At 36.2% G+C, this 144179-nt stretch overlaps 1 protein-coding gene across 2 annotated transcripts; it reads right to left on the reverse strand.

The window, feature by feature from the left end:
* Positions 1 to 33061: 33061 nt before the first annotated feature.
* On the reverse strand, positions 33062 to 117715 carry Gabrg2 (gamma-aminobutyric acid type A receptor subunit gamma2). 2 transcript variants are annotated; one of them, XM_057775280.1, is made up of 10 exons: positions 117369 to 117715; positions 91430 to 91581; positions 89914 to 89981; positions 88416 to 88636; positions 86011 to 86093; positions 82142 to 82279; positions 44551 to 44703; positions 39136 to 39341; positions 36984 to 37007; positions 33062 to 35465 (listed from the first exon to the last, which is right to left on the reverse strand). In XM_057775280.1, the coding sequence occupies exons 1-10, from the start codon at positions 117470 to 117472 to the stop codon at positions 35190 to 35192; spliced, it is 1425 nt and encodes a 474-aa protein (XP_057631263.1). In that variant the 5' UTR covers positions 117473 to 117715; the 3' UTR covers positions 33062 to 35189. The 2 variants fall into 2 exon arrangements, with proteins under 2 accessions (XP_057631263.1, XP_057631265.1); XM_057775282.1 differs by lacking the exon at positions 36984 to 37007 and having other exon boundaries at positions 117369 to 117714.
* Positions 117716 to 144179: the final 26464 nt, after the last annotated feature.

Below are 144179 nucleotides of genomic sequence, written 5' to 3' on the forward strand. Positions count from 1 at the left end.
AGAATTCTTTGAGCTTCAGTTCTCTGATCTATAAACATGAATGACCAAGCTACTATGGTAAACTATTTGAAGATTCTCCTCTACCTCAGAAAATCATCACTACAATTATCTGATAGATTTGTTTTAAGAGTCAGTAGAGTGAATGTAAAGTGTTCTTAGTGCCTTGCAGAGAACAAATGCCCAGTATCCTATTCATACCAAGTGATGTGTTTTTTTTTAAATTCTGTATAAATAGTGGCACTGTAAATTGTGCTTTCTATTAAGATTCAAGATAGAGCAGACTGGAAAAGGTGCCCAAGATGAATAATTCTTGTATTCACTTGTGATCCTTGAAGGGGAGTAGTTTACTTATTCTGTTTTTGAGATACCATCTCATCCAGACTGGCTGATAAATCTTGCCAATCATCCTCCTCCTGCCTCTGCTACCCAAGGATTCTGATTTCCACTGAGTGCTTTCACACTAGGCTAAGGGTACGATATTTTTAATTCATTTTGCGTTCCCATTCCACATCCTGACTGTTCGGTGTTCTCAAAAGTCTCCCAATATTCTCTGAACTCTTGACGATGACATCACCTGTTCTTTCTTCCCTGCTCCAGCTCTCAGGGCTCTGTTGTTTAGTTTGCTATGCTACCTGGTGGTTTAAGAATTACTTCCAAAAAATTGTAGTCAACTTCTCACTTTAAAAAAATTGCAAAGTTTTGTTTGTTTGTTTGTTTTTACACTGATTTCTAAAGTGGTTACAAAAGTTTGCATTCCCACCAGCAATGGATGAGTGTTCCCCTTACTCAACATCCTTTTGATTTGCATTTCCCTGATCGCTAAGGAGGTTGAACATGACTTTAAGTGTCTTTTGGCCAGGAACTTCGTCTGATGAGAATTCTCTTTTCAGTTCAGTACCCCATTTTTTTATTGGGTTAATTAGAATTTTCATGTCCAGCTTCTTGTGTTCTTTATATATTTTGGAGATCAGACCTTTGTCTGTTGCAGAGTTGGTGAAGATCTTCTCCCATTCAGTAGGATGCCTTTTTGTCTTAATGACAGTGTCTTTTGTTTACAGAAGCTTGTCAGTTTCAGGAGGTCCCATTTATTCACTGTTGATCTTGTTTTCTGTGCTACTGGGGTTATCCGTAGGAGGTGGTCTCCTCTGCTCATGTGTTGCAGTCTATTTCCCACTTTCTCTTCTATCAGATTCACTGTGGTCGGATTTATATTGAGGTCTTTAATCCATTTGGACTTGATTTTTGTGCATGGTGATAGATATGGATCTATTTTCATTCTTCTACAGGTTGACATCCAGTTATGCCAGCCATTTGTTGAAGATGATTTCTTTCTTCTATTGTATACTTTTAGCTCCCTTGTCAAAATCAGGTGTTCATAGGTTAATGGGTTAATATTCGGGTTTTCTATTAAATTCCATTGGTCATGAAAAAGGTTTTTACCTGTACATTACTTTTAAGAAAATGCTTAGGAGGTACCTAGTACATTCTAAGAAAAATCTGGGTGACATGAATGTCTGCTCATTTATTTTCTGTGAACAGTACTTCGGGAAGTCCCGGCTCACTTAAGCTTTAATTTTAAAGGGGCCTCTGGCCGTTTTTCAGACTTCATGAGAAGAGTATTCTCTTTAATCAGCAGCACAGTAGTGCATTATTATGTTGCTCACGGTGTGCTTGAGAGGCAAGGCCTCTGGGGTGAGCAAGAAACTGGAGTTTTGTAGCCTTGCCTCTATTTGCCATCAGGGACTATTTTTCTTGTTAGCTGATGAGGCCTGAATGCCTGAGTGAGTGCTTACTTTTAGATTCCAATGTATTTGCTGAAAACAGTATGACTTGTGGTTACATGAGGCTTCTTAAAAGTGTGACTTTATTTTATTTTATTTGTATGCATTGTATCTTCAATTCTGCGGCATTTAAAGGTATCTGTAACCTACATTACCAAGTGGCCAGGACCCATTCCCACCATGTCTCCCAACCTCTCACTCCTATTCTTACAGTATCCTTGTCTCAACTCCTTTTCTTTAAAATTTTCCCCACCCTTAATGAAACATAATTAGCACAATAATGGACATATCAAAGATTTACGATGGGACATTGTTGTACAAAATGTGTTGTGAGGTGATTTTCATAATCAAAACATTCATACATTCAGGAACTCTTTTTTTTGACAGATTTAGGACATTTTAATAGCAACTCTGAATGCTAACAGGCTTGATTCCCCAATCAACAGACATAGACTAACACTTTGGGGATCCATTGAAACAATACTGCTCCTTTTGTTACCTCTAAGAAGCATGCGCTGCCACCAAAGGCAGCCAGCACTATAGGGTAAAAAGCAGCACTGTTGAAAGCAAATGGAACAAGGAAACAAGCAGAAATTCCTGTTTTTGTGGTTTGATAAGACACTTTTCAAATCAATACAGACTAGAAGAGATGAAGATCTTGTTACAGTGATTAAGGAAAAATTGCGTGACCATTTTTTTACATTTTTTTTTTATTTTAAATTTTCTACTTTACAAGCCAAGCAGTTTCTCCTCTCTCCCCTCTTTCTGCTCCTCCTAACCTTCCCCCAGTCCTTCGTCCATCTTCTTCTTAAAAAGAGCAAGTCCTCCCATGGAGAGTCAACAAAGCCTGGCACATCAAGTTGAAGCAGGACCAGGCCCCTCTCTCCTGCATCAAGGCTGAGCAAGGCAACCCACCATAGGGAATGGGCTCCAAAAAGCCAGCCTATGCACCAGGGATAGATTCTGGTCCCACTGCCAGGGATCCCACAAACAGACCCAGCTATACAATTATCACTTTCAAACTGTTTACCATAGCAGTTATGTCAATTTATATTTCTACCAACAGTGCATAAATACTCTCTTCATCCATGTCTAGATATCATTTTATCTTTTTTTAACCATGCTAAGGGGCCTGAGTGCATATTCCATCTCAGGGCCTGTTCTTGCTAACTAATGAGTTTCCTAGCTTGTAGGAATCTCCACATTGACGGGTATTTGTGAGATTAGAGTGTCTTTGTCCATGCAGCACATTGTAGACCTAATCACAAACAAGGAGAAAAAGTTTTGCTACTGTTTGCCTTGCTCCCCTGTCAGTCTCATCCCTGTTTTCAGGTATAGAAAGAGCTGCATGCGTCATGAGAGAGGGGACAAGATAAACTTTTCTGCATTTTAACCTTAAAAACATGTACAGGAAAATCCCCAATACATTTTTGTTCAGAGGAGAATGAGGAACATGATTTCAAAAGGCAGATTCAAAAACACTCTGTTCTGATTTGCTTCTAGAAATACTATTAATGTATATTTCATAATTTTTGAAATGTGACATTTTAGCAATTCTAAAGGATTCAGGGTGGTAAGGTGGTATGTGTCATACAAAAACAAAACAGTAGGGCCAGGAGACTACTGGCACTTGTCATGACCCACAGGACTTAAGAGGACAACACAAGAAACCGTGAGTTGAAGCTAGCTGGGCTGCCCATCAATTCTCTACCTAATAAACAAGCAAACAGAAACAAAGCTCTGACTGTTCAGGATGGTTATGAAAAAAGCTTAATCTTCCCCAACTGCACCATGGTTTAGGATGAATTTGTGTGGCTAAACAGTGACTCTCTGCAGGCTCATCCCTTCTCTCACATGCCAGTAAGTACACATCAATGACAAGTGACTTAAGACAGAGCTGCAGATGTAAACATTGGTGTACACATGGGTGTAAAAGCAGACTCTTTTCTTGCTGTCTTTTCTTAGGTTTAGACATTGATTTCAACATCATACCCCCAAAAATCTTGTCAGGCTGCATTCTCTAGGCGATTACCCTATTTCTCTCTCACGTCAGCCTGTGGTTTCTTGCATAAGTATGCTTTGCTAGAGCTCATTTAAGATGCCTCTCTATCCAAAACGACATTGTATCAAACCTCTGCTTTGAAAACATAAACCTAATTTCCATGAAGTAAGTGTAGCTGCATGGCATGCATGTACTTTTCACAGTTAATAAATATTTATTAAATACATCCCAGATGTCAGTCACAAAGAACGTAGTACTAAAATTTCAGAGAGCAAAGTTGATTTCAAAGATTAGAGTCTAGGATGTCCCTCAGACATACAATAATTTCCCAGGTGGTGTAAGTCCTTATTTTGGTACCTAACATCACAAAAGCAAAATGAAATGAACAAAATATTGAATACCAAATATGTCTAAAATCAAGTATCCTAGCAAATGAATGCAATTTTCCAATGGCCAAGAACTTGAATCTGAAGAATCTTTCGTTTGAGATTATCCTGTTTCAAAGTAAAAACTAAGCAAATCAATATAAAACAACAACAATAACAACAAAACCATTAAGGATTAAGAATACACTGAAGGCTGTAGAAAAGTCTCAATAGTTAAGAATATGCACTTCTCTTGCAGAGGACCTGAATTTGATTCTGAGCATCCTCCCCAGGCAGCTTGGTACTGCCTATAACTCCAGATCAATTGGGGGCTTCACCCCAGCCCCTTGGCATACATTTTTGGAATGTTGGGTGGAAAGCTCCATTTCAAAGCTCCCTCCCCTGGGAGTGGCCATAGGCCAGACTCCATCTCCAAGAAAGCCCGCCAAAATGGTGACCCCTTCCCAGGGAAAGTCAAGACCACTCCCATGGGCTATTTAAACTGCCCCCCAGAGAATGAATAAATGGTCTCCCCTTTCCGTCTCCAGTGATCATTCTGGTTTTCCTCCCCCACCTCTGTGTTTTTCCAGGGCCACCAGCGAGTGCTGGCATCCATTAATTCTGGGTATCTTTTAATTCTCTCTGATTTGGTTTGATTGGGATTGTTTGCATTGGTGGAGACGCCTGTTGGTCAGGAAATACTTAACAAGTAGAACCCATGCCATCTTTTGGATTCCTAGGGCAGGCATTTGTAGAAGATTCCTTTACTTATGTAAAAATGTGTTATATTTCTTTATATTGAAGAATATTACTTTAACTATGTAAAGGTGTGTTGCATTTGTTTTATGCTTTGTTTGTTTAACTGTGTGAAGATATATCACATTTGTTTTACCTTTTCTGCTTAAGTCACCTGATTGGTCTAATAAAAAGCTGAATGGCCAATAGCTAGCTAGGCAGTGGGAGGATAGGTGGGGCTGGCAAACAGAGAGAATAAGTAGTAGAAGGAATATTGGTGTGGGAAGTCCTTCTCTATGTGTGTTCCTATTATTGGTTAATGAATAAAGAAGCTTGCTTGGCCTGTGATAGGGCAGAGTGGAGCTAGGCAGGAAAAACTAAACTGAATCCTGGGAGATAGAAGACAATAAAGCGTGAAACAATCCCACACCAGTTTGGACTTATTATTAAAAGGGATATTTATTTGAGGGGAAAAAAACTTACAGAACACATCACGTGGCTGACTGGGACTTAAGGTCAGCCTCATGAGATTTATATATATTCGTATTATATAGTGCCAGTTCCTGCAAAACTCAAAGTACACATATAAAACATTTTTTTTTTTTTTTAGTGAATGTGTAGTCCTTTTACACCACCACAAGATCAGATCTACCTCAAATGATCTTTTTTCTTAAGTCGATGTCCATATTTACCTGTGTGAAGCAGTAAATTTGCATTTCACCTTCTTAGGAAACACCCTCTGTGCCACTCTAAGTGAAAGCACGCAATGAAACCACAATTGCTTCCAATTCATCTTATTTGTTCCTCCCCACAGAAAAGGGGTTTACTGGGAGCATGGAGGACACAGGTTAGCTTTACTGAGCTGCTCAACATCAGACCTTTTCATCACCATGGATGCATTCACCCAGTAAGTCTCTCTCACCCCCCCCCACTGCCCACTGACATCCACACTGGATATTTAAACATCCAGACACAAGCAGAGATAAAAGTAGTACACACCACTTAAGCTTCCAGTGTCAAAAATGGACTATAAAATACTAATCCATTGTTTCCCCACCATCCACATTCCAGTGATTGACATCATAGAAACTTGAATCATATTTTAAGATGAGACATTTATCACTATTTACCAAGTCTAAGGTTATTATACAAACACTATGAGAGCTAGTAACTAGATTTGGGCTTATCGTAGTAATTACAGGTGTTCTATAGATGGAGTGGAAGTTGGTTGCTAACAATAAGCAAGGGAACCTCTGACATGCGAAATGGAACTCAACAGGAATTGTAGCTATTGCAGTCCTTGTAGCCACAACTTGTCTGATGAGTCTTAAAGTGTGTTAGGAGCATAGTCTGTAGAATCAACAACAATGACTTAGGGGTTAACATACAGGACTTCTTTTGAGATGGATGCTTATGAGTTGAAAAAAGCAAGTTTGAAAGAGGAGATGTTGTGCTGTGACATAGTCAGTTCATGAACTCTCCTAGAGCTATGGTGACCCTTTGGACTTATTCCAGGTTGGAGCAAAAGAATCTTATGTCCATCATTCATTGGTAAAAGTTGCCCTCTGAAGAGTCCTGATTTTTGAAGCCACCGGCCTGTGTTATGGCAATCTTCTAAGAGATCTGAAAGGTAACACTTCATTAACAGATTATGAAATAAATGCATCCTTTAATCCTCAGAGAATGCACAAAGATATGACAGGAGCAAAATATTACACCTAATCTTTAACTTTTCCCTGTATACCAGGAAATAGGGAAGCTAATCCCAATTTTGTCAACGAAGTAGTCAGGACTAACACAAGTTAAATAATGTATCCAGGGAAACTCATGTCTCCTCATATCAAACTCAATACACATATTTACATTGCCATTAGTGATGGATAATGCTTTGTGATATCATGGATTAGATATTTGCTCTCTTTCAAAGTGTCTTAATCAATCTAGGTGCTTAATTATAAGGTTACTCTAAGTCAGTATCGAAACCATCAAGAGTTGTTACATAACCTAGCTATCAAGGCAAAGTAAGGGGCCAAGGCCAGTAGCCACAAAATATAGAGTCTGACAGGCTTGAGGTCTACTCCCCAGAGCTGCATCTTCCCCTGAGAGCAGCAACATCAGCACCACTTCAGAGCTTGCTAGAATATAAGTCATTCAGTCCCAAAGTCATGAAAAGAACAGGGTTGGCATTTTGTATTTGAGGAAGCTTCAGGTCAGTAGAAGCTTTCTTAACTTTAGAGTCACTGAGAAAATTCCTCCACTACATTTAGAAAAATTGCTGGTTCCTTTATTCCCTGCCCGTCTTTCTGCCTTTGATTTGCTTTTGCAATGATTTTTTTCTTCTGCGATAAAGCATGGTTGGCTTCACAGCAATCACAGGATGAAATGAAAGCTTTAAGGTTCAATTTTTTCCACAGTTCTGTGACTTACCAAACTTCCAATATCTTCCTGACTTCTTGTTGTTATTAACATTGAGAGTCAGCTGAATTTTCTCAAGAGTCCTGTTTCTAGAGGTACCTGCCATGTAAAGTGATGGTATATGCTTTGAATCCTGCCCCACTCTATTCTGAGTCTCTCTTTCCTTCTCTCCTCCTCTTTCTTTCACCACTCCAATCTATTTTAAATCCAGTTTCACATGTATATTTATATGACAGCAATAACATCGTAAAACCTGTGTGTCTCCATTTGTATCTATAGTGATGAGATTAATACCAATTTTACTTCTTCTAGAGTTTCTTTATGAAGATCAAATGAAATTGGGAGTACAAGGTTATTTATAAATTATGATGTGCAGTCACAAGACAGGATAGCAGCAGCGTCATTCTAACCTAGCGTTAGCATCCAGGAAGCACACTTTGTACTTGATTCATTCGCATGTCATTTTGATAAAGCAACCTTGTTAAATAATAGTTTTGCTGTCATTGTTTTCCCATAGCAGCAGAGGAGAGAATGGGAAAATAGTATGTTCAAAAGAAAACAAAAAAAAATATGAACAAACACACAAAAAAAAAACAGGCTTTTTTTTTTCTTACCTAACATTTAGAGTTCCCTCTGGCTATGAGAGCAAAGCTAAAACTTTTACAAGTATTCAGTGTGAAAATATATCTTCTGGCATGTGTTGGCTTTCTCAGGGGCACCCAAAGCACTAGTTGGAGAATGCAGGGATGAACAAATAGAGGGCATGGGGATAAACTCATTATATCTATAAATTTTCATGAATGCTATCAAAACCGTCCATAAAATGGAAACTCATCTCTATGGGCTCATAGACAATCTCGGCATTCAGCAGGGCCTTCACAGAGACATCCATGGATCTAGTTCAGCGCTATCAGCTGAGACAGAATAGACTCTCTTAGACCTGGTGATAGGAGCAGATGAATAGCTTTTACAGCTAGATGACAGTTGAATCCGACTGTGATGTGTTGAAAGGTCCATTTGTTGGTTCTCTGATAGTCATCATTGGAGCCTGAATAGGCAGTGTAGAAACTGCTTTATTTCTAACAAGTAGGGTATAATGTAATTAATAGTATGTGACTCTCAGGTGTTACATTAATTCACTGTGACCGTTCTCTCTTCCCTCCCCCCTTCTTCCTCCTCCCACAACCACCCTCTCCCTTATTCTGAGGAAAAGAAGTCTGCAGGATATAAGCAAGCTTATAAGAGTCACATGGGAAAGAACTGAAGTTTCCAGGGTGCAAAGAGAACAAGACTGTGTGCAAGAGGTGAGTGCAGCCCCAGCCCAGTGTAGAGAGCAGCCATGAACAGGAACTGTTCCAATAAGCTAACTCTAGACTGCTGGTGTTCAGAGGCCTGTGACATTTTTAAGCTTCCTCTATTAAAGGACTGTGCTTTTGGGAAAATGTTTTATGTACAAATGGAGATTATTAAAAAGATCTTGTCATAGGTATATGATTGCCTATAGTAAAGTCCCAGTAAAGGAAGCCAGAAGAAGTCATCACATCATAGTCATATGTCAACATATTTACTGAATGCATCCCTCTCCCAGAGATGGACTTTTATAATTTCCACCAGTGTCTGACAACTAACTCATTGCACAAAATGGTTCTGGTACGAGTAGGTAATAACATTCCTTATCCATATGTAGTAACATATTTCAAAGAGAAAGAAAATAGATTACTATCCTTGGTTTTTAATAGACATGGGATCAAAACCCACTATAATCCTGGTAGATATGGTCTTCTATGAGAAGGAACATGCTATCTTTGAGAAGATACAGTGCTTTCCAGGTAAATGCATGTGTGCAGCATGCAGACTCTGGGGACAAGAATGGAACCGCACTGTTGCCCCAGATTTCACTAGCAGCATTGCAAAGCAGAGTGTAGTCTTACTAGAAGCAAACTGGGAAACAGTGAGAGGAATTCCTTTGGAGCCACATATGTGTGTCTTCTGAGAACACACGGTGTGTTTCATTTTGATGATGTTGTCTACAGGTGTCATATAGCAGGAAAACTTTGACTTCTCAATGTTTACTTGACAAAAACAAAATGATTTCCGGAATCATCCCACTGCTGCTTGCTCACTCATCTGTTCCCAGTCGGTCGGAACTTGTCACTTTTATTTAAGAAAGGCTTTGGCACAGAGAAATCCTATTCTAATCATTCTTGTGTCTGCCTTGACAGTTTTCGAATATCTCATCATGTGTCCACTACACGTGCTTGGAGAGGTCATTTATCAGCAGAGATTTTTTTCCTTGGCCAACTTGGAAAGATTCTTACCTCCTTTTAGTCAAATTTCTAGAGAACTGAAAAGTGTGTATTAAAAATATCACAGTTTTTGAAATCTCTGAGGATTGTGTGAGAAAACATACTATAGAAACAAATGTAATTTATTCCTGGGAAGGAAAAAATGTCAATGGAAAGTAACTCAAAGAGACACAGAATCACAGAGAACTGGATCTTGAATGACTTATTTCCTCTTTGAATACTATTTTGTCTAAGAAATAAGTAGAATTCATTCAGCCTTCCCCACGTTTATACACCACACTACAATGCAAATTAAATATTATATGGATGATTATATACAAATTGGATCTCCTCACTTAACCTAACATAATCTCCATTTATAATTAATGCCTGTCATTTGTGATCTAAGGAAATGCTATTTTAACAATCCTGTCAACATTTCTCATTCATTACAATGTGTATGTGGCTCAAAGACTTGACTTATTTTATATACATTACTACATATGACACATTCAGCAACATTGAAATGAGTAAGGAACATGTCTCAAATCAAACATCTTACTCAAATTTATATTAAACAAGTTGTCTCAGGAAGCTAGTCATTTATAAGAGAAGAAGGTAGCTATGAACACGTCTTTGGGTTATGGAAACAAAGCAATGTGCTTCCATAGTAAATAATTATGACAAGCGAAATAATACAGATGAACATCACCTCAAAAAGTCCCAATGAGCTGCATTCTCAGTAAACAAAGAAAGACGAAATAATTGACACCAAAGTGTGGAAATACCTACACATAGTTTTACACAGGTTCTTAATACCTGGATACATAGACACTGTGAAAAACATTAAATTTATTATAACCATCTAAAAATGTATAGGTAGATGTCATTTGTTCTCAGCACATATACATGATCTCACCTCATTTTCTATTCTTATTTATAATTCTGAGATGGAGACATATCAACTTCAATCCAAGGGAATTATAGCAAAGGACATCAGTGACCAAATTGGATTTTTCTAGTACTTACTTTGCTTTAATTGATAATAGCATGCTGATGTAACTTCTCGGTAATGCTGACTGCACACAGCTGTCAAAGAGCAAAGGGGGAAGTCTCTATGAATTTTCAGCTTTCCTGTATGTTTGAAATTGACTCAAAAAAAGTTCAAAAGCAAATAGAGTGTTTACTTTCTCCATTCACTTTCATAATGGCAAAACTACAAAATATGGAAAAGGCCCCACTGCACATAAAAGTCTTCCAGAGAAGAAGAACTTAGGTGTTAAGATACAGAATTTAGGGCTTAGGATCAAACACTAATTGCTCTAGTATAGATGGAAGATAGAATAACATTTCCTTATTACAGTGGGCCATGTTAATGTGAACAATGGGCATCCTGGTGCTTTCTTTCATGTGTTTGGCGTCACACCTGATCCTAACGTGGCAGAAAATGACTCACACTGAACAGCTAGAAGTAGAGATAATTGTCTTGTATTCCTTAGAACTAGTGATTCTCAGCTACTGTCCCCCACACACCCTCCCCAATCACAGGCCATTAGTCAATGTCTAGAGCTGTTTCAAGTTTCATAACAGGGAAAATACCAGAAAGTATTCCTCTTGCTAAGCAAACTTCAATGCAGGTGTAGTCATTCAGCAAGATTATTCGGCTGAAAACGTTGGTAGTGCAGAGGTTAAGGAATTTTGATTTTTTTTTTAAATGGTGACTTGTCAGATATAAAATATTGACCTGTATCCTATGTCAAGGAGCCCAGAAATGTCACTTAGACTGGCAGAAAGATGACACAGAAAAAAAATGGGTTCCCTTACAAATAGATTTTTTCTTTATTCTTGATAATTTCATATATATGAAATATATGTCTTATCCACCTTCACCTCACACTGCCAACTCCTTAACTGTCCTCGCTAGCACATCTTCCTCCCAAGTTTTAAGCACAAAGTGGCATGCTGTGGGAAAAAAGGAATCTTGATGTATCTCAGGTTGTCCTTCAGACTTTTCCTTTTATAGTTGGGAAAGCCTGTGAGAGTATGGAGTTAGTAGGTGGAAAAACTGTCTATATATTTTTCAACTATGAACATATAATACTCTCAGTATTAGAATGATAGTAGTGATTGGTTGGCAGTGGCAGCTTGTGTGTGCCCTCAGTTTCAGACAGCAAACACAGCACAGAATTGATGGTTTTCAACTTCAGCGTCAATACTAGGATGTGGGGTGACTTGGAATATCTGAGAAGCTTCTCATTGCTTTAAGTATGAGACCATAAGACTTTCAGTGGACCATGCTTACTCTCTAAAGGGGCTGGCACCGTGTGTGAATCATACCAAGATTGTCTGAGTTTCTGCACACAGTGTGTTAGTGTTTTGTTGCTTGCTTGTCTTGAACTTACTGGTTTGGGTAACACGCAGCTTCTTTATCTCATTTGTTGAATGAGGAAGTTAATTAAAGTTTAAGCTTTCTTTCAGAATTAAGTCCTACATAATTATAAATTAAGTTCTAATGTTATATTTATTCAAAAATATGATCACAGTGTGTGTGTGTATGTGCACGCGCGTGTGTGGTGACTGTCTGTCTGTCTGTTAGGGGAGTGGTCAAGAATGACTATATTTGTGACCACATGCTTTATAAGGTAGCAACTACTATGTATACTAAATCTACGACTGTTACTAAAAATTTTATTTTTTGATTGATTGGAGCAGTGGGAGTATTTGTGAAACATCATATTTCTTTATGTAAATATGCCAAAATGATGAAATTCTATGAAGTCTTTGGCAGCATCTGAATCATACTAAAACAAAGTATTACAATGGTGTCTTGATCAGAGATAATATCAATATTGTTATCTTGATATAGAAATATACTTTACTGTATAATCTTTGTATTTTACTTAAGTGTGTCCTCTTCGAATTTTTGGGGCCCTGGAAGTAAAGACCTAGAAAGGGATGACAAAGTCACTCTGAATACCCATACCCTTAGATACCATACATGAAAATGCATTTTTTGTGATATTTTTATTTATTTTGGGTAACTATATATATAATATATATAAGACACTTAAAATAGAAGCAATAATATGATTTTAGAATGTTTGCAAAGATATAAATTAAGACTTCAGAAACAGTTGCTGCATTAGTTAAATATCACATATATTACTAAGAAGATACCGGGCATCTTTTAGTTTCTCAGAATTCCAGGTGATGATCTTGTAGAAATAAATTATAAGAAACAGACAAAATGCACTAAATCGTTAGAAAACCTAATGTGCAAATAAGTACCCAAGAGTTGTGAGTTTTTGCTGTTCCTTTAAAGTGATAGGCAATGACACATCAGATACAAATATTGACCTTCTGTTTCTGATGGCAAAGAGCCCAGAACTGGTACCAAGATTAAGACTGGCAGAAAGAGGTGAAACTAAACTAGCAGAAATGTTTTACAATGTGCCCACATATTCAGCATTGAAGGAGCTTTTGACATAGAACTATTCTTTAAAACTCCAGTTAATTTTATATTTTATTAGATTAAAACTATTTCTTTATTGCAGTCTTTTTATTTTCATTGAGACTCTCCATGAAAACATTCTTTAGAAAGAAAAGTGTTGTGACCTTATACTACTTTCTTGAAACCATTCAGAAGGTTATTATGTACATAGAAATTATGCAATATTAAATAATGTCTCACTAAATAACCACACTGGCCTAGAATTTTATATATAGATCAGGCTGAACTGAATTCACAGAGCTATTCTTCCTAAATGCTGGAATTGAAGGCATGCACCATGCTTCCTGGCTTATATAATGTTCGTTGTTAATTTTTCAAAATCAACATATAATTTGCACTATTCTCCCTTCTCTTTTCTCTCCTCTACCCTTTTCATGTTACTCCCTCTTGCTCTTTCTCCCAAATTTACAACCTTCATTGTTTACTTTTTTACTAACTAGTCAACCCTGAAATAATCAGCATATAATAACATACACACCGAGCATCTTATATTTATATATTTAGAAATATATGTGTATATATGCATTTTTATATTTATTAAACAAATGTCTCATTGAAAAGCATTTAATATTGACACAAGATAGGAAGTCCTTGAAGAAGTAGAGATATTTTTAATAATACATTCAAAATTGGGCAATGTGTGCACTATGATTTTTATAAGGTACAGTTCAGGAATTCTTAGGCCACTCAATCACTGCTGTTGTATGAGGTATAATTCCAGTTAAAAGAACTCATTCAACATAGTGTTAAAAAGATAAAAAACCAGACAAGTAAGTAGAAACACTTATTTTTCTAACATTGTTGATATATCCAGGTTTATTAATAAGAGATTAAGATGTATGTTCTGGTTAAATGAAAACCAATAGCATTAACTGTAATGAAAGCAGTTGAAATGTGATTTCACTCCTGAATTCTTCTCTGAAATGGCTTTACTCAGTGGAATTGTATTTAATCGACAGTTTAATGGCTCAGACCATATGGCATTACATTATTTGTACTAGAACAAATTCAGTCATCTGCCAGTAGTTAGCCTTTGGTGCAACACTCTCGATTAAAAGAATAGTTCTCTTAAGTAGGTAGTTCATGGAGACTTGACAAGCATAAAACAAAAACAAAACAGACAGTCCTAGCATATCCTCACAGGAGTTTCAATTTCATTTAGGTATTTTTAAAAAGTAAGTAATTGAAACCAAACACAATGAAACTCATTTATTTAGGTGACTAAGGTAAATAGAAATAAGAATGGAAACTGTTTGATGGATATGTAGTAACTGGAGTGATTACACATTCTGTTGGGTTGTAAAATTCCATAGTATAATAAGCTGAACTCTAGTGGTTTACTGTAAAATTAGAGGCCCAAGCCAGCAACCTATGCTGGAGCAGGCCTGAGCCAGTGAACTCAACAGGAGCAGGTTGGAGGGAACAATCTTCATGGGATCAGGCCTGAGCCAGTGACCTCCCCCAGAGCAGGCATAGCCAGCAACTACCACAGAAACAGGCCCATGCCAACCACCTCTGCAGAACCAGGCCTGAGTCAGCGAATTGTGCAGGAACGCTGAGTGACATCTAGGGTGACAAGAACTGTGGCCCTGACTCCACCACGAGGAGCAACAATCTGAACCTTGGATACACTATCACCTGAAACATTGATCACCAGAGACCTAGCTCTAACTACAACAATCAGAGGAAAAGATGGGTAGACAAGGTAAGAACACATTCAACATCACAAAAGGCAACACGACACCAGCAAAAGTCATTGGCTCTATAACGGCAAGACTTGAACACCCCAATAGATATGAAGCAGAAGAAAATGACCTAAAAATATCTTTAGAAGAATATTTGAGGACCTTAAAGTAGAAATTAAAAATTCTCTCAAAGAAATGGAGAAAAATACAAACAAAAAAAATGGAAGAAGTCAAAAAATTCCATAAAGGAAACTATAAAACACAATCAAACAAGTAAAATAAACTGTTCAAATCTTGAAAACTGAAATAGAGACAATAAAGAAAACACAAACCAAGGGAATTCTAGAAATAGAAGATATGGAAAAATAATCAGGCATAAACAGCAGAATACCAGAGATGGAAAAGAGAATCTCAAGCACTGAAATACAGTAGAAAAAATAAACTCATCAGTCAAAGAAAATGTTAAGCCTAACAAGAGCTTAACACAAAATATCCAGGAAATATGGACCATGAAAAGACCAAACTTAAGAATAATATTAATAGAAGAAGGAGAAGTCTAACTCAAATGAACAGAAAATATATTCAACAAAATCATAAAAGAAAACTTTTCCAACCTAAAGAAAGACATACATATGAAGACACAAGAAGCCTACAGAACATCAAATAGACTGGACCAGAATAAAAAAAGAGTCCTCTTGCTGCATAATAATCAAAACACTAAACATATAGAATAAAGAAAGAATACTAAGAGCTTCAAAGGAAAAAGGCCAAATAACATATAAAGGCAGACTTATCAGAATTATACCCGACTTCTCAATGGAAAAAATAAAAGCCAGAAGTTCTTGGGCAAAATTGTGCAGACATTATGAGGCCATGGATGCCAGGCCAGACTACTCTACCCAGCAAAACTTTCAAACAACATAGATGGACAAAATAAGATATTCCAAGACAGAACCAGATTTAACCAATACCTAGCCACAAACCCAGTCCTACACAAAGTACTAGAAGGAAAAATACAACCCAAGGAAGTAAGCAACATCCACAAGAACACAGACAATTGATGATCTTACAGCAGCAAATTCCAAAGAAAGGAAAAACACACACAATAACATCACCAACAATGTAAACTAAAATAACAGAAAATAACACTCACTGGTCATTAATGTTATTTAATATAAATAAACTTAACTCACCTATAAAAAGAAAAACTAATAGATTGGATATAAAAACAATCCATTCTTCTGGTTTCATGCAAGAAACAAACCTCAACCTCAAAGACAGACATCCCTTCAGAGAAAAGGGTTGGGAAAAAAATTTCCAATAAAACAGACCTAAGAAACAAGCTGTTGTAGCTATCCTGATATCTAACAAAATAGACCTCAAACTAAAATCAATCAAAAGAGACCAAGAAGGACATTTCATATTTGTCACAGGAAAAGTCCGTAAAGAGAAAATCTCAATACTGAACATCTATGCCCCAAATACAAGGGCACCCTCATTTGTAAAAGAAACACTACTAAAGTTTAAATCACACATTAAACCCTACACACTAAAAGCAGGAGACTTCAACACCCCACCAGACAAAAACTTAACCGAGAAATAAGGAAACTAACAGATGTTATAACTCAAATGGACTTAACAGACATTTACAGAACATTCCATCCAAACATAAAAGAATATACCTTCTTCTTAGCACCTCATGGAACCTTCTCAAAAATTGTCCACATACTAGGTAACACACAGTCCTCAACAGATAAAAATAATTGGAATAACCTGATATATGTTATTGGATCACCATGACTTACAATTAGAATTCAATAGCAACACTAATTTCGGAAAGCTCACAAGCACATGGATCACCATATCTTAAAATTAGAATTCAATAACCACACTAATTTCAGAAAGCTCACCAACACATGGCAATTAAATAATGTTCACCTGAATCACCATTGAGTCAAAGAAGAAATAAAAGAAGAAATTCAATGAATATGATCACGTAATGTATTCAAATTTATGAGACAAAAGGAAAGCAGTATTAAGAGAAAAGTTCATAGCACTAAATGCCTGCATAAATAAGTTGGAAAAATCTGTGAGTTAACAGAACACCTGAAAGCTGTAGACCAAAAAGAATCAAACTAAACATGCCTTTATTGTATGACCAAAACTTCCACCATTAGCTACCTAAGATACCTGAAATGATATACCCCAAATGACATGAAAATAAATACTTACAGCTGATTTCTTAGTAAATAAAACCTTAAAGTAGAAAAAAACAACCTTAAAATAGAAAAAAAAAGTTTCAATCATAGCAGCATGAATTCAATAAACAGAATTTTATTTATACATGAGCATTTTATTCAGAAATATATTGTTCATAGCAATATAGTCAAATATCACTTGTATTGTACCTTGTAAAGAAAATTTGAAACAAAGAATTCATGTTTCCATTCAAGAGGACATTCTAGAACAGATGTCACTTACTGATGCACAACCATTCAGAACAATGATTGCATTAGGGGGAGGAGATGAGAAGTTGCTGTGAAGATTCAGGGGTTAAAGTCTGTGGGAGCAATTTTAAATGGTTTTGTTAGTTCACATTTATTTGAGAAACAAGAATTTTACTGCTTAAACTTGCCTCTACTCTTCCTTTACTCTTTGTTGATTTCATATACTCCTGGTGTTCATTTACAATTTAATTTAGATTTTGTCAAGTTTGTTTTTCTTTTCATACACATGCACAGAATTAAAAATAAAATTTCTAAAAAATGATAAGTAAACCGAGGTTTAAAATTTTTTAATAAATCATTCAGTAGATGGTTTTAGAATTCAAGTGACTGAAGTTCCACTTCAATGTAGTCAACCACCTACTATACCATAGAGTGTCAACTAATAAACAAGAAAAAAGCTTCACTACAAAAGTTGAAGTGGAGAGCTGTCAGCTGACATACCCTTCTGATTTGCTAATGAATGGTCTTCCAACTCTGGAATAATACACTCACTTAAAACTTTAGGCATTTTCTTTTACAAACTCTCTGAAATAAAGCACAACTCTAGTACCTTCTGCCTTTTAATAACACAAGAATACAGTTCTTTTCCCCATCTCTAATGTTCACAACACTAGCTCTCTGATTGCCTGTAGCACTTGCTTAACTGGTGTTCCTCTTTCAGGTCATGGCCTCTCCAATCCATTTCACAATTCAGTCTCAGTGATTTTCAGAAGTCAAATCTGATCATGTCACTTTTGGGCTTATTTAAAGCCTGTCAATATCATTCCACTGCCTTGAGGATAAAGTCCTACTCCTTAGCAGGGCATACGAGGTCATTCATGAGAGACAATCTGCTTAAATTCCTGGATGCTTCTACCTAAAGCATTTTACTTCATTCTTAGTTCCAAAGACAGGATACTGGATGTCACAAATCATGCTACATTTTATTTCAGTTTTTTTTAAAAAATTTAAAGATGGTAATTTTTTTATTCTATTTTTTTGCTATCTCCTACTCTGGAAGATACATGTGTTTCCTTCTTCCCCTACTTTAATCCATTCTTGTTATTTAGCATCTGTGTCCGTGAATTGTAACATGATTATCCTTTACTTAGTAGCTAATATTATAAATGAAAATATATCAGTGGACTGGAGGTGAATAGGGACTGGAAGAATAGACATAAAGGGGATAGAAGAAGGGCACGCTGGGAGAGTCCACTAGAATTGGAGGGCACTTGGAGAGCAATGTGGAAACCTAGTGCAGTGGAAACTTTTTGGAAATCACCAAGATGATCCTATCAAGAACTATTTGTAATGAGGAATATGGAATCTGAAGCGGCAATGTTTTAAAACCTAACCTGTCTTGTATGAAAGATGTGCTGGGGTAATGGTGTAGAACTTCTGTTAGTGAGCCACTAATGACTGTTCTAACATGAGGCCTGTAGCACATGAGGAGGAGCTTATGTCCAAGACTGCCTGGATGGCCAGGAACCAAAATCTGGATGGCCCAAAGACCTAGGTAGGGTAGAACCAAATTCAATGAGAGAGAGAGAGAGAGAGAGAGAGAGAGAGAGAGAGAGAGAGAGAGAGAGAGAGAGAGAGAGAGAGAGAGAGAGGAGAGAGAGTCAATGAAATGATATTATTCTGCTATACTTCTATATCAATGCCTAGTCCAATTATCATCAGAGAGGCTTACTCTGACACCTAATGGAAGCAGCCACAGAGACGCACAGGAAAACATTAGGCAGAGCTTGAGGAACCCTACAGAAGACGGGGACACAGGATTGTAGAAGCTAGTGCCGTCAAGGATACCAGGAGAACACAGACCACAGAATCAACTAAGCAGGGCTCATAGGGGTTCACAGAGACTGAAGTAGTAATCAGGGAGCCTACATGAGTCTGTGCTAGGTCCTCTGCAAACACATTGTGGCTGTTTAGATTGGGATTTTTTTATGGCACTCCTAACAGTGGGAATGGGGGTGTCACTGACTCTGTTCCCTGTTCTTCGGGCCGTTTTCCTCATACTAGTTGCCTTGTCCAACCTTGATATGAGGGTTTCTGCTTCTTCTTATTGCATCTTGTTATGTCGTGTTAGGTTGATATCCCTGGGAATCCTTCTCTTTTCTGAAGGGAAACAAAGGAACTAGGGGAGAGCAAAAGTAGGGAGTGGACTGAGAGGAGTGAAGAGAGAAGAGGCTGAAGTCAGGATATATTGTATGAGAAAAGAATACATAAAAAGGAAAAGATGAGGGAAGAATGGGCAATTTTCTCCTGTCTAACAGTTTTTCTTTTTTCCCGTACTTAGTCTCATCTTTCACAATTTGGCTCAGGGAATAGTTCCATATGTGATCTTCTCCCACAACAAGAATTCCTTCCCTTTCTTTTGCTCAAAACATGGGCATTTCCATAGTCATAGAATTCACTGGAAGCTTTGTTGATTGATTTATTAACACAATTTCTACCCCTTTAGCGTTACATGACTTGGCTTTCTTTAAGTTTAGGTTTCTTTAGAACAAAAATCTAAGGGATGGGTTTAATGTAAATCATTTTGAATGTGATTACAGTAACCACTAACAAGAGTATAGTGCCAGAGAGGAGATAATTGTCAATAAAGATGTGTTTGGATATTTTGCCACCCTAGGTATGTGAAGCTTTGTATATTGGGTCTTGATAGAAATACATATAAAATCTGTGTCTCATAGTCACTACAACTTAGGAAGGGTTAAAACTTAAAAATTGCCAATTTAAACAACTTTCTGTACCTAACATCAACTCCTTTAGCTACTGGTTGAAAACAAGTCAACCGTACAGGTGAATAGTTGTTAACCTTGAAGCTTAGGGTCCAAAATGCACCAGTTGTATGAGCAGCAGGCTTGTTCACTGTGCTAGTTTGTATCATTATAGGTATTCAGAAATATTTATGAAATGAGTGAAAATTTAAAGAAAAAAAGCAAAAACCAAATTTTATGGTTTTGTATTGTTATTCTCACTAGCAAGCCTTATCTCTGGCACCTGATGCTATATAGATATTTTCAAGGGAATAATTCAGAGGTGGCATCACTGAATAAAACAAATGAACATAAAAGTTCCTAGATGCTATGTTATCTATAGTATATTTGTATATACATCATACAAGCACACACATATATACACAGAAACACAAACACACACTCCTTACTGAATATCCTTCTCAGATGTATGACCTTATTATCTCCCAGAGGCACCTTGGTGAGTAAGGACTGAATTTAATCCTTCTTAGCTAGCCCACATTAGTGAAGAGCACTTTTGTAACCTTCTTTCTTCTGCACCACAACAGGGAGACTGTGGGTAATCATAAGAGAGCTACCCTGATGGGGTTTGGGGGCACTGTCACTTAGGAACGTTTAAAATTACACTGTGGGATAGTGGAGCAAAGATTAGTTGCTGCCTCAAGGGATCCACTGATGACGGAAATGAAACACATCTCCACTCTCCAGAGCTATTACCCTCTGTATTCCCAAGCGTTCTTTCTATATTTTTAAAAAGAACAGAAACTAAAAATAGAGGTTTGGGTGTGGGAGAAGTTGAGTCTTCAAATAGTGTCTTGAAATGTCATGTAAAATGAGAAGGACTCCTGGGGTGAGACAAAGGGATGTGTGCAAACATCAGCAGAAAGCAAATGCACACAACTTGGAAATTTTAAAACATTTGTCAAAAAAAAAAAAGATTTAACTTTTCTTACTTTAGTGAATTTATATGAGGTCTAATGTTTTAGTTCCATTTTTTTTGGTAGAATTTCCATTTCTCTAAAGTTTATTTCTATATTGATTATTTATATAGCATAATTTTAGATAATTTTTCTCATAGGAGTTTCTAACCTGGTTGCACACCTCTTTTTTAAAGATAAGATAAAAATTAATTTCTACGAATCACAATAACAAATATTTGTAAACCCCTTAGGGTTTATGCGGGCTGGCTAAATGAAGCCTAAGGTAAGAAGCAGTCTCAAATAATATTATTCTTTTTTATTTTTTATTTTTATTGCTTTATAAATAATACCATTCAAAATTTCCACTTCCTCCCCTCCTTCCATTTCCCTCTTGCTTCCCCATTCACCCTCCCCCCCATCCAGTCCTAAGAGAGGGCAGGGTACCCTGCCCTGTGGGAAGTTCAAGGCCCTCCTCCCCCCATTCAGGCTTAGGAAGGTGTGCATCCAAATAGAATAGGATCCCCAAAAGCCAGTACATGCAGTAGAGACAAATCCCAGTGCCATTATCATTGACTTCTCAGTCTGCCCCAATTGTCAGCCATATTCGGAGGGTCCAGTTTGATCCCATGCTTGTTCAGTCCCAGTCCAGCTGGATTTGGTGAGCTCCCATTAGATCAGGCACACTGTCTCAGTGGGTGGACCAACCCCTCGCGGTCCTGACTTCCTTGTTCATATTCTCCCTCCTTCTGCTTTTAGCTGGACCTTGGGAGCTCAGTCCAATGCTTTGATGTGGGTCTCTGTATCTATCTCCATCTGTCACCAGATGAAGGTCCTATGGTGATATTAAAGATAGTCATTGGTCTGGGCCGGGCGGTGGTGGCGCACACCTTTAATCCCAGCACTTGGGAGGCAGAGGCAGGCGGATCTCTGTGAGTTTGAGACCAGCCTGGTCTACAAGAGCTAGTTCCAGGACAGGCTCCAAAACCACAGAGAAACCCTGTCTCGAAAAAGCAAAAAAAAAAAATAAATAAATAAAAATAAAAAAAAAATAGTCATTCCAGTTCAGGCACCCTTTCCTCCACTGACGAGGGTCCTAGCTGGGGATATCCCTGTGGACATCTGGGAACGCCTCTAGAGTCAAGCCTCTTGCCAATCCCAAAATGGCTCCCTTAATTAAGATATCTTCTTCCCTGCTCCCATATATGTCTTTCCTCCATCTCACCCATCCTACTCCCCCCAGCTCTCTCCAACCCTCCCCTTCTCCCTTCTCTTTCCCCCTCTCCCCTTCCCCCCACCCCACAACCACCCCCATGCTCCCAACTTTTGGAGCCAGTGGGAGGGACAGAAACCTCTGGCAACAAATTGGCATACTAACGTGGGGCTGACTAAATCCATGTAAAACAAGAGAAAGCCTGGAAAGGAATTCTAGACACTAAAACACAAAGTTTAGCTGCAGTTTTTTTTTTTTTTTTCCAGATGGGCTCTCCTTGTTGGCAACATGCTTCAAGCTCCTTTAAAAGAGGCTTCCTGACTCAGCTTTAGATGCAAAAGCCTTGCAGCTGTTTCAAGAGGAACCACCAGCAAGCACTTAAATGGTGTTTATGAATTGCCAATAGCATGCTGCTTGGTGGTGTCAGGGACCTTAAAATGCCACAGAGTTGTGGCAATAAACATGTTTCCAGCTGGTACCCCTGCCATGAGTCTAGACTCTTAGAAAGCTAAGAAATGGGGGTGGATCCAGCCACAGCTTTAATCCTGGCCATATTGCTTGGTAAATTAAAGGAAAAGATACACAGTAAAGATAGATTCAGATGAAGAAAACCTCTAAATGGTTTACAGTGTCTCAAAAATATATGTAGACTTGTGAGAGAAAAGAGAAAGGATAAAGTCCTTAAAATATAAAAAAGAAAGAAAGGAAATAGTTTGGTGTGGTAGTACATACCTTAATTCCAGCACTTGGGAAGCAGAGGCAGGCAGGTCTCTGTGACTCGAGGACAACCCAATCTACAGAGTGAGTGTCAGGACCGTCAAAGATACACAGAGAAACCTTCTCTCAAAAACCCAAAATTAAAAATAAAAATAAAAGAAACAGAGTTTAAAATAAAGCCACGTAAAGATGGAAAATACACAGAGAGTCTGGATACTGCACATTATTGTGTTGTCTTTGAACTGTTTAATCGCTGAAGAAGAAGCAACAGCTGCTAAAATATATTTGGATATAAATGTTGCTGGATTAATCCAACATATGTATTTTGAAATACCTTGACTTCAAAATTTAAGTCAAAAGGTATGTTACTTTGAAGAAGAGGGTTTGCTTTTGTTTCCACAGAAAATGAGAAGCTGTGGATTCATTCCGAGTTAAGAAAAAATCAGGTTTGATCAAGGAAGACTTCCCCTTCCCCTGATAAATCTGTAGGAGTGGATAGCCCAGATGTCTGAGTTCTATATCCAGAACATTTTCAAGACTGCTGGCTGAGGCCGGGTGGTGGTGGCACACGCCTTTAATCCCAGCACTCGGGAGGCAGAGGCAGGCGGATCTCTGTGAGTTCGAGACCAGCCTGGTCTACAAGAGCTAGCTCCAGGACAGGTTCCAAAACCACAGAGAAACCCTGTCTCAAAAATAAAAGACTGCTGGCTGAGATGATCAAGCCTCACAAGATACTCCAGTCAGGACTTGATCAAAATTCTAAATTTTCTTTAAGTCCCTATAAGATTATCAGCACCCCCAATCAGCAGGAAGTATCCTGAAAAACTGTACTCACATTCCCAGAAAAAAGATGGATAATGGTCTGGACAAAAAACTAAACAAAAGGATAGCAGATTTACAGTTCTTGTTTTTTTTTTTTTTTTTTTTTTTAAGAAAAAAAAAAAACTGGGGTCGGGAGAAGTGCTATGGGACAATGGTCTTTTATCCTGTCACTTGCTTCTGTCTTCTGTCCTCTTCAGATTGAGACTGAGAGTAAGAACTGTCTCCTCCCATTTTATATTCCTTTCTAGTGCTGGAATTAATCCACCACCACCTGGCCTCTCTGGCTAACTCATGTGGCTGCTAAGCACTGATCTTTAGGCAAGTTTTATTTATTAACACACAAAAATATACCATTATAATTGATAATATAATAAAATTATATAAATTTCCCTTCTTATTCCTTCTTTCATACTCTCCCATCGACTGTTCCTTGGTCTCTTTCAAAATCATAGCCTCTTTTATCCTTAATAGTCACATGCATATATGTATCTTTCCTTAACCACTTCTCTCTATATATTAATATATACATATCTATATATCCATATCTATATCATATATTATCTATATGTAATTTATATCTATATCATTATCTGTATCTATCTATATAAATTCCTAAATACAACCTGCTCAGTTTGTTCCCAGATCTCTTCATCCATGGATTTTTAATTTAAAATGTTCTCATTAATTCACCACCAATTTACTTTGGAATATCTGTGGTAGGGCTCTCAGGACTTGGCAATCACAGTTTACTTTGAATATGAGTGACAATTAGTATTTCATTTTCTCATGAATTGCTAAAGCTTTGATAATTCTTGTTGAGCAAGTTTCTTGGAGAGCTGGAACTGGCAGCTGAGTTTAGCCTCAGCTAAATGGCATGAGATTCAAATCAGCAAAGTTAAGCTTGTAGGTCTTGATGCTCTAGATAGTGTCTGAAGATTCTTACCACCTTCCCTGAAGACAAGCAATTTTTATATGCTGTTGTAATAAGAGCGGCGGGCTGCGTCCCGCCACCCGGCTAGCTTTATACCCGAAATAATTACACGAAAACTGTATTCTTTTAATCACTGCCTGGCCCATTAGTTCCAGCCTCTTATTGGCTAGATCTTACATATCGATCTAACCCATTTCTAATATTTTGTGTAGTACCACGAGCTGGCTTACCAGGAAAGATCTTAACCTGCGTCTGTCTGGAGTGGGAGAATCATGGCGACTCCTGACTCAGCTTCTTTCTCCCAGCATTCTCTTCTGTTTACTCCACCCACCTAAGGTTTGGCCTATCAAATGGGCTAAGGCAGTTTTCTTTATTAGTTGAAAATAACTCCTCCATCAATATGCCTAATTCTGAATTGGCAAAATGTTCCTTCCATTCTTGAGCATACATAGCAGATTCCTCATTTGATGAGGGCATTTTCTCTCAGACAAAGAAATGAAAAACACTATCTAAGAGGTATATACTAGAGATACAATTTTCATGACACTTAGGTTATTCAGTTGATAAAATTATACTTTTCATGTTAACAAATCAATATTTTGATTATTCTTATTTACATCTGTGATCACCCAGTGAATGCAACATCAACCATCACAAGTCAAATCAAAATAGCAGAATGTTGCTCATGTTCAAATAACTGAATGCAGGTTTTTTTTTTTTTTCTGGTTTTTTGAGACAGGGTTTCTCTGTGGCTTTGGAGTCTGTCCTGGAACTAGCTCTGTAGACCAGAGTGGTCTCGAACTCACAGAGATCTGCCTGCCTCTGCCTCCCGAGTGCTGGGATTAAAGGCGTGCGCCACCATCGCCCGGCTCTGAATGCAGTTTTTGATTCTCTCTCTCCATGCCAGTATCAGTACCTGGGTCATTTATGTGAAAGTCCTTAAATAACTTACAAATTTCAAGATACGAAAGGTAAAACCAGAATTAATATGACTCAAGCTCTCATGAGAAACTTCTGGGTAAAACACACTTCCTTTTTTTCTGAACCACAATGATAGTTTCAAAAAGAAACTAGAATAAAATTGCTTGATTTGTGGTAAGGTCCTTTATAGTATGCCTTATTCTTAAGTATAAAAAATAAATATATAAATATACATACATATTAATAAATTTATATTGCTAAGAGGTATAGAATATATGTTTCTGAATTACCACCATGCACACACACACAGCATACATATACATAGATGCATACACAATACAAACATTTAGAAACATTGCTTGACATCTTGCTGTACATTAAGTGCCATATCCATATACATCATTATTCATAGAACTATAAATTATTCACAGTATTCTGAATTTTATAATGTTACTATGACAATATGCCACATTTAATTCATTCATTCCTGATTTTGAGGAAAGTCTCACTATGTGGCCTTTTCTGGCTTGGAACAAAATATGCAGATCAGTCTAGCCCCCAACTCCCAGAGATCTTCCTGCTTCTGCTTTCCAAGTGCTAGAATTAAAGGTATGTAACAGTGTTAAACATTTAAAATTCTTTAGTGCAATAATAGTAGGCATCTGATAGTTGCTTATGATTTGGATTATTAAAAAGGAAATGCACTGCTCCTTGTAACCAGTTTTGTGGTCATATTTATCTTTTTGAAGGACTTAAACTTGCCAAGGACATATAATTTGTCTTCAGTAATCTCAACAGTTTTCTACCATATTATGCAATATATGCTTTTGTGCTGAGAAATATATATACAGTCCACAAATATCAATAATATTATCATTCCTTTATTTTATTGATTGGTATGAGGACACAAAATCAGAGAATAAACAAAAATTCAAAACTGTTTTTGTGACATTTGAAAGAAATCAATTGACACAGTTATAAATAATGGCTGTCCTATCAAAATAATAGTAATTTTAGTTTTGAGACTTCTTAGAGTAATTCTGCCTTGAAACATCTTATTTAAAGAAATGTGTGTGTTTGTGTGTGTATGTGTGTATTCACAAAACTAATTGAATAGGTTGGCTGCCATTGATAAATAATTGATACTTAAAATGTAGTAAGTCTTCTGAAATTTCAAATTGTTTTCAGCAGATGATGTCTTTGATGGTATTCTGAAATTAACATCATGAGTTTGAGTCTTTTAATAAACTTTTACTACATTTTTCTGAGCAAAATTTGTGAGCATGGACCTTGGAAGGTCTTGGTGATACATATAAATAAACATATAATTGAATACCGAGTACTGTTGTAGGAATTAAAGACTGGCAGTAGACTCTGCAGTCTTACCTTTAAGAAGCTTGTAGCCTTGTAAGAAGGGTCTCGGTTCCTCTACATATTGTATATATTCTATATGGTTTACATTTATCCTGTCAGCCTCACTCTGAAAATATTAAAGACACCAAACAATCTGCTTACTTCAAATGACTCAGCTGTTGTCACTTAGATTAACTTGTGCCACTTAAAATGTAATTGTCTTTATAGTCATTGCATTTGCAAAAAGAGGACTTTGCCTTTGTTATTTTTAGCCTTGAACTCATGTGGAATCGTCCTCTTGGGTTCCCAATGACAGAGAAGCTCTGTCTTTCTTAAGCCTTGTGATAACAGATGAGAAATGTTGGCTCAAAAGGTCCACTCTTGGCTAAAACAGCTCAAGATTGTGTTGGCCTGCAAACTTCTGATGGACTTGGCTACCTTGCTGTGGGACTACTCAGAAAAAGGTGGCTATTAATCCACATTAAAGACATTAACTTGACCTTTATGCAGCCAATTGGAAACTTTTCCATGTTGGAGACATAACTCAAAATAAAGCATATAGACCTCTAATACTCTGAAATGAAATCTTTCTTAAAGATTTCTTTTTTTTTTTTTTTTTTGGTTTTTCGAGACAAGGTTTCTCTGTGGTTATGGAGCCTGTCCTGGAACTAGCTCTTGTAGACTAGGCTGGTCTCGAACTCACAGAGATCCGCCTGCCTCTGCCTCCCGAGTGCTGGGATTAAAGGCGTGCGCCACCACCGCCCGGCATGTATGGCATTTTGCATGTCAAGACATTGGGTGCTTGTCCAGCAAAGCCAGAAGAGGACATTAGGCACCTTGGAACTTGAGTTAACAGATGGTTTTGTGCTGCCTTGTGATTGCTGGTACTCTAACCCGGAGGATTCTGGAAGAGTAGCACGTGCCCTTAACTGCAGAGCTCCAACATTTTTTTTAACTTTAAAGATTTATTGTGCAACTTGAAAGGACTGCCTTGCCTGCCTGACTGTATCAGACTTTTCAATGGTTATTATTTTGAGATTCTTGGTAATCCTCTTTTTTATTTCCTTGTGGAGTTTTAAAGACCAATCAACCATGAGATACTTTTTAAAGGCCATTTTTCTACACAATAATAGTACAATTGAAAAGGTCAAATATCTTAATTTCTTCAAAAATGTATAATGGCAAGAGAGTACAAATAAAATTATGTATTTTTTTTATTACAGATGGTAAGTTTCAGAGAGGTTTGCAGCCTGATTTCCATCTGCCTCTCTGAAGCCACCTTGCGTTAATCCTCACCATATGACAGTAAAAAGACTTGCGTCTGACCCTCTGGGAATTGTTTTTCTGTTTAGAAGTGACTGCCTTTATAGCTAATGCATCTGGTGCATGATTTCTGCTCCTTTGTATTCCCTCTAGGTCTTCTTTATCTTTTATATAACTTTTTAAACATTTATTCATTATTATTGATTTGTGTGTGTGTTTACATTTCTGTGAATGTTTGTACATACCACGGAAAATATGTAGATGGAGTAGGAAAACTTACAGAATGTAGTTTTCTTCTTCCACCAAGATTGTCCTGGGGTTTGAACTCAGGTTTTCAAATTCGGCAGCAGAAGACTTAACCTACTGAGCTATTTCACTGGCCCATGTATATAATCTCATGATCTTTCATCACTAGGGTGCTATTATAGGCAGAAACTTGGCCCCTAAAAAAATGTCAACATTCTAATCTCTGAAAGTGATAGATATGATACTGTATGTGCTAATATTTCAGTTTCTAAGCATAAGTAAGAATTTTGGAAAGAGGAAATCATTCAGGATTCTCAATGTGGGCTTATATAATTACAAGGATTCTTCTAAGTGGGAGCCATGATGTCAGACTGAGGGATAAAACAAAGGTAACATTTATGTGACTTGATTTCCTTCTGATTTCAAAAAGAGGAGCACTAGGCAAGAAATAGCAGAGAACTATAGGACCTAGAAAAAGGCAGGAGAGCTTGCGGAAGAAATGCAGCCCTGTACACTCATATCTACGTTAACCGATGATGTTGCTAGCCATCAAACATGACAACTAGTATTGGGCTAAGTCACTAAGTTTAGGTAATTTGAAACCATAACATTAGGAAGTCAATGTAGGTAATAATGGCTTTCCTCGGTTGTACTAATTGTATACCATGTCTTTATTGGTAGGCTTTAGTAAATAATCTTTAATAAAATGAAGGTAAGTAATTTCTTCATTAATTTTCTTAATATCCAATGGAGCATATTATTTCTTTTATGTCAGTTCTGCAATTAAGAAATGATCATAGTTTTCATTCAACAAAACTCATGTCTATAAGGGCATTCTGTGGAATAGAATCCATTGGTGGCACATATAATGTCTGACAAATGTGTTTTATATAGCAGCATTATTAATTATAACAGCAAGTATGTCAACTTCCCATGGTAGAACTGAACGATAACAACAGAAATCCAGGAGCTCCTTCTTATATGAATTCATATCTGCATATAAAATTGTATAAAAATATAGATGTGCATGATATCCACCCCATACTTATAGATATCCATATGTATATGGTTTTATCAATTTACCCACCTATCGATTTAATCTATGTGTTTAAGCACATGTGGAGAGGAGAAAAAAAGACATCTGTCCTTTAGAGTGGTTGCCTGTAGCTAGTGAACGAGTTACAGTTCTTCACATTTTGTAAATAGTCTATGACTTATTAGCAATGAGAAAGGGAGATCTAAAATCAATGATAGAGTCTCGCATCCAGCAGAACTTTGTACAACCAATGCTTTCCTGGATTTATTCATGGATAGATAAGACGCTTCTACTATATAGTCCCATTATGCTTATTTGTGTTCCCATTCCCACTGCCCCCCCATCATATCCTTGATGCTTTAAGGCAAGGCATGCCTGTAATTGTTCTCTTTCTGGCCTCACAATGCCGGGCATAAAGCTTGCAGTTATGTAATTTCCTAAAATCTTTCTCTGAATTCACTTCATAGGTGATTCATCAAGATTTCTTTGATATAAGACTTCATCTCCGAGTCATAATACACACAAGGTTCAGAAGAAATATGCGGTAAATTTATATAACAGGGAGATAGACATAAAGATAAACACCCTGATTTAGGATGCAAATGAAGGCTAAATTATGCATGCCATATTCTTGTTACAGCATTGTTCATTTAAATTTTGTTTACTAGGAGGACTGAATGATTGCTCAGTACTTTGATGAAGTAAACATCAGGATTAGGTCATTCTAAATTATACCAAACAGTGGAAGAATTAAAAGGAAATATCTTAGTGCATGTTAGTAGAGTCATAGAAATATTCTAGACCCAGTAGAATATTCAGAGATGGGAAAGCATCCTGAGAAGTCTTTTGTAAGGACACATGATGCAAAATGACAAATCGGCCAATGGCTACATGGAAATTATACAGCTTGATAGACTCGGGGTGTTCAATTTAAACCCATATTATCAGCTCCTAATAAATAGCAGGGAAAACATAAAATAAAAGTCCATTGGAAAGAGAAGAGGTCAAATCCCCTCATTTATCCATAAGAAACTAGTCCCATCAAGAAAGGAGTCATTTAGATAAATTCTTTGCTATTAATTGGCCAATGTTTTTCCCTATCTCATTTTAATGCTCAAACAATGTTCTTATAGATGATAGCTGTTAATTAGAAACAATATAGACAGAGTTCTAATGTCCATACCTTCTGAAATTTCATTTCTATGATGAAGAAAGTAATTAACATTGATTCATTTTATAACATTGACTCAATTTCTCTTTATAGTGAAAGTATATGATATTTTGAAATATTGTCTCTGTTTAGAGAAGAGGAAACTGAGGCACATAAGCATCTCATGACACTGAGCTAGGTGGGAATCACATATCTGTAATACTGGGGCTTGTGACATTAAGACTGAAAAACCAAGACTTCAAGGCCACCCTGGATTACATAAAGAAACCATATTACAAATAAACTAACTGTTATAACATGTAACATCAGGGTCAAGATTTGTACACATGAAATATGAAACAAAAGCCTCTGACTCTCTGTTTTCATAACCCAAAGTTTTACAAAAGAAAATAGCTATAGACAAACATCCTTAGCCTGTGACTTAGGAACAAAGGTCTTGTTTTCTGTCTGTTTTTCAGATGATTACAATCCCTGCCTCTTTGAAAGAGAATTCTGAAAGCAGTATAAGAAATACTCAATGGTGAATAGTATCATGCATGGTGGAGAATAAGCAAAATGTAAAATCTCAGTTACCAAAAAGTCTAAAATTTACAATTTTTGTAATTAATAAAGAAAAAGTTTAATAAAGGAAGATTCAAGGATGACAAATCCTAATGGATATACAGAAAGATACACCAGAATTTTACTTCCAAATTCAGAAACACTATGAGACACAGTGGGAAGAGCAAGCCATGTGATCTTTAGGCTGTCACAGATAATACTGAAGTGACCTTTGTGTAGGTCATTACCTTACCTTCTACATCTTTGACAAAAATTCATAATGAAAGAGCATAGAGACAGCACTCTTTCCTCCCTTCTTTCCTTCCTTCCTTCCTTCCTTCCTTCCTTCCTTCCTTCCTTCCTTCCTTCCTTCCTTCCTTCCTTCCTTCCTTCCTTCTTTCCTTCCTTTCTCCTTCCCTCCCACCCTCCCTCCCTCCCTTCCTCTCTCCCTCCCTCCCTCTCTCCCTCCCTCTCTCCGTCCCTTCTTTTCCTTTTTTTTTTCTTTTTCTTTTTTGTTTTTTTTTACAAAATCCCTACAGACCACAACACTTGATCAATTTAATATGACCTTCGTCACAAAGTTTACTGCTGGAACTCAGTAGGAAGCATTGGGATCAAAGAGAAATGTAGGTTTTACACAGGAATATGTCCTTAGCTGAAGATAAGGCATTTGGTAAACATCAGAGAAGACCTCCGTGAAAATGATCCTCACCTGACCCAAACATGAGAAACAGATGTTTAAACCAGGTGCAGGAAGACACAGCAGGACAATGCAAAGACATACAGAGGAAGTGAGTATGGATTTGTCAGTGACTGTTTCCGTTACTTTATTCTCAGGAGAATTTAAAGGCCTCTGAGAAAATAGGACACTGTCTGTCGCAGAATCATGGATCGTCAGGTCTCTCTGTTTTCAAATTTGGAACTGTTATTCATTGGGGGGTTATCTGGGCCTTTTGGTTCATAAAACTTTTGTTTTGCTAATCTTTGTTTCTGTTTCTGACAAACCTGGACTTTCGATCTATATTTCCTCTCACACTCTCTCTTCCCCTCTCCCGCTCTCTGTTTCCCTATCTCTATATTGCTATATGTGTGCTCCCGTATGTAGGGGGAGGAGCACAAATGTCGTGGTGTACATGTAGGAGCCAGAGATCACACTTTCATTTCAGTTACTGCTTTCAACTTTGTTTGAGACAGAATCTCTTCTAACCACCACTGTGTACGCCAGACTAACTGGCCCCTAACTTTCCAGGACTTCTGCCTCACAGTAAGTGCAACGGGATGAGAAGTGTGCAACCACCTTTACACTGGTTCTAGGGTTATGAATTCAGGTGCTCATGGCGGATGCTTTCTCCACTCAGCCATTTTTCTGACCTCCAGTGTATAGTTTAATAAAAAAGAATTATATATCAAGTTCTCCTTAAAAGGAACCACTCTACACACACAGTGTAAGCTTAAAGCAAATAGGATGGTACTACCTCGTAAGAGGGCTGTTTTGATTGGAGTGGATGGAACTGAACTACATGGGTCCACAGGAATGATTCACCACTCTTCAGGTGCCATTGATTGGGGTGCCATTAATATGTCTGATTTATAGTGTACAAAATATAGGCTTCTAATGGTTGGCTTCTCAAGCAATGTGCCAGTGACACTTTAATCCCAACTTTGAAAAGTTTTTGTACATCAAAAGTGCTGTAGTACTTCATTAACACTTCTGTCTTCCTTCTTCACTCTTCCCAAAATGCTTGCTTCATTTTTTTTTTCCAGTGAAGAAAATCACTTTCTGCATGTTGGCAACAAAGTTAACAAATAAAGTTCATTGAAATTGTATTTACAGATATGAAATTGGAAAGAGAAGATAACTCTTGAGAGAAACAGAAAACCGTTCAACCAGACAACTGAGATGCCCCCATGGATTAGAATGCAGCATTTTTATTGGAAAAGTTCATATGTTAGGCAATTCTCTGTGAAAAGATTTGCAAATACATAGACATGGAGCAGCTGATGATTAAGAATTGGATGATATATAATTTATATCCATAGCTGATATTATACTCATGTTGGAAAGCTAGCTTTAATTTTTTCCTCAGTGTCCCTACTACAGAACACATTTCAAGTTGACATTAATATCATGTTTCTCACAATTGGAATTTGCCAACAACTCTCCCCAAGAGCCAACATCGACTATTTTGACAATTTAATACAAGAAAATAACCATTTATTTACATCTGTTTGAGGTTAAATACTAAAGCACTGGTATATTAAAGGTTTGCAAAACCAGCAGCTGAATGGTTTCAAGATTCATCCAGATAAATTACAATGACTTCATGTGGTTTTATATTAACAAAGACAGTTTCTTTATTTGTATTTTCATCATCTATAAAGTTATACTAACTATGATTTAACTTTGATTTAAATTAGTGTTTTCCTTGAAGAAGAACTGACCATATGGTACTATTTTTAAAAAAATAAGGATTCAGAATGATGACTTTAAAGTCTAACTCATGTCTGAAGTCAGGCAATCTCTTAATTGTTATGGAGTAAAATGAGCCTATAGTCAGAGGCTCAATGTTATCCATGTAAGTCACTAAGTGTAGTTTCAGTTTTATTTTAACCTTCAGTACATTTTCTTCTCAAGCACAGAACACTACATACTGTATACCAGTCAGGTATGAATTTTGTTCATACTTTCATAGGTTCACAAGCAGAAGTTTTTTAGCAGACTAAATTGATTCTTTAAAACAAACTGGATAAATAATGAAGAAACTCTATGCTCAACTAATCAATTGCATACATATGTGTAAAAGCAGATATTATTTTAAAACGAATACAGACTTTTCTTAACACAAATTTTTGAACATGAATATATGAGCTGCAGTTCTTTAGATTCTCTGCCTACTTCTACAGATAACATGTCACTGGCCAAAAGCAATATGAGAAGATGAATCACTTGTTCTGGGTCAGAAAAAAAGATAGTCAGCAGACTATAAGAGGATGTGTTGCTTTCAAGCATGTTTAATTAGCACTGACTATGGGCCAGGCACAGCGTAAGATGTTGAGAACCCAAAGAAAAAATGACAAGGACTCTGCCCACAAGGCATTAACCATCACTAGAAGCAGATATTGGGATGAAGAGAGTTCTGTTAAGAACTCACATCCTCAAAGAAAGATAAAACAGCAGCAAGCACATACATTGATTTTATAGGCTAGTGATGAAGTTGGGCATATTTAGAGCTGTCAAATGTCAATCAACCTAAATTTATTCAATTTTTTAATGTTATACAAGACTAACATAATTTTAAAACCTGAATTTTCATGCATGAGGGAGAAGAGAGTGAATCCCCTCCAATTTCAAGCCTAAGTCCCTGTAATTATGTTAATATATTCTCTTATAGCCCAAAGACACAAAATAAAAGACAATACTATATGATGATCATTTAGGTCATTTATTTTGGCTCTAAAGAGGTGCATGCATTAAACTTGAAGCATTCTACATTACTGAAATATTTACATCACTGTACATACAATATGCAGGAAGTTTTCTTCCTACCTTGAAATAAAGGTTTAATAGAATTCTAATCTATACTTTTCTATTGTGATTCTTCACCAATGAGGGAGGTATTCTAATTTGCTCAAATTTACCACAACTTGACCCCAAGTGAACACAACACGCAGCTTTGACCCTTTTGTACTATACCATGTTGGAATCAAAGACTGATACCACCACTTTAAACACTCAAGGCTTTCATTGTCCCTATTGCTGTTGCTCAAAGATAGCATGCTTGGTGTAACAGTCTTTGTTCTAAGCTTACTTTGCCTTGCAGGTTTGAAAGACAGTGCACACCAAAGTTCAAATTACAATAACCAAAGGAGAGTTGGCACGGATAGTACAACAGTATACGTATTACTACTTTGAGACAGAAAAACAAATTAAATGACCACATAAGGGATTGTTTCATTGGATTTAGAAAGGACATTTTCTTTCCATGAGATTCAGTGAATAAGACCCCTATCCATTAAACCCATACCTTTTCACAGATAAAGATAAGACACCCAGTAAACCAGATTGAACAAACAGAAGGCAGTGGGAAAAAAGATTCGAGCATAGGAGTCCATTTTGGCAATGCGAATATGTATCCTCCCATGTCTCCAGGCTCCTGTTCGGCAGTCTTCAAAACAGCAGAAGAAACTGGCACAGTCCTTGCCATCCAGACACTCATAGCCATATTCTTCGTCCCTCTCTTGAAGGTGTGTGGCATTGTTCATTTGGATGGTTGCTGATCTGGGACGGATATCAATGGTAGGAGCCTGAGACAAGGTAGGTAAAGGAGAGAGACCCAAGTCAGAAACACTGAATGTAGGCTACACAGTTTTTCCACCATGTCACCAATGAGATGATGAATCTGAAAATGAGTACTCAAGGAATTGCTTATGGCATCGTGAACTACGATGGCAAAATTGAACTTAGAAAGATAGCACGGTTGCAGGTTTCAGACTTTGAGCTTAAGCAGTGCAGCTGGAAATAATACCATCAAGCTAATAGCTACAGCAAGAATATTGAACACCATAAGAACTCAAAGTATAAATATTTAAATCAAACTACATGGAATCTCATTCCACTAATTATTAGACGTGAAGCTGGTTACATGAAGCTGGTTAATGGTACTGCAAGTGAGTAAAATAGAGAAATAAAAGTGCATTGGTTTTCAAATCAAATTGTATGTCATGCTAATTTATAAGCAAGTAGGAACCCATCACACTACCAATAATAATGCTAATATGCATGGAGAAATAAAAAGGATCATTGACTTGGTACCACAAAGAATTTATGTATTAAGATAATGTAGTTTGTCTAGCACTCACCATCTTCAAGTTTAAAACTGTTATCATTGATTACATACATTGAATGAGATTGAGAATTCAAAAAGAATGTCATTACTTGTCAAGTTTTTATTAGCAAGATAAACTGCAGTTATTGACAATAATCTAATATTCAGTGTTTGACCAATAATAAAATTAAACCAAGACTTGAGGCTTACTTTTAGCTTTTAGAGTGTATAAATATAAACAACAGTTTCTAAATTAGTTATTAGAAAGAATAAAAATCTCGTTTCAATATTTCACAGAGCCAATAGACCTGGTGATCACACTGGCAGAAAAGGAAGGAGATTTTAATTTAAAGTCTTGTAAACACAGTTTTATTAATATAAAATTCTCAAGTACATAGAAAGTAAGCTCATAAAACATGCTTTGTTTTTTGTTTGTTTGTTTGCATTTTTTTTGGTTTTATGAAACAGGGTTTCTTTGTGTAATAGTTCTAGCTGTTCTGAAACTAGCTCTTGTGGACCAAGCTGGCCTTAAACTCACAAAGATCTTTCTGTATCTGCCTTCCAAGTGCTAAGATTAAAAGTATGTGCCATCACTGCCCAGCATAAAACATGTTTTAAAACATCGTTTTAATTACAGTCAAATTTTAGCTTTAAGAGTATATATACTTCACATATATGTGTATATATATAAATTATAGACAGTGAAATATATTTCATTTGCACAGTCTATTTGGGCTTAAGGATTATTGAAGCCCTGTTACCTGTGATTGCTAGTGGCCTTGTGGTTTTGAGCTGAGTGTAGAATCAAAACCTACACAAATAGTGCCTAGGCGCTGAATCAATTCAAGAGATTTATAGAATGTTCTCCACCTGAGTGTGTCATCATCTAGTAGACTACTTAAATGTTTACTCATAAAAAAAATAAAGCACCATGAAAAGCATTAATAGTTAATTTAGCAGTGGCATGCAGTGAAATTTCCATTCCAAAACATTATACCTTGAAGGAAAACATCCGAAGAAGCTTTGGATTTGTAGACAGAAAAGAGAATGCATTTTTTAATAGGAAGAAGGAAAAGGAATAAAAAGAGAAAGAGAAACAAAATAAGACAAATTAAAAATACATTTTGAAAACGCAGTAAGTAAAACAAACTGAAAGCCTAGACACAGAAGGTGGGCTCTGAGGTTGGCACAATTAGCATGTCTAAAGTTAGAAAATGACATTTCATGATTGGTGATCAAATCCTTAGCAAATTAACCCACAAGTACATGACTGTGAAAGTCAATGCTGTTCAGTTGCAAGGAAAACTTTGCCTGTAGAAAAATAGTATGAACTGTGTGATTGCCATTAAAAAGGACCTCATATGTGAGTCCTGACAAGGAGGAGAGAAGGGCACAATAAACAAGGAAATACATTTTCAGCTTCTTAGACCTTCACCATCTAGACAGCTACCTAGTTCTGATAAGTAAACAAATTGGCTTAAAAGGAAAAAGTGCATAAGATTCTCAAGGAATTACATTTCCTTGTATGTTCTGGTCTCTCTTCTTGTCTGTCTGATATTTTTCTTCTTCTATTTCCATAGACCTGAGTTAAGGAATCCAACTATTTTTGTCTCTGTAGCAATTTCTACACTGAAGTGATGAGGAAAGCCAGAGGACTTTTGTAAAGGACTTCAGGCTTCACCTGAAAGCCTGCCTCCCATCCTCATCATAGATGAGTATCAGTACAGCTGTCTTATTTGAGGGAGAATGAATTAGGACATGAAGGAGATGGATTAAGTAGAGAAACAAAATTTAGAGAAAGAAAATTCAAACAATAATAGGAAATAAATGGAAAGGTAGAGACGTAAGAACAGACAGGGAAAGGGAGGACCACACACAGTACAATAAATATTTGGGACATTGAAAGAAAGCAAATTTCCTGATTTCCTTAACCAGTAAGAATAGTGATGTTATGTTATTTACCTTCCACAAAGTCTTACTTTCAAACAAACATGTGTCATTTATAAAATGTCTTCAGTATTTCTGGAGGTGTATCAGGGGTATGAGTCAGATCCAACTAGAGTTCTCTAGTCATTCCACAAGTCATGGCAAGATTGGTAGCCACTGTGATGCTGCTCATGCCTCTCAGAGCAGAAAATCAGGGCAGGGTCTCAATCCAGGAGGGTAGGGTCATTACTTTTGTCATCCTCTCAAACGGAAATAAATTTTCATTTTCCATGGGGCTTCTGTGACCCAGACACTAGACCCAAGTGGGTAAATAGGTATCTATACCCATTCCTCAACATTCCCCATAAAAGATAAGAGCTTTGCTTATTTATATGTATGTGTCATTCTCTTCTTTTATGGTTTAGAAAAGCATATGTGATCTTACCTGTTTCCAAATCAAGCAGTCACCAAAAATAAAAAGTGAGGTTGTCAAGTGTACAAACAGTATCAACCGCTATCCTATCCACCAAGATAAAGAACCCTTATTTTACCTTTTTATAATTTTTAAAATATTTTCTTGATTTGTTGATCGTCATAATAATATTTAATTTTGTATCAGCCTTATTTGACCTTGGTTTTGATATAACCATATTATTTGATATGAAAAAGCAAAGACAGAAAGGCTAGTTAACAGAATATTAAACCATTTGTTTTTTTAAAAAGATACATGTAAGTATGCAATGATAAGAAACCTTCTAGTAGAAAAATGCATATATGCATATAAATACACACACCTACACATGTGCATACACACATACACACACACACACACACACTAAGTATTTACAAATTAGTATGACTGGTAAACCAATAGAAGAAACTAATGTTTAGAATGTGTCTTTTAACTAAAAACATAGTAAGATGAAAGTCAATGACCCATAGAATAATAACTCACACAGGAATGTATTCCTAAACATTGCTTTAATCTCCCATATGGAAGACAATGGACAATTATATTTGCATAAAGAGTCTGCCTTAGAGTATCTTGTAACTCTGACCTAACTAATGATCATAAATAAGCCTTTATACTGTGGTCAAAACCTCACTTATTCTCTCTTGTTTCAAAGTGCTGAGCATGCAGGTAAGCTCACCAGTCCAAACCCAAGCCAAACCCAATAACCTTTACTAAGAGTTCAGCTGTTCTGATGTAAAATGATACATACAGGGTTTTTCTTCTTTTTGTCTTTGTCCTTGCTTGGTTTCCGATTGCTGACAAAATAATGCAGGGTGCCATATTCCACCAAAGCAGAAAACACAAAGATGAAGCAAACAGATACGAAGAGATCCATTGCCGTGACATAGGAGACCTTGGGCAAAGATTTCCGGGCTATGGTGCTGAGAGTAGTCATGGTCAGGACAGTAGTGATACCTATAAGGAAAGGAGATCGCATGATGTCATCAATAAGGGGACAATCTGAGGAGCCATTCTGAAAATATCACTTATATTCAACAGCCCCAGAAAGGGAGGAGTAACTGCAAAACTAGAATTAATTCAGTCTATCCAAAATACTGTCTATCTTTTAGGTATAAATTATCCTGGATAGCACTGAGTACATAATGAAAAATATAATAGATGCGGTTCTTGGTGCTTTGTATTTTAGTGAGAAGAAGCAGTATGAATGAAGTTAGGAAAGAAAATCCTAATTTGAATTTCTGATAAATGCCATGGAAAAGGCAGGGATGGAGAAAACCTCCTTAGACAGAGTTCACATAGGAGGACTTTAGAGACATCCAAGCTGAAACTGAAGCTTCAAAGGTAAAGTGAAATCAGCTTTTTGGCTATTAATAAATTGAGGGTAGACTCTGAGGAAAGCCAATCATGTCTATTTATGAAAATTTTGGATGCCTGCCATCTGTAGAGAAACATGGATATCAAGGGGATGTTGGTGGAATAGAAGTTGCATTAATCATGCATTATACATGTAGTATAGGGCATTGTTTTTTTTTTCAAAAGGGGGAAACCATTAAAAATTACTCAAAAGAAGAGATGGATTCATGTGTAAGTGACACTATCTAACTAAGATTTCCACACAAAAAAAATAACTACCTCAAATAAGTTATCATACCACCCAGAGCACAAGAGGAATGATATTCTCCCCAGGCTAGTATGATAGAGATGTAATAAAAATGTGGGCTTCCTGACAACAACTACTTTACACTGGACTACCTTTTTAATTTCCATATGTATTTGTAAATTCAGGAAAATATATGAAATGAAACCCCAGGAAGCTGAGAACTTTTGAATCACCCTGAGTTGGAAGTTATGCAGTTCTGGGAGCCTCCATAACCAGTTATTGGAGGGGAAGTCATTCTTATTGGTTTAGATAGTGTTAGGCTTAGAGTTCAGCATGGAAAATAGTGGTGCATCTTAGATATCTTAGATATGTTTGTGAACATTAAATAATGCACTGATGAATGTAGAAGGTACTGTGTTGAAGATTCGGACTGTCATTCAAGGGTTCATGTGCTAACAGTCTTCAGCTTAACACTTGGGGACACGGTGCAACATTTAGTTACAGGCGAGAAAATTAGGACATTGAGCACACATGAAGAGATATTAAGATGCTGGTCCCACTCCCTCTCCCCAGCTCACATCTATCTGCATGCCATAAACAGAATTCTTTCTTTATGAACTTCAACCATGATATCCCATAGTTCAGAACAACAAGGCCAAGTGACCATATCCCGAAACCTTTGAAACTTTGAATCAAAGTAAATCTTTCTTCCATTCACATTTATTTACTTTATATACTTGCTACACTGATGAAAAACTGACTAACACGGGGAACTGATACCAAACAAAGTCCCAAGTACGGCTAGATATTTGTGTTGTTTATTTTGGAGACGATCTACTTCCTAAGCTAAAAGAAACTAATTAGGTTGGGTACACATTAGTTCAAATAGAACTTCCTGATTGTACCTAATTGCATCTCATATTTTTGGAGAGAATGTGAAACACTGGATTGGAAACCGGGTCTTCATTTTCACAATCAGGCCTGAAGCTACACTTGAACTTTGAAAATGTGAAAATGTAGCTATTTTTGGTAGAGACCATGGATGAGTTCATTTTAGAAAATCTGGCATGTGACAATTAAATACAAAACAAATTTAGACACATTACTTAAATACTGATCTCGCAAAAGAGAAAGACAGTACTTAGGACACAAGAATGTTCATCACAGCTATGCAACATATATCTTGAGGAAGTGCTCCATCATATTTCCAGGGTGCTTCCAGGGGTCACAGAAAAAAGAAAAACTCTGACATTAGGAAGAAGGGAAGTTAGGGTTTTACGTGAATTACCAATAAGATAACTTGATGTACTCTTGAATCCCAGTTTTACCTACTGAAATGAAATATTTCTTACCTTGGCGAGAGGAATGAGAAGCACAGCTTTTACTAATTACTTCCATCCTGGCAAGTGATGATCTCAGGGATGCTGTCTCACCTCAAAATGCTTGAGTGAAAAACACCAGCCTCTGTTTTCATCTTGCTGTGTACCCACTCTCACTAGAACACGACTAACTTTCACCAGCTACCAGCTGTGTACCAAAGCACGTTCATGTGTTACAAGAGCCAGAAATATGTCCTCAGAAAGAAACTGATTGTTCTGAGTATTGTTAGTGGCTCTGCCATCATACATGTCAGCTGAATCTGTTCTGTGACAAGAAGTTCAAAATCTGTAGGTGTTCATGGTAGTCTCCTTTAAATTTTGACTACAAATGCCTGAAAAGATCATAGAACTTTACAAATATACAGTAATGTTCTGAAAAAGCCCATATGTGGGATGGGAACAAGGTAAATGAATCACCCCCATGAGGTGGCCATGAGGTGGTGTTGTGGGATATTCCTTTACACTGCGAGAAGATGTGTTACTATGATTGGTTTAATAAAGAAGTTAAATGGTTAATAGTTAGGGAGCAGGTATAGCAGAGACTTCTGGACAGAAGAAAATCAAGTCACCAGCCACACACACACACACACACACACACACACACACACACACACAGAGAGAGAGAGAGAGAGAGAGAGAGAGAGAGAGAGAGAGAGAGAGAGAGAGAGATACAGAAATAGGTAAAAGCTACAAGTCATATGGTAACATGAGGAAGGGAGAGAGAGGGCATGAGGATAGTAGCTAGGTAAAATGAGAAAAGAGTATATTAAAAAATTCTTAATAAAATAAATAGAAAAGGAATTGTTTAAGTTAATTTTTGAGAGCTAGTGGGACAAGTCTAAGCTATAGACCAAGCATTCATTATGAATAATACGTCTTCTTGTCATTTTGTTGTGAACTCGCAGCCCAAAGAAAAATCTAAGGGTGGGAATAAGTTTCCTGCGCTTCCAAAGTATTCTCAGTGATATTAATGTATTGTTGTTTTAGAAGCACTGATCTAGAGCATTGACAACAAAATTAAGATAGATGCATGCACAGCTTGGCTTCTGTACTTTGACAATAAGTAGAACTCAGCAAGTCCTCATACTATGTCTACTTTTCCAGGGTACATGTCTGTTGCCAACCGACTGTGTGACTTTGGGACTATTACTTAACTCTCAGCATATTTGCATGTTTAACTCAGCTCTGAAGTGCGGTAAGCATTGCAACTTCCTCCTGTGATGACTGTGATGGTTCTTTCTTCCTGGTGCAATTACGCACCAGGAACACTGAACATCACTGATCTATACATGATGAAAGCAGAACCTGTTTCCTGTCTTAGCAAGGGCCTTCTGTCAACCCACCTCCATCTCTTTCTTTTCAAATGGTTTCTTGTTAGAGAACACTTGTCACTGAGTGGTTGAAATGAATCAGTCATGTGATCATAGATGATATATTGGTAAAAGGAATCCATCCTTCACAAGGAAAGACTAAAATGTTTTCTTCAAAATAACTTTGGGAAAATGGTACACTGGAATTTTTCAGAGCATTTTTTCATAAACAAATAAATTAACAGAATAGTTACTGATGCAGTAGCACGTTGGAAGCTCTTTGCCAGAGATGAGCAACACATCTACAGTTTCCCCTGGGAGATGGTGACATGCTCACAGGGAACACTCTGTAGTGTTAGGCTTAACGTACTTGGAGTTTGTTTCAGTACGTGGCATTAGACAGGATATTTGAATTGTTGAACAGGATTTGTAACACAAAGTACTGCATATATCAGAAAAATCAAAATAACTTCATTTTGAAACAGATGGGAAACTAAATTGGTTTTGGAAGAGGACAGATATGCAAATGTTCTCTTTCTCCCAGTAATCACGTCTGTCCTCAGTTTGTTTGTTTATTTATTTATTTATTTATTTATTTATTTTGGTTTTTCGAGACAGGGTTTCTCTGTGGTTTTGGAGCCTGTCTTGGAACTAGCTCTTGTAGACCAGGCTGGTATCGAACTCACAGAGATCCGCCTGCCTCTGCCTCCCGAGTGCTGGGATTAAAGGCGTGCGCCACCACCACCCGGCTGCCCTCGGTTTAATAACCTGGTACAGATCATTTTATCAGAAATGATAAGAGTCACTATCATTTTTGAGGCTTTTCTCTGCCTAATGTTCTTTGCATAGAATATGTTACTTTAGCCCAGCAAACTCTTCTAGTTAGGAAACAGGAATGGAACCTGTTTTGCGTGTGATGAAACTATGGATTAGAGATACTGAGGTTTATTGCACAGCTCTATTGTATGTATGGCTGGAAATAAAGATCACGGAACTTCAACACCCATGTTCTGATATTGCTTTCCCCACCACGGGGTTAGCAAGATATGTAGTACCAGGTTGCACATAGCCAATGACTGAGTTTCACATAGAAAGATCATTCATTCTGTGGATGGAGACCGTAATGTTCTTGTGAGTCAGTAGCTTAGCTTTGGTTTGTGGAATTCTTCTTCCATATATACAAAACGATAAAAATCTAACAAGGTATCGCCACATATAAAATTTTGATTAAATTACAAATGATAATAAAACAATAGTGTTCCCTAGATTTGTCGATAAGTGTTTTCCACTTATTAATTATTTAGATACCTCTTCTGGAGTCAATTTTGTTAAATATCATCACAGTAATGAATCGTGTGGCATTAGCCAGGAGTGGTGTGCTAGGAAAAGGATAACAGTTTATTCTAGAAAACAACAGTGCTTGGTTTACTGTACTTCCCTTTTTCAAGATACTAAATTTTCCACCTTGGTAGAGTTCAAACTCCTATATAACATCATAACATCACTAAGCAAATGATTGATAAAGGATAAATGCGGTCAGCACTCATGAATACATATGGAGACAACTAAAGAGCAGAGGTGGATAAAAAATCAAAATTCTCTTTAAATTAAGTTTTTGTTTGAATTTTATATTTAGTTATATGTATTATTTAATTGTACTAAAGAAGTACTGAGCCAATTAAAGAAGATAGAACTATAGAATTAGTAACCCTTAAATACAGTAAATAAAAATATTCATATAGACTTTCATTAAAATAATAAAAAATGGATTTTCATTTAGCTTTTGAATTCTGAGTGAACCCACTTAAAATGAGAAATAAGGAGTGATTTCTGGTCTATCTTGATAGACCAGAGCACCTAGAAGTACATCTCACCTAAAGATGTTCTGGCAGGAACAGCATCCTTATTGATCCAAAAGGACACCCAGGATAGAACCACGATGAGTGTGCAGGGGATGTAGGTCTGGATAGTAAAATACCCCATTCTTCTGCTCAGATCAAAGTACACGGACATGACCACATAGTCTCCTGGAAGAGAAAGATGGAGTTGTGGGAAATCCCATCAAACACCATGAAGTATGGGCAATATGCACATATTCAACCCTCTTGCACACACAATTTCAGAGTTGACTTGAGGGCTAAATTGAGAGCTTTTTTCTAACTACCTAGGCAAAACAGAAAAACGAAATTGTAAAATACAACCCAGCCTGAACTGGAACCTAAACCTTCCGGCAGAAATGATATTATCAGAGAGAAAGAACTAATTTTGATTCTTAAAAGTATTTCGTCTTTGAGATGACTCTGGTTCTTACCTTCCATATGTAGCATCAATGTATAAGGTCTTCTTTGTTGTGAGTGGGGAAATATCCTTTATGCACAAAGCCTTGTTTGATTGCCTTATATTGCACATTCTTATTATTTCTATATATACAGACCACTGGAGAATATCTAGGTGATTGACACTCATTAAGTTATAGTTTGCTCAAAATTATAGTTCCTTTCCCTCAATGAGATATTTCCTCATGATTTCACTGAATCATATCGTCATTTTTTAGCAATTGCTTTCACCCATGATTGCACTTTCATTTTGGTGCTGATGCTATAAGTGCTGTCATTTGATTTTTACCTGCGTGAATCCCTAAACTGTGACTCTTCCCTCCACTCTCACTCAGTCAGTAACTAGAACACCGCTTGAGTGCAAATGGGCTAATAATGGAGTCACTAATATTGGAGGGATACATTCATAAATTAAAGTCAATACTTTAAAGTCCCAGAAGAATATTATGAAACAACAAGTTTTAAAAATGAGTGTAGACATAATATCACATTTAATCTAAGAAGGAGTAATATTAGGAGTTGAAAAAGAATGGAATGTAGTCAAAAATGTCTCATTGACCATGGAGTACATACTGCTATTTTTTCCTGGTTTCTGTTGTTATTGTACTTTTTTCGACTTTTGTGGTAAATAAGTGCACAAATATGTAATTAATAGTGATAACACAAAACCTAAGGCAAAATACCCCACTGATTTTGAATACCCACTCCAATGGAACAATTCATGGAGGCAAGTGGATTTTGAGTCTATGCAAGGATGTGTTTGAGTGGTTGGCTACCTTCCCCTAGGTGTGTGATGTTTCATTTGTGAGTTTTTTTGCAATAAAGTCATTTTATATTTTAAATGAATTTATTATTTTTTAATATATTGTGGAACTTGTCTACGATCCCAGAATGAGGAAGGACAACTGGTTATTTTAAAGCCTGCCTAACAGCCTGGGCTGCATACTGAGTTTTCAGCCAGCCTGAGTTATATAGTGATACTTTATCACAAACAAAGAAGCAAACAAAACCAAAATCTGAAATAAAACTGAAAAACAAACAGTTAGAAACAAACCCTCTCCCAAGAATTTGTCTAAAAAAATGCAAGGGGTGTGCTAAAAGCGCCAAGGAATCAAAGAACAGTCATGAATAGCTATATATATTATATATATATATATAGATGATCTAAAGTCATTAAATTTGAAACGTGATTATGTATAAATTGCTTGTAAAACCCCTTGGCACCAGCTTGCACCATGCCTATAAAGCAAACTATTGTGGTTTTTCAAATTACAAGTTGTACCATGGTTCATCTCCCATCTAATACACATTTATGCCTTCTATAGGATAGAATTTCAAACACTACATCTTTTGTTAAATGTGGGATTAACATATGGGTCCTATTTTCAAAGATCTGCTTTCGCTTTACTATATGATCTTTTGTTCTCACACGTGTACACACTGTAATGGTATGTGGCAGTAGGATAGTTTGGCTTTGTGCCTGATTTTCTTTACTCATGGCTTTCTCAAGCTGATGTAAAACTAAGAAATGGATGTAGTGAGTTTTTTCAGCAGGGTGTTACAACTCAGTCTCTCCAGCAGTCTCAAGCCTTACCTCACACTCTGATAACACTGCTGAGATGCATACCCTTTCCTCGGTTGCTCTTTAAGAGACCAAAGACACACCCAGCCCCATCTTTATGATGGCAATTCCCATCATTAAAATTTTAGAAAACTCTCAGCACTGCGTGTTGGTGCCTTCACAAACTCTCCCTTGTCTCATTTAACCCTGGCTGAAGAAGAACTTGCCTGGCTTACAGTGGGAAGCTTCACAGATAGCAGAGAGCAATAATCATTTATGAATCATGCAGGAATTTTCAAATGTAGAAAGCTTTTCAATTCTGATAACTCACTTTTACATATTTCCTGATAGCATATTTCTCTGTACTGATTTATCTGAAAACAAAGCTATTTGAAATAATATTTCATAAATTAATTTGTCCTCAGATTTTGTACTGATTTTTAATATAATAGGCACAGGTCTTCTCTTTTTCTTTTGCATTTCTATGATCACAAAAAAATATAAGCTCATTTATTTTACATGGTAAGCTGAAAGTAATAAGAATTTTCTTTATAAAATTTAAAATTTGAAGATACATTTTCTCCCATGAGTTTTCACCACATTAAAACATATTTTAATTAAAGTGTAGAAATCGTAAGATTGTAGATAAATCTGCATAGAACTTTAGTAGCTTTTTTTTTCATATTGTATAAGCTAAGGAGAGCCTATGCTTTTACATCAGTGGTCTAAGGTCTCAAAAGTGAACTTTAATTTTATTCAGCATTAACAATATTGTTATCTTGATTTGATTTTCCATTCCCCTTGAGGTCTAACTTCTTATAGTATGCCTATCTACCAGCTTCTACTATAAGGTGATGGCTTCTGAGCACCATCATCCCTTGCCTGTGAATCTTAAAGCTTTTCCACCAGTGGATTATGGATTCAAACTTCAGACCTAGCTATTTAAAAGCAAAGCAGCGTCCTGTAGACAGCTTGCTGACTGTCTTATCACCAAGACCACATCGCTTTTTATATGCTTAAAAACTCTTATGCTGAGAAGTCGGAAAAATCTAATCCTCTTAAAGTGCTGCATCAGTGACTCCCCAAGTCCACAAATGCTACGCAAGTCAAAGATGGGAACGTCAGATGCTTCAAATCAAACTATCCCTTTGACAAGTCCTACACATGATACCCTAAGTCATAATTTGGTAAATCAATCCCAACCCTGTATATCAGAGCATGAAAAGACACACAGACTATAGTTAAAGGCATGAAAGATATGATTTAAAATAATAAACACAAGTATTGTTCCTTTTTTCTTATTTCATAGGAAACTTCCTGTGACTCAATGTAAGAGAAATGGGGCTCTATTTACGGTTAACCTGTGGTAATTAACAGTCAGATGAAAGCATTAGAATTTTGTAGTTTGTAGATGCTTAGCCTGTTCTTTTATAGATGAAACTATAGTATGTCTACTCTGAAAATCTTAATGATTTCTTGGAGAGAATTTGCCTTTCTAGAAGCTCTGAGATAGTAAGAGAAGTTACTTTCAAGTTGCTGGTAGTGAGGCTTTACTTCATGTAAGCACTGGTTTGAATGGTTTGCATGTGTTTAATGAAAGCATCCTAAATGCTTACACTGATGATAAAAAAAGGAAAAGAACAAAACAAAGAGTTTCAAGTATACATTTTCCTCATCCATTTCTCATGATTTTTAATACGTTTACATATAGTGGAACCTGGCATATTCTATTAGGTTTACAGTACCGGCAAATGGTATCTTCTACCCTTCACATGTGCCTTTCTTGCACACACACACTTTTCATCACAGTTCTACAAAGAACACTCAGTTAGTTATACCAAAAATAAAGACTTGTGTGATCTCACTACTGGTCCTGCGTTAAATGGTTTAGACTGAAGGAAAGCCATTTTCTCTCTAAACGCAGAGAAAGAAGTGATGAAATGCATTTGACCTGCCTTTATCACCTCATTCAACACCAAGACCCAAGGCATCACTCCATGGGAAGAGAGCTGACTAACATGCTTTAGATCAAATTGTTTTGGCAAACTGGCTACTATTCTAATTGTCACCATAGAACTTTCAATCAATAACTGACTGACCGAAGCACATGCAAAGATCCACAGTCAAGAACTGGGGCAAGTCTGGGTCCAATTAAAGAGAGGGAGGAGGGATTATATGAGCCAGGGGGATCAAGATTATGATAGAAAACCCACCGAGACAGTGGACCAGAGCTACTGGGAGCTCATGACCTAGACATGGTCATGAGCCTGCATAGATTGAACTAGGTCCTCTGCATGTTGGTGAAAGTTGTGTAGTTTAGTCTGTTTGTGGGGTCTCCCTGGCAGATAAACTGTTTTTTTTTGAATCTAGTCCCTGTGGTGGGATTCCATGCTCAGCTTTAATGCAGGGCAAGGAGCTTGATCCTGCCTCAGCTTGATATGTCATGTTTTGTTGACTCCCATGGGAGGCCTTTCCCTTTCTGAATGGAGACAGAAGAGGAGGGGATGGATGGGCAGGGATAGAAGCTATGTGGGGGAAGGGAACAGGAGGAGAGGAGGGAGTGGAAAACTGTGGTTGGCATGTAAAATAAATAAAAAATAATAAAATATTGTTTTCTGAAATTAAACCTGTTCTTGACCCTAACACACAAATTCCATACATACTACATATATAAGTTTATGAGTAAATAGACTACCTTAAAACACACAGAAAAAAAATGGACACCTTTGGGTTGTCAGAGGCTGCTCATTCATTCCTGGCCACCTAGACTTGAAATAACCACACAGAAACTGTATTAATTAAATCAAAGTTAGCCCATTGACTCTAGCTTCTTATTGGCTAGCCCTTACAACTTAAATGAATCCATTTTCATTATTTTATATTTTACCATGAGGCTCATGGTTTACCCACAAGACTCCCGCTCATCTGTCTCCTGAGACAGTTACAATGCATCTCACTGACTTCTTCTTTCTCCCAGCATTCAGTTTAGGTTTCCTGCCTAGATCTACTCTGCCCTAGCACAGGCCAAAGCAGCTTCTTTATTCATTAACCAATAAAAGCAACACATATACAGAAGGACTTCCCACATTATCTTTGTAATCTCATGTAGAAAAGACTTAGGATGCATCATGAAATATAGAGGATATAAAGAAACAGAAGCAAGTATATTGTTTCAAACATAAAACTTCTAATTATAATAAATTCTATACTTCTTGTGAAATGCAAAATGCCACCTTTGAATAGACCATTTTCTATAAGAATAAATTATCAAGAGTAATATCTTTAATATATACAGAATCCCCAATAGTCATTGAGAAAAGAAACTTTTCTTAGCTTTGTATTTTCTCAAATATATAATTTAATTTTAAGCTGTGTATTTATTTTTGACAATTATTTTTATGTTATCCAAACCCTAGCAAAATAAAATTAAAATTTTTATTTTATGCCTTTGTGATTTCTCTACCTTTCCATCATCTCCCTTCTAGATAACAAAAGAGTCTCTTCTTACACTTTTACTTGTTTTGATCTCCAGATCATGTACAATCTCTCTCTGTTCCTGTCTCTGTGTCTTTCTCATTTACACACACACACATTCCATAGCAGTTCTAGATCCGTACTCTCTAGAATGGTAGCCAACTATATAATAATTAATTATATAATTATTAAATAATTATATGTAAAAATTAATTTTATAATAATGAAAATTGAGTTAAATGAAAAGAAGTGTGTCGGTTATCTAAAGCACAGATCTAAAGCTCAACCCTACAAATGGCTAGTACCTAGGGAATGCTCTGCATGGTGAAGTTTCAAGAACAGTTTTTTAACTGTAGCAATTTCCAGTCTATACTGACCCAGCATAGCCTTGTCTCACAAACTTTATACTCTCCCATTTTATGACCAGCTAGCTAGATGTATGTTATATTTGCCCAAGGGGATTCTTTTCTATCCATTGTTACTGTCATAGATTGTCAGAACACATTGAAAATCTTTACTTTAGATTCTAAGTATGTTATGATATCAGTGGGTGGTTATTGATAATGTCCAAGCTATGTGTATATGTGTAACACGATCAGAGTGGAAAGAACTCTTCTAGAACTTAAGGACAATATATGAGTTAAACAAATGCAACATAAAAAATGCAACACATCTTTGTTTCATGAAACAAATTTTTCATAGCACAAACAAATGTAACATATTTTAAACTAATATTCCACAACTTGTATCATGATTAAAATTTATCTCTGAAGTCAGTGGGAGATGTAACTGTACCTATTTTGTCCTATAGTTTATTCTTCTACAAAATTAATGAGTATTATATAGAAAGAAGACAATAGTGTTTGTTAATGAATAAATGCTTTAGTTTAGCAAATATTTACAGCCACGTAGAGTTTTTAAAGCCCTAAAACTTAATTTAAAAATAAATGTACAGTAAATGAATTTTCTGTATAAGTTGCTAGATTTAGCCACCTATGATGTAGACACTAGGTCACAGTGAGCTTAAGTAATGTTATCTGCTTGCCAAGACTGTACTATTCAGTTTGGTGGCTGGATCTATTTAGTAGAGATCACAACCAGACTTGGATGCTAAAACTAACAGTATCCCTGGTAAATCTGACAGGTGTGTTTTAGATTTTTGTTTGTTTGTTTTGTTTTGGGGGTGTGTGTGTGTGCATGTGTGTGTGTGTGTTTGATACACTGATCTTACTTGTCTTCTCCTTGACTTCTCATGTTGAAGCAAAAAAAAAAAAGAAGAAACTACAGAAGGAAAACAGAAAATTAAAAGTAGAATTAATATAAGCTTTTGGGGTTGAGTCTGTCTTTTCAAGACTCCATCTGAATGTATGATGAGGATCGAAAATGTGGAGCAATAGTGGAAACAGACCTAGTTAAATTAATGCTTTCCAAAAGAGCTGAGTCCATGACTCTGGGTGATTTGTTGGTGTTTGGCTCTCAGACCAGGGGTATGAGGAAAACAAGAGTAAAGAGAAATGGTAAGTACAGATTCATTTCAGCTCAGAGATACCCTGGAGGTTCAAGGACAAAATTTGCCACAGCCTTGTTTTCTCCTAGAGACAAAGCTGCTCCTGGCAAAATGTTGTAGGGTAGTTTTACTCTCCAGATATGGTTTTGGCCAGAGAAAGGGACACTCCTGAGCTATAAAGAATAAACCGTTAAGCATTCGGGGAATGGAGCCCTGAAACCAAAGAAACTGAAAATCTGGCAGTGACATCAATGGTGGCTACAAAAATGGATGATAAAAATCCCTTGTTTATCCATGTCAGCTGGGGTGAAAAATTTAGTCATGTCATTAGCTGATATATGACTTTAGACAACTTCTTTAATTCCCTGAATCTCAACATCTTTATGTATAAAATGAGAGTAATAATTGGGTAAGTGAGAACATGAAAAGAGCTCATACATATATAGTTCTTGACAATTTTCAAACACATAATGGATGTTTCATTAATGCTAGTTATTTTGAAGTAGAAAAATCTTTCTAACATTATTAAGCATCATCCCGAGCCATACAACACAACATAAAACAGGTGGAGCTATTGCTACTACCCTGGAATACTAAACCTGTTAAGGCCCATGCATGAAGAAAGACAAGACTTATCATTGGCAAAACCAAGACTCTGTTTCCTAAACTATAATGCTACAGAAAGAAAACGGTTTCTTTATTTTCTACCAATGGTTAGTAACATAGAGGCATAGAGAAGGGAAAGAGGGAAAAGTTGAATAAGAGTTGGATGTGCAGTTCATTTACGAAGCTGATTTGGGTCACTGGAGCTCCTGCCTTCATTTACTGTTGAGCGTTTTGTACCGCTGCTCATTCTATATTAAGAGAGCATTTGAATCAACAACTGTGTAGTTTTCCATTTAGAAAAAAGAAAACATTTAGATAAAAGGGACTCAATGTTGACACGATCTCACGATCTTTAGAGCACAGGGATTCTGTAGAGTCACACCATGGGACATTTGCTAATATCGGTTTCTACATTCCTTTACTCACAACTTCGCTCATTAATACAATAACGTCTTTCTCACTCTGTAAAATCCCTCCATAGATGCCTAGCCTAATGTAGACCTTTGCAACACAATTCGTTATTCTGAGTCTGCCATCAAATTTCAGAAATGCAGCCAAAAATTCATCCTGGGATCCATTTAAATAAAATAACTCTGGCTCTTGCATCTGAAGCTGTAACTTCAAATGGATATGTTTGTCATTGTTATCTATCAGAAGGGGACACAATTTACCAGATAATTAAGTCTAACTCCTACAAACATCTGACTAGATATTAAAACATGTTTTACATAAGTATAGAGGAGTTCCCAGTAGCAAATCTAGTGCCAGGATTCAAGTATAAGCAACAGTGGTAGCAAGAGATAAGGCTAACTAGGAACCTAGACTTGACTTAATCATGGAAATCCTCACAGCAAAATAATGAGACACTATTGAGAATATTGTGAAGAGCACATTTGTTGATGGAAGGGAAGGATTTTGGAACCTTTCAAATCAGTGTCCAAATAAGGTGCTACTTCCTGAGGACAAATATTTAGGGAAATAATTTTTTTGTTGTTCCTGCTGTTGCTTGTTTTTTTGAGAAATCATTTCTCTGTGTAACAGTCCTGACAGTTCTAGAACTGGCTCCATAGACCATGTTGCCTTCAAACTCCCTGAGATTCTCTTGCCTCTGCCTCCCAAGTACTGGGATTAAATGCATGTACCACCACTGCCTGGCCAGAGAAATAACTTTTATGACATTAGTAGGTACACATCTTAATGATAGCAACATTTTTGGCCATTAATAAAACATTACATGTAATTCTTGGGAATAAAAGAATAGCAATATCCCCTATTGTTTTTGTTTATAGCAATATAAAAAGCATTTGTAAACACCATTAACTACATCCCCACCTTAATATAACTGAAGGATTTGAACTGTTAAAATTACGCTTGTTTGTTAAGCATGAATTTTGAATGGCAGAAAATCACACATTATAAAATAATCTTTAATAAAAAGTTGCTTGATGTTTTGCATAGGGTGTGGCACAAATGAACATCCTAATTTACTCTAACAGAAGCCCTCTAAGAGCAATTCTCAGTTTTAAATTCTTAGTCTTCTATTAACTGTAACAGTATAAGGGAATTGTTTTAAATAGTTTTTAAAAGTTCTATAGTTGACTTCTTAAAGAAAACTAGACACTAATAAAATAAAAAAAGGAATCTGCAGATGTATTGGTGAAGATCTGAGAAAGCCTGCAGTCATTAACTCTTTGTTTCCTTCACAATTAAACAAATACTAACAGAGGAAAAACTCTATGGACTGTTGAATTAGACATCATGATTAATTTACCAGTTATTAACCAAGAAGCACAATGAAGGGACAAGCATATTATATGGAGTCATCCTGGCATAGGAATAACACTAGATAGAGAAAATGAGTGGGAAGGAACGCACCCCACAGTCTCATGCTGGAGAACATCTGCAGCCATAGGCAGCAGCTTGATCCATCCTCTTTTAGGATAAAGGCTGCTTCTTCAAGGAAGCTGTTTATTAGCTATCACTTTGTAAAAACAAGAAAATCTACATTAAGAACTGAGTTCTTGTCCCAGATTATTCAGGCACCATTTTGTGATGTGGGAGGAGGTCCTTCTGTCTATGTGTTACTTTTATTGGTTAATGAATAAAGAACTGCTTTGAGCCTATGGCAGGGAAGAAGAGAACTAGGTGGAGAAAGCTAGGTTCTATGCTGGGAGAAAAAAAAGGGTGGAGTCAGGGAGATGGCATAGAGTGGCAGCCAGAGACAGACATGCCGAAACTAGCTAGTAAGCCACAGCCATGTGGCAATATACAGATGAATAGAAATGGGTTAAATTAAAATAAGAGCTAGCGAATAAGAAGCTAGAGCTAATGCACTATGCAGTAATTTATTTAACACAGTTTTTGTGTGATTACTTTGGGTCTAAGCTAGCCGGGTGGCCGGGAACCAACAAGTGGCCTCCCTTCTCCAACAGGTGACTACTTTAAGTGATTAGACTGGGCCTCAATCTTTTCTAAGTTTCCCATCTGCTATTTAATTGGTCAAGTGCTATTGGGGTCCTTGTATACTACATGGATCCAGTCATTGTGGCGTTTGCCACCATTAGAGATATTGTGTGTGTGAAGCCATAGAAAAAAATGAAGTGATTTCTCTCATGGTCAGAATTCATTCTGTCCCAGATAAACATCAAATAGCCACTCTAAGCAAGCACATTGATCATGAATGCTCCTTTCTTGAGTAAGTTAAGACCAAAGACAAGGCTTGGAGGAAGACTATCAAGCAGTGCTTCTTCAATTTGGCTAATTTTATAAATCACTGGAATCAGCCCAAAGATGATACTTGAACTCAGTCACAAGAGAGAATGTTCATAATGATTATATCCCTCCACCCAAAAGCTTTTCTGGAGAATAAGTCTATTAGTAGAAATGTTTTATTGTTCCTGTTGTGTTTTGTTTATCTCTCTATTTCTTTCAATAAGTCTCTTAGAGCTTTTCATTTGAAGCTGGACTGATTGGCATAACCCAGGCACTGCTATTTTCCTAATAAAAGTCTCTGCTGAGCTTGAAGAACCTGATGGTAGCAAAATATCAAGCTTTCTAAAATGGCTTTCAAAGCAGCTAGGAAAAAAAAAAAGCATGAATTTTCAAATCCTGAAAAAGGTCAAATAACAACTCAGACCCCAAGATGTCAAATTATTTTTTAGGATGTTCAGCAAAATTATAGACTTAAAAACTTGGCCTACATGGCCTTTAGTACTCAGCATTCAATTTTTAAATTCTCCCCTACTCAGTGGAATTCTTACACTCAAGAAGTTTTTTGGCTTGTTATTGGGATATGTTTAGTCTTCCCCAGGGAAGAGCACACCAGTGTTATCTAATACCAAATGGTTTTCCCTGGAAGCATGCATACAAAAAACATCATATTTACCAAGCAGGCTGTGTGTGTGTGTATGAGCACGTTTGCAAATGTGCACACATAACTATAATAACAATTGAGGTCATGGATTTAAAAGAGAACAAAAATGGGTATTAGGGAGGGGTTGTAGCGAGTTTGGAAAAGGAAGAGAAAATTTTGCAATTACATTTAAATAAATAAGAAAAATTAATTTCACACACACTATGCTAGGTAAATTATGCCACATTTTAGGCAGTTGGTTCCATAATGCCTAACTTCTTTCTTTAAGGAAACCATTATTTTGAAGATAATGCAGAACACAATATCAGAAGTACTAGAATCTAATTCCAACTTGCTATGTATTCCTGGCCAAACATCTTCCATCTCGTTCTCTTTATCTATTCTCTTTGAAATATTATGAATTCAGTCAAATGATATAGTTAATGTAAATACTGCACAAATATTAATTATAACCTTGGTAATTCTGTGTCATTTTGACACTTAAGTCTGCACATTTGGAAAACATGCCAATTTCACTAATGAAAATTCTAAAAATATTTTTAAATGCAGAAATAAATAAAACCACTTGGCACAGAAGAATATAAACCAGCTCTTTATTTACTTATCTTTATTTATCTTTTTAAGTTTGACAGTGGAGAGTTCTCGCATGGAAAATAAGAATAATAAACATTCTTACCATATAAGGATATGGTAAAGATTAAAGATACTGATTTCCTTAGAGTTACCTAGAATGGTGCCGAGGTGGAGCACCATTGTTAATGTTATGAAACTGAATGTCAGCATCTAAGGTTTCCCTTTACTTATGTTTGCATATAACCTTAGAGGTATTTTGATCTTACAGGTGGATCTCTGTGAGTTCAAGGCCAGCCTGATCTATAGAGTGAGTTCCAAGACAGGATCCAAAAGGTACAGAGAAATCCTGTCCCAAACAGGCAAAAATAAATAAAGGTGGTATTTTGATCTCAGATCAAAGTTGTGGATTAGGTTTTCTCTTTTATATTTACACATAGAATGAACATGTTTGCATTTTTACACATTTTGACAGGACATGTCACAAACATAAATCACAGTCACATTTATTTGTAATCCAAACCAAAACCTGTTTAAGACCTGGTTAGGACCTTTTCTGTTATACTACAATGCATGCTTCAAGTCACAGACAAGATTCCATTCCTGATGTAAAATTACAAAGCCACAGCCCATCCCTGACTTGAGGAAGCTCCTTGAGAGGGTAGGGGGGATTTGCAGCTGCGATTTTGGTAGACATGCTGGATTGGTAAGATTACACCTGTCATTCCTTCACCTCCGTTAGACATAATCATCTCCTTCTGCCCACTCATTCTTGCAACAATTTAAGGAATTTAATTTTTATTGAAATTAAATGAAATAGTACAGAGACTAAGAAAAATATGTAGCCTTATACATTTCCAGATGACATTTGATTTTCAGAACTCAATGTTGTTTGTGTTTTAATTCTCATGTCAAAGATTAAATTATTTCGTCAATTTGTTTGTCTCATGGGTGTTATGTGTCTGTCATTTTTCAAAAGCTCAGATGTGGAAAGGGCTATTATCAAGCATTTTCCTCCAGGGGATATTTGGATAGAAGTTTTTTTTAGAAGAATAAACTTTAAATGTAACTTCTCAAGGAAAGAGTCCTGTGAACCATAATGTGTAGGCATCTATTCCACATCTTGTTTCCACTGTTACGGGATTCATCTAAAGGATCATCAAAGATCATCCAACCATCCATCCATCCATCCATCCATCCATTTCTTTGGAGTTGGTACTTGTTTGTTTTTATTCAGATGCCATTCTCTTTCACCATCAAGAGCAAATGGATGATGTTGTGCTCACCTACATAAAACTTTATCTGGTCTCATTACATAGAAAATCATCCTTGCTCTATGGGATGACATTAGAATTTAGATTTGATCCTATACACAGTAATGCCAGAGTGAAAAGGGAAGGTAGAGATGAAAATATTCCCTTAATTTCACAGGTTAGAAAGCAGAATCTTTCTAAAAGAGACAGAGATCTGCTAACAGTCATTGATCATACAACAGACTTTACATTTATAACCAGGTGTTTCATTTCCTCCAAAGTGCTTGCTTTTCCTAATATGATCATTTAAGTAAATAATATTTGAGCTGTAAAATTGAACCAAGGTTCGTGCATTAAAATTTTAATAGACCTTATCTTGCCTTCACTCTGCCTAAGTTCCTGATTTAACTTCAGATTCAATGAACCCTAATGTGGACTAACTCGTTATATGATTTTCAAGTAGCAAGGCAAAGGATAGCTTCTAAATTCAAAAGAACGGCACTGACTTAGAGGCACTGGTGTCTCAGCACAGCAACAACAGTTTGCAGATCAGGAGATCCGTCTAGGAGGATTTAATGCCCATATGAATGAATTTGCAGCCTACATGAAATTTGTTTTTTCAGTAAATGGAAGAATTGAGGTCCCTGTTTTCCTTTCTTCAGCCTTTTGCTCAGAAAAGAGAAAACTTCTTTTTCAGAATGCATGTATGCTGTAAGGTACCAAACAGAGCAGTTTTTGCCAACCTATTACTTTTCCTTTTTTTCTTCGATTTTTTAAAATTTTATTTTTTCCTATTTCTTTACAGTATATAGAATTCAGTTGCAAGAGGCTAATCACAGAATATTTGTGAAAATATGTAAGTTTGCTTTGAGACACTAAAGAAAAGAAAAATAGCTGCCTTCAATTTTAATTCACTGTATAATATTTTCCTCTGATAGGAAAGATATAGACAATACTGTGTAATGCTTAGATCCTGAGCAAAGAATAAAAAACTTTTCTTCTTATGTTTGCCATGTCTCAGGTTCTGTGGATGATTTGAATTTTAATCTGCCACACTGTCATACTCAAACTCATCAAGTTTGCAGAATTTATCTTTTATTAAAGGAAGAGAAAGTCTTGTTAGAGAGACTGGGGCTGTGGAATTGTATCTATTTGGCAAGTTCAAGGTCTCAATTTTGTTTAAACACGCATACTGTGTGTGTGGATGAGTAAAGAAGGAGATTCTTTATGTTTACATAAAATTTCCTGTGCCTCTGTGGCTATGTTAAGTAAAACAGTAACCAACAAAGAACCTCCCAGTTTTGACATAATTTATTTAAACTACCTTCACTATAAAGTAAATTAAAAATATATACAAATCAGAAAAGAGAAAGCATTCAATTTAGATTTAATTTCATTAAAAAGAATACCAAGGAAAATATAACTTAGCTACAACTGAAAAACTGGAGAGCTGAGATAAGCAAGACTTGAGGGTACATTTGCTAATCCTAGCATTCAGGATCATTTTTGAACTAAATACTAAAATGGAGTTAAACTAAAACAGAAGAGTTTCGATCTGCTTTAGTTTTGAGCTAAATAAAGCAGGAGTATTTTGAGCTCAAAGGCAAAAGGCCATCTTTGCATTGTAAGGCACTGTCTCCAAACAAAAAACAAACAGCACAAAGGCAGACTTTAAAAGCTAATATACTCAGTCGCTAGAGTAATTAGTCCCAGGTCTCTACCAGTGAATTTCACTTGCTGTTTCTGAACCTAAAATTTTCCATTTGTGAGATTCATTAAAAGCAGTGTACATGTTTTTAAATACATGTATATTTATATATTTTATATATACATGTATATTTGTATATATTTATATGTAATTATATACATCATACAATTCAAGCAACACAGCACCTATAATCATAGAAAGTGAGATTTTTCTACAAAGTTGTTTAAATTTTATGTTTAAAAAGCATAAGTGTAGAAAGCGAGACTCCTTCTGACAAAGCCTGCATCGTGAAGGATTAGAAATGCAAGTGCTGCTGTTTTGGGGCACACAGTGTATATATATAGCTGGAATAGAGAAGACAGAGGAGCCATTGTGGTTTGGCATTGGGAGATGTTGATTATGTACCTGCTGAGAACAGAGCTTGGGGCAAGGATCATTTTGCAATCGCTCATGTTTCTCTTCCCGATGTGAGGAGAAGGGAAGCCAGGACAGCTTCTAGCATTGTTCCCTGAAGAGTTGTGGTATGTGATTATGTAAAACAAACCCAGGCAAACAAAGAGATGCCAGCCAACAGTGTGGCCACACTTAGCCCTCCTCATGGGAGGGTCTGACAGTGTCTCTCAGTCATTGCCACTTCCAGGGAAAGTACTACACTTGCTGAATGTGGCTCCAATGACCCAGATGGGAATCTGAGATGAAATCAATACACTTTCTCACTGTATCTCCACTAAGAAAAAAGCTTGGGACAGTTAATCAGAGGAGATGCTTGGCTTGGCTTGCTGCCAGGTTCTGTGCTGTCCGGTCAAGGGCATGCAAGCAATTAGACTGATAATTTTAAAATGTGGGCTTTTCCCATTTCTGGTTAATTCAACCTTCTAGCTGACCTTGTGGGGAAAATGTATAACAATTGCTTTACCTAAGCGTTTTCATTCTATGGAGGATTCTTGGGGAGACAATGGTTTGAATTACCTGGACAATTTCTTCCCTGTGTGTGTGTTCTGTTATCACGGAATAAAGGAAGATAGAAACATATTCAAATTCTTTACTGCCACAACTAATAAGATTCATTCTCATACATGCTTAGATAACGCAGTTGTTTATATTTGTAGATCATGACAGCGATGGTTGAACTCCACAGTACCAACAATGCCCCAAATTCTGTAATCCTACAAAACCTTAGGGTTAGTTCTGCTCAGGAGAAAATCTTTCATTGCTGCCTGTGACATGTTAACAATTAAATTTTAACCTTCCTCTGTCCAATCATTTTCACGAGAAAATATTCATTTTAGAAAGGTGAAGCTCATGAAATTGAAGTATTTGTTAAAAGACACCCCAGCAGATTGGAGAACCAATGCATGGTCACAGAGCATCTAACTTTAGTCATGGTAATCTTTCATTAATATAAACAGTCCATTCCATAAACCATTTGTCACACTTTCAGAAGGTTCAAACAGGTATCCAAATAGCACATGACACTATTCTCTTTTAATAGTTAATATTTTTACATTATTCCACAGCAATACACTCCTTTTCTATGTTAGTGGGCTTATTTTGAAGATTATCACTTTTTAATCAATAGCACGCCAGAAAGAATTCTTTTTTTGTCGAAAATTTTCTCGAATAGAAACACTGATCCTTTTATCTTAGTGGAGAAATAGCAGCCATATTAGTTACTAGAGTTAAATACCAAAACAAAAATGAACATTTTAGGCCACTGCTGATACAAAATACCTAGAAAGTCATTTGTTAGCCCGAGGCTTACAATAACAAAAATATTTCTATAAATGATTAAACACTGTATTAGTATTAATTGAAATCTACACTGTGCCAAGAAGTTTGTCAGAACTTTTATCTTCCCTCTTTATAGATCATCAAGGTAGACCTTCTTATCCACCTCACTTCATAATAAGCATACTAAATTGGAACAGTTAATTTCTTCAGGGGAACAACATTAGAAAGTGGTTGAGCTAATAATTATATCCAGGTTTTGTTTGTTTCTCCACAGTTTACAGCCTTTACTCTTTTCCAAATTTTCCTAGGATATACATGAAACATTATGTAATTTGATTTGAAAATGAATGCTCCTAATTTTAGATATCTTTTAGCTAGCACTCAATTTGCTGATTGCTATAGGAGTAAAGGAAAGGTACTCCTCTCAGCTCGAAACACTTTAGTGCTAACTTTTTAGTATTAAAATGTAGGAAAGACTGTGACAACAATGTGCACTGTAAGGCATTCTAGGAAAAATCAGTTTGTTGTTATTGCTGTTGTTTTGTTTTGTTTTGTTGTTCATTCTTACAGGAGCTGAACGCAGTTGTGTGCTCTTTACTTTGCTATCTTTGCAAAGATGGGAAATGGAAGGCAAGAAGAATTGTCAAGATCTTTCAACATATTTCCTCTGCAGGTGAGTGTTCTAATTTCTCAACAGAAACTTGCAGCACAAGGCACTAAATGATACAGAAGAGCCCAGCATATGAATCAAAAGTCTTCAGTGATTGACTTAAGTTAGCATTCGCTGAGCACATAAATACAAGCATGCTTGTATAGCACACTTTTGAAAACAGAAAGGTGAGTGACCATATTTATTTTTCATACATCTACACTGAGGCATGATTGATATATAATAGGCAATACAGATTTAAAACATACCATTTAGTTAGTTTGTTATCTTTGCATTTTGCTCCTAGCTGTTTTAATTTTAGTCAAAATTAATGGATGCATTGAGGAATCATGAGTAGCTTTAGATTCATTTCTCAAATTGCTAATTATGTTGAGTATTGTTTCACGTACTTGTTTGCCAGTCATTACATTTTCTCTCTGTGGAATGAGAGATTGAACCCACGTGTGAACACACTGGGACAGGAGCCCCCAGAATTAGGACAAGCAGTTCTGAACTCTCCTGTCAGTGCTGAGTTAAACATAACTGGTTCCTCTATAAGAGCTAGCAACTGTTTTTAACTGTGTTATCTCTTCTGACCTTAGCTGTTTTTTTAAAGATAATTTTATCACTAATTTTAAGCAATTTTATAATTATGTAATTTGATAAAGTTTTTGTTCCTTTTCCTCTGATCAGAATTTGAGGAGATTAAGTTTTTGAGTTAATGTTCTTCCCTTAATTTATGAACTGCTAGATTATTTACTCCTCTGGTTTTCTACTTCTGCTTGCCTTATCTGTCTTTGCAGAGCCTTCAAAATGTGTTGTGACCCACTGGTTGTAACCAGCAGCCAACATCTGTTCAATAGTTCTGCGATGCTTATTCACTTCTTTCATGTTCTTTTTCCTGTGCTTCATTTTGGAGCATTTGTTACTATCACTTCAAATTCTCTAATCTTTTCTTCCACAGTATATAATCCTCAATTAATTATACCACCATTTTTTCATACCACCAACTAGAATTTTAATATGGATAAGGTCAATTTGTTCTTTAAATTTTAAGATATAAGCCACATAGGTACAACTGTTTGAATGACCATCTCTGAAAATTGTAATAAGTGTATTGATTCTGAATTGATTCCTCATGACTTAAATTTTGCAGAATACAATGCCATACTACTAAAAGGAATATGCTACTACTCAGAAAATTTGACTGCTTAGAACCTTCTGGATATTTGTCCAGTTCCTTTTTGTGCATTTCCTCCTTTCTAAATTGATGGAGGAAGGTCATTGGTTAATTAATAAAGAAACTGCTTGGCCTCATAGATTAGAACATAGGTGGGTGGAGTAAACAGAACAGAATGCTGGGAGGAAGAGGAAGTGAGCTTAGACGCGATGCCGCTGCTCTCCAGGGCAGATGCGATGAAGCTCTGACCCAGGATGGACGTAGGCTAGAATCTTCCCGGTAAGCACACCTTGCGGTGCTACGCACATTAATAGAAATGGGTAATCAAGATGTAAGAATTAGCCATTAAGAAGCTAGAGCTAATGGACCAGGCAGTGTTTAAATGAATACAGTTTGTGTGCTGTTATTTTGGGGCATATGCTAGCCAGGCGGCTGGGAGCTGGGTGGCAGGAATGCAGCCCGCAGCTCCTTCAACACTAAACATCTGCCCTTTGATCTCTCCCTGCATCACTCCTATGACTTTCTCAACTCCCTCTTCTCGATTCAGTGAACTGCTGCCAAGTACCTATATAAGGAAGTTTATATGCTTCCACATACACTTTTATATGCCCCTTCTGTGAAAATATACATACAAGTAACATTGTACTGACGAGTAAATTGTATATAGTAATGTATATGTAAACACTTATACATATATGCATGTAACAGCCATCAATGAAAAAGAGGTCATAAATTTGAAAGTGAGCAGGAAGTGTGTAATGGAGAATTTGGAGGGAGGAAATGGAAGGGAGAAAAGATGTAATTATATTAACATAAAATAGAAGAATAATAAAAATAATTCCATAACATAGATTCCATAAGGTTGCCCCTCTCTTTCTCTCTGTCTATTTCTGCTTTCTTCTCTATCTTTCTGTGGGTAGGTCATTTCAATATTTCTTTGCTATAGAAACTTCTTAAACTAACAATGTCTCTTGGTTGCAACAAGATAAGAACCAAAACCAAACTTTTGCTCAATTATACCTTACCTAGTTCTATTTTCACTGGATGAGAGAGAGGATGAGGGTGAAGACAGACAGACAGACAGACAGACAGACAGACAGACAGAGAATCCAGAAGAACAAAGAGCTATAAGAATGCTGGGTAAAACATCAAATGAGTATTATCTCTACAGCTGTAAGGAGATCAAAATTTTATTTTCTTTCTAGGCTCAAATATTTCAGAAATTGCAAGGCAAAGGTAGGGAAAAGGCAAACCAAAACCTCAGAGCACCGAACATAAGATTAAATTGGTACATGTCAACCTGTGTTAGTCATAATTTGCTGTGCAAACAAATCCCCTTCAAAGGACCACCTATTACTGGAGTTCTAGGGTGGCAACAGTACCCCTCAGATAGTGTTCCAGCTGAGTCTGGGAGACACTACTCTCTGTAAGAAAGGACATGAGACTCCCACCTGCCAGGAAGAGAAGTGGGAGTAGATAGGCAACTTCCTAAAATGAGTCTTGTAGTCATAATTAACTACAATAGCTCTTAAACAAGATAATGACTGTTCTGAATCCTTCTAATTATATTTCAAATATATACCGAAGTATTATAAGAATTGACGGTATTTTTAGGATAATGATTCTTTCATTCAGAAAAGTCAAAGTGAAGATGGCATACTCTGGAAGCAGATTTGAACTGAGGGACTCTCTTATCCGAAAAATGTGCAGATATGTCTGGTCAGTGCTTGGTAGATACATCACATAGACTCATAGAAACTATTTCAAATTCAATTAGGTCCGGTTCATCTTTTATACAACTGAAGAATTGTTTACTATAGGGAAATTTATCTTCATGAAATTATTAGTCATATTATGAACAATGGAGGTTCTAGATAGATAACCAAGGTGCTGAGATGAGCTGACGAGCCTGGACCACTGTTAGCACCCTGCACATGTATCCAGGCAGGCTTCGAAGGATCTAGAATTCTAATCTTTTATACATCAGCTATGTTACTTTGGCTAGTCACTTTTTGTTTCTTAGCCCTATACTTTATATCTTCAGAATGGTTGTTTGGTAACTCCATGTCTGGTGTAATTTCAGTCAGTAATAATTGACACCACGATTCTGTTGTTTAAATAGAAACAGCAGAGGTTTCTTTGTATTTTTAAAAAACTTTTTTCCTGAATACTTGTACTAATTCAAAGTTCTGTCAATTTGCTTCAGGGCCAGGAAGTTAAAAGAGTAGAGAACCAGTCTTTCTATATAAGATGATTTTCATATGCTCACCCAGTAATTCCCAGAAATTCTTCACATATATAAAATTGCTTACCATTCCTCATGTTAGTGAAATTTTACAGTCAATAAGACTTTAAAAAATAAGAAAACTGGCACACAAAAATGCCTATTAGTTGCCCTTTATTTATTTTTTTCTTTTTCTCAGCTAACACCTGGGCAAAATTATGGGTGTGAGTTTGCCTGCTGGGCAGCCTGTGGAAAGCCACTGGAAGCTTGACAAGCAAACACCTCCCTGAAAAGACTGTGAACAAGCAATGTTTCTACAGCAAATAGTCGCTTGGAAAAGTGTTTATATAACTTTCCCTTTCTCTTCATCCCTTATCCCTCTGGACATAACTTCACAGGAGACCATCATTCTCTCAAGATATCCTGCAGAACAAAACTCTGGTGAACTTGGCCCTTGTGAGGAGCACAGCCTGATTTCAAATTCTTTATTTTTTCCTAATGGCTGTGAAGGAGCTGTTTATCAAATTTTCTTAAGCCACAGTATTCTTATCTATGAAAGGTAGACAGTATGAATATCTACTTTCAGGTCTTTGTGTGAATCAAGACAGCCTTCTTGGAACAACTGTCATGGCAATTTGCTGTATTAATTATTAATTCAGAAAAGAAATATATTATTAATTATTGCAACAATGGTTAACTATGGAGTTTGAAAATAAATAGCAATTATCCTTGGAGAAGTATACAACTAGATTTTCAGTTCAAAAAGAAATAGGCACCATCTCTCTCGGTTGCTGACATAATGTAGACTATAGTTAAGGCAAAGTTTTGTGATTTCCCTTGCACCATGCTTAGAGGCTAGATCATGCCATTGATGTTTTGAGAAAAAAGGATAATGCTTTAAATCAGTCTACATGTCTTTCAAGATGTTAATTCCTTATTTCCTTCCATCCTTCATTCCATATTGAAATTTTAATTTCCATTCCCAAAAGAGGTAAAAGATTGCTTTTCAATCTACATAGATAATTCTTTCTCATACTAATGATTACTTCAAAATTGGGTAGGTGGCAGGTTCTTTATTGGTTTTAGGTATAAAAGGGAGTAACTCCAGGGCCATCTAAACTCTATCTTCCCATAGGTGTCTCTTAAAGTAACTGCTCTCTTTCCTATCTACACTCAGTCTTTATCACTTAGCAGCAATGATTCCCAATGTGTGTGGCAAGGCCTGAAATGTACCCTTTGAGTGACCTTGATAACAGGCTGGCTGTTTTTGCTAATTGTAGCCCTAAACTCTTGATGACAAAATCTGATTGCAGGATTCCAGGAGGAAGAAACAGCCACTTGCCACTTTAGTCATTCTCAGCCTCCTTCCTCTGGAATTTCAACAATGGTCTCTTATTTTTATGTTGCTTATTTGTTTGCTTTGTTGATGTTGTTGATTTTTATTTTATTACCACATTTTTTCATTGGACCAAAATATATGCACTTTGGGTATCATAACCACAAGTATGACTTTAAAACATCAAATCCTCAGATCTTACAAATAATGATGAGACTTATGGTATTACATTTCGTGTAGGGAACACTCTAAATATGCTATATAGAGTTCTTACGTCATTATTTCACTGGAGTTTCCTACAGCTTTCTGGGAAAGGAATTCTATCAATGAGACCACATCTGACAGGTGAAAATCCAGTACACAAAGAGATAAAGAGATCTGCTTCACTTGGCTATAGTTAGAGGCAGCCTGAGTCTGAAAGCTAGGATTAACATCTTTTACACTAGTTTTATCTGTCAACACTACATGACATTGCAATGAATAATTTTAATTACCAACACTGCTAGGAATCCTTAACCACTTGTAATATCCTCCAGAAAGCAATCAATACTCAGACCTTCCAATCAGCACAATTACTAGGCTGTATTTGTCATTGTTTTGCTTTCTTGAGTTTTATATTTCATTATTACAGTTTGTCTCCCTCTCTCATAAAAGAAACACCTATCAAAAGGAAACCTTCAAGTTCAGGAACTGGGCAGGGAGAGTAGAAAAAGATTTATTGGATTAGAATATGGAAGTTGATTTTTATGTGCTACCATTCCTACCAGCTATTTGGAAGGCTATATGCAAATCAATGAGTTTATCCACACTTCATTTCTAAAACTGTAGCAGATAGCAGCCTGTAAGATGACTCATCAGGTAAAGGTACATCTCCTACAAGTCTGCTGCCCAGAATTTCATCTAGGAATCCATGTGCCATAGTAAGTTTTTGTCAAATTGACAAAACTTTAATGGCCTAGGAAAAGAGAGCCCCATGTGAGGAAGTTGCCTCTATTAGATTGCCGTATAGGCAGGTCTCAGGTAGTTTCTTGATCTCTAGTTGACACAGAGATTAGCCCACTGTGGTATACTACCCCTGGGCATAGGAACCATTGCTGAGCAAGTGAGAAGAAGGAAGCCAGTGAACATTTTTTTTTTCTCTGTGGTGTCTGCCTCAGTTTCTGCCCCTAGGTTCCATCTTCAGTTCTTTTCCTAGCTTCCTTCAATGATGTATTTTTAGGTAGAAATGTAAACCAAATACTTGATTCCCAAGTTGATTTTGGTCAATTATACTAATGGAAGAACAAAAAGGACGGAGAGAACTGGAATCATAAAAGCATCCTCCCACTTCTATAAGTGTCCACGGGCACAATGCACCTTCTTACAGACACATGTCATTCACTTAGTAACCATTGTCGTAAAAATAAACTTAAAGTAATTCTTTAGTTATAATAAAGAAAGGAATTCAGCTAGGAAATTCAAGGCTCCTACTGATTTACACATTTTTCTTTGTATTAAATGACCAATTCATAAGGCATTATTAATTATGTGAACCAGAAAATTAAATCAGATATTAAACTGGCAACCAAAGCTAGTGGGGCTGAGTCAAAAATCAACTTAAACTGGGTATGATAATGCATGTCTTTAATTTCAGTACTCAGGAATCAGAGATAGGAGGATCTATACAAGTTCAAGTCCATCCTGGTCTACAGGATAGGCAGGGATACACAGGGAGACTGACACTTTATAAATAAATAAACAAATAAATAAATAAATTGAGTCAGGCCAACGAGCAGAAAACCCAACACTCCCAATTGTTTTGACAAATTTCCTAACCACTACCCTCAAAGCCACTTTATAGGGCAGCTATTAAAGGAACATTCCCCCCCACACACAGTCTTCCCTTCTGCTCTCTTAATGGAAAGCTACAAAACAAGCAGAATTAGACCACTACATTAATCACTAATCCTGATATTCTTTCAATAATTTATGAATCACTTTTCTTTTCTTGGATCTATTAAATCTGGCAGAAAGTTTTCAGAAATTTTCATGTGAAAACAATTTTGAAAGAGTAAATTGTTTTTTTTTAATTAATTAATTAATTTATTTAATTATTAAAGATTTCTGCCTCTTCCCGGCCACCACCTCCCATCCCCCCCCCCAATCAAGTCTTCCTCCCTCCTCAGCCCAAAGAGCAAGCAGGTTTCCCTGCCCTGTGGGAGGTCCAGGGACCACCCACCTCCATCCAGGTCTATTAAGGTGAGCATCCAAACTACCTGGGCTCCCACAAAGCCATTACGTGCAATAGGATCAAGAATCCATTGCCATTGTTCTTCAGTGTAGTCCTCATTGTCCATTATGTTCAGCGAGACCGGTTTTGTCCCATGCTTTTTCAGACCCCGGCCAGCTGGCCTTGGTGAGTTCCCGATAGAACATCCCCATTGCCTCAGTGTGTGGGTGCACCCCTCGCGGTCCTGAGTTCCTTGTTCGTGCTCTCTCTCCCAAAAAGAGGAACATGGGATGTACTCACTCATATTTGGTTTCTAGCCATAAATAAAGGACATTGAGACTATAATTCGTGATTCTAGAGAAGCCTAATAAGAAGGTGAACCCAAAGAAAAACATATAAGCATCCTCCTGAATATTAACCTTCATCAGGCGATGAAAGAAGCAGAGACAGAGACCAACATTGGAGCACTGGACTGAAGTCTCACGAAAGAGTAAATTGTTAAAAAAATGTTATTCTGATCATGTGGTTATCTGTTTTTAGGATATTTGAAATATTCTACGCATTTTAGTTACTATGCTTACATCACTTAGCAACTCTCTAATTCTTATCTATCTGATAATCAAAGTGAGATCTCAGATGTTTTTGGTATTTGCCCAATTTACACATATCTTAATAAGTTTAGTTGGAACAGAAGGCCCAGGTTTTCACACCAGCCAAGTGTTTTTCTTTAAACTTCTTCCTTAAAGTGATGTATTGGTAATTTTATACCCTTTTGATTATATCTAGAGTGCTCCTTGAGTCATATTTAAATATGTATGTATGCATATATATATATGTATATATTATATATGTAATCACATGAAGTATTTTAACCATCTTATTTGTGAAATACAATATTCAAGGGTATGCCAGTTTAGATTTAGTTATAATACTCCAAATACTGCCATTAAATTGATTATAATATTTCATAGTTTGTTATATTATGCAACTGGCATGGTGTACATTGAAAAAGTATTGTTTTATGTATACACATAGGCACGTACACACACACACACAGAGTCACTTGCTGTCTTTGCAGAAGACTAGGGTTTAGTTTTCAGCATCTACACAATAACCTGTAATTCTGCATCAAGGAGTCCAATGCTTTGTTCTGAACTTTTTGGGCACCATTCACACATTTGGTACACTTACTTGCTTATTTTACATAATTGCAGAAAACATATATATACATAAAATAAAGATAAAATAATAATATTTTTAATAATAAAATAAAATTCCTTGGTGGAAAGAATCTTAATATGCATCTCACTGTTAAAATGCACTATGGTAAGGTGTTTTATTTTGCTTGAGACTAATTAACTACATTTGTATTTCATACAAGTCTTATTAGACCTTAAGGATTTTTATATACAAAAATTAAGCAAAAATAAACCATCAAGATTACCTGGCTTTTTCATTATTTTTGACCATTATATATTGAATTACATTGAAGTATTCCCTCCTACTGAGGAGAAGATAATTTTAGGTCATTTTCTCGTGTTAACACTGATTAATGACTGTAAAATTGAATTTATCACAGTATGATACATACAAACTTGTTTTTCATTGTAATTAATAAAGTTATCTCGACAGGTCCTTCACCATGGATAACCTACCCATGTTCATAACATGTGACTTTTCTCTTCATTGTATGATGATGTTCATGTTAACATCATGTATTTTTATTTATTCTGTCTGAAGCTGATTTTATATGAATAAGAAGTCCTTGACCAAGTGGGGTTTATTGACCCCAAGTTTCTCTGTGCAAAGTAAAGACCCTGAGTCTGACAGACATTTTTTTTCATATACTCTATTTTCTCTAATAACAGGTTATAATTTCCTTTTTTCGAGGGTAATTGATAATGACATATGACCTTAAGATTTGAAGTCAAACAGAAACTGAAAATAAGACGGAACAGCAAATGACTTGATTCCTCCAATGAATTATGAGGATCCCTCTTGTCCATCCTGAGTGGATGGAGTTTTTTTGAAAGCTGCATTATCTACTGAATGGACCAATTCTTCTAGTGAGGACTTTGTGAGAAGGGATGAATAAAATATTCTGCCTCCCTGATCCTTCATATGTGGCATGTGTAGAGACCATTTATAGCTCTAAGGGTATTATTATTGTAATAGTTGTTACGTTTTTGTAACTCAAAAGATCTGATACCCATTTCTCCAAAGTTCATCCCAGAATAGCCTGCCTGGTGGTCCTTTGTGTGCACAGCTTGTACATCTCATTTCATGCACATCAGTCTTGCCAGGGGGCTCTTCTCTAGCCAACAGACTCATGGCTAAAATGTCTTCTACCTTTCAAAGTAGAACCTTTCACATTCAGTGTGTTTTATAGTATTCCACTTTGGCAATAAAAATGCCATTCCATAGAATGATAAGGAAAAATTAATGTAAAATATTTTACCTTTAAGCAACAAAAATTTTGAATATTACTTGCTATTTATGATCTAGTCTGGTTTAGACTTGCAGACTAATTCTATTATTCTAGCATGCAATAGATCTTGAGGGGGGGAGGGAGGGAGAGAATAAGAACTGGAAACTTACAGAGACAGACTTATAAACAGAAATAAAAATATGCCAGAACAATAAGAAAAAAAAAACAAATTGCAAGATAGGTAAGTAAATAGACACATCTTTCTGAAAACACAAGTTCAACAATTTTTTCACCTTAAACAGAAAATGATGTGTTCAAGGTCATTCAACCATATGGTGGTATGATTAAAACGACAAGCCTTAAACAGAATTTATACTGGTTTCCCTACACCAGCTGTCACAGTGCATTGTAGAAAACAAATGATGGGATTTTGTCGCAGATGCCATAGATCTTCCAAACACTACAAGAAGACTTTCTTAATTGGCTATGCAAGACTGCCGATCAGTACTATGCAGAAAAACAGCAGCAAAGCTTTGAGCTGCTTACATGGAAGCCCGGAAGACAACACAATGCCTGTAGGCACAGATGGCTGTGCATAGTACTGCGTGTGCATAGCACTGCGCATCCCTATTTTTATCTAACCTCCATCTCCCGTGAATGTGGATAGCAACAGGAAGTCTACTGAAATTAAAGTCAATTTAGTTGTTGCTGTTAGATGTTTATGATACATAATCCCAAGCATGGTGAAAATGGTGTGGAGAATAAATAGGCTCTGTCGTTTCCTTGAGACCCATTTCAGTCCCTATTCTCAGGCACATCATGTTTGGGTGTTTTTCATGTTTATTTCCTAACATGTCGTTCTGTGATGAACACTCTTTGTCCTTTAACAAACAATCAGACTTCTTTCAAAATGTATGTGCTGGCACTTGCGGATTTATTATGTTTACTTTCCCCCTGTTTTAAGTAATAGTATGGGTTGATATTGCTTTCCAGAAATCAGGGAACATTTGATCAGAAAGGAAGTCAATACCTTTGAGACACAAGGTTAAATCATGCTGAAGATTTGGGTAAAATGAACTTTTGATACTCTTCATGTTGAGAGCAGTTATGACCCTTCTCTACCTGTGTGCCTGTGGAAACTGAGCTCAGATATTTAAGATGTAAGAACGTTTAACTTATGAAGTCCCTAAAAACTTTCTCCTCCAGTTCACTGAAATAAAAACATTGAACTCTGGTCATGCCTACTCTGTTCTAGATAGGAGCTTGCTAATTTTTTGCAACTTCCCTACATCTCTGACTTTACCTCTTTGTCCCGATTTCTTTCTGAGTAAAGCTACAATTGCCACTGATCCTTAAAATGTTACACTTTGCAATAACCTAATTTAACTCTTAGTCACAAATATGCTAGGGAGAAATACCAACCAAGGAACTGTGATTGCTTGGCATTACAATTGTATCACCTGGTTTTGCTGTCTCTTTAAGAAGGTGCTATTACACAGCTCATGATTCAGAGCTCCTCACCATTCAGCAGTTAACAAGTGATATAATTGAAAAAAAAAATGAAAGTGTTTGACTGTGCTAGTCACATAAGTGTAGGCAGATTAGAAATCATGTTTGGGAGCTACAAGCTCATATGTATAATTTGAAATTATTGTATCTTATTGGAAATGCCACATTTTCTTATATTCCACCATTCATAAATGCAAGTGTCACTTGCTAAATCTTGTAGTAAAATAGGGCAAAAGTCTGTATGTTGAGCATGGGCTAAAAAGTGAAATTTAAGGTGATGGTACATCCTAGTGTATCCTGAGAATGTACTTTTTGATACATGATAATTTTGGAGTGGATGGAGGGTGAATTGGAAGATGAAGGATATTGCTTATCTATGCTAAATGTCTAGGCTTATTGTAATAGTTGTACTTTTAGTGTATTTGCATCAGAATTTCTCTCCGAAGCTCAGTCTGTGGTATTATTGGGGGATGAAGGGACCCTGAAAAGATGACACCTACTGTTAAGAAACTGGGTCATGTGGGTGTGCTCTTGAAAGGTCCTTTGGGACCTGGCCACTTCTCTTCTACCCAGATGCCACAAAGAGAAGAGAGTACAGTATTCCAGCCTGTGATCCCACTATCACATTCTCCCTAAATACTTACTCAGGACAACAGGCATAAGTGGCCATGGACTGAAGAGTCTGAAAGAGGGTGACATAAAAGTTTTCTTCTTGTAAGTAGATCTTCTGAAGTATTTTATCACAGCGATGGAAAATAAATACAAAGACACATCACACACACATACACACACACAAACACACACACAAATAACAAAGAAAATTCTTTCCAAGCTCTTAGGAAAGGCAAAATGTTCTGACTTTCACAGAAATCTCCTTTCAATGAATAAAATAAAAATACTGTTTTTCATTAAGAATTTGTTCTTTTTGATGTGTAAAATGTTTAAAATTTTATATGTATAATATTGAACACCATATTCTATAAATACAGACTTTAGACAAAGGAATTATTCCTTCACAGAAAATAGAATAAAAGGAAACAGATTCATTTGTGGGTAAAGTACTGACTCTGTACACTCAGTCTCAAATATGAAAATCATTTGAAGTTTTCTATTTATTTCATAGCAGCAGATGTCTTGGAGACATCTGTTAGTTGTTAGTTTTATCTACTTACACTAATGTATCCTTAAGATTTCAAGTGACTTAGAGAATAATCTGAATAAATTTTTATACCCCAATCTGTTGGTCTCCACCTATTGTTAAAATAAGAGATTCATTCTTGTATTTATTTTATTTAGTTCTCATGATAATGCTATGTTATAATTATTCAAATTATATTTTACTTCAAGGAACAAATTTATATAAATACAATGGATTCCCGGATTTCTTATGGCAATTAATATTTCCTTAACAACTGAATAATATCACATTAGCTGTAAATATATTTCTAGATGTGATAAAACACCATTAAATTAACTGTGTTACAATGTTTACTCTCACTGAACACAGTTACTACCCTGAGGTAGAATGTAACAGCTTAGTATGTTACTAATGGTCATAAGTGGTCATAGGAAGTGTTTCTGTCACTCATGCATGTACCTGTAACATTAGCCATCCTTAGCTATTCTAAACTCCACAAAAAGTTTCTTTTTAAGTGGGTCTGTCTTTTTATGGAATATGCTAGTGAGTGGCATGGGTGAAACACCATGGGTCTGATAAATAACTACATTGAGTACCCTTGAGCAGAATACTTAAGGCTGTAAGTTTCTGTCTACATTTATCAAATAGGAAAACAGTGATATCTTCCTTGGAGACTTTTGGAAATAAAACTGTGTTGTTCACAATTCCCAGATGTTAAACCATTGTAAAACTTCTTGTCCCTTCCTAGTTTCTGGTCATGGTTTGTCTTCCTTGGAGCGTGCAACTCCTTTTGCCAAAGAAGCACAAACAGAACTCACACAATCACACATGTTCCCTTGAAACCAAACAATTAACTTTGGATGTCATAAGACTTCTAAAAGTACTTTCCCTTCACCCCTAGAAATCTATTTCCAGAAAGGTTCCAAATACTATCAGAACAACAACAGGATTTAAAATTCAAGCACACAATGTTTAAGATGCAACGTGAATAGTCCAGAATTACAGCTAATAGAAAATTAGCATTTTGTTATCAACTTTGAAAAGGGGGGTGGAAATTGCCATTTTTCTTAAACTCAGCACCAACATGTCTGTACGTTTGCTTGCATTTGATTTGTTTTCGAAAACACACTGAAAACTCTAAAAAAGAGAAAAATGCTTTAAAAAATATTCTACCTATGGAAAAAACAACTTCTACATTTACACAATGTGGGGGGGAGGCGTATCCTTGGTTACAGCAGGAGTTGTGGCATGCTCAGGAGAAGGGTTTTGAAACACTGACTCAAGTGCACCTCTTTTATAGACAAGGAATTTTCAGTCTGGAAGATGAGCAACTTTTCAGGCTGCTCCAGGCCAACAGCAAGTTGCATTATTTAATATTTCCCTCAAATGAAATGAATTTTAACGTTTTCAATTGAAACTTAAAAATAAAATAAAAATCCATTGTTGCGCAGTCATCCGCCAATTTATTCAAAGATAGCATATTACTATTTGAGTACTTTGGGAATTTTAGTATTGGTTAAAATAGATTCATGACTCACAAAATCTCAGAAATACCAAGACTATTGTACCAGTGTTACTGCTGCTGATTTTCCATTCAGTCTTCTCTCCTCTTTTAACTTAATTAATAAATGAAAACCTTATTAACTTTTGTCTTTGAATTTTATTTCTTGCCTCTCCACTCAATATTTAGTTTACTTCAGCAATCCTTTGGTTTCTTTAATTTCATTAGCAATCTAAATTGACCTCCAGTTGGAAACTTTGTTTTGTTTTTAGAAATTGTATGTAAATGAATGTATATATAAAAGGTTGCATTTGAACTTAATACCAAGTAGCAAAGTTGACATAAGCAGAGACGGTAGACCAGGTCATCCTGAGTCTGCTCATGGAGAAAAGTAATGCATGGTAGGGGGTGATGTACAAGGTTTGAGGATCAAGAATAAATAGCACATAATTCTATACAGCAAGCAAGAGCCTGATCTATAAGCCATTATATCTAAATTGGGGTATATATATCATAGCTGATAAAAGTGAAGATCCATTTAATGGTACAGATTTTTTTTAACTTTTTTATGTTTGAATTTATTGCAAAAGAAATTAAGAAAGAAATGCATCTATATATATTCTGGTCACTGTGATAAAATACCAGACAAAAATCAAAATAACAAAGGAAGGATTTATTTTGGCTTAGCACTCAGTGGGTAAGTGCTGGGTGCAGGCCCTTTAGGCAGCGGATCACATTCGTCTACTGTCAGGAAGCAGAGACTAGTGAATGCTGGTGCTCAGCTCAATTACATTATTTATTATGATGATGATGATGATAATGATGTGTAGTAGTAGCATTGTTGTTGTCATTGTTGTTGTTGTTGTTATTGTTATTGCTATTGCTATGATTCAGTCCAGGATCCTAGGCTACAGGATGATGCCACTCACAGTTTGGCCATGACACTTTAGGTAACTCTAAGTCTGAGCTCAAAAAGTTCCTGAAAAGCAGGGAGGGAAAAAATAACTAATCTGTAATTTTTGACAAAAAGTTATGAAGGAACTTCATGCAACAAGTGTTTCAGATGCATTAAGAACAGCGGTGGAAGGTTTCCTAGAAGGGAGGGTATGAGGATTTTTTTCTTGGTTCACTATGGAGGCATTTAGGTCCCAAGGATCAATATCCACTATGAAATCCTTTGTTCATGTTTCCATCTCAGAGTGTGTACATGGAGAACAAAGTCCTGCTCAGTATACACACACAGAGACACACACATACATACACACACACACACACAAACGCAATGATGCAGATAATTTGATGGCCAAATTCTATGAGTAGGAATAATAAGAACACAAAGAATTAATTGCTGGTTTAAACATTGAACATGGGGAAAATTCAACACTGAATTCTGTATTATTTATTTTAATTGATGAAGAAGATATAGATTTATCAAAGTAATTGTCAGCTTTGGTGGCCTGAAAGGTCAAAGGTTGAGTATAAAAAGTCTTATGTAAAATAAAGCAGCAAGTATGTTCACACAGGATAATAGAATCGCAAGAGGGAAGTTGATGAGATTTTAATAAGTAGTTATGGTGATTCTGGTAACAGTAATGGAATTTCTTTCCATCTACAAGCGCTTCCCACAAGCCAGAACACTGCAGGCATTTTTCACTTGCTTTTCTTTTTCGTGTGAGTGCTGGGAATTCAAATTCATTGCTGTGTGCCTATGCAGAAAGCATTCTTACCCCCTGAATCATCTCCCCAGTGTCCCAGGTTTTTGTTTTGTTTTGTTTTTGCTCCTTGTGTTTTAATGTTAACTAGAACACCCAATTTCATGCCTACGGCAATTCCATGGCAATGGTGATGTGTTGAAGAATTTCTAAGAAAAAAATTACATGAATACTAAGAGGTGAAGCTAGTTTGGAAATTAAGTGGTCAGGACCTAAGGGTGCACACTGGCACTGAAGGTTCAAGGCTGCTTTGGTGTAACCACCAGTAAAAGTGTGAAGGAGAATCAGGCATTTGTTTAAAAACTGAGAGTCTTAGAAATAAGATGTTGTGGGTGGGGCCTGTGAGATAATGTTCAGTATTATAAGAGTCTGATCTTCAGGACCTACATGGTGAAAAAGAGAGAACCAACTCCTCTGGGTTTTAATTGCCACACTGTGGCCCATGCGCACACACACACACACACACTAAGCAAATAAATGAAATGTGTTTTCTGAGAAACTGTTTGTGAATTAAAAAGTTATATTAGATAGAAAGGGAATTAGGATCGAATGTGAACATAGGACAAGCAATATCATTTTAGGCATACATTTTCAGGTGAGTTTTGTGATAAGCTGACAAACTCCAGAAAACAATGCTGAAAGTGGCATGAGGAGGCTGGTTTCTTAAATACTAGAAATAATAGTGTCAGTTTGATTGAATTTACTTCATTCTTGACATATGCTGGGCTTTGTCTAGTGGGGTCTCATACCACCAACAGGGGAACAAAATAGTGTGATAAGTAAGGAAAAGCATGTGTTTGGGAGCAGGCCTATTAAATGTATGCCCTATAAGTGGATGCAATCCTCACAAATAAATCCTCAAAGTCATTGACTGTGATATCAGCATTGTTGGTCATTGTAGTTAATTTTGCAATTCGGGGAACTGCTATAAGCTGTTTGCACACAGAGAGAATGCAGGTGCATGTTGGTAGCGTTCAAGAAGTTCTGCTGCTTTCCATTTAATTTACAAGGCACACACCTTGGAGGAGAGCGGCTGGCAGCAGGGACATGCCTTAATAAGCTGCAGACATTGTCCAGATAAGAACAGACAAATTTGTGAACTAGGACAGTGGCAATGGCAACAGAAAGGAGGGCAGTTACACAAGAGATTTCAGAGGCACAGGAGCCTTCATGATTCATTAGGTGTGGGAGGCAGAGACATGACTCTGAGTGTTCATGCCTGGCTCACAGGGGCCATGGTGGTGCTGTTGCCAGATAATGAACCGTCAGGAAGAGATGGGGTTTGGACAGAGGATTGTTAGATCAGGCCTCGGGATGATAAAGTGACTGAACTGAAGGCACTAAGTGCTACACTAATTTACCACCTGGAAAATATTCCCCTCAAGGGAAGGCACAGAGGTACTGATAGTAAATAAGATGACTTGGGAGGTAAATTCGAGGACTATGAAGAGGCAATGGCTTAACTAGGGGGGAATTCTTTCCTATACAAACTTCTGTATCTTGTTTATAAAAAGGAGCCGTATAAGCTTCAGTGCTAGCTGTGGTACATTCTGCCTTCCCCTTCAACATACTCAGTTTTGGAAGCATAAATGCACATACCTACATACATATAATATTAACATAGTTTATCATACTTCATAGTAATTCCTGTTCATACTAACTGCTTCTGACAAGTTACTTTTGCTAATTTAAAAAATGTTCATTTAGCTTGTTCAGGAATTTATTTAATTTAAAGAAAAGTAACACAGAGAAAAGGGCTCCAGCTTCAACCACGATGAACCAGGAGTCACTGTGCCTTGTCTTCCCACACAGCTTCCCCACATTCTATAAATGAGCAACATCATTAGAGTCATACACAACACTCATCTCCAGCAACTTTGTGTCATCAGCTATGGGAACACGCTAGGCATTTGTGATGTTAGCTTGATATGAACCTGGAACATTCTAGCTTTGATATGACACTTTTCTCCTAATTATTCAATAAACTTTCTCCTCTAACCAAAATTGCAGAGAATGCACTGGTCTTCTAGCTGCTTTTGACTACGCTCTCAAATCATCAGGTTCATGATGCTTTCTGTTCCACCTTGCTTGCTCTACACCTGTCTAACTGCTCTCTTGAGTCTTGCCGCACCTCCCACTAGTTCTTTTATACTGAATTTTCTAGATTTTTTTTTCGAGACAGGGTCTCTCTGTGTAGCTTTGGAACTTGTCCTGGAACTCACTTTGTAGACCTATCTGGCCTCAAACTCACAGAGATCCACCTGTCTCTGCCTCCAGAGTGCTGGGATTAAAGGTGTGTACCACCACCAATCAGAATATCGTCACAAGCATCAAGGTGCTCTGTTGGTACTGATGCTAGTTTTCAACTCAGGCTGTATTTTCAATGAGGCCATTCAAATAGAAATGCACAGGAAGCACACATTTTTCAAAGAAGAGCAAGCAGTAGAATGAAACGGTGACTGTTAAACCTTGCCCCCCCCACCCCAAACTCCACATGAAGTTGAGTTTCATGAAGAGAAGTTATTGTAACAACTCTAGCATTCACCCTCCCTCTAGCTTCACGGTGACTTCCTTATCATGGGACTTTGCTAATTCTTACCACATTTAAAGTAATTGGAGTCTCTTCTGTATATTTGTCTTAACAAATGCCCTTAGGCAGTCTCCAAGTTACATGGGCGGGGGGCACCTATACTAGGAATTTATGATGCACATCAGCCTTTTTCTTCTGCTATTTGTGCTGAACATCTTGCTGAAACAAAATGAGTAAACTAAACGCGTGCTAGTCATGAGTTTGTGGCTGCTGTTTTAGGGTGTTGGTACAAAAATAAAAATGTGACTATCCAGCAGAACTTAATCCCAGTTTCTCTTTCTGGAAGAGATAACCACTGGAGAATATTTTTATATTACTTTTATATATGAGAAGTTTTAGTTCAAAGGTAGTCTTGAGATTTGTTTTTCAGCTTGGACCAAATGGAAAAAAAGATGTTCTAGTACATGATAATCAGGATCCCTGCAAGTGAAGGAACAGAAGGCCACCTTTCTCCACACACTCAAGCACTGTTTCAGCCTCTTTGCTTGCTTTTCCAAAACAAAAGAATCTTTAGAATAAATGTGTCAGTGATGAAAGACATGCAAGGGTCAGATGCTTCTGTAGTTTGGAGAATGGTACGCTGAAGGCTGATTTTGAAATTTCAGTTTCACTTAGTTCCTGGTTTTTTTCATCTCTGAGTAACAGAAACAGTACCTTCCAAATAACTCAATACAAAAATCATGTCCTATGAATTTTGCAAAAAGGAACTATAGGAAATCTGATTGACACTTAGATATATAATTCAAAGTCTTTCCTTAAAATAATTGATAGCATGGTGAGAACATAATGTTGGTGTCTGAAATTGGGACATATTTAAATTGATGTAATAGCATTGAATACTCTACACAGAGACCACATTCGACTTTTCAGAGTTCAAACAGACTACACATAGGAAATGTTCCTCCTTTCAAAATATGTCAAATTTGCTCCCACAGAGAGTTTTGAAAAAATAAATCATAGCATTTATATTAGTTACTTTTATATTACTGTGCAAAAACACTATGACCAGCACATATTTATAGAAGAATTTATTGGGAGCTTACAGTGTTAGAAGATGAGTCCATGGACCATCGTCATGGGGAGTGTGAGAGCAAGCACTCAGGCAGGGTGCCGGTACAGTCACTGGGAGTTTGAATATTGACACACAGTCACAAGGCAGAGCTAACTGCAGTGCTGTAGGCTTTTGAAATCTGACAGTCTACCCACAATGATACACTTTGTTTTGACTAGGGTTACTATTGTGGCAAAACACCATGACCAAAAACAAGTTGAGGAAGAATTTCGCTGGCATATCCTGAATCAAAGTCCCTTGAGGGAAGCAGAGGCAAGAAATCAAACCAGGCTGTAACTTAAAGGCAGGGATGGACAGTCTGGAAGAGTCATCCTTACTGGCCTACTCTCCGTAGCTCGTTTAGCAGACTTTTGTATAGCTCACAGGATCACTAGCCTAGGGATGGTAAAAGCCATATTATGCTGGGCCCTCCAAAATCTATCACTTATTAAGAAAATGTCCTGTGATCTTGCTTATAGCCCAATCTTATTGAAGCATTTTCTCAATTTAGATTTCCTCCTCTCAGATAGCTTCAGCTTGTGTCATGTTGACATAAAACTAGCCAGCACATACTTCCTTCAGCAAGTCCACACCTTCCAATCCTTCCTAAATACTTCAACTAACTGGGGACCAAATATTCAAACATGAGTGTATGATAATTTTTCTTGTTCAGACCACACTGCCATTAAAAGTCATGATACTTTATATAAAACATATTGACTTTTAGCCTCTCTTAATAACTTAATGCCATGGCTATGTGTACTTAACAAAATGCAGTTTTAGCTACATTTATGATTGACAGCTCTCTAATGCCAGTATCATTTTATATATAATATGTACATATATGTATATATCATATACACATACTCTCAGTGAGTAGTTCTTTTAATACATATGAAGCAATTGGGAAAATTGGTCCCAGAAGAATTTCAGATAATGTCACAGTATCTATAGACAATGCCTGATGCACTTGTGACAAAACGGGTCTATACAAAATGCAAAGCATGTTATCTTAACCAGTTATGAAGGCAGTATAAAATAATTAAACCGAACAGTGATTTCCAGACACAGTAATCCAGATGCACACATGAACTCACAACAACTGTAACAGTGACAACATGCATAAGGACACTGCAAGCTCCAGCCAGAGAAATCCCAACATAGAGAGTGAGAGATAAATACATAATTCTTTAACTGAGGAGCTATTAAAATTTGATAACCTCTGGTAGAGGAGGATTTTGGAGTTTTGGTTTTGTTTGCTTGTCTTATGATGGTACCTCTGATAGACTATAACTTTATACACTAGACGAGACCACAATTCCAACATTAATTGTGCAACAAAAACTAGGTACAAAAGGAAGAAAAAAATAGTAATCACAAAGTTGGGTGAGAAGGGGTGAAAGTGCAGTAAGGGTGGGATTTGAAGAGATTGAGTATGTTAAGTCTCAAAGACTTCACAAAAGTATTTTTAAAATATTAAAACGTCTACTTCATTTACTTTTGTGGTTATTGAAAATATTTCCATTTCAATATACTAAGAAACATACTCCCTAAAAGGAATAAATTAATTTGCACTTAATAAACATTTTCTTTTCACAAATAATTGCAATTAATTTTATAAAGTTAGTAAATAAAGTACTAGACTATTTCAAATTCAATTTGCTTTAAATTGATCAGTTACATGTATATTCATCGGTGTTAATAAAATACCAAGAAATCAATATGCCTCATGGTCTTCCTAAATATTATATAGAGATATGCATCAAAAAGCTTTGCAAAGTACATGCATCTCTTAAAATTCTTCTCAAGGGCAGCTTACCAGAAGTTGTCTTCACTACTTCAGTGGTGTTCCTCAATCCAACAAATGAAAACTGGTAGAGCCTCCAAGATCGTGTGTCACCCACTTCAACAGAACTACGCTTCCACTGATAAACAATTTCTTCACGTGGATAGCCATCTACCATGAGATGAGAACACTCACATTAAATGCAACAGCAGAGGGCCACAGGTAGCAACTACATTCTTTGAACAAGTTGCAGATTCTAAGGGAGACAGCACTGCAAGTCATATAAGGACCCTGAACTGAAAGGTACTGCTCTGTGAAAACTTAACAAAATTCTTAACACATCCTGCTGGAAAAGAGTGAAAGTAAAAAATCAAAATTGCCTTTGAAAAATCACTTTTAATTGCGTAGAATGTAAAAAATAAATGATGTTCTAAATATTATATCTGTACTTTATATCACCTGAGATAATACAAAAATGTCCAGTATAAAATAAAGATTAAAAATGTTTTTTATTTATTTATTTAAAAGATTTCTGCCTCCTCCACGCCACTGCCTCCCATTTCCCTCCCCCTCCCCCCAAACAAGTCCCCCTCCCTCATCAGCCTGAAGAGCAATCAGGGTTGCCCTGTGGGAAGTCCAAGGACCACCCACCTCCATCCAGGTCTAGTAAGGTGAGCATCCAAACTGCCTAGGCTCCCACCAAGCCAGTACGTGCAGTAGGATCAAAAACCCATTGCCATTGTTCTTGAGTTCTCAATAGTCCTCATTGTCCACTATGTTCAGTCAGTCCGGTTTTATCCCATGCTTTTTCAGACCCAGACCAGCTGGCCTTGGTGAGTTCCCAATAGAACATCCCCATTGTCTCAGTGTGTGGGTGCACTCCTCGCGGTCCTGAGTTCCTTGCTCGTGCTCTCTCTCCTTCTGCTCCTCATTTGGACCTTGAGATTTCAGTCCGGTGCTCCAATGTGGGTCTCTGCCTCTCTCTCCTTTGATCACCTGATGAAGGTTAATATTCAGGAGGATGCCTATATGTTTTTCTTTGGGTTCACCTTCTTATTTAGTTTCTCTAGTTAGTGTTTCATAGTGAAGTCTTGCCAATAGGTCAAGATTTTGAGACTCATATAGACACAAGAAACAATGAAAAAGGTGCAATAAAGGTATTTCTCTAATTCCTAATAGCATGACATTATTATATCAAGTTGTTCATCTGATTGCTAGGATTACATGGTTAGTGTGTGGCAGAGAGCAAGGAGAAGAGGAAATACAGGATGGTATTAGGATGCAGTTTGGATTCAATTTTAAGATAGATACTGCAATTTGAAGCTAGTATGTAGTAATGCCAATGGGTATACACAAATGAGCATAGAGGAATAGAAGATCTTTACAAAAAATAGTATTACACTGGCAATCAGGGCAAAATAGTGACTTTGTGTATAATTTCCATAGGTATCATAGAAATTTTCTTAACTGTTTTGTAAAATAATTCTTAACAGTAATTATCATAATTCCTCTATTAAAGAACTGATGGACAGTAAACATTTCCTGAGTGGACAACATTATCATGAATTAGCTGTGTGCTGTGGGAACTCTTTTATCCAATAGTCTTTAAGATACTAGCTGACTTTGGGACTGGACTCATGTACTATAAATGCAGATGAAAAAGTGTGTGCAGAGGGAAGGGGTGGGTTTTGACTGCTGGATTTGGTTCTAGTTCGCAGATCATGCAGAGGATTGAGGGTCACTTCTCTTTCTGTGAGTTTACCCTCTAACAAATAGACCTTTATTATACTTGATTCTAGGCTAATATAAAACTATTTCATATCACAACAACTGTGTACCATACTGTCCTTGTCTCAGTAAAATATGAACTTAATTAAAACCAAGAGAACTAATAAAACTCAATGGTAGAATGTTGTGGAGCATGGAACAAGGTCCTAGTTTCACTTTCTCATATGGCCCCAAATGAATGGGTCCATGAATGAATAAGTAAGAAATAAAGGACATTGAGCCTATAATTCGTGATCCTAGAGAAGCTAAATAAGAAGGTGAACCCAAAGAAAAGCATATATAGTTATCCTCCAGGATATTAACTTTCATCAGGCAATGAAAGGAGACAGAGACAGAGATCCACATTGGAGCACCGAACTTAAATCCCAAGGCCCAAATGAGGAGCAGAAGGAGAGAGAGCACGAGCAAGGAACTCAGGACCGCGAGGGGTGCACCCACACACTGAGACAATGGGGATGTTCTATCGGGAACGAACCAAGGCCAGCTGGACTGGGTCTAAAAAAAAAGCATGGGGTAAAACCGGACTCGCTGAACATAGCGGACAATGAGGGCTGCTGAGAAGTCAAGAACAATGGCACTGGGTTTTGATCCTACTGCACGTATTGGCTTTGGGGGAGCCTAGGCTGGATGCTCACCTTACTAGATCTGGAAGGAGGTGGGAGATCCTTGGACTTCCCACAAGGCAGGTAACCCTGACTACTCTTCGGGCTGCTGGGGGTGGATGGGAGGCGGTGGCGGGGAGGAGGCAGAAATCTTTAATAAATAAATAAATAAATAAATAGAAATGAACATTACTTCAACTATTCATATATTAATAATATTAAATTATATAATCCATGACTATAAAGTATGCTTTTCATTTTAATAAAATAGTCTTTGCTTTATTTTAATTTTGGCTGAATCTTTGTTTACTTTTGTAAAAGAGAGCAGATAGATGACATCTACAAATAAGGTGGGTACATTTGTAGCAACACTGAGGATGGGAAAAACATGGTACCCCAAAAGAACACTGTGGGGAGTGGAGTGGTGACTGATTTTCTTCCAGTAGTAAGCGACATTACATTGTGTGCGTGTGTTCAGAGGACAATCATTAATTGCAAGTTCATGGCACAATTATTTTCTGTTTTTAGTTTCAACTAACTCAAAAGAATAGCAGTTCTACTTGGACAGACAGTAACAGACGGTAAGGCTATTCTCTCTAACAGTGAGGGGGATGTCAACTTTATAACTGAACACATTTTACTCAAATAGATAAGCATGAAATCAGATATATAATGGGATGCTTTCTAAATTTATATTGTGCACATTTATATCCTTGGAATTGGTGACTTAACTGAGGATTGCTTCTCATACGATTGGTCTTTTAAAACTAACTATGGCTATGACTTTATTTATCTTAGGAGTTCCCCTGACTCCCTCGCAGAGAAATTATGTTGATAAAAATGTATCCTTCAAAATCCATAAATAATTTTCATGTAACTAATTATGTCCAACTGTCAAATGAAAAACAAAACAGAGAAGGAGAATGTAACGTGAATGATTAACAAATAGGAAACCATTTAGAAAACTGATGCCTGTTTGGTTTCAAATATCTGTGCAGAAGTGTTAACGCTTAATGGATGGTAGGATTGTCAAAGCTCTTCTTGGTAACTTATATTATCCAATAAAGTTAATAACAATAAGTCATGCTTTTATTGTGTTGACATGCCATGCATTTTAACACATATTATACTAACAGAACAGTGTTAATGTGGGGCACATCTTGCCTAAGAGTATGTTAAAAACAAAAACAAAAAACAAAACTCTTCTGAGTCCATTGAATAAGGGAAGTGGAGGTATAGACTCAATGGGTGTGCCTTTTCTATTGAGTTCAGACCTGGTCTTAAAGTCCTCTCAATAGTGACTCTGGGAATCCATTATCTACTTTCTAAAATTTCCCACTCAGTGAATTCTACTGCAGAGCTTTTCTTAATTGGCATAATTTGGAATTACAATTAAAAAGATTTCAAAATCAATAACATAGCCCACGGCCACTATGCAACTTCTATGTTAATTGATGAGGTTATCGGAATGACTACAGGTGACAGGGTACAATATAAGAGAGCACTGCTTACAACTGGAGAACTCCAGGGGGCAGGAGTGTTCGTCCATCGGGAAATTGTGCAACTGCAGCTGGCACTCAGCATCAATTGTCAGCCTACGTAGAAAGACAACAGAGAATACCACCAGCATACTTTCTAAACTGTACACCGGCATCCTTTGTAGAACAAACTAACACACCTATCATACAACGTGATCCTCAGTGGAAAAAAAATTCTAAATTCCAGGTTAAAAAATTATTTCTAAGTGAAAATTTTCATATAGCAACAGAACCATCTACTTTGGCTCAACTCAATTTATTGAAAATATGTGATTCCTTGTTTTGTGTTTTATCTTATTTATTTTTACAAATTAATTGGACACACTGGAGATTTCTCTGTGAATATATTTAACTTGTTTAAGAGAACAAACTGTTTTCAGAACTTAAGCACATTTACTGTTTGCATCAACATGAATTCTGGCAGTTCTCTGATCTTATCAGCTAATTAACACAAAGCCTTCTGTTGGCAAGAACTTGCTGTCTTTAAATTGCCATAGGTGGGTTTTAAAATGCCTCTGTGGTGCAATGGACTTGTGTGCATTTTTACAACAGAATACCATGAAGCCATCAAATAGAATGCTATATAGAAGGGGGTTATCTAAACACATAAAGGAGATGCTAAATGCACATACATTGAGAAATTGGGAAAGCCTTAGCCATCGAATTCCATTTTGTACAGAATTAAAGCCTAAAGAATTCGGAGTTTCACGCCCTGGACTGAGACTCCAGGAGTCTAAATCTGAAAGAGCCCAGATGTTCTGACCTCCTTTGCAGATGCAAGGGAAAAAGTTACACTGTAACAGTGATGGTTTGTAGTTTTCAAAATAGTCACATCTGTGAGCTAGATTTCTTATAACCTACAATGCCACTGCTTAAGTGATAAAACTATTATTTTATAAAAGTTTAATTTTAAAGAATTTCCAGTAGACATAACTTTTAATTCTGCACATTTAAATTTTTGTAGTGTAATAAAGCAATTAATGGCTTTTCTGTGCATCTTTAATTGTGTATAAAGCATGGACTAAGTGAACTATTTCCTAAGAATGCACTGTTAGTGTTCTGTGGTATTTGAACCTCCTCAAGGTCACATGACCAAGGACAAGTCACAGGACTTGGACTTAGGCTTACCACTTTTCATAGCAGGGAGGATTTAATAATTTTCTTCTTGTGATTTTTTTCAAAGAAAAGCTTGGCTTTATTAATAAATGAGATTTTAATTAAATTTGATTCTTTATTAGAGTTATCTCTCAAAATTAAAGTTTAATTATTACAAATTAAACATAATGCAGATAGATTGCAGATATAAATACAGACTCAGAAATATATAGACCTATACACATGCACATACGTATACAGACACTTTTAGTTCAGATAAGAAACTGAGCTAAAATCATCTTTCTTTCTCTATGTACGTACATTGTCTCCAGTCTTAAGCAGACCATAACTGACACTTTTAGGATGCTTCCACAATTAACCAGTATAGTGCTTCCTCAAATTAATAGAACTAAAAAATGACTACAACATTATAAAATGATAAGACCTGAGATAGGGTGAATGATTGCATATTTCAAAAGCCAGTTTGAGCTCTGATGTATAATACAGACTTTGATTTTCACATTTCTTTTTCTAATCATTACCTTATCAGTAATTTAATAAGTTTTCAATGATTTTAAAATCGACACAATGGCTTACTTTTGCAGTTGGAGCCATTTTTCTCAGTAACTAATCTAAATGGTAAAGTTTCAGGCAATTTTAAAATAGTATGGTTCATATATTCAGTATTAAGAATTATAAGACATATATTTTACTGATACCTTTTACATGCCAAAACCTAGAAGTGTGCTTTTTAAATTTCTGCTAATATACAAATAATTTTATGTCTGAAATACTTATGTATTATGCCCTGCAGCTAATATTGTACCCATCACTCTTTTCACTTCTAACAAACATGTGGGTAAGATCCTTACCTGACAGCTAAGAAGTACTAGCTATAGTACTTCTATACTTCCATTAAAGAATGGGAAGTAAGTTGGTGGGAGGTAAGAAGATGTACACACATCACAGAAAGTGGGAGCTCCACCTTTTCTAATAATTTATATCTTTGCTTGCTTAATTCATTGAAATAGAAAATGTAACAAGAGAAATGTCATGCTTCTTATGTAGAAAAGAAGTTTGATATGTATTCTAGAACCAAGTCCTTCCAATATCTTCTGTACATAGAAATTTCACAGTTACCTGAGTTCATATGACAAGACAGAAAGCAAAGAGCCACATGCTTCCCTTTCTTTCCATCCATCCTTCCTTCCTAAAAGCATAGGGTTGATTTTGTTCTTTTATTTCCTACAAACACCCCTTCCCCACCCCCCACCCCCCAAATACCTTAAGGTATAGAGAACTCGACCATCATTCCAAATTCTCAGCATCCTGTTGGGAGTGGTGATCCAATGAGCATCAGCCTTTTTGGAGTTCCTGAAGAAAGTGTCTGGAATCCAGATTTTCCCCACCATATTGCTGTTCAACCGGAGAACTTTAATGGTACTGTTAAATTTCAGACGTCTGTCATACCAGGTTTGGGCAAAAAATATATCAATTGTATATTCCTGTTTTAAAAAGAACAGAGGATTTAGAGTGTTTGTGTTTCTCAGTCCCATGAATATTGCCAGATGAGGCAGTGTTGTTTGGGTTTTGAATAGCTCAAAAGGAATTAACATCTTTCCTGACGAGATCACTACCATATCTGGGTTTGACATCAGTTTCATTAAGTTTTGATTTCTGGCCAAATAGCCAACCCCTAGTGTGTATGTGTGCATTTCTGTTTGTTTCTCTGTGTGTTTGTGTATGTGTTTTGTGTATGTGTATGTCTCTCTCTTTCTGTGTGTGTGTGTGTGTGTCTGTGTCTGTGTCTATGTCTGTCTATGTGTGTCTGTGTATTTGTGTGTCTGTATGTATGTGACTCTTCAGCATTTTTTACTCTGGGTCAGTCTTCTTATTAAATGCTTTTCACTTGTCAGCTGACTTATATCCCACTTTAAATCAATAATCCAAAGAATCGAGTCTTATAATAATAAACAATATCATAAATAATGTACTATCCTCATGGTTCCAAATAATCATTCCTGATTCTTGTATTACTTTATATCTTTATTTCAATCAAATTGATTTGAAATAGGAAAAGTAGGACAGACAAAAATCAACTTATAGTTCTTAGAATACAGAAGACACAGAAAGCCTCTTAAGTGTCCAGTAGCCTATACTCCATTTTAAGCTGAAAAACTCGAGGCACCAGGGGAAGCATTTTTTTTTTCAGGACCATATGCAACATGAGGGTACACTTCTCTCGCTGCTTCCATACTGCTCTGTATCTGTGTCTCACCGTGGCACACAACAAACAGTACACTGCGTATGTCCTATACGTTACTCACAGTTTAGTTTAGGGCTTGAAGGTTAATTTTTAAGAGCGAGAAACCAATTTTAATAATTATTTTTAACTAATTAATACAGTATTTCACTTCAGATTTGGGCTGAAAATATTATAAGTATGAATATTTGCTCTGGAAAATATTTATAAATTGAAGCAAAATATTATTTCTATATCATCAGTCTTCTAAATCATGAAAGAGTTTCATATTTTGCTGTAGGTAGCAATTGACAGGTTTACAGTGATTGCTGGATCAACATTAAATCAAAATTACACTCATTGATTTCATTTCTAACCATGTTTGAGTTTTATGATAAAAATCCTTAAATTTTTAACTGCTTCAATTAACATGAAAAAATCAGTCTTTAAGTTTATCTTTCCTTTGCAAACTTTTGATTCCATTTTTAAAAAATTCCTCATTATTTCTTAGCTAAAAACAAATTATATTTTAAAACTCACCATATTGATAGCATTCACTGGGCCAATGCTGTTCACATACATATCCGTGTGAATTAATGTCGGTTTCACTGCAAGGAAAATTAGAGGAATATAATTCTTTCTTTGTTTGTTTTTTAACCAGAAATAAAACTATGTTTATTTTACTTAGCTGCTTTAGAAATGATTTACACAGGACTAATTCAGTATTAGTCAATATCTTATCTTTTCATAATGATTTTTTTTTCAAAGAAATATCTCTTTTTAAGGATGTTGTTTCAAAAAGCAAGTATAGTAGTTTTTGGTTTTTCCTTGTTAGAGAATACAAAAGTGAAGAATAAAAAATCTTCTTTCTGTTTACTTTTCTATAGCATTCTCTCAGATATCCTGAATTTTATCATTTTTTTTTCCCTCTGAGCTCTAGAAACTGTTTGTGCCTCCTCACCCCACTTGATTGATGTCTACAGAAACACGATTACTAAGTGGCATGGGAACTATGTATTAAAAGTTCAAAGTAGACACAAACAGCAATAATGTGACATTGCTCTTGTCGATACTTTGACCACCACTTTGCCCTCAAACATCTCCAACCCACATCAAATGGAGATCTTCACTAATGACCTACTGGGTTGCTGTGACTGCTTAGATTGAAGAAGGCAACTGGCAGCAAGCCAATTACACAGCAATCTGTTAGACAGAACTAATATTAAAATAGGTGGTGTAATGCTCACAATCAAATGAATGTGATCTATATCGATTTAAAATTTAATTGGCAGAAGATACACGAGGTCCTTCTGGGCTTTAATTCAAGCATTTTTATCTCATCTTATTCATTTTCCTTGAAAGTACCATGCCCAAACTCTCTGTGGCAGATGGAATTCTTCGTTAGTGGTGACATCCAAACCTTTCACTTCCTGTGAAGGAGGTTAGTTTGTTGTCTCTTGACTTTGGGGGTGGTGGATCTTACTTGTACATATACTATCTTTACAAAAGTGAATGACAATTCTAAGCCCAAACATGTTTAACCATCTCTCTTTTTCTTTTCTATTACCATGAAAAGGATTTTCACAGTTCACACCCTGATTCTGGAATAGAATGAGAGACTATCTGATCCAGTTTGACTAGGCATAGGTTAGTCCATCCCCCACTATGATGCCAAATACTGCTTATTGCTAGTGTCTCTGAAATTTTAGCTGGGTATTACATAGTTGTGTCTTCCCAATACCTTCTCTGCTATTCTTCATTTTGATTTCTTTTCTCTCTGGTGTTATTTCATCAGGAGTTGTGATGCAACAATAGCAGCAACTTTTTAAAAACAAAAACCTTTGTAATATCTAGAAAAATATCTAGCACTTGTAAAGCTTCACCGTTGCTACCACCAGGTTTAAATGCTATTTATATACCCTTTCTCTATATTGAAAATTGTAGGATTATAATTTTAAACTTTCTGGCTTTTGGAATATAATGATATGTTTTTCGAATTAAGTAACTAGGCCTGGTGGGTCCCCTCTCCAGCACAGAACCCAAAGCATCTTCATACCTCCTATGTCAGGCCGGAGTTTGTTGTCATAACCTTCCAGTAGGTTGTTTAAGATGACAGTGACATCACCCTCAGGAACCTTTGGAGTCAACACCCATGTTTTATTAGAAGTGTAATCTTCATAGTCATCATCTGATTTTTGGCTAGTGAAGCTAAGGAAAGAAAAATATTAGTCACTAAACACATAGATTACATCCGAGTTGATTTCTATCACAAACCAGCCAGAGGAAAGGAGGAATGAGGCAGGATTGCGGGAATGTAGGGAAACTGCAAAAAGTTTACCTGATGGTTAATCTAACCAATTATACTGTGCAGATAGAGATTAAAATGTATTACAATGTTTCTTACAGTTTTCCGGAGATCTTTGCCCTCCTGTCTATGAATAAGACATGTGTTATGTCTTATTTTTGCCTTTCAATGTTTGCTGTTCTTCTCACCCATGTGCCCAGCCTCATTAAAGACCTTTTTAAAAAGAAAATGTGAATGTGATATTTAAATTATTGTAAGGCAGCCTAATGATTCAGCAATACTGTCTCCTTCTTGCTTCTTCAAAAAGTTAATTTACACCAATTTATTAAGGAAACTAAGGGAGTGATTATTAGATTCACTCGCACAGTCCTCAGTCAGGTCCCTTCTCCTTGACCTGAGCCACTTAGGAAGAGTTCAGGCTGACTGCCTTCTTGTCCCCCAGGCTACATGATGTGTATTTTCTCCAATTTCTTGCACTGAAGGCTAGAGTCGTTCATTTATCTTTCCTTGTTAAGAAAACTGTACCACGAAGAAAAATGTAGTTGCAGGCTTTAATTCATCATTTGTCACAGCAATATTAACGGGGCTGGATGTACTGTATTCATATGAATAAAATTAGTTGTTTTGACTGATCAAATAGTCTCAGGATATACTGTCAGTCAGTATTATGTGCTGAAACCAGATGGAAAATTCCTCATAATTGACAAAGAAGGGAGAAATGAATTAGGAAGATGAATTGAACTCTGTGATTTATATCTTCCTCTGCTCTAAGTTCTAGCTCCTCCCCTCCCACATGCAAAATTACTGTATTTTTCCAGGTCTAGATAAATAATAAGTTCTGGCCAAACCCTCATCTTTCACTTTCATCAGTACTGCAAGAAATCTGGGGATTGTGAAAAGTTAACAAATAAAGATTGACCCCCAAACTCTTGGTTTTAGCTTATTTTTCCTAATTATGTCAGAGAATGGATATCATTTGGTACCAGATTGCAACTTTGCCCTGATGGTATATATATAGATTTTAGAAAGTTTTTATTACATTTATGTATTTGGAGTTATTTATTCGGGAGTAAGAAAGTGTGCCATGGCACATCCGTGGAAGTCATTGTTTATGAGAAGGTCAGAAAACAACCCATGGTACTCTGTCTCTCCTTCTACTATGTGGTTCCTGGGGTCAAGCTAGGGTCACGAGGCTGGGTGACAAAGCCTGTACATGCTGAGACATGTATTTTTTCACATTTCTTCAATCATATAAATTACTTACACAATGTAGATGCAGTAGTAAATAAGTTTAAATAGATGTATATTTATACATAGGAATATAACATAGCACATGTGTATATACATATCAATGGATAGACAGAAAATAGACGATCAATAATATGAAGATGTCCAAAATGGTAGGAGAATAGTGACTGAGTTGTTAACGTCAGTTGCAAAGAAGATAGAAGGTGATGTTTTAAGAGGATCATTAACTAGTTAGATTATCTTAGGAAGCAAGGACATAATATTGTTTTTTATAGCTTTCGGGAATAATATCAAATATTAAGTAAGTATGAAAAGCCTTATAGGAATTAACTAGTCAGTAAACTAGTGTGCATGTAGTTCACATGATCTTTTTGACTGAGTAGACAATGCGTCTCACCAAAGACACATGTTATTAAATGAAAATCATAGTATAATGCATGGAATACTTGCTTACAAGTTACTAGTTAAGGACATCTCAGAGGTCTCAAAAACAACAAAAGCTATCTTGGTTATCTACCATAACCATATGATATAGACCCTTATGGCTAAAGATACCACACATTTTGCCCATAAAACTTAGAGAAATCAATCTCAAACAAACTGGAAAAATCCCACCTGTTGGCTAGCTTTTATTGTGCCAGAAAGGGCTACGCAGTCTGCTAAGGAGAAAAGAAATCACGGGCCTTACCTGTCACTCAGTGCCGCATACTGCCGGATCTGTCATTCAAGAATGCACCTGTGCTGACTAGTTACTCTTATGGGGTAACTACATGATTTCTTAGAATTTGAGTTATCTTTCTCCAGGGGTATATCCATGCCTAATACTATAATCCTGGATCAAGACCCATTGTTGGGGAAGTTAGAGGCTCTACTGATATTATTTTCATAAATTGCCAAGCTGTTTCCTGAAGATTGTTTACACCCTCAGAACTAGACTCCTCTCGGGAATGTATGTGTATGTGGGGGTCCCAGGGTGAGTAAAAAGTGGGAATGTTGGGTGTATATCATCACATATTATAGCATCCATATATAAAATTCTCAAACAATAATTTTTTGGAAATATGGAAAGTATATAACTAGAGTATATTTATGTCTAAAATTCTCGACCAAAAATTTACAAAAATAATAAAGTATATGGACAAACATCTTCAAAGACATTGTTTTACATTTTGTGTGTTAATGAGCATAGGAGCTCCAGATGAGCATTGCTTCCAGAGTGCCTGGACTGGATAGGGTAGACTGGCAGTGTTTCAACACCTCTCCAAAGAAAGCAACCTAGACAAGTTCTCTGCTAGGAACTTGCCTCTAGGGGCTCAATTCCTCATTTCACCAAAGCACTGCTAAGCACTGCCTAAATGAACTCTAATCCTATGACCCAGATCTTACTATTGTGTTTGGGGGGAGGCTTTCTAACAAGAAACTTCAATTTATTTATTTCATGAAGAAAAGAATATCGTTAGTCCCTTAAAAGTAATCATGATAGTATTTCATTACCATAATAATCCATGCAAAAGTGTAAGTGCCTTTTAAATCTTTTAACTCGTGTGTGTGTGTGTGTGTGTGTGTGTCTTTCCTTTCACTCCCTGCTTCCCTGTCAGCCATAGGGATTCCATTTTCTTTAATATAAGAAGATGATGATTAGGTGATTTAATTTTTTATGGAAATTCTCATGCTAATAAATATTCCAGGCACAGTAGTGCAATTACGTTTTCTTGTCTAGCAACTAAAATCAAAACTTTATTAAATGTAGAAATAAAATAGGATTGCTTAGAAGGAAAGATACCAAACTTAACTAATGACTTTCTCAATTTCATCACTTCCCTACCAACTGCTGAAACAAAAATCTGATTATTAAAAATGAATACATGAGTGGTATTTTTATTTCCACACTTCACAATGCCCACATAGACACTGAGAGAAGTTAAAATACAAAAAAAGAAATAAGAAACATATATTTAGGAGACAGGTAAATCTGGTTTATCTTCTATATTAATTCTAACTTTATTGCCTGGAAAAATTTACTCAAACTTAGAAAACCACAACTTTTAATTTTTAAGCATGGGGGATTATCCATACTCATATTACACTGTATATTTATTTAGCATCTAGGTCCATAATTATTATGGTGAGGTGACCATTGTTGGTTTAACAGAATGACTCCAAATGTGTAACTAAAGCATGAATCCATAGAGCTGTTTCAAGGCATTTACCTAACATTACTTCAGAAGAACTAAAAACAGATGCTTTCCAGGAGGAAAAATAATGAGCCCCTATATTATAAATAAACGAGGTTTAGTTTCTCCACAGCTCTCCCAGCTGAAATCTAAATTAAAGGGGATGATGCATGATCTGGGATCATTTCCAGATTTGTCTAAAAAAAATAAATAAGAGGAAAAAGTCTTCCCTCATTCATGGCAGGCTGTTTCCTTTGGTCTTCAGAGGTAGGACGTCTGTATTTACAAGGGGCTTTGTAAGGATGATGGTGTCTGACCAACAAATGTGGAACTGTGGGCACGCCTGTGTACAAACAGATGGATCATGATTTAAGACAATCTATCTACTATGGTTTGCTTGAAAGCACACAAACTTGAAAATCTGAGTTCAGGAACCAGTCAGCATCCCCTGGGGAGGATTTAGAGTTATTATTTTTTGAAGTATCTTAAAAAATACCTTATGGAGGAAAGGAAATACAATCAAAATTTTTCTTAAGTTAATTGATCATAATTTTTAAAATTCACTTGAATGAAAACATCAGAGGAGTTGTATCCACAAATCTTCAGTCTTCTCATTTCTGCAAAACTTACAGAGGTTGTCACAGGTCATCTGGTCAAGAGTTCTGGACTGATAGTCTAAAGATTCTCAGGGGATTTTCTAGGAAGCTGAACTCTAAGATCCATCTATAGTCATAAGTCAGACTCTTTTTTTTTTTTTTTTTTTTTTTTTTTTTTTTTTTTTTTTTTGGTTTTTCGAGACAGGGTTTCTCTGTAGCTTTGGAGCCTGTCCTGGAACTAGCTCTTGTAGACCAGGCTGCCTCGAACTCCCAGAGATCCGCCTGCCTCTGCCTCCCGAGTGCTGGGATTAAAGGCATGGGCCACCACCGCCCGGCTATAAGTCAGACTCTTTAATAAATTTCCAGCCACACATCTATCATCCACATTCAGAGGGTCTAGTTTGGGCCTATGCTTGTTCCTTCCCTGTCTGTTTGGAGTTGGTGAGCTTCCATTAGCTCAGGTAAACCGTGTCAGTGGGTGTCCCGATCACTATCATGGTCTTGATCTCCTTGCTCATATTCTCACTCCTCCCACTCTTCAACTGAACTTTGGGAGCTCAACCCAGTGCTGCGCTGCAGGTTTCTGCCTCTGTTTCCATCAGGTACTGGATGAAAGTTCTATGGAGACATTTAGGATAATCATCAACCTGAGTACATCACAAGGCCAATTCAGGCACCCTCTCCTCTATTGCTTAGGGTCTTAGCTGGGGTTATCCCTGTAGACTCCTGAACATTTCTCTAATGTCAGATTTCTTGCTATCCCCATAATGGCTCCCTCAATCAAAATATCCCTATTGATTGTACTGACTTTTGGGGAACCCATTTTTTTGGATGGATACCTTGCTCAGCCTAGATATAGTAGGGAGGGCCTTGGACCTTTGCCAAAGCAATGTGCCTTACCCTCTCTGAGAAGTGGATAGGGTACCGGTAAGGTAGGGAGGAAAGGTGGAGGGAGTGGGAGGAGGTGAGGGAGTGGGAACTGGAATTGGTATGTAAAATGAAAAAACAAGATAGTTTGTTTTCTTATTAAAAAATAAAATAATAAAAAGCCGAATGTGATATTTTAGATAAATTCATGTTCCCAGTCTGCCTTAGTCATTTGAACTTCTGTGTTGTAAATCATAGTATTCATTTTGTTTCTGTCTTTACACATTAACATGTGGTTCTAACTAAGCCATAACTATAAACATTAACTCTTCTTCAAACTGATAATGAGCTATTTAGGAAAAAGCAGGGCTTGTAAGAAAAAAAGTACAATTACATAAACGATTAAAATACTTGATTTTAGTACATTTGTGGGTTGTTTGGAAAAATTAATTAGTATTTATTGAGTTTATATTTTCTTTTTTTTTTTTTTTTTTTTTTTTTTTTTTTTTTTTGGTTTTTCGAGACAGGGTTTTTCTGTGGCTTTGGAGCCTGTCCTGGAACTAGCTCTGTAGACCAGGCTGGTCTCGAACTCACAGAGATCCACCTGCTTCTGCCTCCCGAGTGCTGGGATTAAAGGCGTGCGCCACCACCGCCCGGCCTTGAGTTTATATTTTCATCTATGTCATATTCTAATAGATTTACTAAAGCTCCAGGTTAAATAGGAGACTCTTTATTATACACTTCCAACATAGAAGAGAAAACAGTTGGACAAATTAAAAAGCCTCTCTTGCTTCATTTAGATGTCTATAAATCCATCGATACTCACTTCCTCAAAATACAATCTATGTTTCTATTTCCCTCGCATAGGTAAGATAGTTGAATAAAATAATTAAAAAACATTTATTTTTATGCTTGACATACTTTTAAAATGCCAGTGTGGTTTAAAAATCAGTTGCACTACTGCTATGTTGGTACTGGTTGCAAGTTTCTTTTGCAGACACAATGATTCACATAAACAGTATTTTACATGTCAGTATATCTCCCTCAGGTCGTATATATCGGAGAAGTGATACCTTTGAATCATTTCTATTAACAAATTCTTGTACACTGGAGGTTTTGCTCTCTTAATTTTATCTTCAGGGATGGAGAACTATCTGAGTCATGCACTAGCACATCTGGCTTTATGCAGGCTCTTGAGATCTGAATTGAAAAATTAAGTGATCCACTGAGCCATCTTGTTAGTCTAGGAATAAATGTCAGTGGTTCTCCAATTGTCTAATGCTGTGACCCTTTAATACAGTTCTTCATGATGTGGGGACCCCAAGCCATAAAATTATTTTCATTGTTACTTCAGAACTGAAACTTTGCTACCCTTACAAATTGTAACATAAATAATCTGTGCTTTCCCCAAATCTTAGATGACCTCTGTGGAAAGGGTCTTTCAACCCCCAAAGAGGTTGTGACCCACAGGTTGAGAATTGCTGCTCTATGTGTAGTCATCAAAGAGACAACAAAAACATTATGTACATTAAACAACGATTCCAATTCATTTTCCTTGGGGGATAAATGAGTTTGTAACTGAGACTATTGAATAATAAGGCACCTTATTAAGTTAATAACAGTCAAATTTCGTAAGCTTGACATTGTAGACAAAAATGATTTTATAATCCATACTGAGAAATAACAGCAAAGCTTGCAGTTAAAGATAATGGATGTGATCAGCTGCCCCACTTGGAGTTGGGTTGGGTTAGGAAAGCAACACACTCACAGAAGCAATACAGCACTATGATCTTGCTCCTTCCAAAGGCTGTATCTGAAAAGGGAGGCTTTCTAGAAGGCTCGTGAGAACGTAGAATAGATGCACATAGATACTGGTGCATGTGTGGAATCGGGAGAATCGTTACAGTATAGTGCCATCTGGGACCCCATCCTGCTTTCTAGACTGAGAGTTCTGAAGGATATATTGTTTTCTGACAATGATAATTATGATTGTAGAGTCTTCAGTAACTTTTACATGGCTCCCTTTCCTGGAAGAATATGTAACTGACTTACTGAGTAACGTCTAAGGAGTCCAGTGAATGGGTATTAATTGTGCATGCATACAGATCATTCCGAGAGCAGATTGCCTAGCTTGGAATGACTTTCGTAGCTCACAAATAGTTCATTTTGTTCAATTAGGTTTATATCTGTTAAGTGTAATACTTTGACTGAATCAAATATCAGACATATATTTCAGTGCATAAAATGTAAAAATATTTATTAACAATCCATCACAAATTGTTTCATTAGCTGAAGTTAATCTTGACTACTGTTGTCAGAATCTCCAAATTAGCTTGGAAAACAGGAACATAAATAATTATGACAGGTAGGGTGGACTTCAGTGTGTGCTGACACAATTTTTAAAATGAGAATTAAAAAACAAAAATACAAAACAACAACAAAAAACCCCACAGGTTCAGGCTGAGCATGATTGTTGATGCTAGTATTCCCAGCACTCAGGAATCCGTGCAGGAAGATTCCATGAGTGTGAAGCCAGTCCAGACTTTGTAAGAATTCTAGACAATGTAGCTTACATAATTAAACTTGTTTCAAAAAATAAAAACAATAGCAACACAAAATCAGACGCTTTCTGTTTGTCTCTTCTTACTGTCTTGCATACTGTCAAAACAAACACTTGCTTTAATAATTTTGTCACTAGTCACTGACATCTCTTCATTTTCCTGCTTTCTTGTTTAAATTCATCAGAGAGATTAACAATTACAAAATTTGCTTTAAAATGAGAGAATACTTCTTTCCAAAGTTCGTAGAAAGTATCAAGGAGAAGGGCGTACTGAAAGTCAGTATCTTTAGCTAGACGGTGAATTATGCCATAGAATTTTAGTTTGATTATTTACCCTCAATAAAATTATGGTTAGAATTAGCTTCCCACAAAGAGTGTCCTTCACTGATATAAAAAGAAGATTGAAATGCACTAGGTGATGAAGCAAAACATGAAGGCAACTGCAATACTCGCTGAGAGCAGAGTTTCTGCAGAGAAAGAGCAATCAGGTTGTGTTCTAAGATTACTGCCATGAGCCATCTTCTTTGGGACAAACTTCTTGTCATGGTTTGCTATTATTTCACTTTAACATTTCTCAAAAGTTGTGTGATGTCATGGAATGACTTTTGCTTTCATACACCTTTAGAAAAAATATTTTGCTATTAACTGTGTGTCATGGGCATCTGTATATTCTATAATACTGTCTACCAATCATCTAAAAGACATGCACAACGACATTCTTAGACCCATTACAGTGTTGATCAATAGAAATGAGTGTAACTCAAAAGGACAGCGGAATTGGTAGATAAAATAAAGCATCTTCATGCAATCAATGCTCGGTCTCAATGAAGTTAACAAACTGTTATTAAATGCAACAAAATAAATCTGAAAAATAAAAATCTAAACAAAACATGCAGCACATAGAAACATATACATGAAAATGTGATATACTCTTTAATGTCAGGATAAAGCCCCTCTGGTGATAAAGTGAGGATGGCAGTTAATTGGGGGCATGGGAGAGAAGACAAAGACTGGTAAATAGATGAAGATGTTTCCTGGGTTTGTGATAATATTTTCTTTTCAGAGTTGCTTGGTAAAGACATATTTTTATATCATTGTGCAATATTCCATCTATCTCTATTGATGTCTTATCTTCTTATTTACAGTTTATTTCACAAAACAAAGACAGCTTAATGTAACCCAATTTAACCAACAAAGTTAGACATAAGAAAATTAGACTCCCATGAAACTCAGTAGCGTCTTTCAAAATCATCTAAGTCCTTGGTATTTGCTATGATTTCCAATTAATATTGTTATAAAAATCGAATGGATCAAAAAGAGTATGTGCTGTTTGTAAAACTAGTAAGAAAAAACTCATGTTAATTTTCCATTAAGGTTTTTATAAATAATTAAAGCTAATGTGTAGATGAACTGCCTCTGTTACACTCTATTGTCTGTAAGCCAGTAATATCATGAACTACCAACCACTCCTGTATGTGGATATGCAAATGAGGTACATGGCACACACTAGGAATAGCTTCTAGGTACCAACAGCACAAAATTAAGACCACAAGCAACAAATTTTTGACCATGATACTCATAAGACAGAAATAGAGTGTTAGTATTAAGTATAATTATAAAGAAATGTCAGTATACAATTAGTAAATAGACATGGTTTTACTTAACCATTTATTTATTAAAAAAATCAATGTCCTTGTTTAGAAAACTGATAACAGTATTATTTTCTTGATAATTGTGCTGGGGATCAAATCTAAGGTGTTCTTCAAGCTAAGCAAGAATTCTAGCAGTTTAGCAGTAGTACATCCTCAGATTCTGCATGACTTGTTCTCTTCTTGCTGGAAATCAGAGGTCAGTTTTCACAATAGAAGTAATACAAGACATAAAATCTAATGAAGAGGGGGGTGTGATTATATACCCTATCAAGAATTGCCTCAAGGAAGAAATAATATGAATTTCTTTATATATGCTCACTATGGCATCCAAGATGACATAATGCCACTCCCGCCACAATCAAAATCCAAACAGAATTTAGACAATTCTTATTTAATCTTGCATGCTAAAATTATTTGGAAGTCTTTATAAAAATACAAATGCTGAAAAAAAAACATTAATTATGTCTTAACCAATCAAAGGAAGTCAAAATCTGGGTTTTCAAATGATTTTGAGATGTGGGATAATTAAGAGTTATTGAAGAAACAAGACAGAACTTTTTGGATATACATTCTTAAACATTTTAAACTTCTTTTTCACATTTCAGCTTTGGAGTAAATAATCATTTGGGAATTTCTGTTATGCAACTCAAAGTACATTGAAAATAAGAAAAAAAGCATTGTCTCTAATATTTGTGTCCTATTAAGACAGTCTTTATTTGACCTAAATCTTTTGAAGTCATTCTGAGGGAACAACTTGAAATTTCACAGAGACATAATATTAAAGGACATTAAACAACATATTTTGAAAGTTTTACAGTTTTAAATTACTTTCTTTATATCTAATCACATTTGGTAAAACTCTCAGTTGCCTGTAATTGGTATTCAACCCTATTTTTTAGTTTGCTAATCTACTTTTTAAAAGAGCAATAACAAAATCAACTTGTCTGATAGACAAAAGTCATGTAATAAAAGCTTAGTAACATTGTTCTGGTTTTATTGCAATTACTTTGTAGCTGTCATCTATTATGAAAAGTGAGACTAATTTTCTAGTTTTTAATATTTTTAAATGAATTTATCGAGATTATAAAATTATACTGAATCACTGGTGTTTGGCTTTCTTTTTATAAAGTATTCAGTAAGTAACAGGAGCAGAGATGTGGTTCAGTGGTTCTGAGGACATAGTACTCTCCCAGAATACCTGATTCAGGTTCCAACATCCATATCAACCAGTTCACAACCCTAAACCTCTGGTGTTCAGGCCAGCTGTTCTCTGTACCCACATGAAAATACACACACACACACACACACACACACACACATGCCATTAATTAAAATAAAATAAACCTAAAGTATCAAAATACATATTCAATATATAAATTACTGCATGTCACTTAGTTGTGAAATCTAGGAAAAGTGACTGAATCTTGAAAATGATGCTTTATAGATTTAAATTTTCTAGTCCTTTAGTTAATCAGCTTGTATTTAAGACTCATGCAGAAGATGCAGTTGTAGTTAGACAGAAGGAAGTGTTAAATACAATGCTGGTATCAAACACCTCTTATCTATTTGTGGAGACAAATACTTGAGCAAGGAGAGAAAGGCAACACTTAACATGAAAGACAACCCTAAAGCTTTCTCTGAGCAAGGCGATGACTAATCTGTCTCCCAGCACATCCAACTTGACATTGAGGTTACATCTACTGAAACATTTCTCTCTTCACCTTTAAAATCTTAATGTTTTCTGGGAAAATGAGTGTTTTCATCCAGAACACAAACTACTTTAAGAAGCTGATAAAACTTTTGTTTCTTTTTCTACCAAGAATAGAATTAAAATAAAAATGAGATCATTCATATACACATGCACAAATTTCGTTTGTGTATAAGACAGCAAGAGATGGACAGGATGACCTCTGTGTTCTCCCAGGCTATCTGTGAGTGAAAGCCAAGACTTTCCCAAGTTCTGTGAAATCTGAAGCGCACTAAAGGCAGGTGTATGAAAAAGAAGGTCGGCATGTAATTTCATAAAATATGTCCAGATACATTATTTAATATGTCTGTATATGTCCAGATACATTGTTAAATGTATCAAATTCAAAGGCATTCAAAAAAGATTGTTTTAATGTTCCCCCATGTAAAAACTTTTTTTTTCTGATTGAAATGTGTGTTTACCTAATGGCTACTACCTCAAAATGTTGAATTTTTTACATTGTTTGTGTTTCACAAATTTAAACAACTTTCCAAGAATCATATCTGTCCTTAAATTTGGGGCTTCAGTAACGAATATTTTATTACTGAAATAGTACTTGGTTTCTTTTAAATTTGTTAGACAGTTTAAGTATTTATTTTTGGAACACTGACAGCACATAACAGTCCCTAGTACTTCTGTGTGCAGGTTAATTTCTGCAATGTCAACGAAGAACCCTGCTGTCAACTAGAACAAGAGAGGACTTGTATGAGCCAAGTATGAATGACAACATCCTGAGTGGACAATTTTCCCAAATAGCCTGTTCTAATGTGGAAATGGTTTTATGGAGTTTAAGTTTCAGCATATTTTAAGTCAACATGTTGATTTCATTGGCAAATACAAATTTATAAGAAAAAAACAGTTTCTACATTTCATAGATTAATAAATTGATATTTTTATATGTCATAATATTAGAGAAATCGAGTTATTGTGAATTACTATTGCTGTATAGTTAAAACAAAAGAGCTGTAAATCAGGGCATTTGGAAACACTTTGGTGAGACTATCACATGAGCCGATGGCAACAAAGCAGGGGAATCTCTGCTGTTTGCTTTAGGATCTTTGTGATGACATCCTTAGCTTTGGGGTTTGTGAAAGCTATAATGGCCTGTTGAACCAAAACTCTCCAAGTTTTTTAACTTCACAGTCAAGAGGCAGTGGTCATTGAGTGACTGTTATGAGGCCTAAAACAGCCTAAGAAGAAATTTAATCTGGATTTGCAAAAACTGTAACATGTCCTAATCAGAAAATTTTATTCAGTCTTCAGCGAAGTTGGATCTTACTTTTGGTACCTCCAGTTCCACCGATAAATTTTACAGCTACGAAATTAAAACATGTTTGCTAATCCTTTCCATGACAATGCCCTAGAACATTTAAATCAATCAACTAATAAATATTTTAATTTGTATAAGAGGAATTGTTTGTCATTTTTAAATGCTACCATTTTAGCACCACAAACTAAATCTGTATAAACAGATCAGTTAATTATATAAAGATAATTTTATAGCTGTTATAAATAAATTGTGTTTGGAATAACCGGACTACTATAAAAAATAAGAAGTGATTCTTGGCCTTGTTTGGATATAAGGACAGATGAGATTTCTGAGCAAGAAAGAGGCCAATAGTTAATATTAACTGTCGTTATTGAACAATTGTGTGTGCACAACAGAATTCATTATTCTCTAGAGGATGTCCATGTGTCTTCTTTAAGAATGACACTGATGAGGCCGGGCGTTGGTGGCACACGCCTTTAATCCCAGCACTCGGGAGGCAGAGGCAGGTGGATCTCTGTGAGTTTGAGGCCAGCCTGGTCTACAAAGGGAGTTCCAGGACAGGTTCCAAAGCTACAGAGAAACCCTGTCTCGAAAAAGCCAAAAAAAAAAAAAAAAAAAAAAGAATGACACTGATGTCCAGAAGTATTCTCACCAAATCAAAATCTTTACCTGAGCTACAGTTTCAATTCAGACTACTGCTGTAAGGCTGGGAATTAGGAAGTAACTTCCTGCTTCCCAAACCTTTTCTTATAGCTGTTCTACCTTTGGTTACAGTATGTTAAACGTCTGGTTTTAGTTTAGTGCTAAAATTATGTCAAAATCCCATTCCCATAAGATCTTTTATTATTCTAAACCATTCTATTCATAAGTATAGTACTTTTTAAAATCCCCTAATTGTCAATTTCACTTAATTAAAAAAGAAATCAATATGACTTTTTCATTGACCAGAATGGCTTCTCCCGACCACCTATGAAAAATAAATTTTTGTCATTTAAAAAGGGTTCTTGTGTGTGTGTGTGTGTGTGTGTGTGTGTGTGCGTGTGTGTGTGTTATGTCAAGGATAAGATTGGAACAATTAAGTACTAGAAATGCAGTAAATACTTATTAAAGGTAGAGAAGTCAGGACATGTAGTGATGGGATGGATTGATCTACTTGAATTGGATTTCATTCCACATTCAACAGAGCACTCCAGAACTCATAAAGTTAATACTAAGTTCATAAAATCATGACACATATTTGGCCATGTCAGCCCAGGGTAACATGAGGAATCTTGGGGATTTGGTTGTTTGAAAAATGATTGAGGAGAGAATATGTCCTAGTTGTAGAACTTGCTTGGGTCAGGAGAAATGAGGGAAACAGGATGGTACATAAGTATGCCATCGGTTGTGAGTAAAGTTATAAAGGTAGGTCTATAATGTTACCAGGTGTAATATGTAACTATATTTTAAAAGTATGTTTTTATTCTATAATATAAATGCCATAAGACCGAGTGATTAACTTGTTTAGCTGTCTTTAGTGTTTTCATGGTGCGAGGAATAGAACAGTTAAGTCATCTTGAAAGTAAATCGTAAGCCAGGGTATCATATTTTAGTTCCCCAGAATAAGTATGGACCATGTATTTCCAACTTATGTCTTTAATGCACTTGAAATTTTTTGATGTACTTTATTGAGACTTACCCATCTGCTAAGAGTGTGTTTGGAAAATTACTTAATATCAGTAGTCAAAGAGAATGAATTGAATGATGAGCTCTCACTTTTTGTGCATCTGCAAGGTGTCTTGGGTGCTTGTTCATCAGAGAAATTATGCAAGGAAAAGTGGAGACAACAATGAGTTTTAGAAAGAACTGTTCTTTTGAATCTGTAAAACCATTATGTTTTTCTTGCCATAGAAGCATCTGGAAAACCTCCAAAAACCATAGTATGTATTTTGAGAAATGTTTGAATGCTTGCATATCTGTGTTTTAAACACATTGTTCATTTTATTTTCTATTTATTAAATTCTATGAATGGTGTGTGTGTGTGTGTGTGTGTGTGTGTGTATGTAGACTTGCAGTATGTATGACTGGTGAGTTGCACTTCATTCTACACTATTGGCACTTCATTAACGCCTCTTCAAAATTATAATTAGTTTTGTAAATATTATTCTACTTAAGATCTCTCTTTTAAGCTATGAAATAGGAAAGAAGTATGTGAACAGCTCTAAAAATCTGAGGTAACTCTTTCATGAAAATTTCATGTTGGAGATAGTGAGTCTCAAAGAAATTGGGAAATAGATGGTAAACTCTGATACAGTGAATGTAGAGAAAATAGAAAATGAGCCTAGTGTTTAAAGACATCCAATTAAATTCAGTGTGTCATACAAAAATATTCTGCCAAACAGGGGAATGTTCTCATTAGAAATATACCCTGCAAAGCTCAGATTTTCAGTCCTACATGCCTGTGAGAAGAAAATTTCCATTCATAATATTTTAACAGTGGTTTAGGATATTTTTTAAAGCAGTTCGAACATACTAAGACAACCACTTTCCTTTGACCACAGCCACAATGTTAGAGTTGGTTTGGGTTACCTATAGCATAAGTTATGAAAGATGGTGCATAATTTTGAGAGCTTAGAAACAGAGTTTTTGCATTTGGGTACTGGTAGAACCCTATGGTATGACTGTAACCTCATGAGACTCTGAGCTATAGCTGCCCAGCTAAACTTGTCATAGCTATGTTTTAATCTGAGAAAAATGTATCTATTTTATACTGCTACCTTTTGGAATAATTGGAAAATGATACATTCTAAAGCTGTGAAATTTGAAGTAACTTTCACTGTTATTAACTTGAAAACTCTTCTACTAATTTATTAATAAAATCATTTCATAGCTATTTTGCATCTAAAAACTTTCATCAATGGAAATTAAAATATGGTCTCAAAAACACATAAAAGAATGCAATGACAGTATTGTCCTATTAACTTCAATCTAACACACCATGAAAATAATTGGGTATATTAAAATTCAACAACAAAAAGCAACATCATTGGATCCCCTAACATCATGTTGATCAATAAAATAAGCATCAAAGAAAATATATAGACATTTAATTTCACTAATACTAATTTCACAATTGAAAAAAAAAAACCTATGTCTGCATGAATCAGAAGAAATGCTATCCAGAAAAACTCATCCAGCTATTCATTAAATCTTACACAAATTACTTATTAGACTAGGTTGTTATTAAGAAAAACTAGTTTGGGGGCTATTTCTTCTGTGTCATCAGTGAGTTAGTAAAGAATAAACATGACATCAGAAAGATATTTTTGGTGCTGATGCTGTAACTTAGGTGACATGGTTTCCCACCTATGATCAGATCTATGAGGCATACAGAAATTGAAGTGATAGTCATGACCACAAATCACAAAAATATCGCCTTGCATTTTTATCTTTTCCAATACTCTACAACCATTAAATACATCTATTCTGACAAAAAGAGAGTTGACTCTCAAGATAAGCAAACAAGGTTTGTCCTCAATAATAAATTCAGTAATTTTGTTTAGCAAATGAATGTCAGTAGTTTGTTACCAACTACTGGAAAATAAATGCCTGTTTAGTTTTATATGAGGGAAGAGTCCCCTAAAGTGAATATATATATATATATTCCTATAATTTTTGTCCATATAATTTTAGTCTCTGGTTCACAGAAACAACACACTTAAAATGAGTAGTGTAGGCATTCTAGAAATTACAGTCTTTCCCCCAGTTTTATTACCTCATTCTAGGTAAGAAAATGGATGAGAAATTTAGAAAACAAAATAATTAAAATTTAAAAACATGCATGCTCACAAAATTTAGATTTAAACAGAGGGAAACAAAGTATTGCCTTGGCATAGAAACTGGCATTTAAGAAAGAATAAAGACTAGGGAATAGAGAATGACCCCGCAGTAGCAAGAGGGGGATAGGTACAAGTTTATTTACCAGTCACTACACAAAGTGACTTGCCAGAGAGAAATTAAATAAAGTGACTGAGGCTCACTATGTAAGAAATGCCTAGCTACAAATGAGTGTCTGACCTAATATAGATGAGTAGTTTGTACTCTTAAAGACACGTCACAGCCTAGCATGTATAGCTTAAGAGTTGATTTGTCGTTGTTCATTTTCTCCTGGCTTGTAGCCACATTTGATGGATTTCGAAGTTTAGAAGAAAGAGAATATGGAAAGGATCAAAGATTTTTTCCCTCCATTACGTAATTAAATTGTTATTGGGCTTGTGGGGGGAGGAATAGCTTCCTTAAAATGATCTTTCCAGAGATAGAAAGTAAAAAAGGAATAATTTTTAAATTTTTTCATTATCAATTGTCAAATAAAGAAATAACATCTTAAATTTGTATTTCTTTGGCTATGTCTGTGCACTACAAATGATTCCACCCTTGAAGCACAGTATTTATTTATTTATTTATTTATTTATTTATTTATTTATTTATTGTTTTTGGACAGGGAATTTGAACATAATTGGCTATGTGGCAGTTAATTCATCAACATAACTATTAGAATCATTTTTTTTTGTTTCAGTTTGAAATATTTTTTTTATTTTTATTCTTTTTTTAATTAAAATTTCCACCTGCTCCCCGTTTCCCATTTCCCTCCCCTCCTCCCAAATATTGCACCCTCCCCCCACTTCCCTCCCCCTATCCCCACTCCTCTTCTCCTCCCCACACACCATTCCCCCTCCCTCTCGATACTGAAGAGCAGTCCAAATTCTCTGCCCTGCGGGAAGACGAAGGTCTTCTATCTACTTCCAGGAAGGTGAGCGTCTAAACAGGCTAAGCTCCCACAAAGCCGGTTCAAGTATTAGGATCGAAACCTAGTGCCATTGTCCTTGGCTTCTCATCTGCCTTCATTGTCCGCCATGCTCAGAGAGTCCGGAATCAACGCATGCTTATTCAGTCCCAGACCAGCTGGCCTTGGTGGGCTCCCAATAAATCAGTTCCCACAAACTTATGAACACCTAATTTTTGATAAAGGAGCTAAAAGTATTCAATGGAAAAAAGAGAGCATCTTCAACAAATGGTGCTGGCAGAACTGGTTGTCAACGTGTAGAAGAATGAAAATAGATCCATACCTATCACCATGCACAAAACTCAAGTCCAAATGGATTAAAGACCTCAATATTAGTCTGAACACACTGAACCTGATAGAAGAAAAAGTTGGAAGTACTCTACAACATATGGGTACAGGAGATCACTTCCTACGTTTATCCCCAGCAGCACAGACATTAAGGACAACATTGAATAAATGGGACCTCCTGAAACTGAGTAGCTTCTGTAAAGCAAAGGACACTGTCACTAAGACAAAAAGGCAACACACTGACTGGGAGAAGATCTTCACCAACCCTGCAACAGACAAAGGTCTGATCACCAAAATATATAAAGAACTCAAGAAACTAAACTTTAAAATGCTAATGAACCCAATAAAAAAATGGGGCACTGATCTGAACAGAGAATTCTCAACAGAAGAAATTCAAATGGCCAAAAGACACTTAAGGTCATGCTCAACCTCCTTAGCGATAAGGGAAATGCAAATTAAAACAACTTTGAGATACCATCTTACACCTGTCAGAATGGCTAAAATCAAAAACACCAATGATAGCCTTTGCTGGCGAGGTTGTGGAGAAAGAGGCACACTCATTCATTGCTGGTGGGAATGCAAACTTGTGCAACCACTTTGGAAATCAGTGTGGCGATTTCTCAGGAAATTTGGGATCAACCTACCCCAAGATCCAGTAATGCCACTATTGGGAATATACCCAAGAGATGCCACATCAAATGACAAAAGTATCTGTTCAACTATGTTCATAGCAGCATTGTTTGTAATAGCCAAAACCTGGAAACAACCTAGATGCCCTTCAATGGAGGAATGGATGAAGAAAGTGTGGAATATATACATATTAGAGTACTACTCAGCAGTAAAAAACAATGACTTCTCGAATTTTGCGTGCAAATGGATGGAAATAGAAAACACTATCCTGAGTGAGGTATCCCAGACCCAAAAAGAGGAACATGGGATGTACTCACTCATAATCGGTTTCTAGCCATAAATAGAATCATTTTTTAACAAAATAGTATTTTTTAAAAAGCCAAAAAAAGAATAAAATAAGGTAAAAACTGTCAAGGAATTAAAAACTGCTATGTGTACTTTTATATGACACATCTCATTTTGCACTTAAAGTATGAATGTCTCCATCCTTGTTGTTTTGGCTCTCTTGTATTCAAACTATCTTACTTTAATATTTCTGGAGTCAACTGCAGAATACAGATGGTCATAGTATCTTTTATGACTGTATTTGTCCATTTATATCGAATTATCAAAGACTCAGAAAAGATAAATCAGTAGAAAATAATAGAAAAATATATATCCACTGCCAATTATATAACCATAAGACCTTGTTTTATATTTATATATATACACATTATATTATGTTGCATATATATAATTACAAGCATTATATAATAAATATATTAATATCACTTACACCTAACTTGTTTATACAAAATAGTGTATGGAGAGGACTCCCATCTTCCTCTTATATATGGGAAGTTATTGAAGTAGAAGTATGTAAATAGACCACAGTGTGACTTTTATCACTGCCCTTTGTATTTGTGTGTGTGTTTTAAATAGTTCTTTTCTAAATACTAAGAGAAAGGCTTAGGACATTTCAAAAAATATAGATGTCTTCAAAAATAAATATCATTAATATATAAATTTGTTATACATATGAAAGATCACTCCAGAATTATACTGAAAACTGTGAAGAATAAGAAAAGAAAATAGCATCAGTTTGTTAAAACTGTGCAACAAGGTATTTGCAGATGAATCTTTGATGTTTGTGGACCTCTGTCCCATACTTTCTTTCACAACACTGGAACCCCAACCTGTTTTTTTACAGCATCGTGTAGCTCTCGTCTAACACATAGCATTTTTCTAGTAAAAGCTTAATCGTTACTTGTATACCTTTCTGGTCATAACCTGTACCCACATGCATTATATAGAAACTCCATGAGAACAGAACTTGTGGCTCTTCTACTCTGTAATTCCACACTCAGTCACCACAGCAAATCTAATTCGAAAATATACCTTTTTAAATATAGAAAATGTTTATTGATTTATACTTCTCTTACTTTTGTTTTTGAGATAAGGTCTCTCTGCTTAGCCTAGACTGTCCTGAAATTTACTTTGTAAACCAGGCTGGCCTTGAACTCTGGGATTTCCTCTTGCTTCTGCCTACTGGGTGCTGGTATTAAAGACATGTACCACTACATCTGACTCATCTATACCACATTTTATGTGAAGAGTGTTCACTACCCATGTATTCAAGTACATTTGCAAAAGCAACTTATTAAAAAAGACTGATAACTACCAAACAACACATAAGACCATCTATCACTTATTTTTCCATACCACAAATATATATTAAATATTGACATGGTATATTTACTTTTTTTGAGACATTTTACCATAAAATTGAATAAAAAAATTGCAGAATCTACTGCCCTACTACATAGACTTGTTTCTGAAGCTGAACTTTTATTCATGGTAGGGTTTCAATTACTATAAAGAATCTTTGCTTTTAAAAAACATCCCTTGTTTTGCCCACTGCTATGCTATTTTCTGTTCTTTTGGTTTTCTTTATGAATGGGTGGAGAGTGTAATGTCAGTGCTACGTATTTACCCTTCACATGGTACTTTATCTATGCACAGCTGAACAATGATCTTATAATAATATAGAATTATTACCATATTTATGCTCTCGTAATATAATACTACAAGGATTAATATGATTTGGAGTTAAGTTTTCTTTTTACCCTAAGCCACTAATGTGTAACTTAAAAGGGGCTTTTACAATTTCTTTTAAAGGACATTTAATATCCAGTATAGAGTACACATGAAAAAGGAAAAACTCCCCCCAGGGAAGCAAAATGAAGAGGCCTCTTGCAATTCACAACAACCTGTGTGGTTTCTAAGACTAAGAATTGTATTGTACTTATCCAGTGTTTTGTGTATACTTGGTATACAACAGCAAGAATCTCGGTCTTTCCTGAAGTTGGTATTCAAGAATTCCTAGGTCCGTTAATCAACTTGGTTCTCAGTTATGACAGTTCTTTGACGAAAAAAGTGTTACCCTCATCATCTAACAAGTCTATTGAGGATATAAGAACACTAATAAAAGCATTACAGTAAAAACTAAAAACTATAATTAATACTTAGAAACAGAAACTTCTTTTTTTACTTCAGAAATAAAAGCATCATTGCCTTGATATTAGGAGGTCCCATAGCACAGCTAATTAAGTAAGTTCTAGCATGATGCAGGTAATTACCAGTGTCATCCTTTAATATGAACATATTTGAAAATTTAAGTTTCCTAACACTGATAAGGCCACGTTATTTCTGCTTTAATATTCAGTATTATTAACTCAATTTCATCTTTCGCTTTTCTAAGAATTTTGTAAAAAAAAAATTAAAGAAAACTACTGAGCTGAAAACTACTGAAAATTTTCCTGTGAGTTTTCTTGACAGATAGTAAAGACCTTTAAACACTGATGGCATTCCATAGTAGGTCCTGCATAGTCAAAGAATTGCAAATTGAACTATTTCTTTCTTACACATACATAATAATATGAGAAATTTATTTCCCAAATACAATTCTAATTTTGAATTAAACCATTGCATTTAGTATGTTCTTAAATGTAGAAAGCCATTGAATAGCAAGATGTGTCTAAGTATGTCTGTCCAGAGAGTACAATGTGATAGCTTTTAATGGTGATATAATTGGTAAGTACTAAGATCTCAAGGAATCTTCAGAAAGAAATAGATTAAATATTTTAATTTATCCAATAGACATTTGGAGCTAAGATATCTTTTCTAGAATCTGTGATACCTGATATAGTAGAGTTGGGCTTTATTGAAATGGCATGTGTTTGTGATTTTTGAAAAACAATTTTACCAAATTGATTACAGAACACCGATTAAAAGTTCTAATTAAACAGTCTGGAAGTTCAACCAGAATGGTTGTCAAAAGAGCCAGGTTTTCACTTTTCATAGGGATTCCGTGATTTGTAGTTGTTGTTGTTGCTTCTTTCAGGTCAATGTCAAGAGAAGGAATCGTCTGATTGAGGATGTGGCTCAATTACATTGAGTGCTTAGCACATCCATGTTCTGGAAACAACCCTCAGCTGGATGCATGCTGTGCAGAATTAGAGGAAAGTAAGGCATCTTCTAAATCAACCATAAATATATGTACTTTCAAATCAACTTTGTCCTATGTGTAGATATAGTGAACTATATATTTTTGTGTCAGTCATATCTAATCTTCACTGTGGCATAGTGAAACTCTGTTGTTTCATGGTGACAACCCAGGCTTGACAGATTAGAAAACAGAATTGTAGACAGATTAGATGGTTGGCTTAAGGACAACAGATAATCAGAAGTACCAATATGAGATTTTTTGTGGATTCATATCGCAAAACATCGGTGCTTAATGCTAAGTATACATAGATCATGTACAAAGTAAGTGCTTAAGCATGCGTGCACATAAAGCATGACTGGTTTTATTTTAAATCAGTCATTAATTACCTCTGGTATTTTGGTTTTAACTTACTTACCCTCTATTCTTGTAAGTATGGCAGTTTGTTGAGATTACTTGTGACTTATTTACATTTTGATTAAATTTTTTAACATCCATGTTTAACAAACTGAGATGCTATAATCAACAAGGAATCATGGGCCTGGTAGGACAATATGAAGGACAGGAATGATGTCAATCTTGACTTCCTTCCTGCTTGACTAGAAATTATAAAATTTCTAAAAAAGTTTTTACCATTAACTTAAATCTTGGTGAATTCTTTTAAACTAAATATAAACTGAATCTAAAATACTAGAAAGGTATATATGGATTCCATTAAGTGAAAGTTTAATTTTTATACTGCTGCCGAGCACAGTCTATAATTTAACCTGTAGCTCAGAGTGAACTACCCAAAATGAAACTTTAAAAACAAAACAGAAAACAGGTTCAAAATCCCAGCCTGCTATCCAGGTATTTGGTCTACAGTGTGGTGGGGAAAAGATTCTTGGAAATTCTGAGTAACACTTACAGCCTCAGTTTTTACCCTTTCACGCAGGTGCTCAAAGAAGACTAACTAGGATCCTATGTCGACAACCCAAGCATGGTGTGTGCTTATGAAAAACAAAGGTAATTTTCTTAAAAAAAAATAAGGGAAAACATTTGTAAAGATGTAGAGTAACAAGCTTGCTGATGAAGATTAACTCTGTAAACAAGTTAGTTATATCGAAAAATCAGCGTATTTCTTTTATGTTTATAATGATGGTCTGCAAAAGTAAAAATCAGTGTAAAACATAATTATGGCATTAAAAAATTCAAAACTCTTAATATTTTATCTGAAACATACTTTATCCAGCAAAGCTAAGAACACAAAATAAATATAAGCATTAAAATGACACACAATAAATATGTATGTACCTATTTGTATGTGATAAAAATTAATTGAAAAGAAGCCGTAAGTTTGACATAGAGCAAGAGAGGAATATGGGATATTTAATTATGTTATAATCTCTAAAATAAATAAAGTAAAACTATTAAAACTTTTATTTAAATGAAAAATTGAATTTGTCAAAAATTCAATCTGTTTCTGCTCAACTAATTTTTAAAAAATAATTATCTGTCAGTCTAAATACAGTATAAGATAATTTATGCCATTCAAAAAAGTCTCTCTTTGTATACCAATTATTACTATTCCCAATCATTTCTGCTATATTTTAAAACTTACAATTTTTTAAAACTCTGTGGCAAGATAAATTTATATTAAAATAATTTACAAAATTTTTAAATTTGTTTTAAAACATACTTGTTAACATATGCAGTTGTGGTACATAGAATTTGTGAATATACCAACATAGACATTTATGTAGGTTGTATGTCAAAATTTTTCAAAAAATTTACACATGAGATAAATACAGTAACAACCTTTATATTTTTAATTTTTGTTTTATGGGCATACTTGATTAATATACAACTAGATAACTAATGGAAAAGGAATTGATTTTATATGCCAAGATGAATAAAATTGTAGGAAACACAATATTTATGAATATTAACTATGGGCAATAAATAAACTTTTCTAAATAGACAGACAACAGACCTATTTTTCTTAAGGAACTCTGAGAACTTGTTAAAATTAACATTCTTAGACTTCATGCAGACCTCATGACTCTGAATCATCCAGTGTGTGGTTGAGGAATTTCCATTTTCATAAGTTTCCAAGTGATTCTAACAAGTTGTAAACAAGATACAAGGCAGTGCAGCAAATTTCAAGTTTATGAAATTCTCACTCGAAGGAGAGGTATAAGCTTTCAACATACTTGCTCTGATGATTTGATTTATGAATTATTTTGCTTTTATGTTGGGATGACCAACTGAGTTTGATCATTTAATAGGAAGAAAAGCTCATTTGAAGTGTTATAGATTAAAAATGTCTGTTAAAGTTTCTTCTCCTACAATGTTCATCACCTTTCTCTTTCTATTATTGTTTATGACATAGAATCTGTGGATTCCATTTTTTTTATAAGAAACTCTTTGTACCCCAGACATTTGCAACAGCTTTGGAGAGCAAATCTTCTACTTTCTCCATCCATACTCAGGTATTTACATATATCATCTAAAGGACTGCATCACATGAAACTCTGACCACATTCACTGCACGAAACTGCAGTGGCTACTTGCTTTATCATTACTCCGAGGGTACAAAAATACATCTATCAGAGCATTTTCATAACACATAAATCTTAAATGCTATCATATCATAAAAAGTAATAAAACAATATTAAGGGACAAAATAGAATAATTTGGAGGTGAAATACATAGGAATACACTCAAGAAGTTGGTTACATATTGTTTACTAAAATGAATGGAAATAAGAAGGAAAGATACATTCCCCCGTGTCTGATTTAGATTTTATTCCACAGGTTTCATGGTTTGTAGAAGTACAAGGCGAAATGCCCTATTTATGAGCACTATGATTCCCAAAACAAAGTTTACAAACTTACATAAAACATGTAACAGGAAACTGTGTGATGGTTTTGAATAGAAAAAAATATTTTAATGGTTCTACTATATTCTGTGACATATAATACTGTTTCCGATAAATGTTGCTTTCCTCTTCTGAGACATTTTTTTCAATTTGTGTGTTTTAATGAAACAGTCTATCTAAACTCAATGTTTATTGTAGTTAAACACTTAGTTTATCTTTATTACAACAGCTACATTAACTTCCAAGAAAACTTTGGAGTAGTGTCTTGATATCTTTCCTAGATTTATGTCTGTATTGGAGGTTGGGGATGGCACAGCCATAGAAGTATTTCTTACAATACTTGATTTTAAAATGGAAATACAGAAGAGCATACTATGAATGAGTGGACTTCTAGCCTGCTGTAGGTTCTGATTGGAAACTATAAAGTGGTGAGAGCTACATCCATGAATAGAAGCATAGGCACCATGCCTGGTGGAGGGGATTCTATTCTCATAGGCTTAGTTCAAAGAAGTTCTAAATAATCTAGATGAAACCCATTTCAGGGAGCACTCGTGCTCAGGAATTTTATGGATCCTCCTCCCCCTTTATTTGTGCAGAGAGACTGTGAAGCACTCATGCATGCTTCACGATTTTGGCATTGCATTCCATGGTTGAGCATGTTTTCAAGACTGCAGCCAGGCCAGCTCTGTTCCAGATAAATTCCCTAAACATTCATTGAACTATATTCACTACCTTATGTTCAGTAGTCCCTCTACCATCTGATGGTGGGAGCAGCAATAACTCGTGCAAGGTCCCCAGACTCCTGTGTTGTGCCTTGGCCCACTGGCCTTCTGACTACATGGATGTCCTTTGAAGATTTAGAGATTCTGATACAGTATGTGGTTTGGCAAGCCTCTTTACATCGGGCCCTAAGCTGGACCGCTGTCCTTGGTGCTGAATCGTGTTTGCCCATCTGGAAATCAGCTGCCGGGTCAATGGGGCTGGATAGAAAACCTGGCTGACTGAATACTCAGGTGCAGGACCAAAGAAGACTGTAGTGTAGAATAGAAAACGCGCTGCCCCCGCCCCCAATACTCCTTCACACAGACCACGCTAGTGTTCTCCAGGACCCCATTTATAATTTTCTCCTCCAGACCCCCACCCAAATGCCTTCAACATGGCCTCAAATGCTGGCGTGTGCGAGCACAGCCCACTTCATATCAGATTGCAGCAAATTCAAATGTTATTCCCAGAACACAGAGTCTATGAGGTGAGCTATAGCGCTCAGAAACACGACACAAACAAATAAAACCTAGTTCATTAACAGATAAACCAATATGTCCTTCCTCTCTCATCCGTCTCTCTCCCACCCCATATATTCACTCTTCCCTAAATTATAAAGCCTAAATGCCAAAAGAGTGTCTCAAATCTGGGTGGTCTCCCTGCTTCCACAACCCTATCTCTCCCCCACATCTCTCTAGAGCCAAACAACATTGAAAACAGCCCATCTTACCCCGGGTACAGCGATAGCAGGAGCAGAATCCACAGCGTCATTTTCTGTGAAAATACAGGAGAGTAGACTGTGCTTCCAATGCTCCATGTATTTGGCGAACTCATCGCTTTTTTTTTCCTCTCGCCTCTGGGTTGCAGAAGAATCCCTCCCCTTTGTATTATTATTATGCTGATGATTTGATGCTGGCTCCCCCCACCTGCCTCTAGTAGGTCCCGTCACTCAGGAAATGTATTTCTACCAGCTTCAAAAATTAATATTCAGGGGGCAGAAATAAAGATCAGTACAAACGCTCGCAGATACCATCAAAGCGTCAGCTCGGGCAGCAGCTTCCAAGTCTGAGAGGATAATATAATTGAGAGGGGGGGTGAGGGGGATGGTACAGGCAGAGATGCACACGGAGGCAAATGAGTGAAACAGAAAGGCGCTCACTTTCATGCCCTGTGCGCTCCCACGAACTCCCAGGGGTTTGTCCTTTTAGATTTGTTTATGTATTTGCTCTCTGTTCTTTTCTTTCTTTTTAGATTGGGCTGTGCTCTGTTTGCGTGGTTCTGCTGTGTTTCTGTTTAAAAGAAATAGAAAGGGGAATCACTAGAGGCTCTGCGTGATTAACTCCTGCAGACTGTGAGGTCAAAGTGGAAGAGATGCAAGGCTGCACCAGGCATTAACACATGCGTGATTTCTTGCCAGCACCTTTTAACCCTTTCCTGTACCAACATACTAGGATTTCCATTCATGCAAGGAGAGAGAGAGAGAGAGAGAGAGAGAGAGAGAAAGAGAGAGAAAGAGAGAGAGAAAGAGAGAGAGATGCTTCAGTATGCCTATGAGTGCATTGCTGGGGGAGGGGCAACAGGCAGTGAGAAAAGAGTAGCTGTGCCTAGTGAACTATCCTTCTGCAAAAGAAAACTTGGTAAATTTAAATTGAATGAAAGCAGAAAACACTGATAGGCTAAAGCATGGGGAAAGTCCTGCGCTCCTCAGGACCTTACTCCTCCCTTGTCTGTTTTGCATGTGGTGGAATGCTGACCAACACAGCTGCATGGAGGCAGCTGCTTGAGCAAGGATCACAAAATAGGGCCTTGATTTGCTTATGCCTGTGTGTACTTGTGGGTAAAAACAGTGGGCGATGTAACAACGCCGAGACACTTCCATTTCTTCTGTGTGCTCCGACTTTGATTTCCTTAATTTTAGTTTTAGGTGTTTTGAAAGCAATCTTGTATTAACTAGTGTTTCTTTCTTGATCAAATGAGCCCTGAGGACATTGGAACTCTCTTATTCCAACCTAGTTAGCCAACCACACAGGAAGTCTCTACTCTCATATCCTGGGGAAGAAAGTGGTGTGGTGAAGTGCTTCCCACTTCCTGTAGAGTCAGCATAGCATGTGCAAGAGGTTCATTAAAAACTACAGGTAAGATAATTGCTGTACCTCTTCATAGAAGAGTGCCAATGCACCATCCCTAAACCAAAAACTATTGTGATAAAGATCATCCTATACTAATGGAAATTTAGCAAGAAGTTCTGGGACTGGAACTTGAACACAAGATGATAGGATGCTGCTTCCATCATTGCTCTCAAAATTACACATTAGAAAAGCAGGAAAAATTAGTGATGACTTCTGTCAATGGTGTAAGTCCAGGAGATGCCTTCTGGCAGAGACATCAAGGAAACCTGCATGATGCTAGCCTTAAGCATAATTATTTCATGGCATGTGAACAAAATCCAATTAAAATAATAACAGTATTCATATGTGGTCTGAAGGCTGAAAGACTGGATGCTTATTTAAAAAAAGGAATTCCACACTAGCTCAGAACTAAGAAATAGACCAATGTTTATTAAAAGGTAAAACTTACAAAGTCAGGATTCTCTGCTTGAACAATGGATGAAGATGAGATCCAAAGCAAACTGAACAACGAACAGGGCCCAGGGGGAAGCAAAGAGGAAGGGACCTGACGTATTTCTGCATCCAGGTAAATTGTCTATGAGGCCATGCTCCAGTAGGCGGGTAGTTCCCGCATCGGAGGTCAATAGATTTCTTTCCACTGTGGTTTCAATGAAGACAAAACAAATTTAAGTACCTTTTTGCTAAAATTTAAGTACCTTCTTGCTACAGCAAGAAGATCAGGGTTCCTCCTCACAGCTACAATTTTAATTTATTCAGAGCCTAGGCAGTCTATAATTATATGTTGTTAGTGACTATATCTAATCTGATGATAGTTTTGTAGAATAGGGCCTACAAACATTTTTAAATGCCTACCAAAAATATCAGTGACATAAGTGAAATGGACAGGCTAGTTACAAATAATTACAATATTAGAAACCATACCCATTAGAGTGACTGTAGAAATAAACCCATCATTTAATTCCAGTCATAATTCCTGGAAGAAATTGAAGAAAGACAGTTTTGTGGAATATTCTAAACAGTCAAATCAAATAAGTAGGTAGCCCACTAACCAAAAATATTTTTTCTAGATGGTATAAATATTTGTGTGGGAGGAATCTGTCTACTCCCCTATGGGATATTTCAAGCATTCCAAAGTACTGTCTCAGATAAATTCAATTAGTCATTCACATAATGAAACCCACCAGAATGATTGGTATCTTTCACAAATTTTCATATTTTCTACTTCAATCCACTCATAACAATCTCCACAAATTATATAACCTATTTTAATAAGAGGATACTTTTCCAATGTAAAAAGAGTCCATATAGTTATTTACAGTGTCTGGTTACAATTTTTATTGTGCTATCTATGATTAATTGGCTTGAATGCACCTCGATGGATCATCTTATCTGATGACTAGTCTTTGAATTAAGCTGTTTGGATATGCTTGCTGGTATTTCCACATTTGCATCAAGCTTTCTTGGACTGCCACCTCCTTAAACTCTACTATCGCTCCTACCCTCTATTGCATATCTATTGGCTGCTTAGCTTTTCCTTAGATCAATCAGGTCCTTTACGCAGACAAGGTGAAACTAATGTAACACATCTTTACATAGTTAAACAGATTCAATATAAACAAATATAACATATCTACACATAGCTAAAGTAATATCTCATAAGACAAATTTCATTTTCTGGTACTTATAAAATATATTATTTAATAATAATTTTCTATAATATTACTTATTATACTAAGTTTATAGTTGTTACCTAATAAAATGAAGCTGATTTTTATTGTAAGATTTAAGTATGTATTATATATATATGTAGTTAAAATTACATTAAAATTTAAAAAATATAGAAGGTAGAATGAAGGAAACTACCACTCACATCTTACCACCCACAAGGAATTGCAATTATATGAGAGAATTTATTGATTATGGCTGCTGTCATTAGTGTTTGTATTAAATTTTCAATTATATTCTTGTTTTTTGGGGGTTGGTTTTGTTTTTTTGGCTTCAGGACAGGGTTTTTCTGTGCAACTCTGATTCTCCTGGAATTCAATTTGCAGACTAGGCTTGCCTAAAAATTGTAGAGATCTCTCCCTTGCCTTTACCTCCTGAGTTCTGGAATTAAGGACATGTGCCACCACCACCCACTTCAATTTTCTTCTTACACTGAAGCAGTAGTAATAGTTTTACTGTTGTGGTCACTATCTCCAGTAGGAAATTATGAGATTCAATATTGTGGTCCATTGGGTTGTATCTGTAGGAGCAGGTGCTAGCGGTACAAGACTGATGATCTGAGTCTGACCTCTGGAATCCCACTTCAAAAGCCAGATGCAGTGGTGTCCTTCTGTGTTCCAGGAATTTCTAACATGAAACGAGAAACAGAGAGAAAAGAATTGCACAGAAGTTTGTGGGGACAGATAGCCTAGAGCAAGATTGTAAATGCAGACACTTCTAGAAAGCCAGACTCAAGGTGAACTAAAAGAACTGACTCTTGGACGTGATCCTTTCCCAAAAGCTGTCTTCTAGCCACCACAAGTGTGCTATGACACATACATGTGCATGCGCGCGCGTGCACACACACACACACACAGACAGAGAGAGAGAGACAGAGAGAGAAGAGAGTGAAATAGAATGAGATAAAATAAATTAAATTAGTTCCATATTTAAAAGTTGGGTTGTACAGTATCTCATAAAAAACTAAAATATATCACTTTGATTTTAGCTCTGTCTGTAATTCCATAAATAATCTTTCTTTGGAAAATATTTGTAACTATTTGGGAAATACTAAATGAAAAACTATGTTAAGGATTAAAAAGTGTCTAAAGTGGTTTGAAGGTATAACGAAATTAAGGTAGAATGAAAGCAGAATTGAAATAGGCCTAAGATTATTATGTCTCTTCTCTGGCAACTTAAAAAGTTACCACCTGTTCTTTATTTTTCTAAAAATTTACTTGTTTGAAGACCCACATTAAAGAAAAACCATCAACCCTTGAAATTTAGAATGGCTAGATACAGTAGAATCTCAATGATAGGTCTCAGAAAACTCCCACAAAGCACAAATTAAGGAGGAAATCAGAATGTGAGAAAAGAAAGAATAGATTTCACATGTCAAGGTAAAGTCCCCTTAAATGTTTGTTCCTGTGTGAGAATGAGGCTAAGGGCATTAAAGAGCCCAACAAATGCAAAGCTGAAAAATTAAGAAGACAGCATCGGCATCAGCTGTCATCCTTTGCCATGCAAAATGGCACCTGAATCCCATCAAACCAAGGGTCTCCATCAGCACCTCACAGTTTGCTCCAACCTGCAGGACCATGACCTTTCAGGGTTCTAATGAAGCACTGATTTGTCATACGAGTAACGCCAAAACTAAGAGCGAGCCACTTAAAAATGGTGCGGTGTATTCTCCGGTAGACACTTACTACATCACAAATCATCATTCTTCAGAGAAACGTAACACATCCAAATCTTTTCACATATTATGTAAGACATCTGACACATGGTAAAATTTTATGCTGTACATAGTACAGAATATTGAGACACAGCGATTTTAATTACGGTTTGTAGAACCAGATAAAAGAGAAATGTCCTAAATATTGCAATTAGCAGATAGTAACACTCAGTCAACCACAAAAAGTAATGCAAAAATTTAATGAAAAGTATGGTCATAATGTTTATATGGACAAATGAATGAAAGACATAGAACCCAAGGAGAAAGGAGATTGTTTTAAAAAGATAAAAGAGAATATCTGGAATTAAACTTTCCAGTGCTGGTAAAGAAAAATCTACATGGTAGCAGACAGATGAGGGGGAGGGGATAATAGAAGAAGTGATTGAGAAACATTAAAGAGAATGAAAGAGGGTAAGTAAAAAAAAATGTACTTTTTATAAACACTAGAAAAAATACTACAAATAAGAGAGTAAGTGTCCTGGGAATGGTGAATGAATAGCAAGCTTTCTGTGAAGTGCTGTGGATGGAGTAAAGGAAATTAAACAGATGCATATTGAAGGAAATAGTGGCGGCAAATTCCCCGAGCTAGTCAGAAATATTAACGTAGCCGGGCGGTGGTGGCGCACGCCTTTAATCCCAGCACTCGGGAGGCAGAGGAAGGCGGATCTCTGTGAGTTCGAGGCCAGCCTGGTCTAGAAGAGCTAGATCCAGGACAGGAACCAAAAAAAGCTACAGAGAAACCCTGTCTCAAAAAATAAAAAAAATAAAAAATTAAAAATAAAAAAAAAGATTAACGTACGGATTATGTCACGAAACACTGGATTCCAAGTGGTGTAAACAAAGTGAAAATAGTATCAGACATCTTCATAGTCACACATACAAAATAAAATATAGAATGCTAAATCATGACATTACAGGTCTGCAATATGAGGATGGATATCATCAAAAATGACTGTAGCTCTCTATCGGCGTGCTGGAAACCTACCAGGAACTACAAACTCAAAAGAGAATGATCCTCCCCCAGGAACCACGCAGTGTCCACAGCACTTCCAAAAGGGAAGTCAAGCACACAGTGTGGAACTAAATATACTACATGTGCATCACCATAAAATAAAAAAAAAAACAAAACATAAATTGAGAGAGGCTTTGGGGGGAGAGATATAAGGGAATTTGGAATGGGGAAACAGAAGTAGAGATAATTATATTCCATCATATATGTGTATGGCATTCTCAAAAATAAAGGATTTTTTACATTGTAGACAAGAGACAGTGATGACATATTTGAATGGCTAAAATGGGATATACACATAAAATTCAGTAAACCTTTCAAAAATTAAAGAAAAATAAAACATTTTAGATAAATGAAGTTTAGGAGACCTTCTCTACAGTGTAGCTGAAGTAAAACTAATACTAAAGACCTCATGCTGAAGAAATACAGATAGAAACAGGTTCATAATGAAGAACTCTAGAAACAGTTAATATTACAGAAAACATAATATAATTTATCAGAATTTCCTTACAACCCATTTTGATATGTTTTTACAATTAAAAATATTCCAACCCTGTAATGTAAACAAAAACATTAGTGTATATTGTAGTTTATAACAGACATGCATATAAAATATATGCAATCAACAGCATCACAAGGAAACCCAAACTTTGAGTTAAATAAAATTATAGTGTGACCCATTTCCTGCATATCCTTTAAAGAGATAATGGCATGGAGCCAGACAATGGTGGCACTCGCCTTTAATCTCAGCACTCGGGAGGCAGAGGCAGGTTGATCTCCGTGAGTCTGAGGCCATCCTGCTGCACAAGAGCTAGTTCCAGGACAAGCTCCAAAGCTACAGAAAAACCCTGTCTCGAAAAATCAAAAGCCAAAAAACAAACAAAAAAATTAAAGAGATAATGGCATGTCTGTAATTAGACTTTGATAAGCCAGAGATGACCATTCTCATCCTAAACACCACAACAAGAGATATAAGATGTGTCTAAATGTCATTAAATTAAAAATCTAATTCTAAAAATAATTGAATAAAGGTAAAACAACCAGAAAACACTGAATACAATGTTTAACAGGTAGCTTAGGCTTAAGAGCACTCTTTGTTTGTCCAGAGATTCCCAGTGCCTACCTGATGTCTCACAACTATCTATAGATCCAGCTCCAAAGCAAGTCACACCCATTTCTGGTCTCTACAGGCACCAGGCTGTCACGTAGTGCACAGACATACATACAACACATCACTCGCACACATAAAAGTGATATTTAAAACATTCAGAACATAAGAGGAATATAATGCAACAAACATACGTAAAATAGCTAAATGCTGCATGAAGGTACTTATGAAGATTAGAAACTTTGTGAGTGTGACGGCTTCGGTGGGAATGACTCCCATTGGCTAATATATTTGAATATTCAGTCACCAGAGAGACTGCTTCTGGATTAGAAGGTCTTGGAATTGTGGCCTTTTAGAAGTAGGTGTGACTTTGTGGGAGGAAATGTATCAGAGTGGGTAGATCCTGAGGTTTCAAACGCCTATACCAGGTCTACTCCTCTCTGTCTCTCTGTCTCTCTGTCCCCCTCTTGTCTGTGAGTCGGGATGTAACCGTTCAGCTACTGCTCCAGGGTCATGTCTGTCTGCTTGCTGCAATGTGATGAACTTGGAATAACCCTCTCTAACTGTAGCAAATGTAAAAACTATGCTTTTACAGTTAAATGCTTTCTTTTCTAAGAGTTGCCGTGGTCATAGTATTTATTCACAGCATTATAACAGTAACTAAGACAATGAGAAAGAGTTCATCTTTCTAATGTTAAAATAATTGAAAGATATAAAAACCACAAATGTATGCAATTGAAAACAAGGCTTCAAAGTGAATGACCCAAAGGTGGATGGAGAAGGAGTCACAGAAATACAGAAAGAGACACACTCACACACATACACACACAGACTTAGTGATTTTTCTAGATCACATTCTGGAACAGCAGAAGAGAATGCAAACTACACATTTCTTTAAGCCATCCATAAAATAAGAATCAGTAAATTTCAAATACACATAAGAATGCTATACCAGAATTCACAGAGAAATCTATTGCAAATAAAGAAAAACTCCAAAATATTTGGGTACTAAGCAAAGTCCTTCTGAGTTACATGGTTCAAAAGGAAAGTTCAAAGCATTTCACATGAAATTAAATGCAAACAAAGCATATCCATATTCATGTTGTGGAGTTAAAACAGATTTAGAGGAAATTTTATAGCAATAAGTACTTAGAAGATGAAACGCTTCAAAGTGATGATCGAGGCACATAAATTCAGAAACAAGAAAATGAGAAAATTAATTCAAAACATAGAAGCTGTAGGCTGCGCATGTTCACATTTGTAGGTTAGAGGCAGAGAAATGGTTTGTTCAAGTGCATGTGACAGATAATACTGTGAGATCTGGGAACGCAAGCTGGGCATGTAGCATGAGATAACACTGTGAGATCTGGGAACACAGGCTGGGTATGTGGCAATCGATAACACTGAGATCTGGGAACATAGGCAAGCAGGTTGTGGTCTAGCCTCACTAGCCTCACTACCTTCATCTCCAGGTACTTTCAAAACTGCTGTCTCCATTCAATCCCCTGGGGCTTCACAGTATGTAGAGCACATTTTCCATTCCATGAGCTCTCATACATGTTGCTGTCTCTGCATCATAATGTTCTTTTCCTCGATATTTATTTCCTACTTATTTTTCAGATTCCATCTTAAACACTTTTACTGCCTGGACTGATGAATTTATTTAAGTCTTCATACTAAGAAATATGCTCTCTTATACTCATGCGTTAGCACAGAGCCTAGACTTTGTGTTGAACGTGTTCTACCACTGAATCTACATTTCTAGGTTCATCTTAAAATTTATATTATTTCAAACACAAATGATTTTCTCTATATCGTTGCATAATTGCTCATGTTTTTTTCCCCAGCTTGAACATATATTCCATGGTGGTAAAAATTTTGACTAGCATTATTTGGAATAGGGAATAAAAGTTACCTGACAGTATTCACATACAAATCCTACTATTTATGTTATGTCCCATTCCATAGTTTTCATATAATACTTGCACATTAAAGAAACTTCCCTTGGTTTAGGCTGAAAAGATAATGCAAAAAGTTACATAATTTATGTGTTGTTACATAAGGTGACTGTCCTCTTTACTTCTTTCTCTAATGAAATACTGACAGAGAGAGACTGAATGGGAAGTGTTAGGTTTTTTGCTTTGTTTTGTTTTATTTTATTGTATGTATGTTTGCCTACATGGATTTATATGTAGCATGTGAACGTATGTGCTGATGACAAGTCTCTTCCCCTGGGATTGTAGTTATAGATGATTGTTAGGCACCACGTGGGTGATGGGAAACAAGCACAGGTTCTCTGCAAACTCAGCACGTGCTTTTAAGTGCTGACTAATCTCCCTGGGACCAAGAAGCATTTATTTTAACTCAAACTTCAGAGGAATGTAGTCCATCATGGTAGGGAAAGCAGGGTTATGGGGCGTGAAGATGCATAGTCACAAGGAAACCACAGTTAGGATGAAAGCTGATGTTTGGTTCATTTCCTTCTTTCTCTTTCCTTACTCTGAGGCTCCAGTTTGCACTCTTCCACCCATATTCAGAGAACCTCTTCAGTTCTTAGTAAAATCTCCCTGAAAAATCTCTCAAACACATATATGGAAGTGTGTCCCATTGGAGACGCCAATCCCACTCAAACTGACGATGAAGATTAACCATTACAAGAATACATGAAATCCAAGTGACCTTATATATCATATTTGAGTTCAAAGGTTTATTAAAGAAATCAAGGGCAATCACTTTAATAAATATTCCTTTGAGATTAGTACTTAAATTTGCACAATTATCTAACTTCAACAAGTGATAAAGCTGAACCTTTGTGCATGTAGACTCAAAACCATTTTTGAACTTATTCTCCAGACACTTGAAAAAAACAACATACTCTTAATTCATTTTATCAAATAATTCATTTATCAGTGACTTATTGGTTCATCCAGTGACCAACAGTGTCGCACCACCTACATGACACTGGAAAGCACAGATAATATGTAAACTATATTTTTTTTCTCTCAGACTTTGAGCATGCTTATTATTAGAGTGCTTAATTATCCAATTTCTTTGAATACATTTTAAGCAAAGCAATTTAATGTGAAATATTTGTTGACCTTCTTAACACATTTTTATGACTGATTATAAGATTTAATATTGATTATAACCCTTTTGAAATTTCTAGAGTTTGCCCATGGAATTAGGTGATTTAAGAATTTTGATATCTTGCCCAAATTTCAATAAGTAAGTAAAGTTGAGAATTCATTAAAAAAATATTGAATATAATTTCACCTCTAAAATTCACTTTAGCAACTCTTTGATCAAGTCTTCACTTTGGAAGAGAAAGAATATTTTAAAGTCTATCATTTAACATTCTTAAGGCTTATTTTTACCATCCACAAAATGCAAATACTCCTGGTAACTAGCCTGTAAGCTATTACAAGTAATACAAAATCATCTCAATCAAATATAATGACAATATGGAGCAGATAACTAGCTTTTTGACAGCTGTAAGGGCTCCCTATTGTATTGTTCTAATCACATATTTACATAGATTTTGTGTAATTAGTTTATTATGCATACATATTTACATTACACATTTTAATCTTAATGTAAACATATAACTTTAAAACTTTTAATTTGACTTTTATAGTTCAGAATATATGTTATATTCAGAGCTCTGAAAAAAATACAAACAAATATATAACATCAAAGAACTCTTATAATCTATGATGGATTCTTAGCTACTGTTTTGGTGGAAATTTAGAATTGTAAAGCACAACCAATAGATAGTAAAACATTCCCCCATATCTACTGTTTTTAAAAATTGCCATTATTGTCCATTTAAACCGAAATACAGTTAACATTAGGATTATTTAATTTTGCAGTCACAGAATCCAAATGTATATGAAAAACTTTTGACATTGTCAAGGACAGTTCCAGCACCTCTATAATTTACCTTACATGACAATTTCAGAACCATTTTACCACAATTTAGTAATACCAATTACAAAATATATAGCACCATTCTTAAATGAACTATAACATAGTTTACTTGCGATGTAACCATTCTGGTAACAGACAATTTCTTTCCATCACTTCAAAGTATTAAGAAACAGTTTGAAATCACTTGCTGGAGACCACAAAATAAACATGTTAACAGCCAACAGCTATTCCCAATCTTCCATAATCTTATGCTCTAATTGTGGATTTACACCTAGTTCCCCCTATGAATTAAAACTTTCTGTTGTTGGGACTCCATTAAACCAAAATAAAATTGAATTGCCTGTACTTATCTGCTCCCACTCCTCACTTTACTCCTATCCAAATATACATAGGAAAGGAGTAAACACATAGAGAATCCTGGAGCAAATGACTTTTCATCTGGACAAAAAACGTCCAGTCTCTGCAACCTAAGAAGTAATATCAACATGGTCCCATCACAGGCAGGGTCTCTCTTGCCACCAAAGGTTACACTGAAGCCTGGGACAAGCCACAAACTGTGACTTTGTTCTCTTCCATAAGCCATACCACCACCAGAGCCATCCTGATCTGAGTGGCCTGTGCTTCCTCCTGGAGCCAGGATGTTATCCATGATCAAGCTGCTGCCAAGGCCATGTCTAGATACGTGGTCCTGCTGTAGTTGGGGTCTGTGTTGATATCTGTCTGTAGCCCGTGTCACCTTGCAGGGCCATGGGAACCATGTATGACAGAATCAGAGGGTCATACTGAGCCAGCTCTGCCCTTCAATAACCCTGGCATAGCTGGTCTTGCCCCTTCCTGGTCGTTGTAGCAAGAGAGCCAGACCTGAGCCTCATGGGAGTACTTTTACCCCCCCCCCCCCCCCAACAACACTGGCAGGGGAGAGCTGACCCTAATGGCATGGGCATAGAGGAGCTGACTCCAGCCTTTGCGGGAGACATGTGCCCCCAGTGGCCTGGACTGACCAATTTAACTACCACTCAGGCCCACATCTGGGTCTGGGGTTGGAACACCCGAACATCTACTTCGTCAAGTACCTACTGGAGCTTGTGAAGGGACTGATCTTTATTTATTTGTTTATTTATTTAAAATTTCTACCTCCTCCCATTTCCCTCCCACTTCCTCCACTCCTCTTCTCCCTCACTCTCCAGTCCTAAGAGAAGTCTGGGAAAACTGCCCTGTGGGAAGTCCAAGGTCCTCCCCCCTCCATCCATGTCTAGGAAGGTGAGCATCCAAACAGACTAGGCTCCCACAAAGCCAGTACATGCAGTAGGATCAAAACCCAGTTGTCCTTGGCTTCTCAGTCAGCCCTCGTTGTCAGCCACATTCGGAGAGTCCGGTTTGATCACATGCTCGTTCAGTCCCAGTCCAGCTGGCCTTGGTGAGCTCCCCTTAGATCATTCCCACCGTCTCCGTGGGTGAACGCACCCCAGGCGGTCCTGACTTCTTTGCGCATGTTCTCCCTTTTTCTGCTTTTCATTTGGACCTTGGGAGCTCAGTCCAGTGCTCCATTGTGGGTCTCTGTCTCTATCTCCATCCATCGACAGATGAAGGCTCCGTCTGGATGGAACTCCTCCAAGGAAGTGATCTTCTGGAACAATAACGGCTGGATCTCTATGATTCGGGGCAGCTGTGGGATATCCGAGAGGAGTTTGGATGAGGATCCAGTGATGATGATATACCAGAAAGAAGAAGCCTTGAACCACACCAATGACTTATTGCAATGACTATTTGCAAGTAAAGCTGATTGGAAAATGGGTCTACTGTGTGACACATCGTGGCTCCCAATGGCAACAGGATACATGAAGAGGTATCAGAGAAGTGAAAAAGAAGGAGTAAAGAGGGTTTTTGTTTTGGTTTTATGTGTTTGTTTTTCTTTTCTGTATTTTCTTATTTTGTTTTGCTTTGGTTTGATTTTTTTTTTTAATTTTCATTTCCAGAAGCTGATGCAGGTGGGGAGGGAAGGATATGGAGGGACTGAAAGGTGAAAGGAATTGGGGTGCAGAATGTGAATTATCCAAAGATTCAGTAAAGAAATGTTTAAATAAAAGAATATCAAAAGACTTTAAAATTTGGTTAATACTAAAAAAATGTATCTGATAAATGAAATGCATATGTACATGTGTTCATATAAATGTAGGTATGAGAAACCTAAATATGCTTAAATGTTTGTAAGACATAGATAATATATCAATCGAAGTTGTCATTTTCTCATCTTACATGTAAAATCTTGAAGTACAGAAGTATTTAATATTTTTTGAAGTCTTATGTTTTGTTTTTTAAGGTTTGACTATTTCAGGGACTGAATAGAACTTCATTCTCTCAGCTAATTTGAATTGAAAACGTATTACTGCAGGTAAATACATTGATAACTGTGAAAAACACTTCAATATCATTCTCCCTTACCTCAGTTATGAAATTTTATAATCTGCAGAAGCAGTGTTTACCACATAACTGGGAACATTGGGCCAAAATAACCTGAAAAATAATAATTAAATATTATTAAGTATGGACCGCTATATTTTTAATTGGTCACTTTTATGGGCAAGTATTATGGTGACTCACTAGGATAATATAAATATGGGAGAAAGTAAAATCTGGAAGTGGGTAGGCTCCATCTTGCACCTGCCAGCTTTTAAGTGGTGGCAGGGAGTAAACTTAAGGATTTCAATTCCCAAATCCTGTGCTTGATAAATAACACGAACCTTTCTCTGTGTGTTCTGAAGAAGAAACTTATCTCCTACATCCTCGTATTTGAGATTTTTAGAAATCATATGCACAGTCTTATTCTGAGACAGGCATAATTATAGCCCTTAAGGGTACATCAACCCTCATCCAAGCCTGATGTCATAATTTAGCTCATCTCCTATCTCCCCAGGTTACAATGCTGTCTATTATGTGGAAAAGGTTACATTTACTGGATCTAATAACCAGACAGCTACAAATATTCTACTCATTGTAAGGTGGAAGCATGCCAGAAGTTGGGGTAAATAAGACAGACTTTGGGGGCCTCTCAACACCGGTGAAGTTTCAAGAAGTCTGGTGAAATGCAGAATGTGGAGATACTTTCGAAGATGGAGGATAAGGTGCTGCATCTGGCCCCCTTCCATCAAGAGTCTCTTTTGGTTTAAGAGGCAATGTAATCATTTTTGGTGTATTAATCTGCTCTGCTTATTAGGGGAACCCAAGATTGCATTCTTTTTGTGTTGGGGCTCAGAATAAGAAAGATTCTGCAACTGGCTTTGTGGGAGCCTAGCTTGTTTGGATGCTCACCTTCCTGGACCTGGAGGGAGGGGGGAGGACCTTGGACTTCCCACAGGGCAGGGAATCCAGACTGCTCTTCAAACTCAAGAGGGAAGGGGAATGAAGTGGGGGGAGGGGGAGAGGAGTGGGGAGAGGGGGAGAAGAGTGGGGGAGGGAAATGGGAGGCGGGGGGATAGGAGGAAATTTTTTCAATAAAAAAATTAAATAAATAAATAAATAAATAAATAAATAAATAAATAAATAAATAAATAAATAAGAAAGGTTCTGCAATTGCTTCAGGCTATACTCAGTACATGATTCTTTAATTTCTTGTGGTGCTAACAGATCCAGGGATGCTGGTTCCCCTGTTCATAGTATTGGTTTTAGAAATAAATCATAGGGTATATATTTAGGATTTTGGAGGCTCTTAATTCATCTGCTTTTACAAGATTTTTGGTGGAGAGGACCTTTATACAAGTGTGAATCATGCCTGTGTCACATGGTGCATGACTGAAGTCATCTATAGCAAGAGATTTGACCTTGGATTTTAGAATTGATGCCAGATGAGGTAAGACTTCTGAGATTATTGGGATGCAAAGCATATATTTTACAAATGAGAAAGAAAAGGCACTTAGCAGTGAGGGATGTAATGTTACAGCCCAAATTCTTGTGTCCTCTTGCAATAAATCTAATGAAGCGTGAACCCATAGTGCAGTGGTTTTAGAAGTGGGAGTTTTCCTTTTCTCTCTTTGTCTCTCTCCTCATACAATAGTTACACTGTATTGTGTTTAATGCACAATATCTTAAACAATATAACCTATATTTTCAACTTTATTTATTCATATACTATTCTATTATTTAAAATTTTAATGCATGTAAGCAATAAAATCGAATCCCGAGCATCCCTCATTCCCCCACTTTAACTCCCTAAATCTTTCTAATACCTCATCGCCTAAAGTCATATTTTCCCTATTTAATTTTTAAAATATCTTGATGTAAAAATATAATCACCTCATTTCTCCCTTACTTTTGAATGCTTATGTGTCTTTCAAGTTTGTAGACTCTTTTTCATTAATTGATACACACACCTAAACATATAAATACAATATTCTCAGTTCATACAATATTACTTGTATGTTCCATACTATTTCAGAGCTGACTACTAGGCATTGGACAACTAATGAGGAGGGAGGCACCAGTGCTACTCATGTGTGTGGATGTGGGGTCATTTGCTGGGCACAGAAACCATACTCTTGGTCATATTTTCAATAATGATATTCTTTTCTCCAAAAGTTGCCAACTGTCACTAACCCCTCATTAAGGAGTTTAGGGTCCAGAGATCATATCCCCAAATATGGAGGTATTTTTGGCTGGTTAGACCTTGTATAGTTGTTGTTCAGGTAACCACAGCTGGCATGAATTTATCAGCTTAACAGCCATATTTTGTTCAGAAGACAGAATTTCACAAAGCACCCCCTCCTTTATTCTTCAGCTCTTTTATCCTCCTCTCCCAACCCCATCTTCAGAGATTTTCCTTGAGTCTTGGTGTGAACTTGAACTTGATAAAGTTATCCCACTATGGCGTGAGAAATCAGTTTCTTCTCAGATCTAGGATATATACATATATCCCATATATATATATATATATGCATGTATTGACTGCAGCTTTGATGACATATTTTTGATAATATTCTTTCATGTGTAATTTGTAAAAAGGAGGGCTTGAATGTTCATACAAAAACTGGAATATTCCTTGTCTTCTGTTGAGATTGGTTTTTGTTTTTTCATTACAATTTTAATATGCTTGTTTAACAACAAGTATAGGTTTAATACACTATGTGTCTACCTGCACAGTATTTTAGTGCATTTATCTAATTGATTCTCAGCACTGAACAATGAGTGGCCCTCAACAACCTTTAATTCCAGATTCATTGAATATGACGCCATATTTTTGCCTTCACAAACACCTGAACACCTATGGAACACACACATACACACACATGCACAAGCACACATACACAATATGTGCACCCACAAAGATAAAAAGTAAAATTAAAAATCTATTGAAATTTTTAATATGAAAGTAATCTAAGACAAATTCATAATCTTAACTCAAAAATGCAATGTTTAATACATTTGCTCCAAAAGTCTTTAAGTTATTCTGCAAAGAGATTCTCTTAACTGGCATATAGGAAGAGAAAAGAATATAAACAGATTTCTAACAGACAATTAATTGTAAATGGCCAATAAATACATAAAATAAAGACTTAACCACAGTAGTAATCAAGAAATTGTGTATTATAACAATAATATGATGCCACAATGCTCTTCAGATTGGTACCAAAACAGCTTTGATAGAAAGGGTTAGTTGCCTACCTATGATCAATTTCCCAATTATTCCTAAGAATCACTGGTTCTGTGCTCCTCTGATTTATTCTATATACATACATTTAATCAGAATATGCTGGAAGAAAAACTAACCCCAGGGAAAGATCCTCGATGAGTTATATTACACTATTCCTGTATATGGCTCAAGAGTGGACTGATATCACAATGCAGGTCAAAGAACAAGGTGGAATCTGCATTTAAATTTCATCTGTATTGAAAATTCAGTTTAGTGTCTATTTTCATTCTTGAATGGAGTTTGGTCTCAAATAGGTATCTGGAAGAGTTATAGTGACCAGCCAGTGATATCACTGAGAAGCCTTGAAGAGCAATGTGAATAACACATCCCTCTTTACCCTGTAAACTTCAAGTTACTTGACATGATATAAAGCAGTTTCTTTTTATTTTAAGCATCTGACAGTGTCACTTTCTGTAGCCTAAAATAGACAGCCTGACACCATTTCTCAAATACTGCCCATAGTAATAAAAATTGTGAATTATTACTAGTAAGTAACATTTTAAAAAGTTTTCATTTCTTTCCATTCAGATACTAACTCTAGTAATCTTCAGAGTAATCCAGTTCAAATAAAGCATAATTACGCATATATATGAGATCCTGTATCTATCAAATCATTTACACATATGAATTATACATATATGTATGTTTACATATACATATATCTTGTAAAAAGAAAAGGAATCAAAAAAATAACATTAGAAATAGTACAAATTCTTTTGAATAGATGTATAACTAAATGAAAGCTATGCAATAGTGAGTGTGTTATGGATCATGACCATTAATCATTGTTTCATTTCATGATATGGTGCTTATACAGCCTTTATTCTTCTGCATGTGTGGAGCTGCCACAAACATCTTTTTCCTAAGCAAATGGAATAGAAACAACATACTCCAAATCAACCACTGTTGTATGAGGTCCTTCTGTCTTTGTGTTGCTTTCACTGGTTAACAAAGAAACTGCTTTGGGTCCTTGATAGGGTACAACATAGGTAGGCGGAGAAGACAGAACTGAATTCTGGGAGGAAGAAAGCAGAGAGAGAGAGGGACGCCATAGAATCATGGCTGGAGGTAGACGTGCTGAAACTTTTCTGGTAGGTCATGACCTTGTGGTGATATACAGATTAATAGAAATGGGTTAAATTAAGATGTAAAAATTAGCCAATAAGAAACTAGAGCTAATGGACCAAGCAGTGATTTAATTAATACAATTTCTGTGTGGTTATTTCAGGGCTAAGCTATCTGGGCAGCCAGAAGGAACTAGTGGGCTTCTCCTTGCAACAAACCACCACTCATTACCGTATTTTACCAAAAGTTGAATGGCTGATTCAAAAGTTCACTTGATATCAAGAAGATCCATGTGTGCAAAGTATAATCTTCTTGTTATAACAAGAAGAAAGCTGCAAGTAAAGAAAGTATCATAGAAAAAGTCCAATGGTGTTATATTAGCAATCTGATCACAATATCCATCTATTTCAATTCTCTCATTTTATAAATTGTTCACTGTTCCTTTACCTTGGTCACCTAAACATTATGCATGTTGAACATTTCCCCATTCCACATAATTATATAAAAGTGAAATAACAATTATCTATATCTGCATTTATATCCGCAGCCTTGCTAGAATCATAGAGGGAGTTTTCTATGAGACTAAACTTTGAAAATTCAAAAATCCCATAAGGCAATAACACTATCAGCTATTTTTCCACCATTTTCACACTTCCACTTAGTTTTCACACTTCATATGGAGTGTGAAATTAATTTTAATTCCATTCCATTCAGGACATTCACCTGACTTTTCTCACATCTTAGTCATGTCCTTTTATGGAGACCAACAATCTAAATCAACAAAATAGGATGTGAATCTCACAACATTTGTAGATAATCTTGACAGAGACATAGTTCTATATTTAAAAAAAAATTCTTTTTCTTGAATACAAAGAAAATGTAATCTAACCAATGAACCCAAAGAATACAAGACTAATTTTAGGGCTCATGGATACATTTAATATCATCTGAAAAGCTCAAAGAAGATAAAAGGACTTTAAAAGCCGTTTTTATAATATTCATCAATGAAAATATACTTCAACTATGACTTGACATTGCTTCTCACATTGCCTGTTTTGTATTGCTTTGATAGCACCCCAGATAATGGGATCTACACAATAAACAGCATCTATTTGCTCTCAGTTAAGTTTCCTAGGAAACCATGATAATGGCGTTGGGAGGTGGCTATCATTTCCTTGCTGTGATATTGTGGGACACAAGGCAGAGTTACAAGAGTACAAGGCAGAATTGAGCTTGATCTTTGATTACTACTGCAGTCTCCTGATGAATGCACAGACATCACAAAGGAGGAAACTTCAGATAGGCCACATCACTCAACAATTTCAACTTGGATTAAGTTTACAACGTTTGAAAATCTGGTTGTGCATTCAAATCATAACAGCTCATCTGCTCCTCCTGCCACAGCACAATAATTTCCAATGCTGCATCACAAATGTTTGTACATTGTCTAATGACTCTGTCTTCTTAGGAAATTGTACAGAATAAACTAGAATGAAATGTAGATTTCTCTATGATAAGGGACTGTTCCTATGAGATAACCTCTAGAAAGACAGAATATCATAACTAAATGGTTGTGAAACAGAGTTTATATGATCCATACTTAGTGAGAAGTTAATATTCAACAAATACTTTTTGCATCTTTTAAATAATTCTGAAGTAAGGAAACCAATTACTTTGTTTCACTTTCAAGTCCACGGGCTTCTTTGATCATAGAAATCTTTGCAGAATTTTAAGCAGGTGGAATCAACTTCACAACCTTTAATGAACTGTGCTTAGTTAATCTTCATCCTTAGAGGCAGGATATAGAAGAAGTCATGATGTCGACCTTGGACACTGAACATACAGTACCTGAAGGAGGAAATGTCTTTAACTGTGTGCACGAGCTTTCTGTTATGGCACTGAGAGATTTGTCTTCCCTTGTGGTGAACAATTCACAAACTGCCATCAATAAATCTCACTATAATTAGTTTTGTACATCATTCCTGAAAAAAAAAAACATAAACCATTTCTCCATGGATGGAAGTGTTCATCAGGTTTCAGTGTCTTTTCATTGGTCATGAACTCACTAGGTAAATGTTTACCATGAGAAAATATAGAGTTAAATGTGGCTAGAAATCTTGACACAATTAACTCTATGTGAGTCAAAAATAGCAATTATATCAAATTATTTCTAACATTATTTAATCTCAATACACTACACCACTGATAGTTTAATGGTGCTTTTGTATTTTCTCTTTAGGATATTTACAAAAGCATATAATTTCTAATTGACAATTAGGTACATAATCTTTATAATTTCTATTCAGTGATTAGAAATTATATCCTCATCTTCTGTCTTTTAGAAAGTATTTATATCCATGAACTCACATCTTAAAAGTACTAAAACACATTGGATAGTAGTAGTACATGCCTTTAATCCAAGCACTTGGTAGGCAGAGGCAGACAGATCTCTGGGTTCGACATAGCCTATTCCTCATTGTGAGTTCCAGGACAACCAGAGCCACACAGAGAAACCCTGTTTAAAAAAATACTAAAACCCTGTAGGCAAAGGCTGCTTGTAGTAGGAAGACATTTGTTTCCTCTTGGCTGCTCAACCATGAAATAACCTCAAAGAAACTTTATTAATTAAATCACTGCTTGGCCAATCACTATAGCATATTCTTAGCAAGATCTTACATATTAAGTTAACCCATTTCTATTATTTTATATTTTACCACGAGGCTCATGGCCTACTGGTAATATTCCAGTTGGCAGCTCCTGTCTTTCCTCTGTAGTGGCTACATGGCGTCTCTTTAACTCCTTCTTCTTTCTCCCAGAATTCAGCTTAGTTTTCCCTGCCTATCTCTATTCTGCTCTGCACATTCTTTATTAACCAATGGTATTCACTGCATACAGAAAGGAATCCCACATCATCTGCTCATTCATTTCCTGGCTTCCCAGACCTGAAATAATCCACAGAAACTATGTTAATCACAACACTGCTTGACCTATTAGCTTATGCATATTTCTAGCTAACTATTACATCTTAAATAAACCCATCTTTATTGATCTGTGCATCATCACAAGGTCATGGCCTACCAGCAAGGTTCTGGTGTACACTAGCAGGCATCTTTCTCCTTCAGCAGCTATGTGGAACCTCCTTGACTCCTCTTACTTTCTCCTCTCTCTCTGCTTGGAATTCCTGCCCTGCTCTATTCTGTGCTGTCATAGGTCCAAAGCATCTTCTTTATTGTACAATGGTTTTAAAACATATTCACACCATACAGAGGGGAATACCATATCTCCTCTTCTTTTATGTCTAAATAAAAAGGAAAGTTTTAACTGTAACATACTAAAATTACATATAACAAATAGGTATCATGTAAGAATTACAATTGCAATATTTATATCGACTTTATCATTTATAATAACTAAGGAAAACTATAACTATCTATTCTTCAATTTGATCAAAATTAAAGAAGGATATAATATTACCTAAGTTAACAGGAAATGCATTATAAGCATCTTTCAAAACACTAGAATTGATAAAGACATCATGCTACCTAGACAGTCACTCAAAGTTCTGTAACATTGGGGTACCCATCTTCAGCCTACTGGCCCATAATATTCAGCAGACTTTTCCATGAAGCAGGAAATTTCAAAGACTCTCAATCACATTCGTTTTTTGTCCTGCAGAATGTCTTGCAAACTCTTTCATGAAGCAGAAACCCTGAAGGACTGTTAAGCAGTCATTTTTCTGTGGGTCCTGCATGTCCAATTTAAATAGTAGACCATCAAGCAGTCCAGGCAAGAGCAGTTTCTTGCCCAAATGGTTAACCAACTCCATGAGGAACTTCTTCAGTGCCCATCATCCTCTTAAAGGAGATTAGTGCTGTCATGAGCAGATGTGTTTCATTGTGTATGGTGGCAGGAATCTGCCCTGCTCTCCTGTCTGTGAACTTGTAGCAGACTTGATTATGTCACCTGCCCAGGCAGGGAGAGCTGAGCAGTGGGCATGGTCTCAGCTACTTTCCTTCCAAACAGAAGTGGGCACACAAGCATCCTGACCCAAAGTGGTTGACAGACATCAGTCCCAAATATTTATTGGGCTACATTCTGTAAGCAAAGGCTGCTTGTACATTTCTCAGCTGCCCTGACCTAAAATAATCACATAGATACTATATTAATTACAACACTGCCTGGCCTATTAGTTTATGCATATTTCTAGCTAACTATTACATCTTAAATAAGCCCATCTCTATTAATCTGTGCATAACCATAGGTTGTGGCCTACTGGCAAGGTTCCAATAACCATAAGTGGTTGTCTTTCTCCTTTGGCAGCTACACGGTGTCTCCTTGACTCAGTCTACTTTCTCCTCTCTCTCTCTGCTTGGATTCCAGCCCTGCTCTATTCTGTGCTGTCATAGGCCCAAAGCAGCTTCTTATTAACCAATGGTAATAAAATATATTCACAGCATACAGAGGGGAATCGTACATCAAATCCCAGTTTTTGTGTAGATAAGGGAACTAATTTACTTATGATTTCTGTAGCACCTCAGTTAATTTATTGAAAGATATATTCCATATAACCATCCAGGTGATTACGGTTATTTATCGCTGAATATGTTCTTTAATGCAAAAGACCTGACATGACAATGTGAAGGTCACCCAGCTTATGTATTAATGGAGAAAGACTATAGTTTGTTGATATTTGTTTATATTTGCTGTTGAAACATCTATATAAATGTTTTGGAACTGATTATTCAAACACTTATTCTAACTAAATTCATTTATATCTTATAGCCAAAGTCTATGTGTACATATTACTCTGTGTGTGTGTATTTTCACCTTTTTTTGAGTTTCAGTCTACCCTTTATTCACCATCTCTTAAAAGTACATGAAGAGGTGAGTGAGTTTGCCACTTCTGTCTTGAAAGCACATGGTGTTGTCCCACCTGGAACACACAGTAAAGATGTTGTCCTAGAAGAAAATCAACCCTTACTAGATACTGAATGGGACAAAACACAAATCTTGAAATTCAAACCTCCAAACTCATAGTACATATATTTATGTTGTTTATAAATTACTTAGCCATAACTTTGTTATAGCAGCCCAGATAGATTAAGAGATTCATTACTTAAAAGGAACCCTACAGTTTTCCAGTAATAACAAGCTCATATCTAGCTGTAAATGTCTTGATACCCATCTATGCATATATGTATACACATACAATTTAAAATATTATTATAGAAAGATGATTCTAGTATTGATCATGTTTTAATTATTATGATTATGTGCTTATAATCATCTCAGACAATATAATGGAAATTTAAATGACTAATAATTATTTTTAAAATGCATTTTGATCTTTAACTTATTAGATTATATCAATTTCAAAAGATTTAAATGTTAAGAAAATTCATAATTTTTCGTGACTGAAAGAAAATGGCAGATGTTTTTATAACAAAAACAGAGTGCTTCATTTTATCTCTGCAGCAACACATCTACAGAATTGGAATGCATTGTGTCTGATTCGGTATTGCTTTTGGCAATGCGTTTTATCATATTTTTTTCTTACAAGGCCTGAAGCTATAAAATCACGGGTATCATTTGAATATGAGGTTAAAGTTTTAGATTCATTGTTATTAAGATACCTTATTGCTTTTTCCTCACTCCTACCTGTGAGTGTGGTGTGAAGGGAGACACTTAGGAGATAGCAAGGAAGATTCCTTATAAATGATCAGAACCAAAAAATAAGTAGTAAGTCAACTTAAGTTATATGTCTGGCCACTGAAGTCAAGCCTGATTCTTTGACCACTCTCTTGTGATTGTTTAATACCATTTTAAAGAGACAGCAAAAGGGGAAAGCAAGAAATATCTACTTCCCAAACAGTCTCCAGAATGAAACTCATGAGGAAGTGTAGAGGAAAGGTGCTGGATATCTGGGGACAGAAAATTCAGTGTGGCGTAATGATTGTTCAGACAAAATAACCAAAGAGGAATTCTAGTTTCCAAATCTTGCCTTCCACAAAGAGGTCAACACTGTCAGGGCTTTTCTCTTTTACAGATGTTAAGTTTTGCTTGAGACATTTCATTACTTTCAAAACTATGAACACAAGCCACAGGCCTCAGCCATGGTCAGATACTCAGGCCTAAATTTTCATAAGGTGAAATTCTTTATATTAAATATCCAATAACACCTTGTCAAATCCGACATGAAATAATTAAATGAAGAAAAGAGAGCAGATGGCTCTATTTCTTTCCATAGAGATTATATCACTTCAAGTAGGAAGCAAAAGAAGAGATGTGCTATGCTTTTTCCTTAATAAGAATATAAATAGTATTGTAATAATCGTTTGCACACAATCATACAGTGTATAGTTACAATTCACAATGATTTATCTGAGTTTTAATGGGCTTTGGTTATCTTGTCCTCCAAATGAAGACTATTATACAATCTTTATATAATGTAATAAATATATAAATTATAAATTTATAATATAATGGTGAATCATTTTCCCAGTCTGGACACATTTGTCACTGATTCTATACCTGGCATGTTTACTAGACGTTGTTTAATGCTATCAGGAAGCATTACAAAAACTGAATTCAGTTTTACTTTAGTAAAGTGAGTAGACCATATATACAGTATTATGTTATAAAGGAAAACTTTTTAGAATATGTTGATTTTTAAATTTCATTTTCAGGGAAACATCATTAGGAAAATACTGGTTTACACAAGTTCTGACAGTTATTCAGCTGAGACAAGTAAGGCAATATCCAAATAACTGCCAGATCTCCTAGTTACACTTCTACTATTGGTCTTGTTAAAGGTGTTTTCTTTTTCTGGACATATTAAGAAAGAAAGAAACCAGCCACTATCTTAGAATTAACATGCCCTTTCTTCCAAATAAGGTCATGTTGCTTGCCCCATTGAGACACTCATTTATCAAGACTAACAATGGCAAATATGGCTCTTACAGTCTGTAAAGAAGAAGCAAGGAAAACTGATTTTATTTGAAGTTATTACAGCAGATAATTATTTCTTTAAAATAATATTCTACTAAAAAGCAATGTTTATTTATTGAAAATAAAAATGCTAGCAACATATCAACACATTCCCAGCTGAGTAACACTGTGGGAAAGAGAAAGAAATTATGGATTTGAGTTACTCCAACTAAAGAGTGCAACAAGAGTGAACTCTCGCTGATAAATTGTTTAATTATCAAACTCCAATGTCACCTTCACAACAAAGTTCATGTTGACCTTTCCTTAAATTTCATTCTGTGTCTATACATTTTATTACACACACCACATATTCATATTATATATGTGCATATATGATGATTGATGTTTTTTTACAGAACTTATCAATAATGGACATTCTATTTTAAATTTTATTTTTCAGGATACTAACAGCTTTCCTTAATAAAATAAAATCTCGCCAGGCGGTGGTGGCGCACGCCTTTAATCCCAGCACTCGGGAGGCAGAGGCAGGCGGATCTCTGTGAGTTCGAGGCCAGCCTGGTCTACAAAGGGAGTTCCAGGACAGGCTCCAAAGCTACAGAGAAACCCTGTCTCGAAAAACCAAAATAAATAAATAAATAAATAAATAAATAAAATCTATTTTTTATTAAGACAAAGGTGTTTTAAGTCTTGTTTTGAAGTTTCTAATGCCCAAAGGAACTTCTGTCGTCACATTTTTTAATGAATAAATCAATAACAAATGCATGAGCAAAATTTTGAAACTGATTAAAAGTGTTCTCACACTTTCTAAGCTTGTAATTAACCAGTTACACATTAACATTATAGTAACTTATATACAAAATGGCAAAACTGATAAGATTATTAATTTAAGATCTGGAGACACCTAGCATAAAGCACTACCTTGACGGTGACTAACTTTGAAAAATCTAATAAGCCACCTAACCATATTTGGTCCCTTTTCATTTCACACAAAACTGAGATAACATTTTTATGATGCCTTGGAAAAAAATCACTTCTGTGAAATATTCACCATTTTTTTTTAAATGCTGCTTGTATTGGTTACTCTTCTTGGTGCTGTGATAAAATATCTGACACAGACAAGGAATGATGGGATTGTTTGGGCTCCCAGTTGGAAAGTACACTCTGTCCCAGTTGGGAGGCATGGTGGCAGGAGTGGGAGGCAGCTCATCACAGTGCATTTATACCCAGAAAGCAGAAAGACGAGCGTTAGTGCTCAGCTCCCTTTCTGTTTCATTCAGTTCAAGACCCCAGCCCTGCAGATAGGACTAGTCAGAGATCTTTCCACCCTCAAATAACACAACATGGAATCTCCTTCACAGACATGCCCAGAAGTCTGTTTCCATGAAGATTCTCAAACCCTCAAGACGACAATCAAGATTAACCATCACAATTGAGCTAGGCACATATCTGATCACAGGGGATGGACAGCTCAGGCTACGTATCCTCTATTGCTAAGAGTCTTGGCAGCAGGGAACAGGGAGAAAGGATTGAAGGAGCCAGAGGGGTCAAAGACTGTGGAATATTCCTTTACACTGTGTGAATATATGTTGATGTGATTAGTTTGACTCTTAATAGTGGTAACAAGAGCTATCTCTGTCTTTTAAATGGCCTCATACTAGATTGCCTTACCCAGTCTTAATACAAGGGAAAGTGCTTATTTTACTCCAGTTTGATATGCTATGTTTGTTGATGTTCATGAGAGACCTGCTTTTTCCTAAGGGAAACTGGGGGTTGGGGTGTATTGGGAATTAGAAAGAAAGGGAGTGGATAGGTTTGGGAATGAAAGGAGAGGAGGGAGAAGAAATTGAGACTGAGATCTAAAGTAAATAAATTATTAATTTTTAAAAATTTATAATTTAAAAATTTGAAATTTATTTATTTATTTAAAAATTTTTACCCCGAATAAGGTGGCAGTAAATACATTGTAGAGAGCAGAAATTCTGACCAGGTATACAACTCCAAATGCATTACTTGGTTCTCTGTTTGATGTTTTCCCACAGCATCTCAATGTTTCAAAAAATGGATTGAGAAGATAAGAAATATGAAAAGATTGTGTGTAATAAAAAAGATTTACTATCACATTCAATAAATGGTACATTTTAATATTTTGATGAGTAATTCATGTGATTTCTCCTTCCAAAGTAGATATATCTGTCCATGTTTTTTGATACAAATGTGAAATGGAAGGTTCTAG

The sequence above is a fragment of the Chionomys nivalis genome, chromosome 7, assembly GCF_950005125.1.
Source record: "Chionomys nivalis chromosome 7, mChiNiv1.1, whole genome shotgun sequence".
Taxonomy (NCBI): domain Eukaryota; kingdom Metazoa; phylum Chordata; class Mammalia; order Rodentia; family Cricetidae; genus Chionomys; species Chionomys nivalis.

Excerpts from the sequence above, each read along its gene's own strand:
- Gabrg2 (XM_057775280.1), bottom strand. The coding sequence starts at position 117,472 with ATGAGTTCGCCAAATACATGGAGCATTGGAAGCACAGTCTACTCTCCT. Across the intron at positions 88,637-89,913 it reads CAGTGAATGCTATCAATATG|GAATATACAATTGATATATT; the intron begins GTGAGTTTTAAA and ends TTTTTAAAACAG. Across the intron at positions 82,280-86,010 it reads CCCCCTGGAGTTCTCCAGTT|ATGGCTATCCACGTGAAGAA; the intron begins GTAAGCAGTGCT and ends ATCTCATGGTAG.